The sequence below is a fragment of the Mirounga angustirostris genome, unplaced genomic scaffold (genome assembly GCF_029215605.1).
Source record: "Mirounga angustirostris isolate CCGP_5_RB_7025 unplaced genomic scaffold, mMirAng1.0.hap1 SCAF_6, whole genome shotgun sequence".
NCBI classification, from domain to species: Eukaryota; Metazoa; Chordata; class Mammalia; order Carnivora; family Phocidae; genus Mirounga; species Mirounga angustirostris.
In genome coordinates this window covers 141,894,687-142,038,865 of record NW_026991714.1, presented here as the reverse complement: position 1 = coordinate 142,038,865, position 144,179 = coordinate 141,894,687, and the positions used below count along the sequence as shown (strand labels likewise).

General features: G+C 40.0%; 1 protein-coding gene and 1 pseudogene across 1 annotated transcript; both read left to right on the top strand.

The window, feature by feature from the left end:
* The first annotated feature begins 41,439 nt into the window (after nucleotides 1–41,439).
* On the top strand, nucleotides 41,440–43,960 carry LOC123847122 (ferritin heavy chain-like; annotated as a pseudogene).
* Nucleotides 43,961–50,722: 6,762 nt separating this feature from the next.
* Nucleotides 50,723–93,963, top strand: RAB11FIP2 (RAB11 family interacting protein 2). The gene is made up of 5 exons (XM_045878945.3): nucleotides 50,723–51,899; nucleotides 57,672–58,114; nucleotides 58,812–59,280; nucleotides 83,767–83,812; nucleotides 89,606–93,963. Exons 1-5 carry the CDS (start codon nucleotides 51,547–51,549, stop codon nucleotides 89,831–89,833), a joined length of 1,539 nt encoding a protein of 512 aa, XP_045734901.1. The 5' UTR covers nucleotides 50,723–51,546; the 3' UTR covers nucleotides 89,834–93,963.
* Nucleotides 93,964–144,179: the final 50,216 nt, after the last annotated feature.

The window sequence follows — 144,179 nt, the reverse complement described above, 5'->3', positions numbered from 1 at the left end:
CTGAGTCAAACAAACTGTTCTCATCACAGTGGAGCAAAGGAAAAAAGAGCTTTTCATTCAAGTTATGGGTTCTGGAAAAATTTGTATAAAAGCATTCTGTGTAAATGTAGTTGTTGGCCACTCTTTTGTGAGTTATCTGTAGAATAGTTATTTTCTCCTGCACCCAACAGGAAAATAATGGGGCACAAGAAAATTCAGCCTATTAAAGTGTAGGGAGTAGAGAGAAAGAGCTTATAGAACTCCTCCCTCCTTCCCCCCGCCCCCATCATATGAATGTTCATGTACATCTATGGAGAATTCTTTCTCTATTTCCATGCTTTCCTTCAGACAGTGCCCTGTCAACCTCGTGGGTTTAAGAGGTGAACTACAAGATGGGAACCATATCTAAAGCTGAATTTCATGTGAAGGTATGGAATACAGATTAAATCTCCTCTACCACTCATTGCTAAGATTTGGTTAACATATATAAATAATTATGATTCTTGAGTCACTTTAGTTAAAGGTAGGTTTTTAATAAGAAGGAAGGTAAAATGAGCCAAAAATAGAAATTACATGATTAGCCATTTCCTCTAATGCAAAAAAGGCTTCTCAGCAAACAGCAACAACAAAATATCATCAGTGATCACATGGGAATGAAACTAAAACCTCAAACCCTTTTAGAGACGGTTAAACCCAATCTTCCAGTATAATTTGGAGATCATAGAATAACTTCTCCAGTGCACCGGGACACAGCTACTGTCAACTCTGAAGCTCTTTAAAAATCTCTAGTGTGTCAGGAACAGCTGGGATATTAAAACTGGAGCTTGAATGGGCCTGTCTGGTAAATCAGGGGAGATTGGAACGCTGGGGAGGAGCCCTGGTAGTTTCTCGGTGGCAGAGGTATAGGCAGGCTGGTAGAGCTTCCTGAGTTCCGGGAAATGACCTGGGGAGAAACTCTTAGGATCCTTGGTCCAGGAGGGAAGTGGAAATGCCATCCAGTCTGCCCACCTGCCTCCAACCTAGACCAAACTTCTAAAAATCCCATGGTGCTTATACATTATCATTTAGTAGCTTTGCTGCTGAAGAAACCTTGAAAAAAAGGCAATCCGTTCGTTTTCCCCTTCTGAAAATCCTCCATCGACCTAGAGGAAGTAGGGGCTCTCACATCATTGTTGATTCTCAGATGAAACATTGCACAGAAGTGCTGGGCAATCGTCATTCACCAGCCTCCCCCCCACCCCCACCCCGGCCTTTTCAAACAAGCTTTGGAAACACTTAAGTCTTGGATGTTTTGTCATTCTGGCTTGAGATCTAGCATGACTTAAAAACACTAACCAACAAGTAAATGTCAAAAGATGAAAAAATCTTCTGCCATGTTCTGGTTTTCATAAAAAATATAGATTTAATAAGTTTCTAAAGGAGAACAGAATGGCCACGTTAGAATCCTGCCAAACTTACAAACTTTGACAGTCCCACATACAGAGATGAACAGGAACATGCATTTCACAAGAAATAAAATACATTTTTTCATCTTCTGGATTCATTGAAGAAGATGAAGAAAAGACATCTGTCCCAAATTTCTTTGAAGGAACTGAATGGTATTTCGTTTTCCTGAGCCAGTAAGCTTACTCTTTCTACTGGATTACCTTCGAGGACTTTAAAAAAATAGTTTAAAAGCTATCATCAAACAAAATCAAAGAGACAAATTGAAAAATCTTTGTCTCTATTAATGTCGCAGGAGGAAAGAAAAATTTCCGTAGATGTAGAAAGAATACCAATATAAGTAATTAAATATTTATGCGGTTGCTCACTGCAGGGTTGCATGAAATAGGTAAGGTATTTTGTGGTATTATCACTTTAAAAATAGGATAATTATAGCCATTTCATAGCTCTTGTGAAGATCATATAAAATTAATGCTTCTAGCTACAGAAATGTAAGGTCTATTTATTGTTACTTAATTTAAGATTAGTTGATGGCAGCACGGGAGGTGGGTCACAGTGTGGACTCCAAGAGCAACGCTCTCTTGGTTCAAACCCCAACTCTGCTTCTCACTACTTAATCGTGAGGCAAGTTTCTTAATCTGCCTATTCTTCATTGTCATCATCTGTAAAATGGAGATACTAATAAGATCTGCCTCATGTGGCTGTTGTAAGAATTAAACGAGGTAATATACATAAGTGCTGAGTGTCGGACACCCTGTAGACATGCTGTAAGTTATCTCTATGTCCCCGTTGTTGCTGATGTGGCCATCATCATCATGGCCATTGTTGTCATTTGTGTTACTATTCCATGCTTTGTAACTGGCCTCTCTGGGGACAGGCTACAGTAACCTAAGTGGTGAAGGTTACAGGCAAGGATGTTTGAAAGCAAATCCCAGGGCTCACATTCTCTGGATTTCCAAGTCATAGGTGAAATGAATGGGAGTAGGTTAAAAAGTCCCAAAGGGACAGGACAAGAAGGGTTATAATCTGAGTCCAAGAAGTGTGGGGAAGTGTATGAGAAAGCCTAGTCTGAAGACACTTCCTCTCCCCTACCATCACCAGCACTGCTTTGGGTCTGGACCCTGAGGCTATAGTCAGGGGGTTGCCCTGAGGACCTAAGGGCAAGGCACCAGGAGTAGACATGTCCCATCATCATCCTCTTTCTGAAGGATTTTAAAACATACTCTGGAAAAAATATTACAAAATAGCAAATATTGAATATGTTTTAAAGCACTTCTCCAAAATGGTAAGGAAGTCTGAATTTGATCTTCAGATAAGTAAAATTCTTTGTATGTATACATGATGTATCAGGGTCTCGAAGGACCAATTCAAGCAACCTCTCCAGATAAAGTAACCTTCTGGTCCACCAGGAGACTGTATCATCTAATCCAACAGTGTCCACTCCAGGAGGAGAGCCTTCTCACCATATATATAAATCTGTGTCTAGTTTGTTAATTCAGTAAACGTTGTAAGAAAAAGTCAAATCATTGAAGACATCAGTAAAACAAACTGGCATTCTGGCTTTATGTAGACAAAAGATCTGAAGTGTTGATTTTCAACTAGCACTTTTGTCTCTGTATAAACTATTGTGGACACTTTTCCTGTGCTTGATTATAGTCCTTTTCTGTTTTAATAGAAAAATCATTCAAAACTCAGTGACATTGCAAATTTTTGTTTTTATTTTATTTATATTTGAGGAGAAGAGGTAGACTAGTTCCCTTGGTTGTGCCTCTCTATCTTCAGCCTGCTTTGGAAATGTCCAGGGTGCTCCTTTTAAAGGCAGATTCTCAAGCCCCATGCTATGAACAAAGTCAGCAGCTTTGACCTGTGGGAAAAAGTCAACAGGTATAGAAATAAATATTAGGGCAAGAAACATCTTTCAGAAAAATTAATGCCATGTGGAGTGCCTCTCCGTTTGCAAAATGAGCATTAGAGTCTTGTGCTGAAATGTGTTGTAGATGTTCTGATACAACTATCTCCAAGACTAGTTCTAAAACCTAACACATCAGTCTTTCTTGTTTGTTATATATTTTTGTCTGATTATACAAGTTCTGTTTTTCATAAAATATATATTTAATTATATCTAAAGAAGGGCATAATTTTATGGTAAGCTTTTTTTGGAATTAATTAGTATATAAGTAAAGGAATGAATGCCCAGAAAAAATACAAGAATGAGCAGAAAAACATTAGCTGGAGACAGGATATTTCTCCCTTTTGAATATATATGTTTTACATAACAGGAAATTCTGTAGTTTATTTTTAGAAGGCTGTAACATATATGCCTAAAGAAATAACCATAATCTGCTCTTTCATGAGACTATAAATAAGACCTACTGAAATTCCTAAATACATTTTCTAGAATGTTCCCAGCAATCACAAAGATGGCCTCGTCTGAATAAAACTAATACCATCTGAGAATATAGCCACTAAAATCTTTAAATTCACAACCGTCATACATTTTATTACTTGAAATTTAAGGGTAGAATATTCCTTGAACTAAAATGGCCCCTCTCTTCTACTTTTGATAAGTAAACCCAATCTGATGACTGCTCAAGGACAATAATATCCGTGCACCCAGGTACTCTCTTTTAGCTAGTTGGCACCTATCCTAATATTCTTTCTGTCTCTCCACCTAGATTACATTTAAGCTCTGAGGATAGCCTCTCACCATCCCCTTCCCCCCTGCCAATATTCCCCAGCCTTTAAATACCTGTCAACTCTTTGAGGGAAATTGAACATGGTTACATTCAGAATTATTGGTGTTTTTGAAATGACAAAAATGGATGTAAATGCACCCTGTTCTGCAAAGAAAATTAAATACTTGGCTGATATGGTTAAGCAGAAATTTACTAGTGTGTCATCATGTTTGATAACAGCTTTGCTAACAGTTATATCAAAAATCATTATTCTTTCCTTATAAAAGGCTCTCACGAGAGAAATATTTCTGGATCTCATATGTCTTAAATTCTAAACCTTGAATGTTGTTATCACTAATACCTAAGAGATTAGCCACAGTCTGATGGATGCCGAGGACATTTACTCTGATATGTCCAAAAGCAGAGATGAGAAAGAAGAGGTAATTATGAGAATGAATGCTTGTATCTTTATTGACCTATAGCCTCATGGAAGGCTAATCGAAGAATTAAGTCATCTGAGGCCATGGTTTCCATTTTCACTGCCCATAGATTAGAGACTATATAGCAAGGAGAAAAACATCACTGGAACAGTCAGGAAGCCTGAGTCCTAATTCTGACCTTCTGGTCAATTAGTTCTATAGCATTGGGCAAATAATTTAAATCCTGTTGGAATTAACTTCCCCACTTGTGAAATAAATGAATTGGACGACATAATCCCAAAATTCACCTCTAGCATTAAAGGTTTAAAATGAACATGAGAGTGTGCATGTGTGTGTGTGTGTGTGTGTGTACTCTCCATGACTAACAATAAAGCCAGCTAACAAAAAGCAAGTGAGTAACCAATAATATTTTTCGATTTGTTCAGTTGACTGACAAACAAAACTCTATGCAGATATTTATTGTTTTTCAGAAATGCCTCCAGTCTGTGAGGTATAAGAATGGGATAGCAGAAGTTAGGTATTCATCTCTTAGTCAAACCAAACCTATAATCTAAATCAGATTGATCTAAATGTTAGAGATCTCCTTGGAGCTATCTGTTTAGAATGCTTGGACAGGAAGCCAGGAACTGTTCCCTTGCAACAACAGTGGACAATTTGCCTTTAAAAATTACTTTTATATTTCCAAAGTAGCTTACATTACCAAGCAAAAATACACAGAAGTGCTCTAGCTGCAGAAATTATTATTCCGTATTGAATGATCCATTGACAGTTTCTCATTGCAAAAGGAAGACCCTTTGTTCTTTAGGGCCTTAGCCAAACTAAAGAGAACCATACCAACCAATAAGCACATTAAAGTTACATGAATTTTCCTTTTGAAGTAAATGTACATAAGAATTTGTACAGATATGCTACTGCTATAATAATTTCCATTCAACACCATAAAAATGATGAGAAGTGCTTCTTCCTATCAGAGAAATGTTAAAAGTGTTACCTATCATCCTTGTTCTGTCCTATTTTGCCATAACCTCTGACTTAACCAAGGTGCCGAAGGCCTCAGAAGCCTTCACTTATTTTCTTCTACTGGAAGGTACTAGAGTCACCTCAAGAAATAGCCCCAGGATTAATAAACTCTAGTCCACATTCATTTGCACTTCCTGCCTTGCAAGAAGGTAAATGGAAAGGGAGATGTGGTAAGTCTTCCCAGGAGCCCCTGGGATTAACTGACTGAGTTAAACAGGAATGTCAGGTAGGGAGAGGGAACCAGAGCGGAGGAAGACAGTTTGGAAGCACAGCCTCCATCAGAGGCCTCACTATGGGAGGTCAGCAATCATGTCATCCTCCAAGATGACCAACAAGCTCTCAGACTCAAGGAATACCACCCAACCTAGCAGGACATAGAATCTGCTTCTTACCAGATGATGGATCTTGAGCCAGTGTGCTAAATTTTTGACAGAAATGTAGCTCTGCAAGGTATGCAAGCTGACCTTGTGTTTCTGAACAATGCCAAAGCTGAGATAGTCACTGAGTAAAAATAAATAGAAGACAGGTTTGTTCCAAGTCCATAGAACATTTGACAGACACTGTCATGAAAGAATTTGCTATGGCTTATCACATCTATCATCTACTTGTGGATTCCAGAAAATAGTTAAAAAGTTGGAGAAGCTTGGATTTTGTCTCTGTTTTTAATTTTTTTTAACCCTAAAAGATTGTTTTCATTATCCTTATTAAAGTTCTAGAATTAGTATCTTAAAGAATTGTTAGCACAGGCAATATGGAGAATATTGCCTGTTTGGAGAAATAGTATTAGCCAATCTGAGTGATACAGGAAGAGGATATGTTTCCCTTAATAGTAGGGTACATTGTTCAATTTAGTCATCTAATGACATCATATTTTCAGTCAGAAAGTGGTAGGAGATATTCTGGAAGCGCGTTTGAGGTTGAACAAAGTTTTAGGGCGCCTGGGTGGCTCAGTTGGTTAAGCGACTGCCTTCGGCTCAGGTCATGATCCTGGAGTCCTGGAATCGAGTCCCACATTGGGCTCCCTGCTCAGCGGGGGGTCTGCTTCTCCCTCTGACCCTCTTCCCTCTCTTGCTCTCTGTCTCTCATTCTCTCTCTCTCAAATAAATAAATAAAATCTTAAAAAAAATGATATTATCCTATTTATGAAGTTGAACAAAGTTTTGGTATATGCCAAGATGTAATTCCCACAGGTTGAATTCTACCTTCATTCTTTTGAAAACATTCAGATTATAAGCTGTCATACAATGAAATTGACCAAAACTTCTGCAGAAAAAGTACTTCTGCAGGTCAAATTATTCTGAACAAAACAATCATTACTCCTTAAGCGAAACCTGAAAATTCTTGCCTTCTGGTTCCTGCTTAAGCTGTTTCTACCTACCAGACTGTCCTCTTGATATTGATGGTTGCATAAGCAAATCATATCGTTCATTCAACAAACATTTACTGAAACCGTGTTCTACGCAAGACATCAATCTGGGTGGTGGATGATGAACAAAAGATAAAATGCTTACACTCGTGGAACTTCCATGAACGTGGAAAGAGATGGATGATATCAAGTTTACATGGCCATATCAAGGTAAGACTTGGTGAGAGGACATCCAAGCTACTCGTCCCATGCTTAGGATCCATTTTTTGCCACTATATTCTCCCACACACACCTGTCCCCATTTCACTGACCTGCCCCAGCACTAGGTGGCCAAGGAAAGAAGCTGCCTGGCAGGCACAGGACCAAGTTTTTGTCAACACAGCAGTCAGCTCATTCCTCCACAGGGAATTTCTTGCCGGTGGACATCCCTGTGAGACTCAAGGATGCTTTGGGCCCATTTCCAGAGGTCTATCCACATGCCCCTTCCAGACTTTTGGGTCTCCAATCTTCTAGTTTTACTCATTATAGGCTCCTGACAAATAGTGAAGCTACTTGTTTCTGCCCAAAAGTGTGTGTATATCCATACCTTTCAGGGCAATTCTACCTCCATACAAATTGGACAGTCAAGCATCCTGCTCACAGCTATACCCGCTGCAGGAAGTCTCCTTCTCCAATGACTTTAGGCCAACACCAGCACATCGTGCAAACCCATCTGGGAACCAAGCCTGCATTTTTTTCCTGAAAGTAGGTTGTACCTTCCCTACCTCTGCCCCATGATGTCATAGGTGTGAGTTGGAGGAGAGGTATTGGTGAATGCCATGGACATCTGGGCTATGTGTTTATATAATATACTATGTCTTCTGGACACAGTCCCAAATATACTTGGCCTGAGCCCAAATATACCTTTTCATTACACAATAGATTGCTACTGTGCCCACCCTGTTTTATGACACAGGATTCAGATTATGAAGAACAGTTCCATTTGCACAGTCACTTGATGACCTGCAGGCAAGCGCTCAATTTCTACAAGGGCCAAGTAGCACCCCCAGGAGGCTAATTTACAAATGACAAGTGATTCTCTGTCACAGAAGGCAGGACCTTGCTCCAGAACTTTAGACGTCTACAATGTAACCTTCCAAAGGGCTTTCCAGAGATGCCACAGAGTTTGTGCCTTCAGATTATGCTTACTCATTTGGCCCAAACTCCAGATCGGTTGCCGCATAGTTGGGACCTTAGTGGAGAAAAGAAATTCTCAGGCATTTCCAATTCTCATCTCCTGCAGGCAAAGCAGTCCTCTGTAACACAAGGCCACCCTCCAAAGAACTTCAGGTGCTGGGTGTTAGAAGCAAAAACACACCAAAATGTGAGACAGGGTGCACAAAAAAAGGGAGAAAGAGAGTTGAGAGGATCTGAGGGGAACACCATTGTAACCCGCCATGTCTGCTGTGTCCACCATGGTCCATTATATTTTGCCAGACAGGTGGAATGCACAGGGGTATAATGGAGACCACCAGCACCGCAATTTTAAATCTTTCAGGGTAACCCTAGCAACTTCCCCTGGGATGTAGTATTACTTCTGATATTCTGTCTTGACCCAGGGAAGCAGCCCTTTTTACTACATAGCTCTTACTCCATAGATCAGGGAATCAGGGTGAGGCTTCTGCCACCTACTAAGTAAACTGATTCTAATTACACACTCAGGAACTGCAGGCATGACAAGAGCCTTTGAACCACAAAGGAGACTTGGCCCTAAACTCAGTTTATCACATGACCTCTATTAGCTCCAAGTGAGGGATCATGATGGCACTTCTGGGTCCCAGATATTAGTCTCCAATAAAGCCTCCCATCCAGAAGTCTCTGAAAAGTCTTGAGTATTCCTCCCTTTCTCCAGGTCTCTTGACTTCAGGTCCATCTGAAAAAAATTTGGGAGATATTTATGATTTATTATATTATAGTTAATTGCAAGAACCTTCCTCTAGAACAGTGTTTCTCAACTGTGGTCCTGTTGACATTTGGGATTGGATAATTCTCTGTTGTGGGGGACTGTCCTGTGCATTATGGAATGTTTAGCAGTTTCCTTGGTTTCTACCCACTAGATGTCAGTGGCATCCTGCTCCCCCCAACCCCAGTTGTGACAACCCAAAATGTCTTTGGACATTGCAAAATATCCTTTGAGTGCAAAAATGTCCCCAGTTGAGAACCCACATTGCTAGAGGACCCAGCCTCCTTTCAATCAACAGACTCTGGGTCTGCAAACCGACTTAGATCTGGAAATTGGGTGAAGGACCATGATTTTCCAACGCAGTGCTGACATCAGCTTTCTGCTTGCCAGCTCATATTTTTAAATTATGATTATTTCACCAGCTGGGTAGCTGGCAGTGGGCTCTTCACATAGCTCACACTCTTATTAGCCATAGCCACAGGGCCCTCTAAGGTCAAGGCATCCAGCTTGCTACTCCAGCCTTGAAGCCCATGTTAGGAATTACATGTGTCTTGTCTCTAAGGACCAAGAGCTGTCACCTGGCTTTTGCCACTCCAGACTCCCATGATTCCCAGGGAGCCTGTTTCCATGAAATATCTCCTATCATCCTTCTAGACTGGAATGGTGAAATGCTTTCCCTGAGTGAACAGTTTGGAGTCACATTCATAAAGTTTTTATGAAGGTCCTGCAGGAAGACATCCACAGTGGTTTGTTTGTCCTCCTCCCCTTGTCCCTAACTCCTGATTCCTGGAGATCACATTTCAAAATAAGCCACCTGCATCAGGCCTTTGTTTCAGATGTGTCTTTTGAGGAAACAGGCTAAGACTCCTGTTATCAAGATTGACCCTAGGGGGGTGCCTGTGTGGCTCAGTCCTTAAGCATCTGCCTTTGGCTCAGGTCATACGTCCAAGAGTCCTGGAATCGAACTCTTCAGCGGGAGCCTGCTTCTCCCTCTCCCTCTGCTGTTCCCCCTGCTTGTGTTCTCTCTCTCTCACTCTGTCAAATAAATAAATAAAATCTTAAAAAAAAAAAAAGAGTAACCCTAGGAAGCAGACCCTCAAGGTAGGATTTTGTGGCTGGATCATTCACTAGCCATTTGAGAATAAGAATCCCATTGCTTGTGGTAAGTGGGGTGGTGATAACCCCTTGGATGTAGATACAGGCAAAAGTTATTTGTGGTGCTTGAATGTTATGGGGACAATAATAATTATACAGATTATGGAGTGGCCTGGTCTTTGTTAAGTGCTTTTAGAAATCTGGAAAAGGGGAAGAATCAAGAAGCTCAGGTCATTCACTATCAACTTAAGTCATGGAGTGAGATCCTGAAGGGCTCTCTGGCACGTTAGGATGCCCTGCATATTACGCAGCCAGAGAAGAGACTGATTAAAATTAGACCCAGGCTCTGGTTGTTAAGGGGCAGAGCTATAAAAGAATCTGTCTAGTTGATGCGTTTAGGCTTGTTTATACCTCTGCCTTACATCAAGAATCTTAGCTGGGACTCTCTTAAAGAGGGAACTGAAGAAAAGGGCTAGTGGAGGTGGTTTATTTTGGAATGTGAACCTCATGAAGCAGGACTAAGGGATCAGGATAGTAAAACAGAGGAATAGGGGTAGGACCTTCACACAAGCCTTATGAAATGAATCTCCAAACTGTCTGCTCAAGGAAGAATGGAAAAAGCATTTACCCCTTGGCTCCTATCCTTTGTTAGTCAGAGATTCCTAACAAGGAATGTTAACTCCCCTGCGTTTCTGGATCACGCATGAGTTAGTTCCACATGGTTTCTGTGGGATGTCACACTTCATGGTGTCGCAGAAGCCCCAGGGCAGGAAGCAAGAGACGCAAGACATGGTCAGCTCACATATGCCCAAAAGGGTTGAAACCTTTACATAACTCTTCCCCAGAGTAATGGCTAGAGTAAGAATGGGGGCCCCGAAAGTTTAAAGTAATGCACAAAATATACCTGATACAGCCAGGAAAGACAGTGTTTCAGGGAATGGGAAATGATAAATTGTGTCCAATGCTGCTAATAAGTAAGATGAGGACTGAGAGTTAACCTTCAGCAACATTGGAGGTCATGGTGACCTTGACAAGAGCAGTTCTAATGGAGGAATGGGGGCCAAAGGCTGATTCATCCTCCTAGACTCAGCTTCTCTTCAATATGACTATGAAAAAATAAGGCCCAAGATAGTAACACCCTCAATTTCTGCCATGTAACATTCAAATCTATCTTGGCAATCATCTTTGGCTTCTTCCCTTTAGTTGCAAGAAAGGAGGCAGTCCTCTTCCCGTCCAAGGGCTAGCCTGTCCTCTCCCAGCTTCTCAGGGTCTTCAGCCTCTTCATTATTCGCTTTTCCTTCTATGAATAAAAAGGATGGAGAACAGGAAGTATTTAAACATGTTCAGGTCTTCCCCAGCTCCACATTCCCTTCTAGATACAACTTACTTTTCTTTCCCTAACTTACCTTGAAAGAGCTTCTACCTTCACTATCTCTGTGTTCTTACCCCCCACTTGTCACTTCCTCACCATCTGATTCTTACCCCCCGCCTCCACTACACCACCAGGGCTCTTGCCACACTGAATAATGACCTCACTGTCATTCCACCTTCTCTGTCTGATATTTCCTTCCTTCTCTGTCTGAACCTCTTTGCAGCATTTGATTCCTTTGACCGTTTCCTCCTTCCTGACACACTCTCTTCCATTTGCTTCTTTGACAATGCATTCTCCTGGCTTTTTTCCTACCTCTCTGCCCCCTTCTACCCCCCCTTTCACCCCCTCTCCCCACTTCTTTGAAGTCTCTTTTTCCTCTGCTTAGACTACAAGGTGTTTCTGTCTCTGGTTTCCCTTGCTTCTGACTCCTTGGTTCTCCTCCAGTGAGCTCATTCCGTCTTCTGGCTTCCACTACCATTTCTCTATGCTGGTGATTCCCAAATCCATACCCCACATCCAAATCAGTCTTCTGCATGGCCCAGTGGATGTCTGCACTTGCATGTCTTCAAAGCACCTTGAATTTCAGCTTGACTCGAACAGAACGCAAAACTTCACCCATTCACACTCACCAAACTACTCTTCCTGTTGAGCTCCTTACCTTGTTAAATAGTGTCACCATCCCTCCACCAGGATCATCCTGGCCCTTGTCTCTCTCTCTCTTTCTCTCTCATTTCTCTCATCTAATAAATGAACCAATCTTGTCAACACTAAGTTCTAAATTGCTCTAAGATCTATCCAGTCCTTGCCATGCACACAAGCAGACAAATGTCAGCTCGTACATGCTATCACAGCTACAAGGGGTGTTATAGCCAGTGTTCATTTTGATGGCCAGTGGCCCTAAAGCACTGATTGTGAAGTATTAATATCATCTTTATCTACCACCTCTCTCCCAGTACAGGCCACCACCAGGTATCGCTTGGATTGGAGCATGACTCCCTGCTCTTCCTGCTTTCAGTCTCTGATTCATTCACTACTCATCATCAACCAGAGTAATGTTTCTGAAATACAAATCTGTTCATATCATTGCTCTACTTAAAATCTGTTGCTGGCTTCTTATGTTCTCTATGCCTATAAAACTCTTCCTTTTTTTTTTTTTTTTCCAACTGGCTAACTTATATTGAGACTTAAGACTTCAGCTTAGACATCAGCTCCCCTGAAATCCTTCTTTGACTGCCCACTCAAGTCTTGGTTGCCCCCCCGCCCCATTTCTCTCATGATATACTCTATTTCCTTGATTGAGACAAGTTGGCCAACACTCTCTCTTTCTTTCTTCATTTCACATCCTATCTGTAATCCATGCTGCTAAGGCTTTCATCCCCACCACTCCACTGAAGCCACACACATCAAAGTCACCATCTTGCCAAACCCAGTGATGAATCTGCTGTTCTCATATCCCTGGACTTCTCAGCCACATCTGATGCTGTTGGCCACAACTTCCACCTTGAAGCACTTTGCTCACTTGGCTTTTGGGAGACTGTCTCAGTTTTCTTCCTACTTCACTGTCAGATCCTTATCAACCTCCTTAGCTCCTCTACCAGGCCTCTAAGTGTTGGAGTCCTCAGCCTTCTTCTCTTTTCTTTATGTTCATCTCCCACCCCAGACAATGCCATCTAGCCTCAGGGCTTTGAATACATTTATATGCTGATGACTCCCAAATGTACATCTCCAGACCTGACCTTTACCCTGAGCTCTAAATGCTCTATCCAATTACTGTTTGACATTTCCATTTAGATGCCTATTGGCATCTTTTCCTTAATATACCTGGAATAGATTGAACAGTGGTCCCCAGAAAGATAGGTCCACATCCTAACCCTCAGAAATTGTAAACATCATCTTATTTGGAAGAAAGTTTCTTTGCCAATGTAATTAAGCTAAAGATCTCAAGATATGATCATCCTGGATCATCCGAGTGAGTCTTAAATCCAGTGACAAATGTTCTTTTATAAGAGATAGAGGAAGAGAAGATAGAGACACAGAGCAGAAGATGTAGAAAGTTGGAGGCAGAGAGTGGAGTTGCACAGCCACAAGCCAAGCATACCTGAAGCCACTGGAAGCCAGAGGAGACAAGAGATGGATTTTCCCCTAGAGCCTCCAGAGGAAGCATGGCCCCGCCGACATCTTGATTTCTGACTTCTGGCCTCCAGAGCTATGAAAGAGCAAATTCCTGTTGTTTGAAGCTACCAAGTTTATGGTAATGAGTTACAGCAGCACTAGGAAACAAATAGCATCATGCCCAAATAGTATTTTTGATTTCCTCTCCCAAACTTTTTCTCCCCCATCTTCCTCGTATCAGTCAAGTGTGCTAAAAGCCACCTTATTCCTCAGGTCTAAACCCCGAGGAATAATCCTTGGTTCCTCTCTTTCTCTCCCACCTCACATCCATAAGCTCTATCCTCTCTATTTTTTTAAAAATGACCCCAACCCTAATCTCTTCTCATCAAACCAGCTGTTACCACACGGTTTCAGGTTGTTGCCAGGTTTCCTCTAGACTGTTGCCTTCACCTCCTATGTAGTTCCCTGGTTTCCTTCTTCCTTGAACAACTACAGGGCACTCCTAAACTCAGACACGATCTCGTCTATGAATGAAACCTCCAGTGGTTTCTCAAGTCCTCAGACCAACCATGGTACCAAAATGGGCTCACGGGCCCCAAGTGGTCTGGCCTTTGCTACTGCCCAACTTCATCCCCACTACACTCCCTCTTGGCCACTCCTCCAGCTGCTCGGCTCACCTGTCTGTTCCTCGAGAGCACCAAACTTCTCCCACACACAGGTGCTTACACCTGCCACTTCCTCTGCTTGAAAAGCTCTTTTCCAAGGTTCTCCCATGGTCTGTTTCTCTCATCCATTAGACCTCTCTCCTCCAGTCTTCCCTAGACACCCTATCTAAAATGACACATCTTTTTGTCATCTATCCTGCTAAACCAGTATACTTTCTTCATAGTACCAACTATCTAAAGTCATATTATCATACGCTTACTCAGTTATTGAGTGTCTCCCCTACTATGACGTAAGCTCTGTGAGGGAAAGGGCTTTGCCTGTTCTTCAAACAACCTTCAGAGTCTAGAACAATACTTGGCATACAGTAGACCCTTAAGATATAATTGTTGACTGTTCAGATAAATGAATTTTAACTGCCTCTTTATCTGTCCTTGAGCATATCTGTTCTTAGGCACATGTGTTAAATCTTTGGATCTATAAATGAATATTTTCTTGATTAAATCAGCTGGAAGAAATCTCTCCCTCCTCCGAACTCATACATGACATTCCTTCATATGCCAACACATTAGCCTGTCTTTGAGGCAGTTCATTCATATATGCCCTTTCTCTCGTTGACTATAAATTCCTTAAGCTCAGGACCACAATCTCTCTATCTTTAGTTCCACACAACAGAGTTTGTCATACATTACAGAGAGTGGTACTTCAATAGATATTTGGTGACTGACTGAATGAATGAATAAATGACTAAAAAGGACATAATCTGCCAACTTATAAACTTCCACATGCTTAAGACTGTTGAATCCTTTCAGATTTGTCCCAGATCTGTTATTAGCTCTCCACCAAATCCACCACTTGAGGTATTAGAGTATCAAAAACTTCATTCCTTCCCTCTGAGCACTGAGTACAAGAGGCAGCAAGTAGCAAAATACTCATGATACCCATGGGCCTATTGGACTCTTTTTTGGCCACTAACTCACTTAATTTGGTGTAGTTTAGCACATTACAAGATTGTTCAAGAGTACTATAAACGATGTCAGACACCATGAGAAACCACTTCAGAAAATCATTGCCTGTAGCCGGATCAAAAGGTGAACACCTGGAAACTAGCAATGCTAGAAAAACAGAATAATCATTTTTTTCCTCTACCCTTTAGATATTTGCACCTTTTTGCTCTAAGGAATGTCTATATTAACTTAAATTTTAAACTTCTATAATATAGTTATAGGGTGTTTGTATAATAAGAAAACACTTTGGCATCTGATTGAAGAAGAATTATCCTGGGTTCTCTCACTCCTCTGCAAAGATTCTGGGCTATTTTCGCGTCATTTTATTTATTCACGTCATTTGTTCAAATTATTCTATTCTGATGTTATTTCCAACACAAAGATAGTCATATTTAGCCAAATTATCATCATCATCTTGAATTTCCAATAAGTGAACTTAATTGAACTTTATATATTTTAACTCAAATATTTTAAATTGACTTTAAAAAGCAACGTGGCAATGTTTAACTGCTTTGAGCCTCCTACTTAGGCAAAATGCAGGGCTCAGAACATGATGCTTTTACATCTTTATATTTTTCTTTCTTTTTTTTTTTAAGATTTTATTTATTTATTTGACAGAGAGAGACACAGTGAGAGAGGGAACACAAGCAGGGAGAGCGGGAGAGGGAGAAGCAGGCTTCCCTCCGAGCAGGGAGCCCGATGTGGGGCTCGATCCCAGGACTCTGGGATCATGACCTGAGCCGAAGGCAGACGCTTAAGGACTGAGCCACCCAGGTGCCCCTATATTTTTCTTTCTATCTCAGAAGACAGTTGCAAAAAACACGTGGTCGAACAGAGTTCTTATATGAATGACAGTTAACGCACCCCATTTTAATCCAATCATTTATTCCTTGGAGTGTTTGCTTACTCACTACTACCTCTTTAGAGCCTCACAAAATGATAAATGTGTCAAGATGGCCTCACCTCGGCTGTCAGGATGCCTGGGAAAGGTAACTTACACTAAACTGTGGGTAGATATCCAGCCAGCATCTGGCCATAAGACGTATCGGCAGCAGCTTTGCTCACCAAGAGATACTAAAGCTGGACTTCCTTAAAGTAGTGTGGGAAAAGGAAATGAGATGTGGGAAAAATTAAAACTTTTTTGGGTCGTTTTATAGCTTGAACGTGGTTTATCTGAAATTTTGTGAACTTGATATGCTATTGTGTTAATGCATCAAGGCTGCGAAGTTCAAAAAGAGATGGTTTGTTTGAAATTATGGCACCAAAATGTGTTTCCACTTAGGATTTTGCAAAACAAATGCTTTGGAGATTTGGAGAAGGGCATAGCACGGAAAGAAAGATCTTTCACATTTTATGTTAACATTCACTTCTCAGTGCTCAGAGGAATTCGGCCCAGTATGCTGTGACAATCGCATTCGTGAAGCCCTGTTTGCATTCATCTCGGTCTTGAGGGGAACATCCAAAAATGCCCAGGAGAGTTTTTTTCTTCTGAAAAGTGAACCTGTTTCACTCTGAAGACACTTCTTAAATAAGATTGTTACTTTCTTGAAATGTTACTAGACTGGAATATATTATGAGTTATATATGCCTGGACTCCCTTGTTTAAAAAATGTAAAACTATGAAATTAATCAACTGATCACAAATATGTTTCCAAGTGGACAGTTTTGTCCCAAGATATTTTTTCCTAGTTTATATTGAATGACCTGCAATATAACAGATAAAAAAAATAGGTGTGTGTGCAAATATGTGTGTATGGTGGGGGGGGGGATGCTTTGTGTGGTTGGTATTCATTCATTCATTCATTCATTCCTCCACCTGCACACCATTCACAGAGGGACTGGGAGGGAAGAGCTGCAGAATGTTGGAGAGGGAGAGATGACGACGAAGGGCACTGGCACTTGATTTTTCAAGTCCGTTCTGCTGAGAATACATCCCAGTGCTCTTCAGAATCTCTCCCCTCTACTGTGCAGCTTTAAAAGGCTGAAAGATAAACACATAAACAGAAGCTCTTTGTAAAGATATATTTCCTAAACTTGTCATTCACATCTGAGCTTCAGAATTTTTGGCCTAGTATCACTAGCCTGTTAGTTACTTAATCCTTTTTAGCTTATTTGACACACACAAAAAACCAAATAAACATAAAACACCTTAAATGAAATAATTTTGTTAAGGGGAAATTTCTTTCACTGCCATACATAGATGTGCTTCTTAAACATATATTTTTATATCTGTATATTTTATATATTATATTGGCATTATATTTACATATAAATATATAACAATATATTTATTACATACTTGATATAATAAATATAGTAATACACTGTGCATATAGTAATATATTTATTATGTAAATATATATTAATATACTATAATATGTTTATATTATATTTACATGTAATATCTATTTTTCTGAAATATGACATATTAAAAAGATAAATATTCAGAAAAGGTTTGCCACCTGAAAGTCACTCTGGTGTGACTCTGAGACTCAGCAAAGGAACATCTCTAGCTTTCTTGAACCCAATGTTCTCAAACTTACTCGACCATATGTACCCGTCAGTATGTCCAGAACATAATTTGGCCGATGCTGAAGCAGAACATTTCTTTGGTTCCTTACAAGTCAAAATTTTGTAACAGGAAAAGGAGTTATACTCGGAAATACTCCCGTAACTTCAGGAGAAAGTTAACATGGAGTGAGTTTGAATTCTCATCCTTCCCATGCTACGTGACTCACCCACCAAATAAGGGAGAGAGGCAAGATATTCTTTGCCATGTCTTACAAATGAAACTTAACTTCTTTGATTGATATATATGAGATACAAACCCAACAGCGTAGCCAAAAAAGTACATTGCTGGCAAAACAACATGACAAAGGATAGCATGAGGTTCACGAGGAGAGAATGCTAAGAAATGTTCAGTTCCCCCAAATATTGAAACCTGGGCTTCACTATGCATGCATTTCTCCAACTGCCACAGTCCTCACCGGCAGGATCCCAATGGACTCCAGGGCGAAGTCTAACATGGAAAGCTGCTTGTTTGCACCTGCCGGGATATGACCTTAAGTAAAGGAAATAGGTTTGGCGAGTTGAGGATGTATTTCTTAGGAGAATAAGGAAGATGAGCTTGCCCTTCTGAGAGGCATGCAGTCCAGGTGTGCAATTCAGAACAGGGAGCTTTGAGATCTTCAGCTGTATTTTGAATTCTTACTCCCATCCACCAAGTTCAAGTTTAAGGTGGGGAAGAATGATAGGTGGGAGTGATGGAAGGAGCAAGGCCCGCAGGTAGAGAAAGGAGCTGCCGAATCACTCCATCTTCACTACCAGTCACCTGAGATGGACATCAATGCTAGCTTTGTCCTAAATGAAGGCTTAGGTCAAACAAAGGCCTCTGGCAACACACCTACAGCTTTGGTTTAGTTTCTTTATTATTCACCACTGAATGGGACATGAATTCAATACGCTCTCAAAAGGAAAGGGCTTGGTGAGCTGAAGCTGTCTGAGTTTTCCTTGGAGCTTTTTTATTAAAGTCCTGATGATTGCTGGCCCACAGAGCAGGTAGAATATAGGGCCATGCTTTGTAATGCACAGCATGTGAACTCTACGGCAAACCATGCCATTTTAAATAACAAGTAGGGGAAAACTGGCTTTTAATTATTTCACTATTGAGCTCTAAAGTTTATTTTACTAAATACCATTGTTAATGTTCTAAGTTGACGTAACTTTTGAACAAAGGAAATATCTTATGTTGATGACTGTAAAGAATCACACGCATATCCATTCTCATAGTCTCCCAAAGTTAAAGGTACAATATGAGATACACCATTGAATACATAATAGAACCCTTGAATGGTTCAATGGATGGCTTGAATTAATAAAAACATAGGGAAATTATTCTTTAAAACCATGAATCCACAACTACAAAGCTTATTTTTGCTTTGCTATTATTAATACAATAAGAAGTCTTACTTTGACCTTGGAATCACAAACGTGGAAAACATTAACAGGATTATATTTACATGTTCTGAGCCTCTCTTTTTCTGTATTAAGCTGAGGCTTCTGATAAGTTCGGAGGAGTCCCTGTGGCAGCAAATAAAACGAAACAATGCATGCAGACTAAGATCAAGGAGGTCTAGGGAACCAAAAGAGTCCAGCTCCTCGATAAAAGGAAGTCTGTTCGAAACCACTGGCAATTATTAACGTTTTAAAACTATAATTTAAGGAATCATTCTTTGTAAAAATAAATATTAATGTTTTGGAAAATCTGCCCTTTATAATGTGCTATATAGCAGGGTTTTCAAAGACATTTCAGACTCAGGATGTTGATAAAAATGTCTTCCTACTATTAACCTAGCCTTTTTCCTTTCGCCAGGGTATGATTCAGCTGTCTAAGGATGAATTAGAAGGCGGCAGGTGTCTTTAATGTAATTGCACATCCCTCATAATAAAATAAGCCACCTTTTAAAATGTTATAATTTTTCCTTGAATTTAATACTTAAGGTCCGGTTTTGGCAACATAAAATAAAAGGAGATTTTTGTCTTGCCCATAGTCAGTTATTCTCCTCTGGGGTAACAGAGCGGCAGTTTGTTGCAAATGGTGAGTTTTGCAAGGTTTCTCCATAACATTGCAACAGGAGCACTGCGGGTGGTGTCATAGACAAGAGAGGAAGACACAGCACTGGCTTTCTCTTGCTTTACAGTCTAAATAGGCCAGTAGCCATGAATCATGCTTTCATGGAACATACTTCAGAGACAGGTATATCACAAAGAGAAGTAACAAGGAAGCAACTGCACTGGTCATCTGATCATGGTATGTCCAGCAAGTATTCGATACTAGCCTTCCCCAAATAGGATAACAGGCTGGAGACTTGGTCTGAAGCCTATCACAGCCTGAAAAGCCCTTGCGTGAATCCAAGCGTCTGTAAATATTGTTGACTTCAGCTCAGTGGTTCTTTAGATTTCACGTTTTCTTAGGTTTCCTGCTGAAATGACCACTTTGGGAAAGCTTGCAGGATGAACCACATTTCTGAAGGTAATTTCTGTCAGAGAAATAAAAGATACAGAAATAAAAATAGAAATAAATAAGTAAAAATGAATCTGTAAGTCTTAAAAAGGGTATTTCCTTTTCAGGCTGGTTAAAGTATATGCAATTCTAAAATATCAAACTGGAATGACGTTGACAAATTATCAAAATGGGTTTCCAGCTTAGTTGGTCTTTAGATATATTACAGAGATAGTGCTTCATTAAGAGAAGGTGAGGGCTGAGTCAATTTTTTGGTTGAAAACGTTGGTAAATGTTGATTTCTTAATGGCCAAAGTAAGCCATCTCCTAAAAACAAACAAACACAACAAAAGTGACAGTTTGGATTGACCTCCTTATTCTCAAAAAGGATGTTTTCATTCTGAAAGTGTATATACTTATGGTAATTGACATGTTCTGTTGATTTACTTGACAACTGGTAATGGGCCCCAAGTTACCAGGATAATCTAACTCCTTCTGAAACTCCCTAAATGGAGATATTTTCAGACATCTGGGGTTATAGTTGCCATCAGTTTCTGGTGTCCTTTAGAATAGTTTTTTTTTTTAATACTCAAAAGACTGTTCCTCAGTTTATTTTTGGTTTAAACAATTAGTGTCAAATTTACCTAAGGAAAATTTTAAACTTAAAAATCTCTTTAGTCCATGTATAAGTATAGCAAATGTTAACACGTTTTTAAAAGGGATTTCAAATAATGTTTGGTATCATTAGTTAAACACCTTCAAACACTTTAAACTTGACTTATAAATTTAGTATATTTCTGTTTTAAGTACTTCAATTATCTGAATTATAGAAACCCCAGTATATACTTACATAGCTTTTATATGTTTTGTACATGAAATTTAAAGACGTGGTGACACCGAAGTTCTCTTAGATGATACAATATTGTATATGAATTTAGTAAGATTTCATTTTAAAAACGCAAGTCTAAATAAAGTGACCAATCCGATCATCTTAAACTGAGGGATGTCCAGGATGCAGGAATTTCAATTTAAAAACAAAGTCAGTCCTGAGCAAATCAGGACAAATTGGTCATCTCAAGTAAAAAATCACACAATTACAAATTTTCAATCGAAGTTACAAGACTGTCATTCCAAGTAGGCCAAGTACATAAAATAACAAATATGAATGGTTTACTTCTTAACCTCTGAATATTAATACTTCAATTTTAATCATTGTAATCTTTTCTCTACTAATTCTGAATCTTCCCAGAGTTAAAAGATTCTCACCCACTAAAAGAAGTCTGTTACCATCCCAGGTAATTTAGGTTACCTGGAAACATATTTGGGTCTGGATGGGAACTGGATTTTTGTTAAAGATCCTGATGAGTCTCACTGAATCTTGTTTTACGGTTGAAATCTCCTGGGCTCATCATATAGGTAAGCTCAGTGGCACTAATTGTTAGGAAAATGCAAATAAAAACCTCAGTGAGCTATTAATTCACATCCATATTAGGATGGCCACTATCACAAGCAAACAATAACGAGAGTTGGCAAGAATGTGGAGAACTTGTGCACTATTGGGGAAATGTGAGATGGAATGGAAAACAGTATGACAGTTCTTCAAAAAAAAAAAAAATTACTGTATGACCCAGCAATTATACTTCTGGGTATATACACCAAAGAATTGAAAGCAGGGTCTCCCAGAGTTATTTGAACACCCATGTTCATGACAACATTATTCATAATAACCCAAAGTGGAAGTAACCCATGTGTTCATCAATGGATGAATGGATAAACAAAGTGTGGAATACACATATCCTGGAATATTACTCAGCCTTAAAAAGGAAAGGAATTCTGATACATGCTTCAACATGGATGAATCCTGAGGACATTATGCTAGGTGAAATAAGCCAGTCACAAAAAGACAAACATCATATGATCTTATTTATATGAGGTACCTAGAGTAGTCAGACTCATAGAGACAAAATGTCAAATGGTGGTTTCCAGGAGCTGGGAGTAAAGGGAATGGGGAGTTGACATTTAATGGGTATAAAGTTTTGCTTTTGCAAGATGAAAAGAATGGTTGAATAACAATGTAAGCATACTTAAGATTACTGGACTGTATGCTTAAAAGTGCTTGCTGTGATAAGTCTTATGTTGTGTATGTTTTAGATTAAAATTTTTAAAAATTAAATTTGTTTTTGGTTGTGTTAAGAATCAAAATGTTCTATAATGAGAAGCATTGATGAGGATGTGTAGAAATAAGAACCCTCATGGCCTGCTGGTGGGGAAGTAAAATGGTGCAACCACTTTGGAAAACACTCTGGCAGTTCCTCAGATGAGGAACTCCCATAGGAGGACATGTCAGTAGTAAATTGTCACCAATTTGCCAAACTTATAAGTCAGTAGAAACTTCCCAAACTGGAAAACAAAGAGCAATTAGACCAAAAAAGATGGAACAGAACATTCAAGGACCGTTGGACAGCTACAAAAGATGTAATATATGCATGATGGAAATACCAGAAGGAGAAGAGAGAAAGGAACAGAAGACATTTTTGAAACGATAATGACTATGAATTTCCCCCAAATTACTGTCGGACACCAAACCACAGATCCAGGAAACTCAGAGAATATCAAGCAGGGTAAAGGCCCCAAATACTACATTTAGGCATATCATATTCTAACTGCAGAAAATCAAAGATTAAGAAAAAAAATCTTATCTTGAAAGAAGCCAGAAGAAAAATGAATAAAATGTTGGTCCATGCTACAACCCGGATGAACCTTGAAAACGTCATGCTGAGTGAAAGAAGTTAGTCACAAAGGCCACCTAGCCTATGAGTCTACTCATACGGAAGTCCAGAACAGGACAAATTTATAAAGACAGAAAGTAGATTAGTGGTTGCTTAGGGCTGGGGGAGAGTGATGGGAGATGAAAATGCTCTAAACTTGACTGTGGTGGTGGTTGCATCTATCTGTGAATATACTAAAAACCACTGAATTGAACATTCTACATGGATAAATTGTATCATAAGGGAATTTTATGTCAATGTCAATAAGGCTGTGAAAAATGCTTTTGTTAAATGTGAGGGTGGTTGTTCTGAGAGCCCATACTGTCTAGTTCCTTGCCTGCCCACAGAAATCTGAAACCAATCCAGGTTGAGTCCTTGATTAGATTTTGCATTTCTCTGGCTCATGATTTATACACGTTCTTTTTTTTTTATATATAAAGGTTTTATTTATTTTTATTTGAGAGAGAGAGAGCGAGCACGAGCAGGAGGAAGTGCAGAGTGAGATGGACAAGCAGACTGCCTGCTGAGTGGGGAGCCCAATGCAGGGCCTGATCCCAGGACCCTGAGATCATGACCTGGGCCGAAGCCAGATCCTTAATCAATTGAGCCACCCAGGGGCCCTTACATATGTTCTAAAATACTGAAGACCTTTGGATCCCATGAAAACCTTAGACATACAAATGCATTTTCTATCTAACCTGATGGAATCTTGCATTCTTTCCTATTCTTGAGACTTAGAACTCTTAGGGAACTTTAAAATAATATCCAAAGAATTCTGGAGACCTCACCTAGGCTTGTCACCACCACACACAAGACCCTTCTATTACCACCTGTGATATATCAGTTGAAACATCAGTTATTCCTAATGTGCTTTTCTGTGGCCAAAGGATAATTTTCAAATAATATTAATTCTCTGAATCACCCATTTGCCAAACTTATAAAATTCACCCAAATTCCTTAAAATTTGATTATTTTGCCTATACTAAAGTTTACATAAATTAGTAATGGAGGGGATGATTTCTATAGCTTTGACAAGAATATTATATTTGTCAGGAGCCAGAGATCACAGGGTAATTTAGTCTCATGAACATACTTAATATTCAGAAAAGGAACCAAAAGCCATAAATGGGTATATGTGACCCTGAGATTTATGACTTTTAATTCATATAGAAATGTTGTAGTTTGCACTGTTATTAGCTGAATTATACCCCCCAAATTCATAAGGTGAAGCCCTAACCCCCCAATTGTGACTGTATTTGGAGGTGGGACCTGTAAGCAAGTAACTAAGGTGAAATAAGGTCATAAGGAAGGGACCTTAATCTGATAAGGCTAGTATCCTTAGAAGAAGAGGAAGAGCTCCCAGGAGTGCTCCCAAACAGAGGAAAAGCCATGTGAAGACAACGAGAGGGGGCCAGAAAATCCTACCATAAACCAACCCTGCCAACACTTTTATCTTAGATTTCTAGCTGCCAGAATTGTGAGAAAATAAATTCCTGTTGCTTCAGCCACCCAGTCTGTGCTGCTGTGTCCAAGCAGAATGATACAATACCAATTTTTAAAAATTATTCTGATGACTTATTCTATTTTGATAAACCTTTTAGCCCTTTTTAGGATTATTTCACCATTTTCCCAAGTCACATGGCAACTTCAGTGTGTTGTGTTTATCAATTGGAGGCCAAAATTTAATATGCAATCTGGTGGTCCCTTATCTTCCTAGTTATTTTTATACTTGTTTTTGCCTTACTTTTTTTCATCTTTTAGCATTCTTTAAGGATTTGTTACCACTTTACTCTTTCTTGAATAATTCTTTTTTCAAAATTAACTTATTTCTTTGAGAGAGAGAAAGAGTGGGGGGAGGGGCAGAGAGAGAGAGAGAGAGAGAGAGAATCCTCAAGCAGACTCCCTGCTGAGCTCGGCACCCGCCGCAGGGCTCGTTCCCAAGATCCTGAGATCATGACCTGAGCAGAAACCAAGAGTTGGAGCTCGGTATATGTGCTGCTGAAGTGAGCACAAGAGTTGGAGCTGAATTAACTGAGCCACCCAGGCACCCCTTGAATAATTCTTTATTCATGGCTAATGTATTTCAACTTTGTATTTTGAATTTCTACTCACACATTGGAATCCGCTCTTAGCATCTTCACTTCATTTCTGCGTAATAACATATTGTCCAGATGACATAACCCCATGGTTCCTTTTAGAAAGCAAGATTTCAGCAAATCGTATAATAAAGTGTTCAAGAGTTTACCCAAGTTTTGGTTTGGTTTGGTTGGTTAAGTTTTGTTGTATTCCTGCTGGCCCAGCCATTTGCAATGAATTCGTCAGTGTGGTTCAGTTATATATCAAGTTCATTGAGCGCCTGAGACATTGAGCTCTTCCCAAAAGCTTCAAACACATGGAAATGGTCATATTGTATTGGTCTGATTAACTACACAATGAATTACGAGAAGTACAGAAAGCTGGATTGAAAATACGTTAATAGAGAAACCTATCCCATTGCTTATAAATCATGACAGTCCACACAATTATATTTGTAATTTGAAATATACAAGATATTTTTATTTTCTCAAGTTGGAGTATAGTGAAGCTTGTGATACTCTGGTTTGATTAACCACTGTAGCCGCAGAAAAACTCAAGCCAAATGAAAGTTTTGAAAGAAAAAAAATCCCTAGGAGTGTTTCAACCATCTCACACATCACGGCTACTGATAGTATGAGACAAAATGAATGGAAACGATTTGATTTTCAGCAAATTGTTCATTCGATAAATTGGTTTTCCAGCAAGCTGATTTTCTCCTCTCCCTTTCTGAAGGTGTATGCGACCAATATCCATACAGAAGTTTAAGCAGGAAGGTAAACTCATTCAGTAAACTGTGAGTCTTTTTACTGGGTATCATGTCCCTAGTTGAAACAGAAGAAAACAATGCGTTGGTCAAAGAACATGATGCATTTGCCTTCTGAAGAGACCTTCAAGTTAGAAACATTTTTAAGCTTAACTGAGGTTACTAGTGACAAATTTATTCTCAATGGAAACACTTTTTGTGTGTTCTATACTAACTAGAAAGATAGCTTTATTCAGCTGGCCATTTTAAAGCACTTAGTAAAACAACACTTGACATGTAACATTTTTTTCCTCTTGAAAACAAATTTATCTTTATAAGCGTTTGAAGTGATAAATATACAGAACGTAAGTGAATACTTCTCAATGACTTCACATGGTTACCCGCCCTGCACTGCTAATGTGTAATAAATAGATGTTTTAAATATTTGCTCCTCGAGGTCTCTTCTTGAACTTAAGCATAAGTTATCTAAACAGTTGAAAAAAGATTTATAGTTATGAAGAGGCCTATATGTCAAGGAAAGTTTTATGATATGTTCCATAATAAATTAGCAATAAATGAATACAGGTGACTGTGGAATTTATGACCTTTAATGCTTTAATACTGCACTAAAGAAAAACTAATTATTAAGGTCTTAAAGGGTAATATAAGAATACCATCTACAAATTGTCAAATTAAGCTGTTCGTGCTAGGTTTTTGAGGTAGGTGCTTTCCAGGTGGCCCCACCAGAGAGGCAGATGCATATAAAGAGCAGAAAACTCGATGCCATCAAGTAGCAGAAAAGCAACAGTGAGGCTTTCCAGCTGAAACGAAAGGAATTACTTCTAAACATTCTTCTTCTGCTTAAAAATAATCATTCTTTCACCACTTTAGTGACTTGTTATTTATACTGGGGAAAAAAAAGGGCTAATTTCATTAGATTCTCCCATGGCCTTTGTTGCACATCCCCCCCCCCTTCCCCAAGTCCCAGGAAGATGTTTGAAGACAAGAGGTCCCAGAAAAAGTTATCTGGTTGAAAAATCAAATTGAAGCTACTTGCAGGTTTTAGAAACTGTCCCTTCCATAGGGGACTTCAATTAAAGCACTCATGGTGGGGAGGCATCTGTACTTTCATCTTTAGTTTTTCATAAGAAAAAAGAACTCACCCTTTTATTCCTAATTTGAACCTCACCAGGAGGTAGATGAGTTTATTTCCTGGAGGGAAGAGGCTATTGTCAAAGTCGGCCTCCAAAGTGATCTTCCAGTTTCCAATCTCTCACCCTTTTAATCCATTCTCCACACTAACACCAGAATGGTCTTTATTTTTAGGGGGAAAAAAATGCGATTATAGCACATCTCTACTTAAAATCCTTTGACGGGCTCCAACTGCTTTAGCCCAACGCCTAAGCAAGGCGGTCGGCCTTTGTGACCCAGTCCCACCCATCCTTCCAGGCTCGCTCCCTCCTGGGCCCTCGGCTTCAGTGCGTTGGGTCACTGGCCGTGCCTGCGTGGCTTGCTCATGACTCTCTGTGTCTTCACCCTTTGTTTCTGGTGCCCCTTCGCCCTCTCTCCTTATTCTTCCTCTTCTTTCAAGGACCAGCTCAAAGGCCACTTCCTGTGTCTTGTCACAAATACAGCCGTTGTCCTATTAGAATCCACAGCTTTCTCAATGCTTCCATGTCATCGTATTCTCTTCCTTGTGTTGTACTTAATTATGTAGGAGTCTGTCTTGCTACTAAATTGAAAATCGTGGAAGGCAGGGCCCTCGTCTTACATCTGCTCATCCCTAGCATCTCAGTGCATAGGTATAATAGTGCTTAATCAAGGTTTGTTGGATGAAAAAGCTGGAGAGAGTGAGTTGGAGGGAGACTCGAGGGGAAATGTGTTAAAAGTCTGGGACACGCATCAGCAAGCTTTTCTCTCTTGTGGGTAGAGGAAGGCGAAGTTTTGGAGACAAACCAAAGTGGACTTTTCATGTTTCCTTGTTTCCTTAAGAGGCTTCTAGATAAAAGCCTAGAAAATGCCTGGGTGGCTCAGTCAGTTAAGCGTCTGCCTTCCGCTCAGGTCAAGATCCAGGGTCCTGGGATCAAGTCCTATATTGGGCTCCTTGCTAAGGGGGGAGTCTGCTTCTCCCTCTGCCTGTCACTCTCCCTGCTTGTGCTCTCTCTCTCTCTCTCTGACAAATAAATAAAATAAAATCTTAAAAAAAAATAATATACATTACCTGAGATTGAAAGATATTTATGCATGGGGAAAATTAATGAGGAAATTATAACTATAATAATAAGGGAAATAAGACAAGGTCACTAAATCTGAGAGACTGCTGTGTCCGAGGGAACAGGACTTAAAACTAGAATCAGAAGACTGAAGTGAAGTCTCACCTCACTCTGTGATCTAATGGCAAGTGTTTATTTTTTCTTACCTTGCTTTTCCACCTCTGTAAAAATAGGGATTATGATGAGTACTTCCCAGCGTTTCAGTGTGGATTAAAGGAGATCATATATATGAAATGATGATAATACTTACAATTTATTGAAGATGTACTATACGATAGGCTTTGTGCTTTATAGACATTACCTTTAATTTAATTTTCTAAAAGTGCACTATGTATTTGTCACCATGCTATTTATTGAACAGGCATTGGTACTCTTTCCCAAGTAGTCATGAGTAGCCTGACTTCCTCCGGCTTTGTCATATCAGATTTCTAGCCAAGAGACATGCTTACTGATGTTCTTTACCTTAGACAAAAGCATCTCACAAGTGTTTCCAGTGTGTGCACGTGGCTGATGTTCAGCATCCTTAGAAACAAGGCCAGCTACAGTCTAAACTGTGAGGGAGGCAAAGATTTATATCATTTGTATATCGTGGTCTTTGTCTCCTCTGTTCCCACCAGCAAGACTGTAGTGTCGCCCTTGACCTGCAAAAGGACTTCATCTCTGGCGCTCAAAAATGACCTCCTACCCTCCCCCCAACCTAGTAAGGGAACCAAAGAAGGAGATGAAACTACTTTATGGCAACTGTAGGTGTCCGCTTCAGTCCTTCTGGGTGGGTATTTATCATTTTGAAGAAGGATACAAATGAATAGATCTATTTAGTCAAGAATTTTTAGTTTAAGACTGATCCAGAGGAAGATTTGCTAGGAATTAATGAAACTTAACCTTTGGGGTCCTTCACTGGCTTGATCGCCTTTCTAAAAAAACATTTACTCAAATCATTCATGTTTTAAGCCCCACAAAACTTGGAACAACCCCTACACAAGTCCTATCTAAAAGGTTCCAGCACAGTTCTCTGCTTGTGGCTTGGCCTCTGGGATTGTCTCCTTCCTTCCCAATTACTACTCATGATCTTTGATTCACTGTATGTGCCTTGGGTAAATCTAAAGGATAGGCAGGGCAATAAGGGTTATCATGGGAAACCCCAAACATTACACCAGCTCTCTGTGGCTCAAGGTGTACCCTTCAACTCCAATTCCCAGAAAATTCCATCCTTCCACTCTGTGTTTGAAGGAATATGTTTATGATTACTTTGCTAATAAACTAAATTATTAAAAATGTATAATGTGAAGGGGTAGCCATGGGCATTTCTTTGTGGCGATGGAACAGTTCTGTATTGGATGGTGATGGTCGTTACATGAATCTATACATATAAATTTCATAATACTACGCATTATAAAAGAATGCATGCAAAAACTGATAAAATCTGAATAGGGTTTGTAGTTTAGTTAATTGCATTGTATCAATGTCATAAGGGATATATGGGAAATTTCTGCAGTATTTAGACAACATCTTGTGGTTTTTAAATTATTGCTAAAGAAAAAGTTGAAATATGTAATGGATTATTTCTAAACTTATCTGAGTAATTTTCAAGTTTGGGGCTTAGTTGGTAATACTGGTAGAAAACCATCTCTAAGACACTAGCTCACTCTATGAAAGCTGCTGTCCTCTTCCAAAAATGGAAGAATAAAACAAAAAAGAATGTAGAAAAAGTCTCAGCTTTCAACTGTACCTAGTTTTAATATATATTCCAGTGCAGAATAAAAAGTCCTGCCTTTTCCTGCCTTTCTCTATGTGCCAGAGAGGTAGGCGCAGATTTTGAGGGGACTCCTGCTGTGATCCTCTTTCCCACTTGTCACTAATCACAAGCAAGAGTCGGGAGGCTATCTGAGGGCTGGATGTGCAACAAGCAGATCTTCCAAGTGGTTTATTTATTTTTTTAATTAATTTATTTTTTGAAAGAGAGAGAGAAAGCGTACAAGCACAAGGGGCAGAAGAGGGAGAAGCAGGGAGCCTCCACTGAGCAGGGAGCCCGATGCAGGGCTTGATGCAGGGCTCGATTCCAGGACCGTGGGTTCCCAACAAAATTTGAAGGACATAATTTTGGGATAAAAAATTGATCCTTATCCCAAATGGATACATCAGATACAAAACTACTTGTTTATTTTATTCTCCTTACTTTTTCATTCATAAATGCAGTAAATCTTCATATTGTCCTGGCACAGTCCGTGTACTTTAGAAATCACCAGGCTGGTCTAACCTTCCACTCAATTCAAACATCCTCTTTAAACCACTTTGAAGGGGCACCTGGGTGGCTCAGTAGGTTAAACGTCTGCCTTCAGTTCAAATCATGATCTTGGGGTCCTGGGATCGAGCCCCATATCTATGTGTCCTTCGAATTTTGTTGGTGAGTGTTCAACTTTATTTTTAGACCCTATTTTGTTTTTATACTATGTTTCATGACATAATGATGATAGTAGATAATTGCTTATTTAAAGCTCTTGGCAAAATAAAAACACTGGCGATTCTAAGTCGCCCTCCTCCCCATGTTTTTCATTCTTATTTCACCAACCTGTGAAATCCAACAGGATTAAATGTCTTTAAAGCATTTTTAAATTCTAATAATTGTTCATTCACGTAGTGGTTTATTTAGGACCTCTTACTTACAAAGCACAGTCTTAGGCATTCTGGGATTCTGCCCTCCAAAAAGTCAAGATAAGACAAGTGCAGAAATAATAATAATGCGAGATAGAAAGTGAAAAGTGCTGTACAAAGTTTGGAAAATGAGCTGGAAATTTATTCTGACACCTATAAACACACATAAAGCTGGAAAAGGTGAGAACCGAGATGTCAAGTGGCATGAAATTCATTGGCTAGAACTTTTGATAGAAAGGAAGCCTCATATCAAGACCAACAAGGGTGAAGGCTAGAGAAAGGCAAAGCCTGTCAGGCTTGAAATAAACATGCACTAAACTCAAGCAAGTTTAGCGGGGCTCGGACATGAACCAGAACACACGTCTCGGGGGTCCTCACAGCGTGAAGGGAATGAAATAATTTATCTCTGTACTCTTAAGCAGGTTAGCAATGACACTTCTTTACATGCTGAATCTAAAAAAAATATATTGACTCTGACCATATAGAATTATTTGGAAGTGGATTTTTTTAAGCTGAATCCTTAAAGCCAGGAAATTTAAAAAAAATCAGTATCTCAATACATGGATTTATAGAAATGATGAGCAAAAGAAAACAGAAAAGCAAGAAAAGGAAGGAGCATGTGAAAAGAAAGACAAATCACAGAAGTTACCACTGCAAGAACTAGGGGGTTGGGGGGAAGCAGAGAAAGGTTGGTGATGGAAGAAGTCAGAAATTCTTCCATTGAACAGAAGGTTTCGTTTTCTCATTTCTTATTGTCACTTAACAGTTTTGCTCACAAAACACACAAATCACTGTGTGTTTGAAAACTCCAGTGTGGTAGCTGTATTTGTTTTAATGTCTACACAGGTGAAATTCCAGTTGTCAGACTCATCATTAATTGTGCTGACATTTTATCCAATATAGTTCTGGCAGCTTTAAAGCTTAGTCTAACAGTTTTCCTCCATTTCTAAGGTCTGCTCTATAATTCTGTAATAATACAATCTTGAAACTACATTTAAGAGCTAGAAAAGCATAACCATTTCTAATGTAAGTATTATACCCTACAGCACATCTTCTAATACGGTTATTTATAGGGCCAAAGAACAGATAATTCAGTTCTCTAGTGCTTACTACTTTTTTTCCTTAAAGATGTTTAGGTAGATTTCAAATGTGGGTACTATGTTAGTTATCTCTTGCCGTCTAATCAACTACAACAAACACAGCAGCTTATAACAGTACATGTTTATTATCTTAAAGTTTCTGTGGTTCAAGAATCTGGGCAGAACTTGCCTGGGTCCCCTTCCAAGAGTTGAGCAGGCCAAAATTACAGTATTGGCTGGCCTCGTTCTCATCTGAAGACTCAACTGAGGAAGAATCTACTTTCATGCTTATTCAGGTTGTGGGGGAATTCATTCTCTGGCTCTGTATGACAGAGGATCTCGGGTCCTAGAGGCTGCCCATAGTTCCCTGCATCATGGGCTTCTCCCCAGGCAGTTCATAACACAGCAGCTACTCCTTCCAGAACAGTATGAAAGTAAGAGCTAGAAAGATGAGTCTTTTATAATGTGATGTAACCACGGGAGTGACACCCCATCACCTTTGTCATAGTCTCATGGTTAGAAGCAAGTCACAGCTCCTGCCCATACTCAAAGGGAGAAAATTATACAAGGATGTGAACCCCATCCTTGGGCAGGGGTCACTGGGGAGGGTATTCTTAGGGTCCGTCTACCACAGCTACTAAAATCAACTTTTCCTGATTCAGGTATCATTTTATATGTCAAAAATAGACATAACTTAGAAGGTGAAAGTGATAATGTGGGACAGTGCTTTTAACAGAGAGCAAAACAGTTAAGGTAAAGAGAAAAATCTTTAAAGGCGCTTTTTGTAAACTCAGAATATGGTAAATAAAATTCAAATTTACTTTTTTTAAAAAGATTTTATTTATTTGTTTGACAGAGAGAGAGAGCACAAGCAGGCAGAGAGGCAGGGAGAGGGAGAAGCAGGCTCCCCACCGAGCAGGGAGCCCCACGTGGGGCTCGATCCCAGGACCCTGGATCATGACCTGAGCTGAGGCAGCTGCTTAACCAACTGAGCCACCCAGGTGCCCCTCAAATTTACATTTTAAAAAATAATTAAATAATAATTGAGTGGAACTGAATAAATATGTTAGCTAACTAATTTCTTGAAATGTTCACGTGCTAGTGATTTTTTTTCTTTTTAAGATTTATTTATTTTTAGAGAAGGGAGAGGGGCAGGAGGAGAGGGAGAAAGAATCTTGAGTAGATTCCCCACTGAGTGCAGAGCCTGTTGATCCTGAGATCATGACCTGACCTGAGCTGAAATCAAGAGTCAGCCACTTAACCGACTGAGCCACCCAGGTGCAGCCTTGCTAGCAATTTTTTCACATGCTCAAATGGGGTTCAGAAATCTAAAAAGCTAAAAAATAAAAAAAAGCAACATAAACTAAGAGAAAATATTTGCAACATATTTAATATAGAGAGAATTAATACCCAAAATACATGAAAAGCTTCAACAAATCACTAAAGAAAAAGCAAACACCCCCAAAGAAAAATTGACAAAATACAAATATGCAGTTCTCAAAGAACGTATATAGTAAATAAAGACATGCTCAATTGTTCTTATAATTAAGTAAATAAATTATCAAAATAATAATAAAATATAAATGTTCATTCACGTAATTGGAAAGAAAACAAAAGAAGATTTGTAATCTCAAGAGCTTCCCAGGATATGAGAAAACAAGCACTCATATATTTAGTGAAAAGATAAGCTTTTTGGAAGGCCATTTACTAAAACCTATAAAATTTTAAAAAGCCTTACTATTTGACCTAGCAATTTCATTTCTGGGAAACTATGCTAAAGAAACATTCCCACTTTTTAAAAAGTAATAGAATATTCATTTTAGAATTTTATAACAGTAAAAACACCAGGAATAACTTCAACGTACTATAATAAAGAACTGGATGTGATAGATTCATGTCATGAAATTCTATGTAGCCAATAAAAAGAAAGACATTGATTTGTGAGTATTTACCTTAAAAAAAGTTCCATGACATATGGAGTGAAAAAAACTAAAGAACAATATATAGATTATAATCTCGTGTGTATGTAAACAAGATATGCAGAGATATGTACGTAAGTGTGTAAAACACATGGAAAGGGAACTGAAAGTACGTACATCAGACTCTCAACCACCACACCTTTGAGTGGGATGTAGAAGCAGGAGGGTGGCCAGACAGATTCCCATGCTTTGTTTGTGAAGTCAAGTTCATTGAGAACAGAAATAAATGAAGTGGTACCTTCTTTCTCTTTGCCATTCTAAATGGGGGGGGGGAACACCTCAATAATGAAAAAATAATATTTTAAAAACCAACTACCTAAATTTATTTTTGTCCTTCCTTGGCAAACTTCTTGCTAGTTAGCTAATTTTCTGGGGTATGATAAAACATAAGCAAGAAATGTAAAATTAAAAGGAAACTTCCCATATCTACTTATTGATTGACCTATCTGTCTCTCTGTTCTATTCCGCTATCCATACTCTCTGTCTTTCCTAAATAGTTTGTACTGCCCTCTTGCCAGTCCCCAAGTTTGTACCTTTTCCCCTCAGAAGGTTTATTTTTCAAAAGCCATGAAATAACAAGAGTACAAGGGCAGAATAACAAGAATACAGTAACAAAAATCACAAGATCAATAGAAGAACTATATCAAAATACAGCTTTAGAATTTTGGCATCATCTGAAAAAACTGTCCTGTCTACGTTCAGCTTCCATGTAGAAAAGATTCAGTAGCTCTGTTTTCTTAGGAAAATGATAACAAGCTGCACGGGGTTTGCCATATAATTCTGATTTATTTTGTCACAGTGAAGAATTTTTTAATGTGGCCTCGTGTCACTTTTTGCTGATACGAGTGTTTATTGGTATAAATGGTGCATTTTATTATGATACAAGCAACATTTTTTAAAAAGCAAACCCAACTTTTTTTTTTTTACATCAAAAAAGGGACTAAAGAGCTTAAAAATTAAACCAAAAATTAGAAACATATGGCTTTGGGTCTTTGGATTTGATTGGGCAAATATGTACATAAATTAGACTTAGACTTGAACGTACTCATTGCCCATTTTTACTTTATGATTACCTTCAGTCAGCATAGTGCCTTGTAAAAATGTACCTATGCAGTCATTCCATAAACTCTATGAAATAAAACACATCTCTCTGGCTCCGTGAAGTTCAGAAAATCGGGGTCTTCGCTCCTATAAATGTATCATATTGCATTTACTGCCTAATAAAGTCTCAAAGAACAAGATTGCCCTTCTTTTCACAACTTGATCCTTTACAAATTTACAAATGTAATGCTTTAACCTACTTGAACTCAACTCTGGCTCCCTGAGGGACGATGCTAGGCGAGTAAAAGTGTCTGTTCTAGGTTAGCTGGGCCTTGGCTAGCAGTGGTGGGTACCAGGAGGGGCAGCTGCCTGCCGGCGGGGTATAGCAAGTCTCCTGGCCTCCGCTAGAGGTCTGTGTAGCCCGAGTCAATGAGGTCAAAATAAGAAGACAAAGGGAGTGGGCACAGAGAAGGCAAAAATAAGGGCCTGGTACCAGAAGGTTAGGTCACAAGGAAGGGCAAAGAGCTATTATCAAGATGGAGGTCAGCTCCCTGAAAACCAAACAGAGATAAAACTAAAGAGGTGACATTCTTCAGAACTGAGGTATTTGTTCCTTCCCAGCCGTCAAATGCTTAGAGCAAAATTTCTCTGCAGAGCTTCTGTATTTGAACCATCTCAGCCTGAAAAGAAATTGGGACATTCAGGTGGCTTTGTGGAGGGTCTTGCAATAACAAGCGCTCACTCGAAACCCACCCAGAACAAGGGATTTCAGTTTATTTTTTGTTAAAAGGTTATGGTTTAACACGAGAAGCTCCAGAGGCGGTAAATACGTAAGGAAGGAACTCTAATAACACAGCAGGCAGTAACTCGCATAAAAATGTGACCTCGCATAAAAATGGAAATTTCTTTATCAAACAATGAAATGTTTTGTCTACATGACTCAAAGCGTTCTGAACTCGAAGCAGTAAAACAGTGAGTTTGTGTCGAAGTAGAGGCAGGTGGAGAAAGGAGGAAAAGAGAAGAAGGAAGAGACAGCCAGACTACAGATGAAAGCATTCTCTCTCAGGAGCAGGGGAGTGTGCTTCACCTGTCAGATAAGAGGAGCCAGGCCCTGCTGCCACCTCGAAGGTCTGAAAATTATCCTCAGGTAAGACTGGATATTTTCTCAACTCCCTGGATGTTTGACATTGAAACCACTCAGGAAAATGGAAATTAAAGCTGTTTCCTAAATCATTCAAAGAATCACTTCAACATCATCACAGAAATTCAACACATATATCATCTAGATAATTTCAAATTAAAGCATTTGTTTGTATCTAAAATAATTATGTAGCTTTCCATTCTGCTCTGCTAGTTGATGTACACTAGAAAAGGTACAAATGATTTTTTAGACTGTGAAATGCACATACCCCACTCGTTTTGAAGTTTTTAACTGGGCAGATGCACCCATCCATGGTGGTGAAGAGCCATCTCTAACTACCTTGCTACCTCCTCAAAGAAAAAGCAGTCCATCATCACCGTCCAAATGCCGACAATAGAATCTGTCTGTTTCACTAAGCTTCAAAACAAACCACCGAAAGCACTCAGTGACCACTGGCCACCTTGTGCATGTTTCCTCCATCTTTTAACAATTCAAAATCTTAAGGAAAGCAAGTAATTTTCATCAAAATGGTTGTAGTTCTGGCTGTCTCTAGATGAATGAGGGGCCCTCAGGAAATAACTTTTTCATAAGGTCTCCAATGACTAACATTTTAATCCAGGTGAAAAATCAAGTTACATGAGTCTTTGTGGCAACCCTAAAGAATGAAAGGAGGTCAGCCTGAAGGTGGTATGTGGAGGTGATGAGGGGCAGGTAAGGAAATATTGAAAGGCCATATTTTCCAAAGAGTGTTCTCAGGGAAACAAACACACCCCCCTCCCTTTTCTGTCTCCAGTCCATTCCCTGTAATGTAAGAGATGAATTTCTCTTTCTCCCTCCCTCCCTTTCTTTCTTCTTTCTCTTTCTTTTTCTTTCTTTCTTTCTTTTTCTTTCCTTCCTTCCTTCCTTCCTTCCTTCCTTCCTTCTTTCTTTCTCTCTCTCTCTCTCTCTCTTTCTTTCTTTTCTTTCTTTCTTCCTTCCCTTCCCTTCCCTTCCCTTCCCTTCCCTTCCCTTTCCTTTCTTCCCTCATATATGGAGAACCACCTCCACCATCCCATGAATGTCTTAGTCTCACAGGGCATTGGGCTGAAACAACCATCTTTGATTAACCTATGGAGAACAAAATCCACCCTAGGTTTTGGAGCTGAAATGCCAGTTGGTCTTTGTTTTACAAATGTTTCTGTAGTTTTATCTTAATTTCTGGTGCAGTTGAGACACCGGGTGTGTGTGTGTGTGTGTGTGTGTGTGTGTAAGATTTTGAACATAGGAGAAAACTTTCCAGTGAAAAATCTGCTTGCAATGGTAATGTGCAAAATAACTTGTCTGTTTGATCCAGAAAACAGTTGTTCTGGAAGACTATAGACCCATTCTGGAAGATAAGACTATAAAACTGTAAATAGCTTACTGATTAAGCCTAGCAACTTGCTCAACAAGATTCCCTTCAAATCCTAGCCTTGCTTTGCACATCTCAGAGCCATTATGGCACAGCCTGCCCCATCTAACCACCCCGCCCCCTCCCCCCGTGACCTCTATTCCTGCTTGCAACACTCCCTTCAGTATCACCAGCGCAGACTCTAATCCCTTTCTCAATTTCCCCACTTTGAGGCACCTCTGAGACCATGTCAAGGCGGTGTTGACTCTTATTGTAATAGATCTAATAAACTTCTCTTGGCTTGACCAGTTGCTCCTTCTGGTGGTTTTTAAAGATGTTAATGGTCAACACGTTCCTTAACAATATCTGCAGCAGGTTTCATAATGGGCCACTCTGGAACTAAGGTCTGGCTCTTCAAAACACTTACAAAGCCTTACCTCACCCCAGGTGAATGGCTCAAAGGACTTGAGATGGGGAGGCAGCTTGGCTTTCTCTTTCAATGGGGGTGAGACAAGAGGGGAGGGGACATGTGGTTTGAGATGACCTTACCCTGTTTGAAGATGTAACATCTCTGGGAAGAGGAAGGATCTTTGTGGGTAAGTGGTCACTAGTCAGCAACGTGGAGAGGTTCATTGTCATTTTGCTGCTCTGACTGGTTCTACATGTTTCTATGTCCTGCAGTATGGTGGCCCTTGTGTAGATAGAGCACATGGCTTTCTTTGAGCAGAGTCAGAGTCGCACTGTCCCCTCTATCACTGATGGCCCCTAAAGAGGATCCTTCTTATCACTTTCCTGGCTCTAAAACCTTTAGTGTATTTTCTCCCCATTCTTCTCCCTTTTATAAACTTTGTGCTCCTTTGTAAAGAGACACAGGAACCACTGAGAAAATGAGAATAAAATGGAACATTGTTCTGAGAATTAAACACACTTTTAAAATATGTGGCCCATGGACAGTAACTGGTAATCTTTCTTTCCTATTTTACACAATGCACTGTGTTGGTAATGTTACTTTTGTAATTAAGAATGAAATGTGAGGATGTTGTATTAATTTACCAATTTTAAGAATATAAAAAAATGTTCACAGCATTTATACTTCAAAACCAAAAACTAACCGACTTTGATGTCATCAAAATGCAAACTAATGCAAATTTACCAAAAAGTATTTTAAAATTCTAGTTCAGATCAATGAGGAAGAAAATTTTGATGCCAGAGTGATACTGTTTTGACTATTTTGTTGTTGCCCTTTAATAAATGCTCTTCAATTTGGTTTCTTAAAAATAGATATTTCATTGTTGATGTGGTTAGACTCTATTCAAGGTGTAAAATTAGTATGTGCCAACACAAAAGGGGGATAGTTCTCTTAATAACAGTTTCCATGACATGTCTTAAACGCTATGGCTATTTGGGGGAGATCCAAAAGAGCAGAGTGAGAAATATTTATAGCATGTGAATGTAATGAAAAATGTAATCATGAACAAACAATACATTAAATTGGTAGGACATCGTTTACATCAGATCACAAGAATGAATATCAAAAATACAGTCAATATTTTTGAAAAAACAACCAGCAGTGAAAAATTTATTTATAATACAAACCAGAGACTCCAAAATAATTTGTGGTTTACTTAATTCTTACCGTTCATCCCGTATTCTTTTGAATAAGCTGAAGGAAGGCACCCGAGTAACTACCTCAGCTGTTTTTAATTTTGATATTGAATTTTCAGTGAGATGAAAACTCTAGTCTGTATAACAAAAAGAGATGGCATGTCATTTTTAGAAATTAGGATTTTTTTCCCCCTCAATGTAGATTCCTATTTAAAAAAAAATGTATTACAATAAATTACTATATTTCCAAATTGTCTCATTATTTCTGGGCAAACAATAATTGCATATAAATTCTGAATAAAAGAATATCACGTTGCATCTTATGTGTTCTGCAATATGCACTCATAGAAAATCATTACAGTAACAAAACCAGCTGCATGTAATAGAAAGCAAATGATTTACAATGTTACTATGAGAAACTACTTTATTTCATATTATCATAAAAAGAGCAGAACTGAATATTTGCATGACAAACAGAAGAATCCAGGAAATTCCAAAAGCAACTCTGGTTTTCGTTTTTTTTTTTTTAATAGGTATTAATGCTGGAAGGTGATTTGAAAGCCTTCTACTCTAGAGAATATTAGCAATTATAATTAGCAGTCATTATTAGGCCAACAATTTAAAAAAAACTGCAAACATTAATAGAATACAGAAAGAAATACTTGGAGTAATATATGCTTCTATCATACAACATCTACGTTCCAAGAGCTTACATTTAGTGATTTTTGAACACTTTATTTCATTTAAGCTGAGAAGTAGAATGTATTTTGTTCCTAAAGGAAGCTTGACCCTGAAATCTGAACCACACTGAAAGTGTTCAATGTCTATGTTTTAGTATCTTTTGTATGTCAATAATCGTATCAGCCTCCCAACAGCACAGCCCAAGTGACTTGGCCCTGCCCACATCCCTAATGAAGGGGAAACCCGATGCAGCCCACAGGTCCCCAGCTCTCTCCTTCCACCCTCCCTATGCACAGGTGATGGAAACCGAGCTGCTGTGATGTGGCCTGCCTCAAGAAAAGTTGAGCTGGGTTGACAACACTCCTTCTGGGTCATGAACTTAAGTCCTGGCAAGGAGAAGGAGCATTCAGATGAGGAAGATGTGAGAGCCGTGAGGCAGGGACAAGACACAGAGTCCAGGGTAGGAGTGGGTAGTAAGCCACACAGTGAGAAGAGGAAAAGAGACTGAGCTGAGAGGCATATCCGTGGTGGATCACAGGGGCAAGCTGTAAACCCCGCTGCTGAGAATCCCAAACGTCTCGTGCTCCAGCTCGGATCTCTGGGACACCAAGCCCAGAATTGGCTCCTAGACTTCAATATCCATATCTCTATTCCCTATCTCTAATTTTGCTCCACTTAAGCAATTTAACTGGTAGGAATCTCAGGTTTGTGCAGCCCAAAAAACCTATAAACTATATACATAGTATAAAATTATACATACTAATAATATATATCCCATACACAGCTTATAAATAATATAATAAATGGTATATAATATTATGTGATTGCATATTTTATATTTAATATAGTATAGTATAATGTTTACAATATATAATGTTTACATATAGTTATAATAACATATTATGTACTATTAAATATATTAGCAATCACATACCTATTATATACTATATATTGCATATATAACATTGTAGGCATATATATATATCACTAAATCAGAGACAGGGCCCAGGACTCAAATATCTATGCCTGAAATCCAAGCCCCAAGTTCTTCATTAGAACTATCAAATTAGTGTTCTCCTCAGTGATCATGCTTTTTAGACAATCAACTGGTTCAAGTTATTTAATAAACTTTATGGTCAGAGCAGTGGATGAATATAAAACGTATTTTAAGCATAATTTAAAAAATATACAAAATGAGTACAGTAAACTTGTTTATGTTTTCATTACTTACCATCATGTGTCACAGTGACATCCTACTATAACACACCAAATGCTACAACAGGGTAGGCATCCCTCTGAACCTTGGTGTTCTTCTAGGATGTCTTTGCTTTAGAAACTTGAACAGTATTGGTACTCAATGGATGAAGGATATGTGATTAACTGTATCAAGTGCTGCTCATCAGCCAAAGAGGACGACTGAAAATTGACCCAGGCAATATGTAGGTGTAGAATGGCTGAGACAAAAATCTGATTGGAGCATGTTCAAGAGAAAATGGGAGAAAGAGAGCAAGTGTGGACACATCTTTCCAGAAATTTTTCTCCAAAAAGAAATGGAAAAGTGGGATGGTAGCCAGAGGGGATGTAAGGTCAAATGAGTCATTGCTTTAATATGAGAAATATTAGAGACTCTCTATGTGGATGAGATTTGGTCCAGCAGGTCCCAGTCTCCCTTTTCCCCCTTCTCCCTGACCAGTGACATCTTTCCTCAATTGCATTCCTTCCAAAATTCTTCATTTACTGCATGAACTTTGGTTTTTATACCTCTTTCCCTCCTGGCTACTTGGAAATGGCAAAGCTGAGAATGGATCCTGGAACAGCAATGAGTCTGGCTCTGCTTGATGCTGCCTGAAACTGGGAGGAAAGTCACAAGGGGACTGGGTACTACTGGGAATGAAAAACACATCAGTTATTATCAACATGTTATCAACCTTACAGCCACATGAGCTTGCGAGAGTATGTTTTTCCAAGAAGGCACTAGGCTTTTCATTTCACAATAAATTTAAATTCAATCTGTCAATACAACGTAATCTATCTTTTCTGCAATGGTCAACCAGTTTTGATCCATCACATATATTTATCCACTTAGCTATCAAGTTCTTATTTATTCACTGCCTTATAAAGCTGATTGGATTTAACATAGTTTGAATGATAGCAAACTAGAATTTTCTTGCCTTTAAATCTGTTCAACCCTTAATCATTTTAAGCAACTTTTGATGCTAGGAGAATGTGTGAATGCTAAGAGGTATATATTTAATAGATACACACCTAAAATTATGATAAAATCTTATATTTATAAAATTCTTATATTTATAAAAAGTTTAATAAAATGCTTTTACATACATTATTGTGTTTTACTCTGCAGCAAATATCCAATAAATGTAATTGGTAGGTTGAGATGGTGTGTGAGTTTTGTACTCCTGAATGAGAACCCAGTATTTTTCCACAAGAGACTATGTATCAGTATCAGCATTTTGTCTTTTGATTATGAAAGTGCAAGAATTCAGGAATGTAAACAGTGATTTTTTTTTCTCAGCGTGTTCACTAATACATTTCAATCCCTCTGCAGTTTATGGATGTCCAACCGCTGCTTCACAGAAGATGCTATAAGTTGCAAAATAGATCAATTGTTTTTTGCTTGTCTGTGCTTTCACTAAAGCAGTGCTAGGCTCTGGGATTGTGTCAAGGATATTATGATAATGCTTAAAGCCAACTGAAGTACAGGAGTTGTTCAAAGGATATGAAGGATTTGGTTTCCAAGCTTCCTGCCTCGTCCTGATGAGAGTCATGCCTGAAGAGGAGAGTTCACCACACAGACTCCCTTCATTCTTCCTGATGGGTTAGGAAAACACAGTGGGAATGTTTGTGTTGACTGTAATGTTACCTCTTTGAAATTAAATGAGATTGTGATGTTAAAGAGTTTAGCATAAGGTGAGCAATCAGCAAATGTTAGCTATTGTTTTTATTAAAAGAGATAACACGCTTAAAATTGGAGTAGTGGTACATGGGAGTCAGAAAACACTGATTAGTTGCCAATGTTTGTTACTAAGTGTGCCAAAGGATGGCATACTGTTGTTTTCAAATTCATTGTTTTCACAATTCAATGTGAAAATCTAGTATATTAAAATATTATCTGATATATGATCAATTAAGTTTCTAATTCAGCTACTTGTAGAGATGGAAGCTGTATAATTTAGGGAGTCCTTATTTTTCTGCAATTCAGAAATCAGATTAACTCTTATGAAGATGTTAAAATGATAGTTTAACAAATCATTATTAAATTTCAAATGAAGGTTTGAAATATTATTAAGGGGTTCTTATATTTCTATTTTTGTTTGGAAAAAGGGTCTAACAACGTTGCATTTGGCTTAGGACAAAAGTAACTCAGGGTCTTCATTCCCTGGCTCTCGCCCACTGGGCATCTGCTGCAGCCCCAGATCCTTAATTACTTGGTGAAGAACAGCCCAGAACAACTGTGCTGTCCATTCTTTGCCTTCAGATATGAGGAAAGCAGTTGCAAAGAGAAGTGGAGTTGCGCCATCAACCCAACATCAACAAACATCTTTTGAGCACTTCCTACATACCAGGCCCTCCCTTAGCTGTGCCCAACCCTTCATTTAATCCCCCCAACAACCCATTGTTTAGGCAAACAAACCTAAATTTAGAGAGTTGACATGATTTGCCCAAAGTCACACAGGTAGTTAGGTGCCCAAGGGATGAAACATATCCTGGGCTAGGCACTCAAGGAAAGTTGAGCGAATGTCTGTATCCCAGGAACTGTGGAGAAAAATCTTGTTTTAGAAAATGTTGCCAGCCCTTGATTCTAGAAGTGCCTAATGCACGAGACTTCAGGAAGCCAGTTTGCTCCATTCCTTTCCAGTGTCCAAGTGCATACAGAAAAGGAAAACAAAAACCCTCAAAATTACAAAGAGGATTTAGGCAAAACTTTTAACTTAGAAATTTGCCTCCTACGTCTACCTGTCCATGTCTTACTACTTTGACCGCGATGACGTGGCTTTGAAGAACCTTGCCAAATATTTTCTTCACCAATCTCATGAGGAGAGGGAACATGCTGAGAAACTCATGAAGCTGCAGAGCCAACAAGGTGGCCAAATTTTCCTTTAGGATATCAAGAAACCAGACCGTGATGACTGGAAGAACGGGCTGAATGCAATGGAGTGTGCATTACACTTGGAAAAGAGCGTGAATCAGTCACTACTGGAACTGCACAAACTGGCCACTGATAAAAATGACCCCCATTTGTGTGACTTCATTGAGACTCTTTACCTGAATGAGCAGGTGAAATCCATCAAAGAATTTGGTGACCACATAACCAACCTGCGCAAGATGGGGGCTCCCAAATCTGGCATGGCAGAGTATCTCTTTGACAAGCACACCTTGGGAAACAATGATAGTGAGAGCTAAGCCTCAGGCTTTCTTCCCATAGCCACAAGGGTGACTTTCCTGGTCACCAAGGCAGTGCATGCATGTTGGGGTTACCTTTACCTTTTCTGTAAGTTGTACCAAAACATCAACTTAACTTCTTTCATTTGTACCATTCTTCAAACAAAGTAATTTGGTACCCCTTTCCCCCCCCCCAAAAAAATTTCACACAAAGCCCTTCATACTTGGATGGGAGTGGTTTTTTTTTTTTTTTTTTTTAACTTCTTCAATATTTTTAAGACTTCAGGTTACAAGGGCACAGTTATAGGCACAAATTACATAATGTAAATACCTTATCCTCTTGCATAAGCCTGATAAACAACCACAGTAAAATACAGTGGCTCACTGATGTCAGACTGTCGGGGAGATGTTCTTGGTAATCTGAGATCCAAGTACGGCGATAAAAGAAATTTACAGTTGCTATTTTATTGAGGAAGAATTTAAGTTGCTCAAGGTCATATAAGCCATTTGCTGTTTGAGTCAAACAACTTTTGTCAGTTCAATGTTCCTTCCGTTATACTACTTAACTTCCTGGAAGCAGGTATTTCTTTTAGGTCTACATTGCCAAGCTAAGTCCTATGCTTAATTTTGTATCATCAGTGATGATTCCAATAACTAGAAAATGATTATAATACAGTCTTATGATAATCCTTCCCTATATCTTAACCTGTAAGTGCTCTGAAGGTGACCTAATTCAGGGCTGGGTAAAAGATAAGCACCCAGTTCCAAGCCAAAACTATCTTTATTATCAGATATTCAGATGGACTAAAACATTGTTCAGGCTGGTTGAAAACTGCTAGGTAGAAATGGTATAAAATCTGACCTTGGAACAAGAAGAGTTGGATCTGTCCCTCAAAATGCAATCCCCCACTCCACCCAGCCAGTCTTGTGTATAACACACACACACACACACACACACACACTATATCAAATACTTTTAAAGCCCTTTGCTTTGTTTAGCATAGATTAAATAAGTAGAAAGGGAGAGACTACTAGATTACCAGATCCTACGTAGGGAAAAAAAAACATAACCACCAAATGTTTTTGCCAACTGCCCACTACTTTAATGTGTCCCAAATGAACATATATATATTAGTTCCAGAGATATAATAATTTTAATCCCTTATTATTTGTTTAAAAATCCTCCATCTTGGATTCTAACTGAAAATGAAGAACTGCTAACACGTTTACAAAGTACAAAGGTGATAAGTTTACATAACTCTGATAAACATTACTTTCAATATTACTCAAAATTATCCAGTCTCTGTTAACCTCCACATACATCTGTCTATACAAGTTGCAATGTTCTAGGAGATTTCAGAAAGGCTCATGATGATGAGACAACTGAAACTTGAAGACAGATCTAAGTTCCACAAAACTTTTTTCCATAACGATAATCTTTGCTCTTCAGTAATTTCATATATATGTAAATTTATTTGATTTTATAAATATAAACTAATCACATATAAATTAATATCTATGAGACATAACTTAAAAGAATATACTATAAGTTATACATATTATATGTTAATAGTGCATATAGTATAAAAAGATAGCAAATAGTATATATAAGTTAATATGAGTTAATGGGTATTATATGGCATGTATAATATGCATAATTTATAATATACATTATATTATATGTCATATCTATTATGTAACACATATATATCATACACATTATATATAAATAGTACATATTTATATATACACAATAACATACATTATATATAATATAAAAATATATATAATACATACAAAAGGACTTTGAGAATTCTGAAGATGGAAGGGAACCCAGTGGCACAGAAAGATTATGACTTGTCAGGATTACAACTCTTCAGTTGCAGACCCAGGAATAGAACACAGATCTGATGCTCAGGCCCATGGGTTTTCCACACTACCTACCATTCACAAATTCCTAATAATTTCACAGCCAGTTGTCAAAAAGAGGCATGATTATGAAAAAAAAAAAATTCCCTGCACATGTACATAGGAGACATATACAGATATGTCTGCAGCATTGTTTATGATAGTAAAAAATGGGCAACAATTTAAACATCTTTTGGAAAGAAAAAGAGCAAATGGGGCTTATTCATCTGGCCCAATACCATAGAAGAGCTAAAGTAAATCAATTCACCCTCTGTGCATCAACATGCATAAGTTTTTGTTGAGGGAACAAAAATTTCACAACATAATAGTATGATAGCATGAGGTGGAAATTAAAAGCCACACAAAATATTCTCCTGTGCAAATATCTATTCTGGTCCATAAATTCCTACCCTCCTCAGTCAGCATGTCTTCATAGTTCGAAAAAGCTACAAATAATACGAACAGTAGTTGTGTTTATTACTACAAGTGAAGAGTTTAAGTCTTTCCCAAACCACTTACACTTAGGTGTAATTTCTTCCAAATCTCGAGCTGTTAAGTGTCAATTTCCTCATGTACAGTCTATTAATAAAAGTTTTATTTACTTCCTTTCTGTGATGATCATTTTCATTTGGGAGAGAGAATTCTCAAGGCATTTGGAAGATTTTTTTTCTCTTGAATTAGAGGATCCTTTATTAATAAGTTACATAGAAAGGGAATCTGCTTTAGTATATTGACCAAATTCAATTAAATTAAAATGCAATTTGCTTCTTCGTGTTGTGGACGTACTACTTCGAATTATTAAATATTATAGAATGCTTTAGTGGTTCCTATTATAGACTCTTATTTTACAGATGAAGAAACAGAGGTCCAAGGAAGGAAAATTACTTCCCTAAAGAGATGTAGCTAGTAATAGGCAGACTTGGGATTAAGACCCAGGTTGCTGACTAGAGTTCTTTATATTACACACCACACTGCTTCTCAAGTACCACAAACTGTGTCCATACACTGCTCCATCCCAGAAGATAAATCAATCAATCCAGTGATGAAAACAAAATGATCATCAAAACCCCCCAGATACTAGCTTATTGTGATAATTTCAAATCAACTTGCCAAACACTCTTTTCTTTCTTTCTTTCTTTCTTTTTGACTGGTTATGTGAAGATTAACCTATCTATGTATCTTCAACATAACTCTGGAGTTTTGCCATATGTACATAAGTTTTGTATATATTTGAGTTGTATGTATATTTGAACTGTGTGTGTGCATGTGTGTGTGTATTTGAAGTCTGAAGATTGTGATATTTTGGGAAAGCTTCTTGTTGCCCTTATGTCTCTGAACCTCCAACTGGAAAATAATGAATATCTGTTATATAATGTACATGGGAGTGACCTAGTGGGTTATTTAAACACTAAGAGCACTATAATTGTCCTACAATCGATTCACAAGGTGCAATTTTAGAGACGCTGATGCCCAAAGGGAAAAATCTTTCACAGTGCTTGGAATAAGTCTCCTTATGGGACTTGACTTAAAGGTGCAGCACTTAGTAAATATTTTCAACTGGTGAAATCCTCCACTATTGGAGAATAAGTGTTGACTATTTTTACTTTCTGGTAAAATTGTTCTTATTCATTGCAACAGGCATTATAACAGTTTAAAATTAGAAATTTCAGCATTTTACTCCTTTAAGATGTGTTATTTTCCTAAGCCCTGGTATTTGGTTTCTCAATACCAAACATCTCTGCACATATCATTAGACATAGGATATGTGCAGGATAAAAAAAAAAAAAAAGTGACTCTCTTCAACTCTGGTATGTTGTCTTTATGTATGCAATCCTTCTCCCCCTTTTAAATTACTGCCCCAGTAGATCTTAAAATTAGTAAGAAGGATTTTTAAAACTATAAGACAATAAACATTTTGCAGAACCACTTTGATTCCAGATCTTAAATAACTGCCATTATTTTTCTCTCTGAGCCAACTACATATTTGACCTAACTGACATGGTTTTTACTCTTTTAATAAACAATCAGAAAAGAAAAACACTTTCTTATAGGAAATCACTTCACTTTTACAATGTAATTCTGGCTTCTATTTAGCTCATTTTTGTTGCTGTCGTTTATTTTCTTCTCTGGGGCAAAAATAGGCTATTTTCTTATTCTGGCTTACAAACATTAGGTCATAACTTCTGATCTTGCCAGATAGTAAATCTAAACAATTTTGGCTCTAGCGAGGTTTTGGGAAAACTCAAAAGAAATTTAGGTGCTACAGGAAGAGATGCTAGTAATTCTAGTTGTTTAGCTCTTGCCTTTAGAGTATTCCCTGAATTGTGTTGGCGGAGTATGTTGTTGCATTGCTGTGAACTATTGCTGCCAACTTCCACCCTAGAGATAACTATATTTCAGAGATGAGTGAAATGATACTTGTAAACAAGTTTATAATCATTAATAAAGCTTACCAAACAATTTAAGCTCTTTAGAAACACACATCCACTATCATAATTAATTGCCTATCGTTTATTTATTTACATTTAATAGAGACATGAAGACTTTTAAAAGTGCAATTTGTAAAAATTCTAAACTTCAATTTGTTTTCATGATGTTTATTTTGTTTTTGTAAGTTTCAGGTGTCAAATTATTTCTCTCTAGAGAGGCTGGTTGAAATTCCACCATTGACTATTCAGTGCACTCTCTAAAAATCCCTAAGAATATTTTTCTTTAAAGTTGACAACTGCTCACTCTGGGATCCAGATGCTATATTCACAGTACGATGATGATTTTGTTTTATTTTCCACATATGGTCTTTTCATACACTGTGTCTCAGAGATGGAAAATTCTGCTTTTTTTTTTTTTTTTTTTTAACATTTTTATAGTATGCTTTCCGTAGAATGACCTAAAACCAGGTCTTTTCACTCTAGATGGTATCTAGCTCAGGATTACTTAAGATTAATCTATAGTTTGTTTCCCTGAAGATTCTGGTGGTAAATCTGGTGTCTCTTTCTGAAGCACCTACTTCATGCAGAACTCACACCAGCCACTGTGTGTAAACAGCACTAAAAAATTGGGAGTTTCTAATACATGAAAGGAAATCTATAGACACCAGTTAAGTGTCAGTGGGTCCCTGAAAGAATGTGCTAGAATTTGGGTGCTCTTTGAGGTTTGTGTCATTGTCCTTTAGTGTTAGAAAAGTACCTTCCATCCACAAGACTAAAATAACATATAAGGTCATTCCCTCTCCCACTAAGGTTCTTCAACGACTGCTCTTCTGACGCAAATATACTGGGCCCTCGCATACCTCCATTCAATAAATATTTAATGAAAAGGCCCTTGTTTGTTAGTTTTAAGGGCCGCAGCTAGTATCCTGTAAACATGGGACCCTGAGGAACATGGAGAACATAATGTCTTCAAATGGAAAAGTTTTGAACCTTGCCTAAAAATAATAAACACTCTATCTTACTCTTATGGTCATTTTTAGTTGGAAAAGTATATGCACATCTATCAAATTGTTTTACTCTCAAAATTCATCCTATAAAGGGAAAAGAGGCATTAAGTCATTCAATAAACCAAGTACCTACTGAATGCTAGGCACTGTGAAGGGATGATCCATGATACACAAGGCAGTCCAAAGAATTTAGAATTTCCTTGGGAAGATAAGCCATGAACAGAAATAAATACAATAAAAGTAGTATATAAATATCTCTTATAATTGAGAAATAGAAGGGCAAAAGGAGACCCAGTGCCACACTATGCTAGGAAATGTACATTATCTCAGAATACTCCTCCAAACTATTTTAGTCACAATAAAATAAAAAGCTATCTACAATCCAATAGCCATTTTATCTACAATGTATGGACAAAGAGATGGAGGCTCCCAGAATGTCAGTCCCTGGCCCAAGGAAGCTAAGTGCCCATCACAGGCTACATACTGAATTTCCAGCAGAGACAGAACATCCCAGCAGGGCTCCTGACTCATCAGCCATTACCCATACTTTTCGCAGTAGATCTGGCTAGTCCAGAAAAAGCTCAGTATTAACAGATCTCCCATTTCCTTCTCTTAAAAAGCCTCCTCCTTTCCCACAGCACTGGTGTCCATCAGGTTGTGCCCTTAAGTGCAGGTAAGGCAACAGTCTGTAGCCCTTGGTGAATGAGAATCATCTCTGGGTTTGGCTTCGGAAGTTGGATAGTCTTACGGGGCTGGGAGCGCCCAGAGGGTGTCCTAGACACAGTCTTCTTGCCCCTGGAGAGACTGAGGGTCAGGGAGGGGAAATGACTTGTCCAAGGTCACACAGACTGATGGTGGCCGACATGGGGTTCAGGAACCAGGTCTTTTGACTCTAGCCAGTGTCTCTCCAGATCTTTTTTAATTCCTGTGTTGGTTTGGGAATCTTTTATCTGCTTTCCTCTCTTCCGTTGGGGGTGGGGGACGTCTTTCCATGGAATTCGAGAAGAGTGGGTAAGGGGTTGGGGAAAAGCGTGTTTTCGGTCAATGAAGAGGACTGACGCATCCCGCCACCATTTATCTAACGCCCGCTCTGTGCCAGGCGCCAGGCATCAGGGTACAACCAAACTGTGTTAGTTTCCAGGGACTGAAATCGGGTCTCTCCCTAGATCGTGCAGGCCCGGGCCTTGGTAGCCACCTCTAGGAGCACTCCGCCGCTCCCCCCTGGAGCCTCCCTGCCGGCCTGTGCAGGCCCCCACGTCCCCGGGGCCCGGCGCCCTTCCAGGCCCCAGCAGCGAGCGCGAAACCGGGGAGGAGCGCCCAGCCCTGGGCGGGGAAGCTCGCGCTGCGCGCCCCCGGTCGCCACGGCAACCAGGGAGGCGCTGACCCCTGACCCCGCAGCCCCGCCCTGCCCCGCCCCGTCGCGTTCCCGAGCTCAGCATGGAGAAGGCCAACCCGGAAGTGCCGCCGCCGCCGCCCGCCGGGTGTTAGGAGCAGCCGGCCGGGCGAGGCCGAGCCCCGTACCCGCCGTCCTGCAGCCCGTGGCCCGCCGGCGCTGGGGCGGCCGCGTCCCCTGCCCCCCGTCCCGCTCCACGGCCAGGCGACCCGCCCCCGCCCCCGCCCGAGAGGAGGAGCCGAGGCGAGGGGGAGGAGGGGGAGGAGGAGGAGGGAGAGGGAGAGGTTTGCGAGAGGGAGCCAGGCCGCGCGAGCCGCCGGCGGTTCGTATTACCGGGGTCGGAAGGAGGAGCCGGGCCGGGCCCGCCGATCGGCGCGGGCGGGCGGGAGACGCGGCGGAGGCGGGGGCGGCCCGGCCGTGAGGAGGCAGGCGTGGGGCCGGGGGCTGCGAGGGTGGGCGGGCGAGCTCTAGTGGGTCGGGCGGGGGGCGCCCTCCCACCCCCGCAGCCCTCCGCGGGTCCTTGGCGGCCAGGCCTCACCTGCCCGCAGGCCCGGGAGCCGCTCGCCGCCGCCCACGGTCCGTCCCCGCGGCCGGCGGCGCGTGAAGGTGCGGACGCCAGGCGTTGGGGTCCGCGCGGAGGCCTGGCTGTGCGGCCAGGGGATGGTGGGCCCCTGGGCTTCTGCAGTGGAGAGAGCACCCCCAGAACAGCCGTGCCTCCGGGCTGCCCCAGCGAGGCGCTTGACAGCGAGCCCTGGGGAAGTTGGGCGGCTGTGAGTTCGCCTGTCGCCGTTAAGTGCCCTTAGGATGCAGCGATTAAGGAATTAGGCTCTCCCTCCGGGAGGGGCCCTGCCTGCGCTTGAGAACTCGGTGCGGAGAAAAGGACGGGATGATGCTGTCCGAGCAAGCCCAGAAGTGGTTCCCTACCCACGTGCAGGTCACAGTGCTCCAAGCCAAAGATCTTAAGCCAAAAGGCAAAAGTGGCACCAATGACACATACACTATAATTCAGTTGGGCAAGGAAAAGTACTCCACCTCTGTAGCTGAGAAAACCCTTGAGCCAGTCTGGAAGGAAGAGGCCTCTTTTGAGCTACCTGGATTGCTAATGCAGGGGAATCCAGAGAAATACATTCTTTTCCTCATAGTTATGCACAGGTCCCTGGTGGGTCTGGATAAGTTTTTAGGGCAGGTGGCAATCAATCTCAATGACATCTTTGAGGACAAACAAAGAAGGAAAACAGAGTAAGTTATGTAATTTATTTTGAATTTGGGGGAGATTAACTATACCTTATTTATGGATATTCTGTTCTTGGAAATTATTTGTATAGCTGGGGCATTGGTTTTGGATTGAAATATGACCTAGTTTTAAGCACCATATCTGCACGAATCTGAAGTAAAAATAGCCCTTGTGAAGAAATATTTTTTAAATGGAGGCATTAATGATCCATTACTCTCTCATTTTTAAGGTAAACGTCTTAAATAATTGAATATTTGGCACTGAATTTTAAGTAAACTGGCATTGTTTCACTACTTTTAAGAGGACTGGATCACATAACATATGTTCAAATTGTTATGATCATTAAACATTACAATTTGCCAGGAAATGGGACATCAGAAAATTAAATCCACCAATATAAGGTCTCATATTGAACTCTGAAGCTGTCAAAAGATAAATTACCAAATTTAGAGCTCAGTATTTCATTGCAGATTTACAAACACAAATTGGCTTTTATTTTAGCTCAACCATTTTTCGGGGTCAGTACATCTTGATGGAGTCTAAAGCTGTTAAAAGAAAAAAATTTTAAAAGTGTTTACAAACATTCCTAACCTCGAATACACGCTAACATTTTCCTGTGAATTTACAATGTATTGGAGTTAGTATATTACTTCAGAATTAATTTTGTAAAGCCAGCGTGTTTAGACTATGTTAAATGCTCTCAGATTGGAGACAGTGATTCAGTTCTTGTGATGAAGTGATTTAATGACCTCTTCACTGCAAACATGACCTTTAACCTACGACTTTTAAGCTTAGGATAGGTATAGTCTCATTTAAAAAAGGATAATATAAATTAGCACTTGGATATTATGTCTTAAGTTGAAAAATGATATGTTTTTAGAGATAGATATACTCACCCTTGCTTAAACCTGTAATTATTCTGATCTGAGAGAACCTTAAGATTAACGGAATTAATGAGAGAAAAATATAGGTTGAATTTATAAGAGGACTTCAAGTTTCCAAAGCAGCTTTGGTGTTTCTTTCAGTCATAACTGAAATTTATTTGCCCTTTTAAAAACTTTTGATAATGGTAACTTTCTTGAAGTTCGTGTTAATTTCTTGTATTTTAGAACAAGTGTGTCTTATTATTTTCTGTACATCTTCCTGCAGTCTTCTCTTGATTTGTGTTTTTATTTTTATTACATTTTTTAAAATTAGGACTTCGTGTAAGATTTAATATGTGAAGGGTAAAAGGGTAGAGAGATAAGAAGTACTAGGAATGCAAGAGGAAAACTGGTAAATATTTAATTAGGAGATAATATTTTAAGAAAAATTTTCAAAGAATGTAAAGTTGAATATATACGGGTGATTTTTGACAACTGTTTGTTACCTACAAAATGGCATTGTTTCCTCTGAGGAGTTCTTCATCAAATTGAAACTGAAAAATGGATAATCAGCAAATAATTTGCTTCAAATCACCAATTTTGGATGACACTTGCTCTATAATATTTAAAGTGCTTTGAATGTAAACTTTTAAGTATATTGTAACTGCAAATTTTATGCTGCGTTTTTTGGTAGTTTTTATGTTAACGAATGACCTATTACAGGCCTTCTCTGAAATCTAAATTTTCTGAGTGAAAGTAGGCCCAACTGTGAATCCAGAGATTGAGAGGATGAAATGAGTTTTTAAAATTCCTTCTTGTTTTACTCCTTATCTTTGGCAGCATCTGAATGACAGTATATTTGGCCATAAGCAACTCTCTCCTATCGTGGTCTCCCTACAGAAATTCTCTATTGACTACTATATAAAATTCATTTGAACTTTCAGGGGGAAAATACTTTTAAATGTTCTCAACAGGGCTTGTGATGTTATTGCATGCAAAGTGATTTTCAGATGTTATTAAATCCCATTTTCGTTGTGGATAAATGAGGACCACATATTTGATGAGATAGCTTTATTGGTAATATTTCTAGTTTTTTAATATATTTAATAGCTTCCTTTTCCAGCACAGCTGTGCATGTGGCACAGTACGAGATGAACTCGAGCCGCCGGTGTATTGCAAGAAAGATATTTAATATTCTGCACAGTGCTGAGCCTTGTCGGCATATCCCCAAGTGCTTTTTAGAAAACCGGTATGAGTGATGAAGGCTACCAGCTGATTTAGAAGTCCCATGAAACTGCTGGGTGTGACACTTTATACTCTTGACACTGAAGACAAGTATTTACAGCTTGTCTTCCAATTGTGTCATGATAGGCAAAGAAATGTGATGGCTAAAACTATTACTTTACTTATTTTTATAATTTGAGATTAAATGCCTTTCTTTTTTTTTTTTTTTTTTTCTTTTAAGGAGAGGGAAAGGGCCTGAGCCAGAACATTTTGAGTGGGGCATGGAAAGAGAACTTCTGTATCTCCCACTTTTATGGGTGTCTGGGTTGGTTCTGGCATGAGATTTAAGGAAATAATACAATGTTTAATAATAGAACGGTAAAATCGTTCATGCTGTTATGTAATATCTATTGATTTTTTTACAACAGGAATGGGTAATGTTGATTTTTTTTTTTTTTTTTTTAATGCTCATGAAAAGTAATAACAATCAGAGTCCCTAGAGTTAGGTATGACTCAAACACATGCAGATTTTAGGACTTTTGTGTGAGTCTCTGCATTGCACCTGTGTCCTGGCCTCTGGCACCCTTCCTGCCAATCTTGTCCTGTTTCTGACCACACAGCACCAATTGCTTGGGAATAGTTCCCACATGTGTGGTGGTTTTTGAACATGGACCTGTGCCCACTAAAAATTGAACAGAGGCCATATACAGTTTAAAAACAACACTCCAGAGGTGAAAAAAATCAGCATTAATCCACTAAGCCCCAAATGCTGTGTCTTCATTTTATCTTTCTGAAGCCTGGGAAAATAAGTGCTATCTCTGGAATGATTCTTGAAGGTCTCATTAAGACTTCCCCATTATATCACTTTCAAAACAAAGCAGCTAAAGTAGTTTGTCATGCCTAAATTTTAAGTTTTATATATTTGTTAAAAGTTCTTTGCAGTTTTTTTTTTTCTTGAAGGGTGGGGAGAGGATGATGGAAAATACACTGTATTTAGAATTTGTATTCAAATACTGACTTGCTTGATTCTTTAAAGCTTACCTGAGTAGAGTTCCCTACCATAAAACAAAAACAACACAACACACACAGAGTTGTAGCTTGGTTGTGTTAAGAGTATAGTTTTAGAAAAAAATATTAAATAAACATTTATCGAGTGCAAGGCAAACTGCCTTCAAGGAGCTTACCCTTTAGCAGGAGAAGACCTGCGTTGCCTTCTTCCTTGGTTGTCACTGCCTCCTGATTGAACACAGCGTTCTGTAACACATGGCCAGCCCTGCCTTTAACCTTATTAACATTTGTGGTTCATCAAATAGTAAAGAACTTCTATTTTCATGCAGATGTTACTCATCAACTTGGATATTTTCCTTATTGACTTTAATCTGACATTGGGAAGTTACTTAGCCTTTGTGCCTCAATTCCCTCATCTATTAAAAATGGATGTTAAAAGTAGATGATTGATTTGGTCTTATTTCTGAAATTCAATGAGTTTTGATTACTCTCACCTCCTACTATCTATTAGGTTATTGGTTTATTTTTTTCTCAGATTTGCTTTGATTTGTTGTATACATGGAAGAGGACATGCTTAGGTTTTTTTTTTTTTTTTTAAAGATTTTATTTATTTATTTGAGACCGAGAGAATGAGAGAGACAGAGAGCACATGAGAGGGGGGAGGGTCAGAGGGAGAAGCAGGCTCCCCGCCGAGCAGGGAGCCCGATGCGGGACTCGATCCCGGGACTCCAGGATCATGACCTGAGCCGAAGGCAGTCGCTTAACCAACTGAGCCACCCAGGCGCCCAAGGACATGCTTAGGTTTTTTGTTGTTGATACACTTCTTGCAAAGTATATTCACTTATTTTGTGTAAAGCCTGGATGTTACAGAGTATTTCCCATGTACTATCCATTAGAAGCATTTCTCCCCCCTTGAAAATGGCTTTATTTTCCAGAACTGGGAATTAATAACAGGGTGTATAACCTTGCTTTTCGAGTATTAAATTTTTTCTTGTTCAAGGTTCTCTATTCCACAGAGTTTATTGCTGTCATTTTTTATTTCTAGTCCCTGTGTCTTCAGATTTCAATATTTGCTTCAAGGGCGTTTCTCAATTTAGGGTCTTGGGGTAATGCTTCCAATTATAAAATATTTTATTTTTAAAAAACTGCTTGCTTTGATGCAACTAGATCTTAATTGATTGAATTGCTTCAAATTAATGAAGAAAACATTTCTCTCGTGTGTAACTTGCTGAGATGGAACTGATATGGATGCTTTGTGCCAATTTTCTCTCCTGCCTGGAAAAGACCCATGAACTGGTCTTCCACCTGATGGATAGTAAACATAGGTTTCTTCTGGCATATCTTCCTGGTAACAAGGAGAGAAAGTACTAATGTAAAATTAGATCAGAGTTCCTTTGTAGCTAAGAAAATTTGTTACACTTGGTTAGAGCTGTATTTAAGTAATAACCTGTGTGCAGGTTATGCTTCATTGTTAAGTAATGTGAAAACACTGTAGAAACTCTTCTAGGCTTGATTTTGCAATTTTTTGGCTGTTTTCCCTGTAGAATAACCACTTGTATCACTGACCGCTGGAGACTTTCTTGTGGATAAAAATACTATGAACAAAACCAAAACAAACTTGGCTTCGTATATAGTAGCCCCCTCATATCCACGGGGATACGTTCCAAGACCCCCAGTGGGTGCCTGAAATTGTGGCTAGTACCCAATCCTAGATATACTATGTTTTTCTCTATATGTACATACCTATGATCAAGTTTAATTTATAAATTAGGCACAGTAAGAGATCAGTAGTACAATAGAACAGTTATATACTGTAATAAAAGCAATGCGAATGTGGTTTCTCTCTCTTATTGTCCTGTACTCACTCTCCTTGTGCTGATGTGAGATGATAAAATGCCTCCCTGTTGAGATGAAGCGGGGTGAATGACATAGGCTTTGTGACGTAGCATTAGGCTACTACTGACCTTCTGAGGATATGTCAGACGGAGGATCGTCTGCTTCCAGGACTCGGTTAACCGCTGGTACTGAAGCCGTGGATGAGGGGGACTGCTGTAACATCATTTGACAATGGGCAGTGCAATTCAGCAAACTGACTACAAGCATAAGATTTGGCTCCAATTAAAATAATTTTTCTTTGGTATTGTTACAGTAGCAATAGTAAATGAAGCAAATAGATTCTAACAGGAAGCATTTAAGCTTGCTTTTTCAAAAACTTTACAGGATTTATGACTATTTGTCATTTCCTACATTTTACTCGTTTTTCATACTTTATTCAGGAGAAGGCTTTGACCCACTTGATATGAATCTAAATTACATCTTAGGTAATTTTCACAGTGAGCAAACTATAATGCAGTGGTCTCCGATGTTAACGAAATTCTTTCAATAGTTTTTACAGAAGAAAAACGGGCTAAATATTTAATTATTAAAAATGGGGTCATTATTGTATAATGCTCAAGAGTAATGAACTGATGAATTCTTTCATAGCCTTTACCTCAATGTCTTTTAACATTAACAAATGTTTTTAGGCCACTAGCAATGCTTATGTCAGATGGACACAGAAGAGCTGTCGTGCTTAGATTGCCTTGATGTGTAATAGCTTTACCTGAAAACCTATTTATATATAACAGGCTCGTATCCTCTCTGCATTACATGTTACAACCCGGTTTTTTCCTTCTCTTTAAGGTGGTTTAGATTAGAATCCAAACAAGGAAAAAGAGCCAAAAACAGGGGTGAGATAAAGGTCAATATTCAATTCATGAGGAACAATATGACAGCAAGTATGTTTGACTTATCAATGAAGGACAAAACAAGATCTCCTTTTGCAAAATTAAAAGATAAGATGAAAGGTAGAAAAAATGATGGGACATTTTCTGATACGTCTTCTGCGATCATTCCAAGTTCTCACATACCCGATGCCAATACTGAATTCTCAAGTGGTGAAATACAGATGAAATCCAAACCAAAAAAGCCTTTTCTTTTGGGTCCTCAGCGACTCTCTTCAGCACATTCAATGTCTGACTTAACTGGGACCCACATATCTTCTGAGAAACTGAAGTCTGGCACCACTGGTCAAACGCATCTTCTGGGACGGCAGATAGATTCCTTTGGAGCAGTTCTGGAAAGTGGTAAGTGACACCTTCCAATTGTATCCTTAGTGATCCGAACTACCGTTGTAGTTTTTAAAGTCTGACTTATAAAGTTAGAAAATAAAAATTGCAATTTCTTGGTAGTTTCTAAGTTTAGTCGTCAGCTCTTTATTGGGTGCTGAGTATGCTCAAAAGTGGTAAGTTTATTAAAGGCAGAACTTGTCTGTATTCAGCACTGTGTTTATATTATTAAATGATAACAAAAATGAGTCCCAGTTGCTTTTCATGGCCTCGCCTCTTTTTTTTCCTGCTGTTCCTTTGGTCTTGAAAGCCTGAAGCATAAATAAATGTTCCATTTAATCAGAACGTTCCTAGAAAAAAAATCTTGTATGTTCAGAAGTAGCAAAGTATATTTAATGCTAATGATGACAAAAGTCTGAGAATTTATAGCACCTTTATGCCCACCAGAACCTCTAGTTTTGACATTATAGCTTATGTGATTTTTTTTTTCTGAGCTGAGTAAATTACTGATTGTCTAGCAATATGCTAATTATCATTAGCCTACCTACTTGTGCTATACTTTACCATTTTAAGATTGTTTTCCTTGATTATTTTAAAGGTTAATATCTTTAGCTAATTGCTCTCATTCTAAAAGCAGCAGTATGCACACAGAATGTGTCAAGTAGTGTGATGTAATGTGTCACTGATTATGTGCTAACTACAAAATTGTTTGCAGGAAGTCTCAAATCTCCACACAGAAGAACATTAAGCTTTGATACTTCTAAAATGAACCAACCTGACAGCAGTGTGGATGAAGGTGAATCGTCTCTCGGAAGACAGAATGACCCATTTACAAATGTGACTGCTTCATTACCCCAAAAATTTGCAACACTGCCAAGGAAGAGAAATCCATTTGAAGAAAGCAGTGAATCATGGGACAGCAGCATGAATTTATTTTCAAAATCAGTTGAAGTTAGAAAAGAAAATAAAAGAGAGAAAAGGGAGAAAGTTAGCCTGTTTGAAAGAGTGACTGGAAAAAAAGATAGCCGAAGATCTGATAAACTTAACAATGGGGGATCTGATAGCCCTTGTGACTTGAAATCACCTAATGCATTTAGTGAAAATCGTCAGGACTATTTTGATTATGAGTCAACTAATCCGTTTACAACAAAATTCAGGGCTTCAAATATAATGCCATCTTCAAGGTAAGCCTAACATTGGGGGAGATTGTGCTATTTTGAAAAATATTATACTTGAAAGTATCAAATATCCCTTTTAAATACTTGAATGTTTTAAATTCCTTTTATTTGACTTGAACAAAATTCTTATCTTATTTTTATAATTAATTATGGAGCCAGGCAACATTGCATACATCTTTGGAATTGAACTTTTTATCTTAGAAGGATAAAAGATTATTAATCCCTACCCTAGTCTCTTTCTACTCCCCTGAGCAAGAAACTCACTGGAACTTACGAAGAGAACGACATAGCTTTTGATGAGACATGGTGAGAGTGAATCACCACTGGGTGTTAATTCAGGCCAGAAATTAGGTGATATGTTATGTTTCTAGATACTGTTTTCCAGGGATTAGTTCACGGGCTCTCTGGAGAGGATTAGTGGACCAATAGCAGCCCATGGGCTGTTCTTTTAAGAAATACTGGCTTAGGTTAAGTACTAATGGTTTTCATCATAGTTGTTAACTACCGTTATCAAATGTCTGTTTAGAAGCAGCTTTCATTTGTGAATGTTTACTGGAATTTTGTGACCCTTGTGGGTACTCTAAATATATCAAAGAGTTTTCTATATGATGACTTATGGTCATAGGAATAATCACTATCATGATAAAGATTTTCAGAATCTGAGTTCTCAGTTACATATCTAATGGTACTTTTCTTCTTCCTTAGTACAAGTTGGAACTGTATACCTTTAAATGAGATTATAGATTTTGCAGAAGTGAACGGTGGAATAGCTGTTTAAAGAAAACTTAATCAAAGAATAAGATGAATTTATTGGAAGCCTAAGCAGTTATGGAATAGCAGGGTAGAGTGTTTGCCATGGAATGTAGTTTTTCCTCAAGGCAATAACATATAGAATACCAGCCTGAGTGGGAATCCTGGCTCAGTAGCTCTGTGACCTCCATAAACCTCATCGTCTCCATCTTTGAAACAAGGAAAAGAATACCTGCTTGGTAGCATTGGGTGATGATAAATTATAAATCAAGTACATGGTATAAAGCCAGGGCCTAAATAGGGAACCCGTGAATGGTGGCTGTTACTACTATGTTTTATTATACTGTCATGTCATATTTTATTCAAAAAGTGCTTTGTTTTGTCCCACCATAAACAGAAAGTGTAGTATTAACAAGCACCCTTTTAGACCATGCTCTCCCACCTGTCTTCTGATCTTCTACCGATGTGTTCAAGTATGCAGTTAACATTTTCAAGGGAAACGTGTATTTCTTTTTTTTTTTTAATTTTTTTTTTTTAAGATTTTATTTATTTGCGAGAGAGAGAATGAGAGACAGAGAGCATGAGAGGGAGGAGGGTCAGAGGGAGAAGCAGACTCCCTGCTGAGCAGGGAGCCTGATGTGGGACTTGATCCTGGGACTCCGGGATCATGACCTGAGCCGAAGGCAGTCGCTTAACCAACTGAACCACCCAGGCGCCCCGGGAAACGTGTATTTCTTTCATTTTCTTTTAGCAGTAAATATTTGCTGTGGCTTTAAAAAGTATTGCTCAGTTTTCTTTATAAACTATACTCCAAAAAATATATTTTTATCGTGTGGCATTAATGTTTTTTCGAAGAGTCCATAGTTTCGTTGTGCTACTCAAATACTTTATTTTGGTATTTCACATCGTGTATTCCACATATTGTCTTAAGTCCTAAATTATAGAGGTAAATAGAAATATATTTGCTTTTTCTCCCTTTTGCTAAACTTTTTTTTGAAGAAGATAATGAAAAACAACTGTCTGAGGTAACTTAGAGATTGGGTACTTTATATAATTTTAGACTCAAAAGCAAGAAAAATGGGAAGTGGTAAGAAAATAATGTTTTTAAATTATGGCAGCATGGGGAAAAATAAGTATCCTCAAATCTTTAATTGCCCTATACTTGGGCTGTTTACATGGATTGCCACGGGTTTTTAAAGTGAGTGTGGCATTTTGCCAGATTTAGGGCTTTGTTTGGGTGACTTCAGGACAAATGCTGTTTCTATCAAAATTAGAGCTATTTCTTGATAAATGCATAAAATGCTTGCAAGTATGTAAAACAGGATTTTTACATTTTAAGTCTTCCTCTTCTTCATGTTCTTTGGGATGCCAGGTATGAGGCCAACAACATTGGTAGGTTCCTGGGAAGTTCCTCTTCCTCTGTGTGTCGAAAACCGTGTTTGTGGTAAATAACATTTGCAGTTAAAGGGTTGCTCTAATTTATAGTGTAAAAAAGAAGGATTGACTATAAGTAGATCTAGGAAGAGAGTGCAGTTGGAAGTTCTGGAAAGCAGCTTGATCTTGAGTGGAATTTGGGAGGATACAGTCGAGGTAGTTTCGTCTTTATGTGGCCTTGTGTTCCTGTTTCTCCTGCCGACATCAGCCCTCAGTTATGGGAGACATTTTAGATTTCTCACGTTCACATCTCAGTCAAATGCACTTTGGAAGCTAGAGACTCCTACCACGAGGACATGTGCTGCAGATTATTTTTTCCAGTAGCGCTAGATGGATCTATTTAGAGTCTCCTGGACTCTTGTGACTGGCGTCTGTGAGAATACTGAGCAGAGTGAAGGGTAAACTCTGTGGCTGTGGACCTGCATCATGCTCTTTGTGAGTGAGCTGGCTCACCTGGGATCGCAGGTGCAGGGGAACCGTGCTACTGCCCTGCAGGGGGATAGGGTGTGATTAAACCTGGAGAATTTTCTTTATTCCGAAAAACTTGAAAGTACTAAGGAACGCTTTCTTAGAAGTCAGAGTTTTTATTTCTTAGTAAAGAAAAAGTAAAATCCACCTGAAGAAATCACCTTGTAAACCCCCCAAAATACCACCTTTTGCTTCCGTTCTTTTAATAGGTCCTATAATATTCTTGCATAAAACCGATAGGAGAAATGAACAGAGAATGGGGTTCTTTGAAACCCTTTGCTGCCCTGCACTTACTAGTTTGCGGCTTCCTTCCTCTTACCTGCCCCTCTTCTTTGAAGCCTTGCTTGCTCTTGTAGGGAGAGGTAGTTGATCCTTGTGGGGCAGCCTTAGTCTTTTCTTACGTTAAGGCTTACTTTCTGTGGGCATCCCTTTGTTCACCAATAGACCAGTCACTGATCTCCCTCCCACCACCATGAACAGCTTGAGGGCGGCGTCTGCATTTCATTCATCTTTCCACCCGTAATCTCCAGTCTGATGCTTGGTAGGTAGTGGGTGTTAGAAAAAATCATTTTTGAATCACTGAACACGGAATAGCAGACCGATTTCCTAAAATGTGCTCTTATTCCTTTAGGCTCCTCTTGCAGCCCAGTGTGGGCTGAAGATCTTCTGGTACACTGAAAACAGATGCACAAAGGCAAATATGTACATTTTTACGTAAAACTCAGCTTTAGTCACAACCTAAGTAAGTGTCAAAGGGCTCTTGAAATTTAATATTCAGACCCTACATAGCACATTTCTGGAGTTTCTTAAGAACTCCGTGTTAAGTAGGTTATCAGCTGTCATAAACAACCCCAGATCTCGGTGGCTTATCACAGTCAAAGTGTGTTACTCGTTGTTGTCGCCGCCTGATTCACGATGACGGGGAGGAGGGAAGTGGGTGTTTTGCTCCATGTGGTCATTCAGCTCCACACCGTTATTCAGGAACCAGGCTCCTTTCTTCTTGTGGTGCCACCATTTACCACACGGCCTGCAGGGACATACAGCGGGGGCAGAGAGCCGAGGGTCACATGTGGCACGTCTTTCTGTGCCAGGCCTGGCCATGGTGTGCATCACCTCTACAGCTGTCCCCTTGGCCAGAGTCCATCGTGTCCCAACCCCAGTGCAGCCAGGGAAGAAATCTGGCTCGGCGATGGCCCCAGAAGAGACTGAGTTGGGTGTGGTGAGGGCACCTCATTGTGTTTGTGGTCTGTGCCAGTTCTGAGAAGTCTGGATACCAGCACTTGGCTGCACGACTTCTACTGCACATGCGCTGGAAAGTGTAGTTGGAATTCTTGCCGTTTTCAGGAAAATGTTTCATCAGTTTATGATTGGTATTGTTTGTGTTTTCAAATTATGGCTACTCTTGCTTTTTAATTATAAATCACAGGTAGTTTGGTGTCATCAGTCTCAACTAATGTGTTGTGTGGTTAACCCCACAGTTTGTAAAGAAATGCTTGTTTGCATCAGCAGTTACATAGTTTTCCAAAAAAACAAAACAAAAAAACCCTCAGTGTTTGTTATGCCATTTTTAATCATTTGTTCACAGCCATGTCTTCTTTAACACTAGGCTGGTCTTCCAGTGGAAAGTGGAAATGGTGAGTGTGTTCAGCAAACAGGATGTCCTGTTTTTTTTTTTTTTAAACAGAGACACAGCTAGACTCTTAGCTAGGTGGGGACAGGTGATGAAGTTCTGGCTTATTGAAGAGTTCGTGGAACAGATGTCTACCGCATCCAGGTCTGGTCCATGAAAATGTCCTATGCAGTCAGCTGTATTGCCTCTCTTCGTTAGTACCTTAGGCCAGGGTTTGGCAAACAAGGCTGGGGGCCCAGATCTGGTTTGCTGCCTGTTTTTGTAAATTATGTTTCAGCTGCCCACAGCCTAGCCACTGGTTTGTGGCTGCTTTTGTCCTACAGCGGTAGCGTTGAGTCAATGTAACAGAGACTGTGTGGCCTGCAGAGTTTACTGAAATCGCTTGCTCAGCCCTAGGCTGGCTGAATGGGGATCTTTGAAAAGGGCAGAGCCGTAAGACAGGGCAGCCTGAGTCCCTGAATGTTGAAGTCCACCTAACCAAGCATAACTGTGAATAAACCTTATCTGAATGAGACATTCTGAGACTATTAAGTGAACTGCGGTTTTTGCATTTATTTATCATAACACTTAGCATTATTATTTCGTAGTATTTAGGGTACAGGAGCCATGGTAACTTTGGTCTGTTTGAAAAGCCTAGTTCAAAAAAATTTAAGAACCACTGATTTGTAACACCAAATCCAAACTCTTCTAACTTTCAAGACTTACTGTATTTTAGGCTTTTCTTGATGGTCCAACTTTTCTTTTACTATTCCTTATCTCTCTGTTCTAGGTAAGTTAATTTCCTTACCTCTCTCCTCCGAGGCCCTTGTAAGCCTTGCTATGCCCATTCCTTAGCTCAGTCCTGGAATGCACTTAACTCATCTGAGTGTGCTCAGCCTATCCTTGAGGCTAAAAACTCTTTAATTCTTTCTCGATTAATAACATGGTGTTTCCCTTTGGCTTTCTGCTGATATAGAACATAACTGCTCTAGGATATCTATTGTGTCTGGGTCTTAGTCTTCGTTACTAAGTTATCTAAGCTTCTTAATAGCTATGCTGAATCTTGTCTTGTGGGTGCCTGCCCCACAGCATCTAGATGAGTGCATGTCCTCAATGCTGATCATCAGCGCCTCCTGGGGATTTCTTTTCAACTGCAATTTGTTGGGTCCTATCTCAGGCTGAATTAGATAGAATCTTTAGTGTGAATGGGCCCTGAAATGAAAATCAGCATTTTTAAAACTTCCCACTGATTCTGTCAGGTTTAAAAAGTACTGATCTAACTTATATCATGTATTTCATAAGACTTCAGTAATTACTAATTGATGAATAGAAATCTGCAGTTCTGTTGGTAAACTGATAGTTGAATAGATGACTTAGTCACATTCACTTTGCTCACAGGGCCCTAAGTAAGGTGGAGGACACCGGAGGGAGGTCAGCCAGACTAAAACAGGGATGTGGAGAGGAGTATAAGATTTGGCTGAATAGCTAAGAAACATCTAAATTATGGTAGGCATTTAAGATCAGGCAGAAATTGTCTGAGTATTTAATATTTATGGCATCTGTGGATGAATTGTTTCTCAGAGTTCAGGTAAAACCTAGACATCAGTAGTGATGAACAACACTTAGAAAATATGCTTGTGTTTATACGCTACCTATCATAACTTGAACAGAAACTCTGTGGTGTGTGTTCTTCTGAGGCTCCATGAGAAAGTTTAGGATTGAAGGACTGCCCCCAGTTAAGAGAATTCATTACCACAAGGAGAAAGTTTGTTGAGTATGTCTTATTCTGAAATGTAAAATAAAAAAAAGTGTGTATATATGTATATATATATATATAAGCATACTCTGTATGAAGAGCTGATGTTTGATTTTAGAAAGGAAGCTCATTGGAGAGCAAGAACTTATGGGAAGTATTTTTACCAGAGAATGTTGATTTGGGAGTATTCTTCTATATGTGACTCATACAAAGAACATGATTTCCCTTCATTATTTTCTGCCTTATTGTCATTGTGAATATCATGTAGCAAACTCCTAGTTGTTCTATTTAACTTAATGGTGTGTCTTATAATATCACTCGTGGTGTTATTGATTCTATTAGCATATATGCATATATTTCCATTTACAGTATTTACTGTGGAAAAACCTACATGTTGCTTAGCTGGTGAAACAGTTATTTTTTAGGACAGTACAGAAATAGTGTCTTAAGATTAAGAACTCCTGTCTATCACTAATATTTTATAATTTTGCATGACAATATGCCTTTTACTTTTGGGATCAGGTTGACCTACATCCCTTTTTCCCTTCGTCCTTTCTTTCTTTCCTTAACTCATCAATTCCTGTCTATGGTTGCATCATACCTTTCTTAGAAGCTACAAAAAAATTGGTTACCTAGAATGTATATTTAAATGTGTTTCTAATTTTTACAAATCACCATAGGCTTATAAGCATGTAGTCGTTATTATGAAGTTATATAACATGTCCATGAAAAAAAAGACTGTTTACTATAGGCCTACATTTTGATTTTAAAAAGTTAGAGTAAACAAATGTTCCAAAAGAAATGATCCTATTCATAGTTTTAAAATGCTCTGTATGGACCTTTTTTTTTTTTCCCCTATATGAGTTTAAAGCTCAGTCTCTGGCATAATAAACCTTAACATGTATAAGGTTTATTTTAATAGCAATATTTATTTTTTGTTCATATTTGTCTAATATTAAAGATAATTTTGCCCTCATTCATGACAGGCCATAAATCTTTTACACAGCTGAAACTTCGTGGCCTCATTTACAAGACAGAAAAAAAAACTTTTGAATGATTTTTAGAGCCATTAATCCATTAGTGTCCAGGGATTTGCAGAATGTATCCAATGAAGCAGTGACTAGAAACATGAAATATGCAATATGATTAGTTCCCTTAACACTAACTAGAACTTTTATGCTAAACTCCCCAGATACTACTTGAAACTTTTTTACCCTTTGTCATCCTAATACTCATTATAATAGCTCTCATTAATTGGTACATCTCCCAATGGGTTAATTTGCAGATACCAACCATGCCATCCTTTTGCTACCTCACTAATGCAAATTGATATTTATAGACTTCAAAATTGAAAACAAAAAAAGCTCTGTAACAAAAAAAGACAAAACTTTGCTAAGTCATTGTTGTTATTATTATTTTGAGTTGAGAGATTGAGATACAGAGAGATTTTGTGAGAGAAGAAAACCAGCCAAAAAAATCCACAAAAACTACTGTAGGCTAATAAACTGATGTGAAAATTTCTCAATTTACAGCACTTGACAGGTGCTAAAAGAAAAGCATCTTTAATTTTAATGTGTTGTTAGGACCTCTTTAGAGAGACTGTACAAGTTATTAACAAGGTCCTCTGAGACAGGAGACGGGTAATTAACAAGACCTACCGAGATATAGTTTAGGTAATTAACGAGCTCTTAGGCACTGGACACAGGATAACACAACGAGTCCGTAGTTAAAGAGAACAGGTTGTTATGATATGATCAAATACAAGATAATAGTATGTAAGTCCTTCTGAGGTTTCTGATAGGAAAGTATTAAGATTATATTCCAGTGACCCCAGTGCAAATCAATATGTAAATTTTAACTTTTAAGGTAGAATTTGAGAGGATTATTTCTTTGTCAAACCAACAAGCTTGTTACATGTAGATTAATAATTGTTGTTAATTGCCATTAATGAACATGTGTATTTTGAGAACAATACATTGGAAAGATATAAATTATATTATTCTAAATTATTTTAGACATTTATTGTTCTGTTTCTTTTTCACCAGTGGCCTGTTGGGTAAAATTGTCTATTCCAGATTGACCTTACTTTCCTTATCCCCTTTAAAGCTGTCGGGATCTGGCCATTGAGGAGGCTGTTCTTCACCAGTGTAGTTTTTATGTGATATGCACAGCGCCACTCAGGTTGATACGGTACTTTCTAGGTTGAGACTTGATATTCCCAATTTCAGACATTTGGCATAGTTATTTCCTGCATAAATTTGAAATTGTTGGGGTCTGAATCGAGTTTTGGTTCAGAAAACTCCCACAGTCAGCAGACCTTTATTATAAACATGTTATACTTTGAAGATTAAAAATAAAAAGAAAGCCCTTGCATGTCTCCTGATTCATTCCATTGCCTCTTCTGTGTGACAACTCCAGTCCTTCCAGATGATTTTTTTCTGAATTTCAGATCTGATAATCAAGTGACACTTTCATTTGCATTATTTTTAGAATATTTACTATACAAGAAAATCAGAGGTTTATTAATATATAAATTCCTGCTCTTAGAGTTCATAGAAATGGGCATGTAAATATTAGGTCTCCATTCCATGCTAAGGACTGGACATTGTAGAGGCAGTGGGGAGCCATGAAGATTTTTAAGTTAGGTTGTGATATGATCAGAGTAACATCTTAGATAATAGCCCTGTGATGTGGGGGAGACTGGTAGGGACAGGAATGGGAAGGGGGAGGACTTGGGGCAGGAAAACCGATAAGAAAGTTAGTATGGTTGTGAAGGTGAGAGTGGATGGAGGTTACTTGGCAGTGAGGATGGAAAAGAAGGGAACATCTTGGAGATACATTCCTTTTGTATGTGGAGGTTGGGATGGTAGGGGATCGGTAAAGGAAAAGAAGCAACAAGGATTATTCCAACGATGTGTCTTTAATCAGTGTCTTAAATTTGATGAAACATAGCATGTAAAAACTGTACAGACGGTCCCCAACTTATGATGGTTCAGCTTATGAATTTTCAACTTTACGATGGTGGTAAAGTGATAGGCATTCAGTAGAAACCATACTTCAGAATTCTGAATTTTGATCTTTTGCTATGCCTGGGATATGCCGTAGGATTCTCCCTGGTGAGGCTGGGCAGCAGCAACTGCAGTTTGCAGTCAGCCACGTGATTGCTAGGGCAGACAACTTAACCCTTCTCGACTCATCCAGCCATCTTGTTTTTCACTTTCAGCACAGTATTCAGTAAACCACATGAGATATTCACCACTTTATTACAAAATAGGCTTTGAATTAGGTGATTTTGCCCAATTGTAGCCTGATATAAGTGTTCTGAGCACATTTAAGATCGGCTAGGCTAAGCAATGATGTTTGGTAGATTAGGGGTATTAAATGCATGTATTTTCAATTTACAATGGGTTTACTGAGATGTAACCCCATTGTGAGTCAAGGAAGATCTGTATTAACAACGTCAGGTCTGTTGTCAGTTGGCATTTTAGTCTTGATGGAGAGGTTTGAGGGTTTTTTGTTTTTTTTTTTATGAGGTGCTGTCTTGTTTATTTTAGAATTTTGTTTTAGAGATAGAAATTATGTATTTTGAGTTGTTGAAGACAAGCAAGTTAGAATCAGTACACTAATTATGGTTCTTGAGAGTTTGTTTTTGAATCCTGAAACACACTTGGCTTCTTTAACACATTTAAAGTGTGTTCACCTTAGAATTGTAATTACTACATGTATTTCTCTCCAGCAGTTTTGGCTTTACCAAATCTTGTCCCTGTTGGACTCCTTTTGTTAGTTTCTCATAAGAGAATAACTTCTGTTTCTTTTATATTTAGCCCTACTTCTGTGAACTCTACTTTCCCAGGCCCCTACTTTTATGTTTAGAACACTTCCTTTTCGGCCACTATGACTACATCACCTGCGGTTTACTTTTTGCCCTAACAATAAAGCTTTAACTTTTGGAACACATGTACTGTTTCTGTATTTTAATAAGTGGTAGTAGTGGTACCTGTGGCAGGGTGTTCTAAATAGCTGCTGGTGGTAGAAAATAAAGCAACTAATTTGATTATGAAATGATTTTCCTTTTACACATTTAGCTAGTTCCTAAGAATATTGGGATCCAGACATTTGACATTTGTCTCCTTGAACTTATATTTTAAGGATAAATGATTGCTCTTTGATGTGTTACATACAGTATTAGTATATAACATAATTATAATATAAATATTAAAATGTGATATATAAATATGTATTCTATATTAAATATAACGTATCATACATCAGGTAAAAAAATGTATGTATTTTATGTATTTATTTATTTTTTTAAAGATTTTATTTATTTATTTGACAGAGACACAGAGAGAGGGAACACAAGCAGGGGGGAGTGGGAGAGGGAGAAGCGAAGCAGGCTTCCTGCTGAGCAGGGAGCGTGATGCGGGGCTCGATCCCAGGACCCTGGGATCGTGACCTGAGCCAAAGGCAGACGCTTAACGACTGAGCCACCCAGGCGCCCCTTATGTATTTATTTTAACCTTAGAAATCTTTCTGACAAAAGTGCTAATACCACTTAAATAGCAATTACATGACTCAGCTCTGCCTATAGTAAAGCTTAATTCAAATTGCCAGTTTTTAAAAATTGTTTTAACAGACATGTATGTGAAGCTCTACCAGGGCTGGGGGTGGGTGGCTTGAAGATAGAATTCATAGAGGATAAAGTCCTAGTAGCCACATAGGGAGAGGAACGTGTAAGCAGTGACCCATGTTCCAGGCAGAATGAACTGTGTTGAACAGAGTTTACTGTAGAAAAGGTAAAGGAACAGTTTGCTAGAAATTGGAAAACGCTTCTTCAAGGAAGAGGCCTTTGAGCTTGTTCTTGGCCATCAGAGATGGTTTTATAATTGGGGAATGAGTGGATAGACAGTTATTTCAGTAAATAGCAAGAAAGCTTATTTTTAAAAATTGAGAGATGCATTTTGAAGGAATATTTTATAAGTAATGACTATATACTCTTGTATCATTAGCTCTTTACTCACTACTTGGTAATTCTACCATTTCTTTTTTAGTTGGAGTCATGGAGCTATACTCCATGCCTGGTAGGTTCCTGAGGAAGTATGTTTGCTACTTTAGGCTACCAAGGAGCCAATTAGTGAGTGCCCTGCAGCGGCTCTGCATTAGGTATAATGACCTCTTTGTTATGGATCCTGGAGTGGGAATGGGGGTGTTCAGGTTAATCACATATTTTGTTGACCAGAGGTATACGGTATATTTTGTTTCATAACGGATTTTTTCCTTTTCAAAGAAATTAAATGCCCCAAATAAATGAAGAATGGAAATCATACTGAACATAATTTAATACTTGATTCAGAATATATATATTTGATTACCTTCTTCCACTCAAAGATGTTATAATATAACATGAACATATAAATATAGCAATAGTAGAATATTGTAAAGGAAGTATAGGATAGGTATTAAGAGTTCAAATTTTGGATTCGGGTCTGGATTTGAGTCTGTTGAATAACTAGCTGTATGAACTTATCTAACCTTTCTAAGCCTCATTTTTTTCACCTGTAAAATGGGATAAAGTGCTGAGCATGGTTTGCCACAGGGTGAACCTAGAAATGGTAGCCCTCGCTATGACCTCACTGCACAGTGTCTACAGAATATGTAATAGTTGCTTTAAATAAGTTAACTGAAATTATTTCCAAGTACTGATGTATTCTCAACTTAAAGTAGAATTTAGGAGCTCATGTTTCTCACTGACTAGTAGAGGATCTATACATTTGGCAGAAAACAATAAACTTGATAGTTTTTCTAGTTTCTTTCAAGAAGTATGTTCAGTAATAATCTTTGATAAACTGAACCACATTGACATTAAGTAAAATATTCCCAGTATTAAGTAGAAAATTTGTTTTATTGCTCTATAAGGCAAAGGTATTATAATCAATAGTGCTGTAAAATCCTGTGTTCACAAATCCTTCCGTAGCGCTAATAAGGACAGGGCAGGGCAGACAGCTCAGTTTTGGCTTTTCCTTAAATCATGATGGAAATTTTCTAAACTCACGTGGCTGAGCTTAGATTAAATTGTTAAAGATGACAGTTCAAACTCTCATTATAAGAAGGATAAATGCTACTTAACGGAAAACTCTTCAGAACATTCCAGAGTCCTCTGCAAAAAGGGTCTCTGCCTTAGGAAATTCAACACAGGCACCAGTGTATCCCTTCTAACGGAGATTTGAAGGTGGGCTCTTCCTTTCATTTCTTTGTTAAGGAGGGTGCCTTCTTTTCTCTCTGGTTTTCACTAAGAAGATAAGATTCTGCTTGAGGAGTCTCTGGACTCAAGGTTCTTTAATGTGCCTGAAATAATATTAATTGCATTTTTAGTATTTTGTCATTCTGTTTTTAAAAGATATTCCTCATTTAAGAGAAAATATGCTTATAAACAGAAGTTAAATGTGAGATCTTTTTGTATTGCCATCAGTTTATTTTATGGAATAATAGGGATGGGTAGAGTCTTAAAATGTCACTTTTTGTGCCTGTTATCTTTAGACTACCAGGAGACAGTATGTATTAGGGTGACATTCTAAAAAAAGATGTTTTAGAACTTGATAATAAGGTATGGACATTGCTCTCCTGTCTTGTATAAGAGTTGTTAATATTGTGAAACAGAGATGCATCAGGCCATGTCTCTGTCTTTAGATCCCAGGCAGGTAGATACAAAATATGTAATTAATTGTCCTAATTGGTGATGCAGTTAGTAAATGCTCAGAGAGCTAAAAATGACAGATTAAATGGGTAAGGCCAGGCAGTCTAGGCGTCGTGGAAAAGGTAGAATTGGCAGAGTCTCAAAGGATGGATCTATGGAGAGAGGAAAGTGCTTTTATGAATGGAGGTTAAAATGAGACCAGGCAATGCGTTAAAAATGAGCGTTTTAAGTGGCTATCAGGGACCCACTACCTGGAATTCTTAAGGTCGGAGGTAGTAGTGGAAATTGGACCTTGTTAATGGGAATGTAGCATACCAGAATGAAGACTTTGCACCTAATTCTGTAATAAGTGTAAAGATATTTTGGCCTTTGAGTGATGTGATGGAACACCCAATTTTGGGGACACCCAGAGAACAGTGATATGGGTAATGCGTATATAATACAGGCCTGAATAGGAAGAGACACGAAATCAAAGAAAAGATGCCAGTGAGACCTCGTTTCTAAGTGTGATTTTTAGATTCAGAATAAAAACTGTTTAGAGTGAAGAGTAATTTATTTATGTAGCTTGTAGGAACAGGACAATGAGGAAGTTATTGTGGCAGCAGAAATTTGCAAATATGACAAGGTACACTAAAAAAAATCAGTGGATACCTGTGTTTAAAATGTTCCTGTTTTTTTTTTCCTTTTTTAAATAAAAGAACCATTCAGAAAAAGCTGGCTGAGGGATACAGTATAATATGCAATTTCCAATGAAATCATTATATTCATCTACTTTTCGAGGGGCTAGGGAGTATATTTTAATACAAAACAATAAATTCTTTTCCAGCAAAATTTTATAATTTCTTAGCTCTGTGAAACCAGCTCTTGATCACCAAGACCTGGTTTTTGAGGCTGGGCTTCTCAGCTGAGGGTGTAGTGGCCAGAAGTCTCCCAGTCACCCCAGCAGCTCTGCTTCCAAGGAGTATGCACAGGAGTCTGGGGTTTGTGTCACCTAATGGAGGGGCCCCGGTAAGTCTGGCTGCCTTGGGAGCCCCTCCCTGAAGGCTCAACAGAGATGACTGGCTGGGGAAGCAGATGCTTTCTGGCAGGAACCTCATTGCAGGCTGTTTTTGAACATCTGAGGCCTTCCTGGTGACCAGAGGGCACCGTGGCTTCCTCTCCAGAACTTGGCTTTGTCCCAGGTACAGAGCCAGCTTGGAATGCTCTTGGCCCAAGATGTTGTGGGCTCTCTGGCCTTCTTTGCCTTGGCCAAAGGGACCCAGGGCCAACTTGCCTTGCCCGCCCCTCATGGAGGAGTTCCTGTGCCCAGGTTGTCCTCAGCCCTCAGCCTCTCACAGGAAAGGCTTATCAGGGTGCTTGGGTTGGCCTTGATTACACAAGCCATAGGCTTATGTTTGGAAATTTGGGAATGTATTTAAAATAATTATTTCATTTCTTCACCAGGAGAAAATGGTAAGTTAAACTGGATTGAATATGATATTCTTGATGAAAAATGCCTTAACTTCTTAGATCTCTTTAAATCGTCAAGTTTTAGAACTTCTTCAGTGACATTCATTGATATTCATGATTGAAAAGCAGCTTGCTCTGAATTTGCTGTCCATGATCTCTGGTGTCATTGACCACAATTTTTAATTGTCTTGCCTATGAGATCTCATGAAAGACATCCTGTGAGAATATTAATAAGTAAATTACAGTTAATCCCCATAGACATTTATGTATTAGGTTTTGTTTTGCCATTCAGATATTCAGTGTGTGTGCCCAGTCCCAGGAGAGATAATGTAGTATTTTAATCTATAATGTCATTAATTTGATTTGTGCTGACTTTTTTTTTTTTCCTCCTAAAAAGAAGGAAGGAGCAATATTGAGTTGTACCTTGTTTCTTAAGCCCTTTTGCACATGTAATAAAACTGAAATACGTTACAGGTTGTGTTTGTTAGTGGGATCTCTCTTTGGACACTTTATTTTTTAGGGTTTTTATAAAGAGGATCATTATAGGGCATTTCTTTAAGCTCCTTTAACATTGAGCTTTTGTGGAATAAATGTTTTCAGGGTTTACCAGAAAAATCTCAAAATTAATCTGTATTGTGGTCAGATACCTAAACTGGGGTGGACCTGGTTGGATAAACTGGCTAGTTGAATTGATTTTATTGCAGGTCACCAATTTGAAACTTATTTCAATTCATATTGGCAGTTGTAAGTATCAGAATAATTCTTCCTATCTTAAAAAGAACTGAAAAACATTCCATTTAATATACTATCAGGTCTAGATATAATTAATCTTTGTTCCTCAGCAAAAACGATTTCCTCTGCTCTTTGAGGACTTGATATCTTTTTTTTTTTTAAGATTTATTTATTTATTTATTTATTTATTTGAGAGAGAGAGAGAATGAGAGACAGAGAGCATGAGAGGGAGGAGGGTCAGAGGGAGAAGCAGACTCCCTGCCGAGCAGGGAGCCCGATGCGGGACTCGATCCCGGGACTCCAGGATCATGACCTGAGCCGAAGGCAGTCGCTTAACCAACTGAGCCACCCAGGCGCCCCGAGGACTTGATATCTTGTTGTTAAAACTTTTATTGACCTACCGTCGATTTGCTCAGTCAACCGTTAGCCCAGTTCTTAGAAATTTTTATTAAGTACTGGCTTTTGATTTATTCAGTATATATTTATTAAGCATCTGCTGTGCTCTAGGTACTGGGTCAGATGACAGGACTGAAAAGATTAATGAAATATCATTCCTTTCTTCAAGTAATTTATAGCAGAAGGGCTGGGGAATCCAGGAATTAAGATAGATGCACAAAAGGCAAACTTTAAACAAAATTTATTTTTAGAGCAGTTTTACATCATAGCAAAATTGAGCAGAAAGTAGAGAGAGTTCCTATAAGTGCCCCACCCCCACACATGCATAGCATCTGCCATTATCAGCACTCCCCCTAGGGTTGTGCTTTTGTTACAGTTGATGGACTTATAATGACACATCATAATTCTACAGAGTCTGTAGTTCACATTAGGGTTCACTCTTGGTGTTGTACATTCTGTGGGTTTGGACAGATGTATAATGACATGTGTCCACCTGTGCAATATCATGCAGAGTATTTTCACTGCCCTAAAAGTCCCGGGTGCTCTGCCTGTTGATCGCTCCTTTCCCCCAGACCCTAAAAACCACTGATCTTTTTGCTGTCGCCATAGTTCCTGCCTTTTCCAGAATGTCATATAGTTGGAATCCTGCAGTCTATAGCCTGCCTTTTCACATTGGCTTCTTTCACTTAGTAATATGTATCTAAAGTTCCTCCATGTCTTTATAGCTCATTTCTTCTTTAGCACTGGATAATACTCCATTGTTTGTATGTACTACAGTTTATCCATTCACCTACTGAAGAACGTCCTGGTTGCTACCAAGTTTTGGCAGTTATGAATAAACCTGCTGTGTGCAGGTTTTTGTGTGGACATAATTTTCAACACCTTTGGGTAAATACCATGGAGTGCAGTTGTCATTGTGTGTGGATTGTATTGTAAGAGTATGTTTAGTGGGGAGCCTGGGTGGCGCAGTTGGTTAAGTATCCGACTCTTGGTTTTGGCTCAGGTCGTGATCTCGGGGTCATGAGATTGAGCCCCGTGTCAGGCTCCTCACTCAATACGGAGTCTGCTTAAGGCTCTCTCCCTTCCCCTCTGCCCCTCCCCCTGAGTGAGCTCTCTCTCTCTAATAAATAAGTCTTAAAAAAAGAGTAGGTTTAGTTTTGTAAGAAACCACAAACTGTCTTCCAAAGTGGCCATACCATTTTCCATTTCCAGTAGTGAATGACAGTTCCTGGTGTTCCACATCTTCATTGGCATTTGGTGTTGCCAGTGTTCTGGATTTTGGCCGTTGTAACAGGTGTGTAATGGTATCTCGTTATTGTTTTAGTTTGCATTTCCCTGATGACATGTGATGTGGAGCATCTCTTCATAAATTTATTGTCATCTGTATCACTTCTTCTGTGAAGTTGTCTGTTGAGATTTGGGGCCCATTTTTCCATGGGGTTTCTTGTTTTCTTATTGTTGAGTTTTAAGAGTTCTTTGTATATTTTGGTAACAGTCCTTTATCAGATGTCTTTTGCAAATATTGTCTCCCAGTCTGTGGCTTGTCTTTTCATTCTCTCAGTGCCTTTCACAGAGCAGAAATTTTTAATGAAGTTCAGCTTATCAGTTCGTTCTTTCATAGATCATGCCTTTGGTTTTGTATCTACAAAGTTATTGCCATCCCCAAGGTCATCTGGATTTCCTCCTATGTTATCTTCTAGGAGTCTCACAGTTTTGTTTCACATTTGAACCTGTGGTCAGTCTTGAGTTAATTTTTATGAAGGATATAAGGTCTGTGTCTAGGTTTACTTACCTTACATTTGAATAGCACTTTGTCATAAAAATGTCATATTCATTTCTCTTAACCTTCTTTCAATCCTGATTTTTTGAAATAGGTGGCATCTCTTATTTCTTCATTAAAAATATGCAATTTAGAGCAAGTAGGTTGTACCTGGGTACTAGGGGTTGGGCAGTAAGTTTGGAAAGATAATTTGAGTCAAATCCAATAGGCTTTGAAAACCAGGCTAAGAAATTTGTTATTCAGGAGGAAGTTGAAGGCCAGAAGTTAATTTTGACAGATGAGTAACAAGGTTAGACTTGAGCTTCAGAGTATCTTACCCAGCCACGTTGCTTAGGCTGGATTGGACAAGGAAGGACTGGTGGAGACTGGTAAGAGGCTGTTGGCAGTAGTCTAGGCTGGGGGTGATGTGGTCTTGTGATCAGAAAGGTAGCAGTGACCATGAGTAGCAAGGAAACATGAGAGAGCCATGTCCAGGAGCTGAATGGGAAGAATCTGCAGCTTACTGATGAGGCAGAATCTTCCAAGCTGAAGGCCGGAGTCCAGTGGCCTCCCTGAGGCTTCACCTGGGATGACCAGCAGACTTGGTTATGCCAGAAATTGGAAAATCAGACTGAACTGATACAGAAGTCAAGATGGTGATTGGTTTGGGACATGTTAACTTTGAGGTACGGGGGGATATCCAGTCTGAGACTTTAAACAGACATTTGTAAAGGTGCTATTCAAAGGATAATGCAACCGTAGTGGAAGATAAAAGATTGAGCAGTCACCAGGCCATATCACGGTGGCAGGGGAAGTGGGGGGAGAATATGAAATCACCAAGGTAGAGTACAAAGAGGTCTGAGAGCAGAACCTTAAGAAATATCCAGTGTCTTTCTCATAGGGGTGAGAAGATGAAGATGACAAGGAAAGGGTGTAATTGGAAACGTAGGAGAACATCTCGGCTACCAGGTATCACAGAAGAGAGTCTCAAAAGGAACAACACAGTCATTGTTATCAGATGGAGCTGAGAGGTTAAAGAGAATGAGGCTATTGCCTTTGATAAAAATAGTTTGTTGGTGACCTTTATAAAAGCGGCAGTAAGTGGTGGTGGTGGGGGATGTGTTGGAGATTACAGAAGGTGAGTGAGTAACAAAGTCAGCAGGGGTTACTCAGGAGGGATTAGAAATTGGCAAAATAAAAATGGGCAGTATAGGAGGGGGTAACAGGCTGTCAACATGCTCTGGGGGGAGAGGTGAGTAAACACAATGGATGAGGGAACAATTGGGATGGTAGTGGGTCCACAAAGCAGGTCCGTCAGAGGGAGAGAGTTGGGGAATCAGAAGATGAAATTGATCAAGTGGGGTTTTGATTGAATGGATCTGAACGTGAGTAGCAGTATTCCCACCTTGATTACTCTTCCTTTGGAAACGTGTCTAGAGAAATTCTGTTTGGGAAAATATGTTATAAATTGTAAGGTAGTATACAAATACGAGGTGGTATTCAAATTCAAGTCACTTTAAGCAGTTACGCCATTTCAAAACTGCAAGAGCAATCAGTCTTTAATAATGTAATTCTAAATTGAAAATAATTTTGAACATAAAGTACTCTAGCTCTGTGAATGTGAAAAGAGTTGTTAAATGAAGGCCAGGAACTTTTTTGTGGCCAGCATGTAAATGTGAATTATCATTTACAAAGTAGAAGACATTGTATATTCTGGGAAGACAGAAAAGAGTGTTAAAATAAGTAGTTATAGAGCAAAAGCCAGAAATTGAAGGGAGAAGGGAAGTGTAGATAATTCATATGAATAATTGTGGGATATTGTTTTTTCTTTGGCTCTCTCTTCTTTCTTTTTAATAGATAAATAGGACAAACCTTTGTCCTTAACCGCTTTATATTATGAAGTTAATAGTTTATGGCATTTCTTGTATATTCTTGTATCAGGTATAGAGCCCCAGCAGGAAACAACTGACATGCTCAAACAGATAATTGAAGAACGTTTAGTGAGAGACCATTTACAGAGGGGTGCCTGGGGGTAAGGACCCCGAGGAGGGAAGTTTTAGCCCCGGGAGCCAGCACTGGCTAGAAGAGACAGCTGTGTTAGTGTGAAGGGACAGCTGTAGCTCATCTGTGGCCATTTATAGAGAAGCTCCTGCTTAAAACTGTAGCCCAGCAGGGAGGGCCTGAGGCAGCAGTGAGACGGGGCTGGAGCGGGGGACCCATGCCCTGACCCCTTTCTGTCCCCACTCTCTTGCAGGTGCCTCCCAGGGCCAGAGAGTAACTGGAAGCCACTGGGCAAGGCAGTGCAGAGGACGCACTCTGCTGACGTCAGCCTGCTGGGGTGCAGGGAGGGGCAGAATATGGAGCAGGAGGGGCCAACAGAAAACAGTGGGCACAGTTCTTTGGAAACCTCTTGCTTTGGAGCCTGTGTCCTACCTCTTTTAAGGTTAACTTGGACATTTTCTTAGTCACTTCTGATTGCGAGACCCCTCAGGAAATTATCCTGCACTCCCTGAAGCGAACCCTCTCTGAGCTCACAGCAGGACTGAAGGGTTTAGAAAGTGTGAGGGGAAGAAGTTCCTGACTAAGGAGCTTGGACTGTGGAGTTTGGCTGCCTTTCTTTGCATCCTGACTGTACCACTTGATAACTGTGTTACCTTGAGTAAGCTTCTTAACTTCTCTGTGCCTCTTTCTGCTGCTGGAAATGGAAATAAAAACAGCACAGTACAAGGATTAAGTGAGCTAACATGTAAAGTGCTCTGAAGGGTGCCTGGTAGCACAAAGTCAATAAAATATCAGCTGTTGAAAGGCTTACTGCCATTCTTTGCCCTTGCTTCACTGTCAGTGGGGTATTTTTTTCTTTTCCTCTTTTCAGATTCATTAGAAGTTTTCTGTTACGTTAGAGTTCTTAGTTTATACTCCTCTCCCAACTACATTTGTCCCCAGAGTGAAGCCCTGGGTCTCTAGTGCCTACTCTCACAGTTAAACAAGAAGAGCAATAGCATAGTGTCCTTTGCAAACGATCTTAGAAGTTATTCTGTGATCGTTTAAAGTTATACTTATTTCCCATACACAATAAGGAATTGAATGGTGTTTGAGAAAGTTACTCCTCTGCTACACATCCCCTTCCTTCTTTGCCCCCTTCCAGCCAGGTGGGTCACCTCCTGGATTTTGCAAATAACTTGAATTCCCTTATTAAATACAAAATGGGTCACAGTGTAGGCCAAAAATGTATTTAGCTTTATAATTTCAGCAATAATGGGGCTTGGAAAGAGATATCATGGAAGGGGTAATAATACTTGTTTTTAAATGCCTTCAGAAGAGCTTCAAGTGTTGTTACGTGACTTCTCACTGAAAGATTTGAAGTCCTAGAGCCAGGAATTTACACAGTTTGCATTGTCTTATGCTAACAAGACAGTTAATCAGTTTTAATAGATCTGTGTTCTTCTGTGGGGTTTTTGTTTTTTTTCTTGACAAGGACTTTATACATTTTCACTCTCAATAGTCTCTAGTCTTTCTTAGATATTCTTGCTCTAAAAGAATGTATTTGTTAGAGAAAAGGAAGGACAAAGAAGAAAATGAATGCGGCCAAATGCCTTAGTGACTCATGCAGTGGTTAGTTTTATTACTTTATAAAGGTTGGTTGGCCTTTCTAGTCTGTCTATGAACGGCTGGTCCATAGCAGCTATTTTAGGACAGTTTCAAGTTCTTACCAATTATTTCCTTACTCAATATTTATTTTAACTTCAGAATAACTAATAAGTGACGTTATAGAAGAGATACTAATGATTCCTCGAAATATATTTGGTAGTATTCATTTAAACTTGTAAATTAGAGTTTACTTGGGAAAAATGCTTTAAAATTCGGGAAATATGAGGTAAAAAATTGACCTAAAAACTTTAGAACGTTCAGGTAACACACCTTCTTAGCTTAAAATATTTTTGAAAACACAAATTTTAAAATACTTTCATCAGCTTAAAATTTGCTTTAAAGGTCTTTGTCACCCCCAAACTCCTTCAGTTTTGATTTCTAAAACGAAAGTTCCTTAACCATGAAGTTGAAATTTGTGTAGACTTTTTCAGTAGGAGCATGTCTAAGTTCATCCTTACACCTGACTAAAAACACCATTTCCCTTACCCTGTCAACAACTCAGTGGAGCAGTCAGACTGCATTATTCGATATCTTGTCCGACAGGAGGACAGTGTTCCAGAGAGAAAGATTAACACAAATTGGTGCCACACTTCGGTAAATAGAGACATTTTATTTTTCACCAAGCTAATTCAATCCAGTTCAGCTAACTCTTTTTCCCCCCTAAGGACAGATCAAAAAAGGTAGCCATGAATGACTGAGTGTGTCATGTGTTTGACACGTCAGTGTGTGAAAATAAAGCCGACCCCAAGGGAGGGGCCGTGCCTTCATCCTGCAGACAATGCCCCGCGAGAGCCCTCGCGCTCAGCTCTGCGCTGCGCACGGCTGCCAGTCATAATGGGGGTAGCGGGCCGGCTGCGCACGACACCCTTTCCCCGGCCCGGGGGCGACCTTTGTCATTTCAGCATTCTTAAGAATTCTCAGACATTTCCCGGGCTGTCACTGAGTCTCACTTGAGTTCCGTAGGCTAAAGCTACTGGATGTTACATCTTGGTAGTTTTGTGATTTTGCTAAAATCCGTGTCCTCAATGTCGGTTTTCGAAAAATCGGCATTACGGTAAATCTCATGCCAGCATTTCTGTTTCTCAGTTCAGTACTTTCTTCCTGAGACAGAGAAGGATATCTGTACAGTCATACTGTTGTTCACGATAGTTGTCATTATTGTCAATTGTAATGGTATGGATTATGCTACCGGACATGAGTTGTCCAAATAGCATTTATGAAAGAAGATTAAAATTGTCAAAAACTTGCCCACTGCTCTAAGGGATCAGGTCCAAGAGCCCCATCTTTTGCATCAAGAGCCTTCAAGGGCTGCTTCCTCCCCACGGGCCTTGTGTTCTAGTCCCTTCCGTGTCCTGTAATGGTGTCGTCTCGCAGCCGCAGGCCATGCGTCTTCTCTTCAGAGCCCTTTCTCTCTGCCAAACCTGTCCTTCCTTCGTGCAATTTTAAATCCTCCCTTTTCCTTGACATGGGCCTTCCTTAGCTAATTGCTGCGATGGGACATTTCGTTTTCCATGTGGTCTAAAAATGAGAATCTTGAGTGCGCTCCCCTCCCTCCACAGGTGCAGCTCTGCCATGTGCCTGCTCAGAAGGAGGGGGGTTTGTGTTCTGAGGAATCCGGGAGTCCTGTCTGTCCAGGGCTTCAGCAGGGTGGCCGGGGCTCACTCAGCACATCTGTGTGCAGAGAGCAGGGCTAGGCCGTGTGTCCGAGTTAGGAGGGCAGGGGCTGGAACCACACACCTCCCCACCTCCCCCTCTTACTGGCTGGCCACACTCAAGTTACCGAACCTCTCTGTGACTCGTTCCCTTATCCTGAAAATGAAAAATCACACCTCCCTTATGGGTTATAAAGATTAAATGGGTTAATTTTGGTAAAGTGCTTCGAGGAGTATCTGGCACAGTCTAAGTGCCATGTAAATGTTTATTAAATAAAATAATTCACTGAGCATGTTCTTTTAGTCACTGTGCTGAGTGTTGTTAATGTTGTTAACCCATTTCATACTAACAGTAGTCTCCTATGTGTGGACTATTGCCATCCCCCTTTTACAGATGATACAAAGTTAAGTGACTTGCTCAGGGTCACACAGCAAGATTAGGGCAGAATTGGATTTGAATTCACGCCCCTTGGCCCCAGGGCCGTCAGTCACTTCTCTCCTCGAACCACGGCGTGTACCGCAGACCTGAATGGAAATCATGTTGTGCGTGAGACTATCTCTGTTGGCTGGAGAGCCATGCGACAGGATGTGTTTCTTGACCTATTAGAAAACAGTGTGCCATGAGGGGATGGCCAGGAGAGGTTAGCCCTCCAGGACTAACCTGACGTTGATTGCCTTGGACTGGAAATTGGAGAGGACGGGGACCACCTGTGTTTAGCAGCCCCTCCCATGACACTCCAGGCCTAACTGTGGCTTGTTGGATTTTATTTGTGTTCATTTCTTTTAAGCCACTCTTTGCTCAGGCTCTTGAGGCTTTGCTGGTACACACTGATGCTAGTCTGGAACCGTACAGAACACTGTAAAGGCAGTGAATAAGAATGTGGGTCAGCTGCATCAGCCTGTTGCTGGGGTGTTCATTTGTGGCTATTTAAAATATATTTTAATCTTCTCTGCCATGTCACCCAGCTCTACTGAAATATACTCAGTTTATCCACAGGAGTTCTAGCTAGAAAAGGTCAGTCATCAGTTCTGGAAGCTCGTGCTACGAATCTTAGTCATAACAAATGAAATGTTGGACATGTGAGGCCTTCTCTCATGCAAGAAATGCAAGTGTGCCCCATGGGTTTATAGCTTGGGACATGTGCCTATAGGAAGAGAGACTGGCCAGACGTTATAGCCAGTGTTGAGACTTTTTGTGCGTGCCATCAAAAGTTGTAAAACTGAATTTCTTCAAAGGATTCCAATTATTTGGCTGATAAAACACAGATAAAGAAAAATGTCTATTTTACAGCTAAGTATTTTTGGGGGGGGGGTATAAAAAGATTCCTAGGACAGTAATGCTTTGTAGAGGCTCTAATGTCCAATACTCTTAAGTGCTGGGTAAAAGTTAAACTTGAATAGCAATGATGAAATGTTTACTCATCAGATGGCTTTGAAGTTTAGCCACTTTTTGGTTGTAGTCCCTTCCTAATGGAGATGTTTCAAAGAAGAAAATGATTGTAGCATTCAGCTGTGATGTTCTCTTACTCTTTGCATGGAAGAAATCCATTTTGTTTTGGTCCATTTGGGTATTTACATTTTGAAGACCACTTACTTAGAAATCACATTAATGACAGAAATAGTTCATACAACTCTGAACTCATTCTCATTGATAGGATGATGTTTAAAAGTTAATTTTTCTAATACCTATATAATCTTTTTAAAAGATTGTTTTAACTCTGGCATTCTACAGTCTTTCCAACTAAAATTTATTGAATTCTCCACAGTTTATATCAGAAGGGCCTCAGGTGAGTGTGCATATTAACATGAATAAGTGATAAAATTCAGCTGTATAAACTGTCTTACTGGGTAAAATCGCTTATGTTTAAAGATTTTTAGAAACTATACATTTAGAGGTACAGTTCTTCAGTTCTGATAATAACTGAAAGGTTTTCTTTTAAAGTTTAAAATTGTAGGTGCTTGGGAATGTTGAGTCAATATTGTTTTTCTCCTGCATCCTGGGTTAAGTTTCATTCATCCATGTCATTTAGGACTTCAGAAATTGTTATTGCCGTGTTGGTTAGGAGGGTTCTGTTTTTATGTTTCCTCAACCATGCGGACTGTGTGATATACTTTTAACATTTGTGTTTGTCTTTTGTTCCTTAGTTTTCATATGAATCCGACAAATAATGAGGACCTCAGGAAAATCCCGGTAAGTTGCAGAGGGGTTAGTGCATTACGGGAAAAGAAGCCACAAGCCGGCCTTCTGGCTGGCATACATTTTTAAAAAGACCTTCATCCTGAATCCCTCAGTTACCCTTGGATTATAGTTTAATGTGGTAATCTGGGGAGAAAGAAGAAAAGCAAAATTCCAGCTTTGTCTTTAATATACGATAGGGTGTGACTTTATGATCTATAGAAATTCAAGCAAATATGATCGTTCTAATTGAAGCCAATTTAGAATCCACATATTTTGTTTACAGACTGTTTTAAAATTAATGTGAAAGCTGTATGTCAGGGTCAACATTATAGTTAGGAAATAAGAGCACGTGGAGAAAAATGAACATTTTGTTGTTGTTGTTGTGGCAAAAATCGAAGAAAGAATAAAATTGCCTTATTAACATTGAACAATAGGAAAAGCATCCTGGCAAGAGATCTAGCTAACGGGGAGAGGCTTTGAAAGAACCGTTAGGACACTTACCTTCTTAGAACAAAACCAAATATATGAACAGGCTTGGAAGCGACCAGCTGAATTAACTCACAGATTTTGCAAGGACTATTCAGATATCTTAACTTCATTTTATTATTATTTGAAGCCCAGGTTTGACTCTCTGTTCCGAGTTCCACTGCATCTTCAGTCAATTCTAAATGCATCAAACCTGGAGAGTAAGTTACTTTACAAAAGTATGGGCACATGTTCTTGGTAGAAAACTGAATTCTCACTGAATAACAGAAATAGAGCCTTATTCCAAGAGACTGGTGGTTGCTGTTTGAACCATCTGTCCTTAATGTGTGTGATCCAGATGTATAATAAGAATTTTTTAAAGCAATAACATACCACAATTTTCTAGGATGTGATTTGCCTAGAAGACAGTGTGGTGTGGTGAATAAACCATTCTAAATGTAGTTATTTGTACTTAGAACGGTAGAAAACACTATAGAAGCAGAGGACTTTGTGCTGCGCTTTTGCTGTTTTATGTAAATGATTTATAAGTTTTGATGTTTCATAAATACTCAAGTCTTTAGAATATGGCAGTCTGGTGAGAAATGTCAGAATATATGAAGTCAGCCTTTGATCAGATAGTAAAATGAATTCTATCAGGCGGTTACTTAATCTCAAAACAAAATGCAACATCAAAAAATCGATCTAATGTGCAGCCATTGTTTATTAAGTAACCTTAATTACAATTTCTCTGTGCTTGTAAATGTACTTTTCCCAATCTTGTAATTTATTGCCGTAAAAGCATCCTTAGAATTCTTTAAAGAAATAAAATGTGAAAATTGTTTTAGTTAAAGGATTTAAAGGTGATAAAAGAATCCTTGATGTGTGATTGTTTTTCTCTGGAATACTAACTATTCTAAATGGCAGCGAAAGGATTACTAGGTGTTGTTAATTTACTGCAGGATACAATTAAGAGGAGAAAGCTCATCCTTCTACCGAGCGTTATTGAGGAAAAGTATTTGAACAATTTTTATGTTGAAGATTATAAGATGTTTGAAGTAATTTACATTAAGTTCTCCGATAATAGCCGTCCACCAAGTTATTTCTTTCCCCTTCTGGACATAGTATTTTGTAATTAAGTTTGTGTGTCTTACATGCTGTTGCCAACACCTGTCTGTGAAAGCTCAGTGTTTAAACAGGAGGAGTAGCCAGTTGAAAGGGCAGTGCGAGCTCTTTAAGGCCTAATTAAGAACTGAAAGGGAGATGAAGGCAGTAGGACAAAAGATGTGAAAGTAGCTGAGATGATATTCCCAGAGCAAAGTTCCTCATTAGAACAATAATGAGATGATCAGAGAATGCCAAGCCTTCATCTTCTCTCTCTCTCTCTCTCTGCTCTGGCTGCCTTGGATGTCAGTTAGTGCCCCACCAATATTTGGTTACCAGGACAACCTTTCTTTAAATCTCCAGTTATTTTGAGTCCTGATAATTTGCTTTTGTTGAAATTTAAATATTGCAAAAAATATACATTTCCTCATTTAAAAGGCTAGGCTATGTGTGAAGTAAAAATAGATCACTAGTAATTCTCCAAAGTCTTTTGTACAACTCTGTTATTTAAAATTGTGATTGGAAAACTTCTTGTGATAATTCTGCTGATCTCTCACCTACTCCCTATTTTCTGATACCTGCATATGGAAATTTTTAACAGAGGTTGGGTCGGAATGACAAAGGATCGGTTGTGAAAGGGGAAGAGAGAAGACAAATTTACATTAAATTTCAATGTAAGAAGACATCTTAAAAACACATGTGCTATCTGTGTGGAGCCAGGGGAGTAAATATTAAGTACTTCGGAGTCCCACTGTAGGTTTAGGGGGTCTCTACCAGTTTGGAGGTTTCTCAGTTTTAGAAGTTTTTCCGAGAACAGTATTAGAAGTATCTTTTGGAAAAATAATTATGTATTTGCCTGAGAGTTTTCCTCTTCAAGTAAAATACTTTTTGTGACCAGAAAGTTAATTTCCTATTGTATGGATTAATATTAATCTTTATTATTTTATTGGGAACTATATCAACAACAGAAGGAGAGGTAGATCTATACATATGTATTGAGTATATCAGTCAGTTTGAGAATCTCAGGCCTAAAATTAGAGGGGTTAAATGCTTTTCAAATATGGGATAAAATCTGGAACTAAGCACAAAACTGTTTTTAATTATTATATATTCTTTTCCAGAATATAGTTTATAGTACATGTGTTTCTAAGATGTTTTCCTGCTTAGAAACTTGATGCAGAAATTTGGGGGAAATTTTTCACATAAAAGGACAAATGGAAAATGTATTGAAAGGTCAGAAATATATTTTCAGGAAATCTGTACATAAGTATTAGATGGTTGTGAGGCGGAAAATAAGCCAAATAATGGCTTTTCTACTCTAGAGTATGGCTTTAAAGCATTGAACATTATCCTGGGATGATGATGAATTATTTTGAGAGATTAAATCGTTAGATTGATTCATATCATGGCATTAAATGTAAACTACGTATGTCAGAATAAGAATTTTTCAACATGTCTTTCATCCTCATTGTCAATGTTTAAAAAAAGTTTCAATCACATTATCTGGTAGTACTGGTGTGGTTAAATATAACAATATAAATGATTTTCTAACTGTGTATCATCACTTAGTTTGGAGAAATCAGTTCATATATGTGTAACTTGATTAAGATTAGAGAGACTCAGATGCTGTTATTATGTTAAACCAAGAAAACATAAAACAGCCTCAACTAGTCAGTAATGAAACCCATTTAGTTCGATTTCATTAACCCCTGCAATTCGCACAAGAACGCCTATTTTTCAGAATCTGTTTTATTAGATAAATGAAATCACATTAGTTGGATGTTATTACTTTTCTAAAATGCAGTTCAGGAAAAAAAATTACTTTGTAGACCAGGAAATTTTAGAGTTGAAAGGAACCGTGGTGAACATCTCATTTATCAGATAAGGGAAGTGAGGCCCAGGCTGGTATCTGTCTCAAATCTATGCAGAATTACTTGAGTTACAGTAAGAAAGTTTAGCTTATTTTTAATAAATTTAAAAAATATACTTACCTCAATACTGTGTCTTATCTTTTCTGTAGAAATCTGCTTAATATAATAAATGTTTAATAAGATTGTGGTTAGGAAATTTTAAGTTTTATATCTCTAAACTGCTCATGACCAATTAAATAAATTAGTAAATACATGAGTGTGAGTGTGTGTGTGTGTGTGTGTATACTCTTATTACAAAAGATTGAGAGAGAAGAAAAAGTAAACCATACTTGTCTCCAGGGTTGTGGTAAAGCAATATTCTTAAATGTTTTTTAGCGACAAAGGTAATACAACTGCTAAAGTTGTATCTGGTCCCAGTTTCTATTGCTAAAAATAAGTTGTTTTAAATACAGTCTTAGAGAATTTAAGCTCACTTTCCATTGGCATCCCCTCTATTAATTCTGTCAATGTAGCGGAGGCTCTCACTTACCATAACATTGCAGTAGCTTTACAGAGAATCTCAGCCCCTCCAAATGATCTTACCCACTCTGCCATTTTAATTTTCCTAGAACTTCACTTCAATCATTTTCTGCCCCTGTTTAGAAACCTTCAGTGGCTTCCTGTCACCCATTGCAATAATCCAGCGTCCTCGACGGTCTGTTGGAACCTCCCATCTCAGTCTCTCCATGCCCTGCCCTGAACCTTGCTTTCCGGCACCCATTCTCTCCTGATCACCTGCTGTTGAGCCCACTGTGCCTTCAATCTGGCTTTCTCCTTTAAACAAGCAGAGCCCACTGCTTGGGATGCCTGTTTTCCATTTCTGCTTGGCAGAGTCTCTGAAGGCCTAGCATGAGCTATATCTTCTCTATAAAACATAAGCGATTCCATGAGGTTGGAGCATTTTCGATCCTGAATTTTTCCCTTTTTCCTTGAGAAGGGAGTGACTTTGGTAACCGAAGCATCGAACTGATAACTGTACTTCAGTGTTTCTCTGATCGGCAAAGTCAAGGTGCTTTGGGGCCGAGGGGATAAAAAGTTACACTTCGGCTCTCGTGATGAGCACTAGACATATACCAAATTAAAGTAGATCCTGAAAATGAATAAAGACAAATTTAATCCAATGAAAACAAGAAAGAAAAAGGCCTGTTTGCATTCACCTGCCAGTCCCTGTTCTCCATCCTCCATGGAATAGATTAGATATAGTCCTTGAGAGCAGGACTGGTTTCCTCAGTGTATTTTTCCTAACAGCCAAATGGAAATGTTTTGAAAGAAAGTGATAAAAACCAGTTCTAAGCTGTTGAGTTTTAAGGATAGAACTGTGTATAAAAAGGCATAAAGGTTGCTCCTTTATATTTGGATGTTACAGTTTATATAATAAATCTAAATATTATACACTGTAGATGATGTTCCAGTGCTGTTTTGATGAAATTTCTGACAAATATTTTTCTTTTATTATTAGAGTGCTTTGTAATAAAAATGAATTAAATCAGTGTCTTTTTCTGTTTTGTTTATATTATTTTTGTGTAAAAAAGAATACCGATAGAATAAGGTTAGCAAAATAATAAGTGAAAGGAGAGAACGCAGATAAACTAATCCTGAGTGTTCCTTCACATGATGGTAGTTGAACTCCCGAGTTTCTTAATAACCAGGGCAAAAAGGGAAATAAGTTATATAGGGATTAGCACTAGGAGGAGGAGGAAATAGACTGGTTCCTCAGGGGAGAAGCAGCTTCGTTTGCCTCTAAATTAAAACAGAAGTTACCCCCACGGGGCTTCTTCCAAGGCTGCTCATTGATTTAATTCTGGAGGCCTTGAACAGTTCATAGCAAAGTGGAGAAGCACATGGGATACTGCTGATACTGCTGCTACTTGAAACCATTTTCAATAGAAAGCCAAAGTCATAACATTAAACCACAGTTCATTGGAAGCAGTTCCATGAGGACTAAGCCATTGTCCAAATGTATAGTTTTCAGTAACTTCTTAGAGTTGTTCCGAGTAACTCTTAAGAGATCTTTAGTTTTAATCTATTTTAGTTATATCTGTTACAGAACATTTTATCTCTTAGTCCTAAATTATATGGTCAATTTCGTATATTAGAACATTGTCCACAAAGTAAAAAGCGGTTCTAGAAGGATTTAGAATCACAGTCAAAGCTTTGGTGCATCTGCCCTAGTTCTTGCCTCCGGACCGGCTAGCCGCGGTGTGAACAGTCGCGTTGGGTCTAGCCACAGACACAGGATTTGAAAAATCAAAAGTTGAAGTTCAGAATAATTCTGAATTTGCCCGCCATGTTCTGTCTCCTGAAGTGACCCATCTTTTTCCTATTCCAGGACAGCAACCCTTTTGATGCCACTGCAGGGTATCGTGGTCTGACCTATGAGGAGGTCCTCCAGGAGCTGGTGAAGCACAAAGAGCTCCTGAGGAGGAAAGACACCCACATCCGGGAACTCGAGGACTACATCGACAACCTCCTCGTGAGGGTCATGGAGGAGACACCCAGTATCCTCAGAGTGCCGTACGAACCGTCCAGGAAGGCTGGCAAATTTGCCAACAGTTAATAAGTCAGTTGTGCTGCATTTATGATGAGGGGCAAAAAGGAAAGAAGAAAGAGAAAACGAATGAAGAAAATCTTGGTACCGCAAAAAACTGCATTATCAGGCGTCATCATATACTGTTTCCTTGCGAAAAATTATTTTACCTGTAAATATTAACAGGGACCATCAAGAGTGACCTTTGAAGTGAGCTCAATAATTGAAACATTTAAAGTGAAAACGGGCCAGATTCTCAATGAATAAGCAGTCCCTTAGGATTCACTGAGGTGCTGGTGCTGGCCTACTAACCTGCCACAGACCTAGGGGTAGCTGCGAAGTACATGACGTACTGTTCCTCAGGAATGGGATCTCATAAAGCAGAATCGATGCTCTGGCTGGGTTCTCAGAAGCCAATTTGTAGACCTACTTAGCTGCAGGAATACTGTTCATTATAAACACTAAAAAAAGTTCATATTTTATATGCATATATATGTACATGAATGTATGTTCATGTATCTTTGTACGTAAAATACATGCATATACCTCATATATATACATGTGTTTCTAGAACATTTAAAAACAACTGATTGCCTCTAAAATTAGGATACTCATTTCTTAATTTGAAAATCTAGTGTGTGTTCTGTCGATGCAAAACAAGTCGTCATTGCTGCCAGTACGGTGTGTTAGAGGGAAGCTGCTTCAGATCACTCTTGACTTTGCGAATCTTGGTTTCACAATGAGCTGCTCCTGTATGTTATTCCAGCATCAGATGTTTGCTCTTTTTCTAAAAGGACTGATTCCAAGGTTTTTTTCTTGTTTTTAAAGCGTGACATATTTGAGGAAAATTTACTAGCGTCACAAGAGTACGAATTTCTTGAGTTAATTTTTTATCTTAACATTTGCGTTTTGTTTAAGTAGGAGAGAAGCTAATGTAGTCTGTTCTGTTGAGATTCTGAATGCCTTTAAATCACTAGCAAAGAAAATATTAGGAAGTCAGATCTGAAAATAATTCTGAGGGGGAAAAATGTAGGTGATCGTCAGACGCCTGATAACCCAAAGCAATGGACAAATTCTAGGAATGAAGAATTCGGCTTGGTTTCAAGTTACGTAAATAATAGAACAGATGGTTGCATTTGGGTCTTGAACCAAAATAAGAGTCACTGAAGGAGGAGTGAGTTGTTGGAACAGGCCTTCACTAGCAAGGCCCTCTGCACACTGTTCTACATCCACCCTTAAGAATTGGTTTATTGCAAAATTATATGTCAGCTCTTTTAAGTCTGCTCCCCCCAAATATCGATTACTTCCGTGAATTATCTTTATAGATTTGTACAAAATAAGCCTGAAATGTAAAGTGGAAAACAATGGTATGAAAATATTACTAGTCATCTGTTTATTTTTTCCCTTAAAAATCTGAAATACTTACCATGAAACACTGAATCTCTGTTTCTGGTTTTAAAAGAAAAAATTCACCCGTATATGGAGACCTATATCCTCCAGGCTTTTAATGAACTGCATTTTTGTCTAATGTTTATCTCCACAAAGACTTTATTGAAAATTCAGTACAAAGCAGATAGAATGGTTTTGCTCATTTTAATATTCTGAATCAGATAATACTTGGCCAACTGTATATTTGTGAGCTAAAATTGCTCATTTGTGTTTTCTGAGTTACCTTAGTTTTCCTATGAGAGCATATTGTTTTGAAATTCTGGGAACTTTTCCTAAATACAAAAAGTTAAATAATTTTTTTAAATGAAGAAATGGAGAAGGAAAAATAGCTTTTACCAACTTTTTTTTTTTCCACTTATAAATCTCTGTACTAAACCTCAAAATCTGGTTTAGAATTCTATTTTCTCATTTGAGGTCTTAGTAATTATTATTTTTTTAACACAGTGACATTTTTAGTTAGCGTTTTATTAAATATTATAAAATTCTTAGCATTTTTTTCTGTTCGTATAACTGAAGCTCTTCTTATACTTTTTAAAATACTAAAATCCATGTGTTTTCAGTATTATGACAGATGATCTGCAGATATTTTAATATGCTTTGGCCAAATTTGTTCCTTATAAAATGAACCAAGATGTCCGTTTTGTATTGGGGATTTGTTTTATGTAAATAGAATTCATTAAGAAGTATTGTGCATATACTACTATTCTTTTTATGAGGAAATTCATTTCTAAGGAGAGGTTCTCTGCCAGGATGGAACTGTTAAGGATTAGCCTTATCAGACATGAATGATTCGGTTATAACTGAATCAATATTTTTATCTTTCAACCTGAGACAAGAATTGTGCTGAAAACGGAATCTGTACTTGTCACTGCCTGAAAATGTTCTGTCCCAATGTTTATGAACTTCTGCTCAGGACCTAGAGTCAAACTTATAAGTTTTCATAATTTGGTCAATATAAAACATTAAAATCAAAAAGTAAAACTGAATTCCCGAGCAAACATGTCAGTGTTTCCTGTGTTTGGGCAGAAGTGTGAACAGAGTAGTTTTAGTTTCTAGCACTGTAGGGAAAAAAAGGCCAAAAAAGATCACCTCCGTTTAATTTCTCCAAAATGTAACTTTTAAGTATTCTAAGGGTATATTTTGTTAGTAGTTTAGACATAGAAATAAAAGACATGCACTCATTCAGTAATGCACAGCACAGTAGACTTATAGACAGATTTTACTTTTAGGCTTAAACAATGCATGCTGAAGAATGTTCCCACCATAAGAGAATTTTTTTAAATCACAGCATCGATATTAGGCTAACCTATCTTAGGCTAACATACTTCTGTTACTGACTAAAGTATTTCTGCTGTTACTTTCAAAACAGTATTGTTTTCCAACCGGTTCCCCTTCCATTTCTGAAATTTGGCTTTGAAAGTATTGAACCTACTGTCCTACCACTTAGACTTCAAATTGCATTTACCGAATCCCAGGGTTATAGCTTAGAATTGTATATAAAGTGACATGTCACCCATTCATGAAAAATGTTCAAGTATTGCTTTTTGCTGCTGTATTGTGCATTGAACCTAGTTTTGCCACCCTCCCATGAATGTAGTATTATCCATAGATTATGCATAACTACATCTATTGCTTTCGGCAGTAAATGAAGATTTTGTTGTAATTTTCCAGCTGTGAAAATGTTGCCTTGTATTTAAAAGGATTTCATGAATGGAAACCTAAGTAAAACTCAGCTCATTAGTGACAGACTTGCTTTCCTCACATCCTTCCTTCATCTACTTCTCCATCTTCGCACCCCCCTCCCCCCCTCCCACCCCTATAAGGGTGCTTATTCTTTAGCAAGGAGAGTCTTAAAACAAAAACAAAAAACTGCTGTCTTTAATGTATCTAGTAATTGTTACACTAGAGCTTTTATTTTCCTCTGTAGCTTTTTAGGAGAAGCGACCTACTTTGGATTTGTAATTGAAGCTGAAACTTTTTGATGTCCATGTACTCATATGTCTTATAGATACGGTAGGTGTCTGTGTGTGTGTGTGTGTGTGTGTAAGTGAAGTATAAAGCATGCTCATTCACTCGATCTCTTTGAAGTAAGAGGTAAAGGACCACAGCGCCGCTGGTTCATGGAGATGTAAGGGTCTGTCAGCACACATCGAAAGCCCCCATTTTCACAGATTTATAACTTTAATAATCCAGATGCAATCATTGGAAGTATTTAATATGCAATAGGTAGCACCTTAACTAATTAATCTGCATATGAAGGGTTTTCTGATGTATTTAATAAGAAGTGTAGAAGCTTTCAAGCATTAAACTAGAGTTGACGTTTTATTTCATTTATTTTCTTGTGTCGAAAATTTCCACTCTTACAATGGAATTGAGGTCTGTAAAAAATGATACATTGGACCTATTAATCTTTGAAACTTCCAGGTGGTTTGTATTTTGAGGTACAAAAAAAATGCTGCAGATCTAGAAGTGTATATATTTAGTAGGTACTTGAAAGATATAAGCATTATTTATAACTGAAGAGTATTACATCCTCTTAAGTAAAATGCTCTGGTAACTTGTATACATTTTTGCAGGTACAAACCCAAAAGTCTGTAAGCATTGCAGAATGTGACAATTGTATAATTTATGTAATCTGATGCATGAATCAGAATTTTTATATAATATATAATTATCAATTTATTATAGTTGATTAAAGTGTTCAATCTTAATTCAGTTGTAATTTCTTATTGCAGGTAAAACTGTACAGTGCACGCATTTCTACATGAGTCCTGCTTGTCTTTGAAAAATACTCAGGATGCCTCTTACTTGGCGTATTACAGCAAGCGTATTGTAAGACCTACAAACTCACTTCACTGTGGGAAAGTAGTTTTGAAAAGTCATTGAGAGAGTGGTTTCCAAGCCCCCGAGACTGGACATTCTTCAATAGAGGTGTGAATGCCCTCCCTCAGAGGGCTGGAGCTTATGGTTTGGGTAGAAAATGACATTTGAGTATTTAGATGGAGGCTAAGGCCGAGCCCGAATGCTTTCCACTTATGCATTATTTCATTTATCCCTTGCAACAGCCCTGTAAGGTAAGGACCACTTAGGGGTTCAGAGGAAATGTAAGACGACGAATGAAAGATCTATTTGTGAAACTCAAGAACAGAGTTGGCAAACCCATAGCATTTCTTACCACTTCGGATTGTCCAGCTCGTGCAGAAGTGACTCGTTGATCACCCCCCCACTGTCTCCGCCCAGCAGTCCAAGGGTGCGCCTGTCCATCCTCTGCTGGCTGCAGGAGGCAGGCGTGGAAGGGCCCAGTCGCATGGCGGTGGGGCTGTGTATATGGATGGCAGCCTCTCAGGCAGCTGTATTACTCCAGACTGGGAGATGTGATCCATATGTCGTAGTTTTGGGGCATAAATCACACACATTTGGAGCAAGGGATTTCTCTGCAGGCCAGAACGTCTTCCTGTTTTGAACTGCTATCAGTTTTGGGGGGCCCATTTAACACATCCCTGCACTTGCCCCACTATATCTCTAGATTGTTCCCCTTTCCGCCTATCCCCAGGTTGAAGTTTCCTTAGTCTACCGAGACAAAGATATTTGGGGTAATTTGAGAATAGGGACATCTTATTAAAGTGGCCATTTTCCCCAAAGGATTTGTTGTAATGCAGTGCCTGTCTCAGAAATGTTTCTGTTCAGGTTTTCAAGGTAATGGCCTTGTGACGTGGATGCTCGCATTCTACATTTTTCCCCCAAATAATTTTACATGATAACACAAATGTCATGCTTTCACATTTTTACTTAGAAGCAACATTTTTAGAAACCTATAATTACATGAACTAGAAATGCTTGATTCTATTATTTTACTTCTCACGCCCTAAAATTTGTTAAATGTTCAACGGTTTCATCGTTTGGTAGGTATACCCAAAAGCCAGAATTGATGCTGGGAAGCACAGAATCAAATTTCTCTATCAGAGGTTTTCAGTGATCGTGTGTTGTGGCCAAATGGAAGCTGTGGTCCAGTTTGTTACTAACATTAGTACCAAAGTTTGCAAACAATTTATTTCTTTTCTACTGAGTTAGAGTAAAGATTTCACCATTAGAATGTTACTTGCATCCTGTTAGGCTCTGGCAAGGGAGAGGGGAGTGTAGGAGACCACGTCTGCAGGTCACTTGCAGGTCCCAGCCTACTTCCTTACTTGCAACAGCCTTCGTGCAGGGATTGCAAACTCCAGAGTGAACAGAGCCAGGTTAAGTATGGTGGGTAACCAAGCAGGCCAGGCTTAGCAGAGTAGCAGTTACGGGGAGGCCGGGGCCATCTGGAGAGCCCAATTCTTCCTCTAAAAGGGGACAGCAGCTGTTCAGCTCGGGCTCATGTGGCCACATGGAAGTGAAGCTGAGGCCAGGGTTGCTAAACCTGATCTTCCTAGAGAAAATGAAAATACAGATTTCTGTATGAAATACGATTTCCAAATGTTTGCAACGAATTCATTTTTTCAGCAAAGCCGAGGGCCACCAGTGTGCGACATCCTGAGTCACTATTTCTAATGTACCATCTGGTCGTCGTCAGAGCAATTCAGACTCTGGGTGTTTTACTTCCCCCAACAAATGATTTTGTGTTTAATCAAAAACTGGGTTGGCCGAGAGGCATGTGGGGTGTGTGTGAGGTGTAAGAACCCCAGCTCAAGACTCTTGCAGGGGTTGAGAAGGAGTCCCCGTTCAACGGGTATACAATTCCAGTTCTGCTCGACTAGAGCTCTACTGTGCAAACCTGTGTCTGTCGCTAACACTGTTTTGTACACTTAAAAAGTTGTTAAGAGGGTGGGTCGCATTAAATTTTCTTACTACAGTAAAGAACAAAGACTTTCCCCGATTAGCCTGTCCCTGAGCCTGACGTGCAGTTGCTTTGAACAAGGAAAACTGTACAGATAAATCCCAAGTTACGGTCGGAGGGCCACTGCACCAGCGTTTAAAGCATTTTAGAATGTTAGCTTGGGATTTCTTACATACCCTTCTTGTGGTAATTACAATTTTTCAGTATCTTGTTTATGATGGTGTTGCTTTTGGCAAAAATTGTGTTAAAACTTAGCGTCCCAAAAAAATACGGGGCAACTGGGTGGCTCAGTCGGTTAAGCATCTGTCTTCGGCTCAGCTCCTGGTCTCAAGGGTCCTGGGATCTGGCCCCGTGTCAGGCACCCTGCTCAGCAGGGAGTCTGCTTCTCCCTCTGCCCCTCTCCCTGTTCGTGCTCTCTCTCTCAAATAAATAAATTTTAAAAATCTTTAAAAAACCCAAAAACATGGGGGCACCTGTGTGGCTCAGTCGGTTAAGCAACTGCCTTCGGCTCAGGTCATGATCCCGGGGTCCTGGGATCGAGCCCCACGTCAGGCTTTCTGCTCAGCTGGGAGCCTGCTTCTCCTTCTCCCTCCTCCTGCCATTCCCCCTACTTGTGTTCTCTCTCTCACTCTCTGTCAAATAAATAAAATCTTTAAAAGACAACAACAAAACTTTACGGCATTAAAAATTATTTAAAAAAAAAAAATCAACCAACCCCCCCCCCAGAAAAATAAACAAAAAAGCTCAGTGTCCCAAAGATCAGTTAGGCACCTAATTGCTGTGTTAAGGTCATAAGGTCTATGACAATTTCTAGTAGTACTTACTTTGTATTGAGTTGATGTGTTTTCATGTGGTTTTTTTAGGATATAAAATAACGTATTTCAATGAAAATATAATGGCTGTCAATTCCATAGTTTGCTTGATTTTGTACATTAGCCATTTAAAATCCTACCATAATAAAAATAATAAAATAAAAAATTCTACCATATTTGACTCCAGCCAGGTGAGGAAAGGTGAATAGTGTAGGTCACCGGTTCTTACAGTGTTGTTCCTAAAGCAGCAATGTCACTATCATCTGGGAATTTGTTAGAATGCACATTCTCAGGCCCTTATCCACACCGACTAAATCAGAACCTGTGGGGGTAGGACCCAGAATGCCCTTTTAATAAGCCCTCCAGGTATTCCAAATGTACTTTCAAATTTGAGAACCATTGAGATAGAGCCCCTGCCCTTTTTTGGGGTAGCTTATTATAGAGAATCCTTTTTTTTTTTTTTTTTTAATATAACTTTCCTTGTCAGTCCTGAATTTATGAATCTGGGAGGGGGTTTTTTGTTTGTTTTTTGGGTTTGTTTTTGTTTTTTTGGTGAAATGAACATGTTATTAAAGAAACTTAGTCTTCAAGTATGATGAAATGTCATAGAATGTTCGTAAGATAAGCACAATGCATTATGTAAAGTAGGTACTTAATAAATACTATGGATTTATTGATACGGATGTTTTGGTTTGTGCAGTAAGATTGGGGATTCTCATTGAGACTATGGGCCTCCCTGCAGACAGGCTAGAGTGTCTTCCTTTTGTTGTGATGTGGCTATTCCACGTTTGGTTAAGGAGGGCAGCATCCTTCTCCGCCTCACAGAGGCCTTTATCTGAAGTCAAAGATACTAGTATAGAGAAGAAATAGAGAACACAGCCGCATATGGAATGTAGTAGAATAAAGCCTGTGTGTGCAATCAGGTAACGAACCTTAATAGGACAAATGCAGCCAGCTTATGACTATAGGTGAGAGACTCTATTTAACAGGCACCTTGTAACATTGCTGGTTATAATCATTTTGTCAAATAATTCCAAAAGCTTGGGTGCCTGGGTGGCTCAGTTGGTTAAGCAACTGCTTTTGGCTCAGGTCATGATCCCAGGGTCCTGGGATCGAGTCCCACATCGGGCTCTCGGCTCAGCGGGGAGCCTGCTTCTCCCTCTGACTCTCTACCCCCTCACGTTTCTCACTCTCTCTCTCTCTCTCAAATAAATAAAATGTTAAAAAAAAATAGTTCCGAAAGCTTATATTATTTTCACAATCAAAACTGGGTTGAGTTCTCATTTCCAGGGAAATCTAGAATGAAATTTAAAAGTCTTGCAAGATCCTGCATCGTTACTAGAAATGCCAACTAGTTAGGAAAGGCCGTTATGCATTAGGTTTAAGTAACATCATCAAAAATAAGGGTGGTGGGAGAGAGAGCATCTAGCAGGAGAGCATTTTATTGCTTTTTATTCCTCAGTGGAATAACGGCTAGAACATTAACTGCGTAAAATGGATTCCAAGCCGTCTGAACACTGGCAAAAGTTGTTGGGTTGGGGTTTTTTTTGTTCTGGTTTATTTCCTCTGTGGAGACATCTGTGCCAAACACCTGCTTAGCTGACTGTGGAGAGCTCGGGGCATTAAAGTCACAGCCAGGTCAGACACCTCAACTTGAACTTGTAGTTTGAACTTCTTTCAGCAAAATTCTGCTCAAGTTAGTCCAAAGACTACCAGAATTGGCTAACGTATTTCCTTTCCTGGTTATGGAGGAGGTGTTAATGAGGGGAAGATGGCAAGGAAAGCCAAGGAAGGTGGGTGGAGGAGACCAAGGTTGAGGCCAGGCCTGCAGGTAAGCTAGTTGCCAGCCTCAGATTAATGTAGGTTCTAATCTGAGACCGTACAGGACGACCACCTGTTTTATGAAAAAATTCATTTGTCATAAACAGTTGACTGATCCAATAGCGGCATTTAATGTTTTTATGTTTACATTTAAAGATTTTTTTATTAATGTACTGTTATTGAACATCTTTCATGATTTATAAGCTGTAAAATATTTTAATCCTTGACTCATTTGTTTACCAAGCTATTCACTTAATGCTATATAATATGTCGCACTTGAGACCATCTGTTGGGAATATTTGAATAATACGCATGCTGTGAAGATATGTACAGCAAGTAAAGCACAAAACACATGAAATATTCAGGAAGAGTTTGTGAAGACAATCCATGTATTTTAATTAAAAAAAAATGTGGACTGAAATCTAGCAGTAAGTCTTTCCAAAAATGCAGCTCACTTCTTATTCTGGGCAAATTGCTCTGCTGAGTGGCATTAAGATGTCATTTTGACTTTAAGTGAATAGATTGTAAATGAAAACATTGGAAATCATAGTAATTGGAATTGTGCTTATGTGAGCTCTTCATTAGGTGTGAGGAGTGCTTGCAGAAAGACCGCACAGGACCCGGGGTAAGCGCACTGCTTTGTGCAGCAGGCCAGGAGGGAGGCTGGGACTGGGACAGCTTGGGGGTCTGGGGGTCAGGCCTGGACGAAGGGTTTGCGGGGGCATCGGGTTTAATTGGATGGTCTTGGGAACCCTGAGCTGGCAAGGTGACATCCTAGGTTGTACAGGATCCTTGAATCCTGTTGCAGGTTGAGGCTATTTGTTTATTTCTTTTCTCTGGATGGTGAAGGACGGGGGTAGAGGGCAGGTTGGCACCCAGCACGGACTGGCACCCAGCACTCCAGAGCAAGGGACCTTCTGTGAAAGATTGGAAACAGAGGTGTCCTAAGTCACTCAGCTGCGTGGAGACACCTGAATCTTGTACCACCCACCTTTCATTTGAGCTAGGAGTGATTCCGAGGAGACTTGCCCATTCCTGGGAGGCTTATTGTGACTTCGGGGTTACACCACTTGAGGAGCTAGGGCCAAGACACCTATCATGATGCCTCCTCCTAAGAATGTGCCAGAATGGTATACACATGAGACAAACCTTGGCTCCCACCAGACCTAGGGAATGTCTAGCTGATCATAAGTCTTCATCCTGGGATTCACCCTCCAGCGGTGCCTTCTCTGACTGCTTTGAACTCTCATGTTTTGTGGTCTAAACCAGACTCCAACCTATTTTTAGTGCCTGCTACTTATTGGCCTCACAACGACAGGAGTGACCTCACTCATGGGTGTCCCTCAAACTCCCAAAGCACATCTCTTGTCAAAAGCCAGACTAAGACCACAGCCATGGACCACACCTTAATTTCTGATTTGCCATTGCAAATATCTCACTAGTTTAGTATATGAGCATATTACTTCAACTTTTTGTCTGACCCTTACTCTTTCAACATTATTATAGATTCCCTAGGTATTTATTATTATCCACCTAAAATAGTTTGGGATTTTCTTGTCTGCTGATTCCCACAAACGGGCCAAGCACTTTATAAATGCCTCTCTGTTTTCTCTGCACTGAGTTCCTCCTATTTCTGTAGTGAATCGTCGAGTTGAACAGACTTCCCCAAAGTTACCCTTCAGTTTGGCAATCATTAGTGTTCAGCATTTCCTAGTAACTACATGAATTTCAGTATGCATTTTTAAATGGTAAACTTACTCCTATCTTTATTATTTTTATATCCTTATTTCTTTGTCCTGACCCGTTTGTTTCATCATTTTTGAATTGTACGTATCCTGGCCAATCCCCTCAGATCTTTTGTGGAATGAGCTGTCATGAATACATTTACATCATATGAATACATTTCTTCCAGTCCTGCTGGTTTCACTCCACACAAATTGCCGCATCTGATCTCTGCCGACCTCCAGCAAACCCCCAACCTACACATTTACTTGTCTTTGAGTCTAATAGTTATTTTTTTAATGTTATAAAAATATACAAAGAATTCCCGGCGAAGAGTTGAGCCTCTAGTCATTGGAACCCCAGTATTGACAGCTAGCACAGTGCCTGGTATATATCAAATAAATATTCATTGAATGAGTGATCAAATTATTTTTACCAAGATCCACATAGTTATTACGAATAGCTATTATAAAGAGTGATTTTATCTTATAAGGGAGCCCCCTTTGAAATGAATGAAAATAAGGGTTTTTGATAGGTAGTAGGAGTTGGGTCTAGAGGAGAAATGATTGCTACAAAACATTGCTTAGGGGAAACTGGGAACAGGCAGAAATAAATTCATCTCAAATTAGAGGCAGCCTATCAAAATTTAATAAGCATGCTTAATCAGCTTCTTCATTCAATATTTTAGTGAGGGCTTGACATGTCCCACTGTAGATATTTGTTTACTTGTCTGCGTGCCCTGCTCATCTGTATGCAAACTGAACAGAACAAAATAGCTGCTCACCTTTGCTTCCCTACCACTTACAGATCACACGTCACGTTCCAGGTCCTCACTAGATGCACATTAGAGAAAGGAGGGGAGGAAGGAGTTTTGTAGCTTGTTCTTTGAAATACGATGTAAGGTTTTACTTTTTTGTTGTATGTGGTTTGGATGGCAGCATGCTGAGATTTTAATTATCTGCACTTTAAAATATTGCAACCATGGTTATTATAAAAACACTTTTCATTGTCCTTGATGAAGGGAGGAGCTCCCATTCTAATATGGCTTATATTTGTAATTAATAAGAAAGAAAGCTTGAGTGGTCCCTATTTGAAACGGGAAGTACATTGATCCACTTTTGCTTAGGCGTCTTATGGAAATTCTAGATATAAAAACAGTTTATTTAATTACATTATGATGCAAAAATATATCATCTTGATGAGCACACTAAGCAAGGTGGGCTTTTCTGTCTGAAGTGCTTTATTTAATGCACCTATCTTTCATTGAATAGTCAGGAAAAATGAGTCGAGAATAGAACCTCAGTGCAGCAAGGTAAATAGATTTCACCTCCAGTGCTAACTGATAAATAAACAGTTACCACTATGTTGAAGATGTTGGCAAAGTCTCCCACCCATCCACTGATTGGACCCCACAATCACCCATCCTTCCTTCCACTCAACAAATTAAATACCTGCTATGTGCAAAGTACTATCCTAAACACAAATGATACACAGTTGAACAAGATGGACAAACAGAAAGAGTGCCATAATCAATCAGTGATGTATACCAAGGGCTCAGGAAGTTCATGCTCCCTCTTCCCCACCCCATTTTTTAAAGGCATTTTTGAGTCTTTTAAGGTCTACTCAAGTTGGAGGAACCAGTTAAGTGTTATCTTCTTATGAGGGTAGACATTTATGTCATCTTGTGATACTGAGACTGGACAACAGCTAATGATAGATGTATCCAGTATCACAAAGAAGTAATGATGAGCTCACATGCAATTCTCCCATGACTCTCTTAGTTAATTCACAAGTTTAATTTTGACAAAATATAGTTGAAACCTGGGAGATGTTTCTGAACAAGATTGAAGAAAAAAAGAAAACACTGAATTATCTCCAGTATAGAGACAATTCTTGAATGATTAGAGGTGTAATGATGTAAATGGACTATTGTTAGCCCTTTCCTTTTTTTTTAAGATTTATTTATTTGTTTGAGAGAGAGAGCAGAGAAGGGCATGGGAGGGGCAGAAGGAGAGAGACAATCCACAAGTAGACTCCCCACTGAGCACAAAGCACCATGTGGGGCTCGATCCCATCACCCTGAGATCATGACCTGAGCCAAAATCAAGAGTCAGATCCTTAACTGACTGAGCCACCCAGGCGTCCCAATTGTTAGCCTTTTCTGCATTGCAGAAAACTCCTCATTCTCCACTTGGAATTGCAGCCATATTATTTAGAAATGAAAGATGAAGAAAGGATATTTTATTTAAGAAAACTTCATTAATGGGTGCCCAGGTGGCTCAGTTGGTTAAGCGTCCAAATCTTGATTTTGGCTCAGGTCATGATCTCAGGGTCGTGAGATCGAGTCCCGCGTGAGGCTCCACACTGGGCTCCACACTGGGCGAGGAGCCTGCTTAAGATTCTCTCTCCTTCTCTCTCTGCCCTCCCCACACCCCCATGCTCTCTCTCTCTCTCTCTAAAAAAAAAAAGAAAGAAAAGAAAAGAAAAAAGAAAACTTCATCAACATTTATGACACATGACTTCTTTGGAGAAAAATAAGTATCAAACTGCCAAATGGATTAAGAGTTGTATATAAAAGGAATTGTTTTCAGTAGCTTCTAAACTGAATAAACTGACTGAAAAATTTTCATATCCAGGATATAATGATGTCTGATTTAGCCTTTTTATTGAGAATAATTACCTTCAAAAGATGAAAACCAAACATCAAAGCAATGGGAAAAAGATGGGCCAATCAATAAATAGACTTACGGCAACTGAATGCCATCTGGAAAAAATACAAATTCAAATCCAAACTTCACTCTTTATACCAAAATAAATTCTATATGGTTTAAAAACTTAAACATACGATACAAGAAGCACCAAAAAAGTGTGGGAAACTTTGTTCTGTTTTTGTTTTGTTTCTTAATAATGTCAGAGCTGAAAAGGCCTTTCTGTTCGTCACAAAACCTAAATTCTATAAAGAAAAACATAGATATATTTGACTACAAAAACCTTTTAAAACACTTGAACAACAAAGTACCGTAAACAAAGTCAAAAGGCAAACGGTAAAATGGCGAAAGACTGCCCCACACGTGATAAACAAGGTCTAACTTCTCTATTATACAAAGTACCACCACACATCTGCAAGAGAAAGGTAAACCATTAGGAAAATATTCAGAAGACAGGCAGAAGAAACCCAAATATCCTAATAAACATCTACAAAATAGAAAAAACAAAGGAGATGCTGTGTTTCACCTAGCAGATTGCTAGGCCACAGAAACACACCAGCTGGCCAGGAGAAGGAGATGTGGGTACTCAGGTCATTCACAGTGTAACTGGAGACAAGCTCCTCAGAGGGCAATTTGACAAGATCTGTTAATATCTTCAATGCATCCCTTTACTGATCCAGTGATTTTTTTCTAGGAATTTATCTTACAAATATTCTCATGCTTGCCAGGATGCTGACTGCAGCATTGTTGATGAAAACAAAAAACTGGAAATGGGCCACTAGCCAACCATTTTTGGTATCTAATGGAGTACTATGCAGCAATTAAAAAGCAGGAAATCTGTATATAAGCTGATACAGCAAAATATCCAAGGTACATTGTAGAGAGAGAAGGAAAAGGCAATAGAAAAGTATAAAGAGCTCCAATAATTTTCTTATGAAACTATGTATGGTATGGGTATGTGTATTTGCAGGAACATTCCTGGAAGAATATATGAGGTGGTGGTTATTTATGAAACATAGGACTGGGTGTGTGCATAGGAGACAGATTAATGTTTCATAAACCCCTTTTGGCCTGTTTTAATTTTTCATCATATCCATGTGCCATTTTCAGAATTGAATAAGATACATCTTTTGATCCTTTTCAGGAATACTTGACTATTTTCTGATGATAGACTTGAGCCACTCTTTATTTAATTTGGGGGGTCTGTATTTGGAAAATAATACACAGAGAACCTCAGGTAAGCCACTGCCTTGCTGAGGTGAGGGGTTCACCATCTGGCCAAGAATAGGAGTCAGGCTCCTTCATTTTCAAAACTGTCAGCTTCCCCACTGTCACATCTGGCATCCAGAATACATGGGGCCCTTCTCCTTAGAGCACAGAATCCCTGTGACCCAGGCTCTTCATGAGGATTGATGCTGCCTCGGCTGGAGAACCACAGGGAGGGTGCTGCCCATTATGTGTTTCTTAGGATAAATTTCCGGCAGAAATTAGTCCAGGAATTTCTTTTTACAGCATGAGTTGTACAATGAAATTCTTGAATTCAGTTTCTTTACCAGAATGCTGCTTTCCCCGCCCCCCCCAACAGAATCTTAGAACCAAATTCAGAGCTCAGTACATAACTGGGTGCTTAATAACTATTTAAGGATCTGGTCTGGGACCAAGACATTTACTGTGAATCTTTTATGGGAGAAACCATGACAGCAAAGTAAACTGTAAAGAAATGATCAGGCTTGAAGTCGCTCTGATGAGAACCTTTCCTGTCCTCTAGGTGAGGGGTAGTTAAGGCATGCTTTCCTTCTAGGAAAAATAATTACCTCCTATGCAGTATTCTTGCCAAAGATATTTAATTTTAATCTAATTATGAGACATAAATCACATAAATCCAGAAGTAGCACATACTAATCAGTTGCCTGCGAAATCTTCAATGTCATGAAAAACAATAAACAAAAAAGTGTTGTTCCAAACTAAAATAGTTTAGTGAGACACGACCAAATGTATTGCTCAAATATTGGATCTGGATTAGAAACAAAAAAGGCAAAAAAAAAGATATTTGGGGGACAATTGAGAAAATTGAATATGAACTCTTATTAAGTAAAGTTACTGTTAATTTTCTCAGGTATGTGGATGCAACAGAATGGCCTTCTTACTAGGTAAGGGGCCTACCTACTAAAGTGTTTAGGACAGAAGCATTTTGGTGTTTGCAACTTATTTTATTTTTTTTAAGATTTTTTTTTTTTTTTAAATTTGAGAGAGAGAGAATGAGAGACAGAGAGCACGAGAGGGAAGAGGGCAGAGGGAGAAGCAGACCCCCTGCTGAGCAGGGAGCCTGACGCGGGACTCGATCCCGGGACTCCAGGATCATGACCTGAGCCGAAGGCAGTCGCTTAACCAACTGAGCCACTCAGGCGCCCCTTGCAACTTATTTTAAAACGGCTCAGAAAAAATACACAGCCAGAAAGCTAAAGCAAATGTAGCAAACGGCAACAATTTGTAAATGGAGATGAAGGGTAGATGGGTGGAGAGCGTATATTTCTTTCAGCTCTTCTTTTAAGAAAGTTTGAAATTTTCAAATGAAAACATGGAGAGAAAAAAAAACTGATTTGACTCATAAAATCATACTGTTAATAAACAAATACAGCAAAAATAATAATATTATGGTAGTTATATAGTAATAAAATGAAAATTTTAGTAGTATTAAGTGGTATTAAATAGCGATCATAGTATTTAATTTTAGTGGTAGCAAATCGTAATAAAAATAAAATAAAAAAGAAGACGGAAGACTTTTTAGGTTAGACTCCTTCACTTTCTGCTGCCCCTCCGGCTTTGACAGGTACCCCGATTCCTCCGAGGGGAGGACATTCTCTTGGTAAGGTCCCTATGAGCGTTGTCCTTTCTTCCCGGTGCATTTGACCTCTTTTGACTAACAGCAGGCCAGCTCATGGGCACCACCTGCCCCCCTGCGCAGCCTCCATTCCCTCCAGCCTCCTCGACCTGCTTCCTTACACCTTCTCCCGGGGGGAGTGTTTCCGTCAGGGTCCCAGGTGGCTTGTTTTTCTCAACCTTTGCCCTGACCCCCCCTTTCTGTCTTGCTCCCAGGTGTCTCTGCTTTCAGACCTCACCCCACCCCTTAAGCCTTTGTCTAATTAAACTGAAGTGGTGCCACCTGGCAACGTCTTCCGTCCTGGGCCTCCTTGGGTGGGTGGTTTTTGTTTTTTTCTTTTTTTCCCCTCTGGGGCTGTCATGAATTTCTTGTCAGCATCATTGGCCTTTCCTGCCCTCCCTTCCCTTTTGCCGGGGCAGCGGCATCCCCAGGTGTCCTGTTCATAGCTGTGATGTAAATTGCTGTTGGCCTTTTCCAAAACCAGGAAGGCCCAGTTGAGAGTGCCCCACGTCTCTCCAGGCACCGATTCCCAACATGGGTGCCCCGGGACATGTTCTCAATCATCAGCATCTGTTTTATCTAGAGAGGGCCTGCCTGGGTTTGTGTTCCCACTTGTCAGTAGCCCATGTGGCAAGAAAGGTGCCATTGCTTCTTCCTTCCTGGGGGCCCTCCCGCCCCTTCTCACCCTTGTTTGACCTTTTAACTTTCACACTTTGAAAGCTTTCCTATCATTCTCCTGGAATCCCCAAGACCTTCCAAATAACGCCAAAAGCAAATAAATCCAAACAGTTGAGGCCAATTTAATGATTTTCGTACTGGGTCCACCCAAGCAAGGAAGCAAGTCATGGATAAATTCTTACCTGGATTTCCCAGATCTGAGCTGTGATCTGTCCAATGGGTTGGACTACTAGTATAGTGACTATGGTATAAAAATCTACCAAGAAGAGAAATGAAAACTGGAAAATTGTGGGAACCAAGGGACAGTCAGGCTTCGGCCTAGAACACTGCTATCTACAACATGGATTTATCCTTAGTTAAATACTTCAACAAATCAGCACTAGACACAAAGTACGGGTGGCCAGGTGGCACTGACACTGCCTTCTTCTCTTGACCCTTGGGTAGTCCTCCAAGTTTCCAACATTTGAGAAAGAGACTAATAAAGATAGTTGGAGGATCTGAAAAAGTGAGTACTGACCCTGACCGAGTCAGCGATGAGCTTTGTAATTTTGTTCAAGTTACCAAACTTGTTTGCGTGTGTTCCCCCTTTTTGTAAATCGAGAAAGTGGGGCAAAGGGCTGGTAGATTTGATGACCTGTACGGCCTCCTCCGGCCCTAAAGCCCCATGACCGTGAAATAGGGTGGTCTGGGGTTTTACCTTCTTCCCCGATAGTGTCTAGAAAATGCCTTTGTGTATTTCATAATTCTGATAGCTCCGTTTTGAGCAGCCAAACCTGATCAGACCCCAGGGTGAGGATGATATAAAACGAAGCGGGAGACAAGTGAAGACCGGAGCAGGGGGCAGGCAGGGCAGTGAATCAACACCGGGGTATCTTCCTCATTGATCTGAGTCCCAGAGGAGCCTCTCGGCAAACACGACTGGATGCCCGCGCCTGCATTCTACACCCCCCAGCCGTGCCTGGTTTCATCACCTCACCCCGAGTGTTTGATGATGGTAACTTTGATCTGAGCCTGAAACCCCAAATCAAAGTGATCGTTTGTTTAATATTTGTCACACATCCGGAAATTCTAAAACCCAAAACAGAATAGAAAGCACTATAACAAGGATTTTTCTTTCCAGCCAATTAGGGTCATTAAACAGTGCCCTGATTCAAATAGTTGCCCAAGCTTAGAATTAGTGAGTTTCCCCAGCAACAAGTTACAAAAAGAGGATACCAAATCATGTCAGAGAACGGAGGGAAAATACAAACGTAGAAATAAAAGTATGATCAAGCAATTCCTCTGACGACAACATAATTTAATCTCAGTGGAAGGCAGATATAAAATGTGGATGTAAGCAATGGCATGAACTTTAAAGTTACTTGGAGGAACGCAGGTTTCCCCCGCTGTCGAAAAGTAGAGTCTCCTCGAAACCTTTCATAATTTGAAAAGGCGTGAAGCGAAGAAACAATTACCATTAATTTATAGGAAAAAAAAATGTGAGCATTTCCAGACCCCAAAGTGACCCAGCCTAGGCTTTTCTGATACCCTAGGACACATCTTGCTAACGGGGGCACAAAGCCAATCGAGATAAAGCCCAGGTGCTCACGGACAGTTCCGACGGGGCGGCTGGGTGCCGAGACGCCCAGGGTCGCTCCGGGGCAAGGAGCTGGGCGGCGCCACTGCCCAGCCTCTCCCCGGGCCCGCAGCCTCCGCCGGCCTCCGGCAAACGGCGCTCGATGCTGTTTTCACGCCCCCGCCACCCTTTCTTTCCACCAAAGTGAAAAATCCCACTTCGCTGGGCGAAAACAGGTGCTCACGTAGGTCTTTCAGAAAAGCAAAGGGGCAAAATGTGAAGTTTGGAAAAGGAGGAGATACCCGTATTTGCCAATAGGTATACCTCGGTTACCAGCGTAAGTCAAGTGGAGAATTCAAGCCAGAGCGCAGCCCATATAGAATAATAAAACCTGCCATTTGGCCCCCGCTGCCCCTCCCATCTTACTACACATTCACTGCCAAGGCTGTATGACTCCATAGAAAGGCTGCAGTCCCCGCTCTGCTTCCAGAAAGGAAAAGCCTTTGCATCACTTGCAGGTTCTCGGTGCCCGGAGGGGGCGTGGCTTACCTGATGGGTGGGCGTGGGGAGAGGGCGGAGCATCTTTGCCTCTGAGGCAGGCTGTCCCCAGGAAGCATGCATTCTGGGGCATCTCAGTCAAACTGGGAGCTCATGGGTGCTCCCCACCCCCATCTGCAGGGGAACCTTTAGTTGGCCAGAGCTGACTGTGATTAAGTGGCCAGTTTTATCAACTTCAGAATGGAGGATTAAGAAACCCGTTCTGGATGCATGGATGCATGATGTCTTTGATTTCATCTTTAACAAAGTGGATATTTTTGTCTCCGGTTGTCCCATTCCTCCTCTGTCTCAGGTTAGGAAGAAAGGGGTGTGATTTATTGTGGCCCCTGCAACTCCAATACGTCAATCGACGCCTACCTACAAGGAGCCAGGCTCATTCCCAGGAACCGAGTCTATAAAGAAGGCTAAGACTTGGTCCCTGCCCTGAGCAACTCGCAGTCTAGAATTATGAAATTCAGTTTTGTTACTTTTAATTGTGGACAGTGTTCTCCCTCACTCTTCTTTTGATCTCTTCGGGTGTTATCATTCTGTCCTATAAATAAATAGCATTATGTTGTCAATATGAATTATGGCAGAGCTATTTTGGTCCTCTTCGTATTACTGTCGGGTTTTAACAGCTCACACAGAACAAATTTGATTGTGTTTATATTTAAACCTTCTTAACAAGGGAAACAGAAGGATTAGATTCAAGAAAAACAGGAGCAGCATTCTGAATGTGTTTAAACAAGTTTTCCCCACTGATAAATAGAACTATTGAGTATCATTTTCAACTAGACTGACAAGAAAAAAAGCCATCCGTTCCCCCTAAAGAATTTGTACAATGCTCAAGGCAAGTTACAGCTGGATCCTCTTAAGGAAATCAATCTTTTCTAGTAAATGACTCGTAAGACCATTTAAATCTATGAAGCTTTTCAGTAAACTTATTCAATTAAAAGGATTTTCAATATTTTAACAAACATTAAATTACTTACAATATTCTTGCGATGTCAGAATGGAAAACAAAACACGGGGCACACCCAGCAGCCCCTCTTTGAGCCGGAGGCCCACAGCACCCTGCCAGCCTTGGGGTATGTCTCCGAGTAGACCGATGGAAGCTACTTTGGTGCGTTCATGCTGACAAATGCACTTATCATTCATGATAATCACTCCTGCCGCTTTAGGGGAAACATTTTTTAAGCACCTAAGTATTGGATTACATTATGCCATAAGAAAAGGAAGAAAATAACTTCCGTAATGACAAGGCAACATCAGTCAAGACTCTGGACCAGATCATCATATTAGTCTGTTCTTAAAGTAGAACAACTTCTCTGTGTCCGGAGTATATTTCCTCTCACATGGGGACTGTGACTTCTTCTAGAAGTCATTTGAAAAAGTTCACTTTATAGTCTAGGCTTTGGATTTCTATTTAAGTAACATTCATTTTTTTTTTTAATTGACAAAACATTCTAGTCAGAAGTAGGTGTTATGGTTCCTACCCAAGAAGTATTTGCTAGTGATTAGCATAAGGAGCTGAATCAATGGAGAGATACGATGATAAGAAAAGCAGTCCTCATCTCTCCCTCCTTGCCAGTAGGTGGAAGTTAGAATTTATGAGGTATAAGTTTTTTGGTGCATAATTGAATCAATGTCAAGTGGGGAGAATCACCAGGTCTGAGGATGAACACAAAGAGTTTTTAAAGTCTTTCGAGCTTTCCAAAAAAAGAGCTGTGTTAATTCTAGAAGTACTCTTCGGAACCATAGAGCAAATGAGGTATCACTTGGTATTACTTTCCACTTAGGCTGGGAAGAAGGAAGTTGGCGGGGACGCAGGGGTGCAAGCATATTCCCATACTGCTGGCGGTACTGGGCAGGTAAGCCTGCATGCCTTATCATTCAGCAATTCTGCCTTTTAAGGTAGATCTTAAGCAGATGCTCATCCAGGGTCCTACAGGACAGGTAGAGGATGGTTTCATTGCAGTATTATTTTTCATAGGGGATCCTGGAAGTGACTGGGGAGTGTGGGCAGGTAAAACATGGTGGCGCATATCATAGATGCTGTGCAGTAATTCCAAGTAACAGAATAGATATCTACACAGCAAGACGATTGACTGAATAAAACATAGTCCTGACCAAAAAACAGCAAGATACAGAATGAGATCTATATGACAGCACTGTTTATGTAAATTGACAATACTTGCATACAGAAAACAGTATGCATTTTACAAGAACACATACAAAAACAAAAGACACTAGTTAGTTGCATGTGGTGGAGGTGGGTGATGGGAGTAGGGCATGAAGAATAAATATTATAATTAAAAATACAGAAAAGGGGGCTATGGATGGAAAGATAGTATATGGAATAATAGCGTACTATGAACTGAGTATGATGAACCCATATTTCTGCATTTCAAGTACTGTCCCTCCCCCAAATATAGAACACACACAAACACGCACACATGCACACGTATGCGCACGCACACGTATGCACACACACACATACACACACATATATACACAGTGGACTCAAAAAGGTAGCCATTCAGAGAAAAGGAGATCACGCCCCACCTTTGAGCCCTAGGTTGCCCTGGTAACTGCATTTGTTACTCAAAGTTATTATTATTTTTTTAAGGTTTTATTTATTCATTGAGCACACAGGATTGCAAGGTGGTGACACATGGGCCAGATCAGTACATAGAGATGTTTTGTCTCGTTTGGTTCTTGCAGTCTATAAAAATGGTTTTGATTAGTTGCCAACGTTTAAAACGCAGGTCTTTAGCTCCTCTTAGAAGATCCAGCAAGTTTGGGCTGATGGTATCAATCCCCAGATGTACCTGGAAGGTGCCCTATCCGAACAAGCATGCCGCGTCCCCAACAACCCCCATCATCACCCACCCCATCCCTGGCAGAGCGTGAGGGTCGCTTGCCTTTGTGTTATATGCTAAACCAGACCACTTCTGTTCTACCTCCCACCTGGGCTGTGACGCGGGGCTGCCGGACAGATGTCAGCTGCCCTCCCTCGCTCTCCGACCACATCCTCTCGGGGGTTTATTACCCCAGACCAAGTGAAGGAAAGGGAGGAACAGGGGTAACTCCTAAAATGTTGGTTAAAGTGACTGAGCAGGTTTGGGTCTTTTGCTGAAATTGGGGAGCCCGGGGCAGAATCAGGGCTTGGGAGGAAATTCACTAATCTCCCTTTCCAGCATGAGAAGCTTCAGATGACTGTAGGGCAGTCAGGTGATGGAATCAAAGCACCAGGGTGATGCCAGCGTGGACTTCCAGGGAGGGGTCAAGGTTGGAGGATAACCAGCCGGGTGTCATCACTGGGGGTGTGGCATGTGAAGTTGTGGGACTGAATGAGATCACTCCAGCCAAGTGCAGAAGTGGGGGAGGGGAATTAAGGAAACAGGAAATTAGAAATAATCTCTGTTGAGATGGGGCATGTGAATAAAAAATGAAAGTTTAGGACAATTCCCAGGCAGCATTGTTTCACTTTTTTTCCCACTCAGGCAATATTCAATTGAATACATCTCAAAACTATAACACTCAGTACCAAAACATGTTGCAGAATGGCATGTATGGTATGGCAGCATTTATGATCATTGAAAGGAATATTTACGATTACTGAAAAGAACGTGCAAAATAATCCAGTGTATTTTTTATGAATGTATAAGGCACAGCCTTTTGAGAGGGACAAAGGAGAGCAGGGCTGGGGAAGAGGTGGGGGGCAACAGGACTGTAGCAATCTCTGATGTTCTATTTTTATTTCTTAAGATTTAAGAAAAATCAATAAATATGATCATGTGCACCAGGCCCACCGTGTGCACCAGGCATACTGCTGGACTCTGAGAATCCGCTGGTGAGGATAAGGATGCAGTGCTTGATCTCATGGGGTTTCCAGGTCAGGGGATTTGGGGGTTGACATTGAGCACACAGACAACGTGGTACATGATTACAAGGTTTAAGCTTGAGAAGGAGAAGAATGGACCTCTGTGAGTCAGGAAAGTCAGGGAATCTACTTCACACCAGGAGTCTAGAAGGGCTTTGAGGTGGTGACCTCTACGTGGAGTCCTAAAGATAGGAAGACTCAGTCCGTGGCGGGGGAGGGGCAGATGAAACAGCATGTGCAAAGGTCTCAGGACGGATGACAACTTGACAAATCTTTTCATTAAATGCTTTGGGTATGCTCAAGGGAGATTCATAATGATTGGTGGAGACTCAAAAAGGTAGCCATTCAGAGAAAAGGAGATCACACCCCACCTTTGAGCCCTAGGTTGCCCTGGTAACTGCATTTGTTACTCAAAGTTTTTTTTTTTTAAGGTTTTATTTATTCATTTGAGACAGAGAGAGAGAACTTGAGCAGGGGGAGAGGCAGAGGGAGAGGGAGAAGCATACTCCTCGCTGAGCTGGGAGCCTAATTCGTGGGTCGATCCCAGGACCCCAAGATCATAACCTGAGCCAAAGGCAGAAGCTTAACAGACTAAGCCATCCAGGCATCCCTGTAATGTGTGTTGTAAATGCCTATAAGCTAGACCCCTGTGGGGGGTGGTCCCGGGACTCCATCTCTGGAGCACAGAAACAAGCCCACATCCATCAGAGAATGATAACATTTCAACAACTAATCTCCAAGCATCTGATGCATACATTCTATGCCACCCTTATTCAATAACAGCATAGCTTTTGCCCAGTCCTCAAAGCTATAGTAAAATAGGCCAGGGATTTAGCGAGTTTTCTTTATTTTGATTTGTGTGTATGCAAACAGGCACCCACCAGCCTCTCCTGGCAAACTGAGCATCTGCGCTCATGTCCCTTTTAAAAATAAGCAAGCAAATCAAATTCTGAAAACAAAACTCTTCGCCTAGATGCTCTTCTCTAGGTCTTGCCAATCCTTGTTTGCTGACCCTTCCTCTGGATGTGACAGGTGATGTTTATCAGGGCTTCAGTGCAGGTTTTAATATTTATTTGACTTTTGCTTTTCTTATGACCTTTTGCTTTTCCAAAGTTTCTCTGTAATCGTTGCTTTGGCTCCAATGTTTTAAGCTGCTTCCTGATCCCCCCCTTTGCCTGGGATTACTCTGTGTTTTCTGTCTTACTGGCGTCAGTCTTTACTTTTCTTTCCTTCTGAACTTCTGACCTGAACTTCTAGCTCTTGTGGGCTTCCCCTCGTGCATCTCTGTATCCTCCTTCCCTCCTATTTTATTCTTCCCAGTGGTTTCACCATTTGGAAAGGTGTCAGAGTCGCATTAACTTTACTCAACACCTAGTAGTCTCTGCAATGCACCATCAGCTGAATTTAGTCACATTAAAGTCTAATTACTGTGCTAAATGGATTATGATTACATACTCCACTGCTTTGGTCTGTGAAGTGTATTTTCAATGGGGTGAAAACTTGCCTCTTTACCTGGGAAGAAGTTTAAAGAAAAGGAGGATACCAATTCTTCAGCTAAAATAATACCTGTTTATTCATTCATTCATTGAATATTTACTGAGCTTCTATTATATGCTAGGCACTGTGCTAATTATTGAGTATAAACTGATGAACAAAAGCAACATTGGTCCTGCCCTTAAGGAGCTTAACTCTGAAGGGAGACACAGACATTAATAGGCAAACATACAACACATAATGTAAAATTGTGGCGAGCAAATGGAAGAAACGAATACGGAGCTACGGTTGAGAATAACTTGAGGGAACTACTTGGATTGTTGGGAGAGTTGCCAGATTAGCAAATAAAAATACAGGATTCCCAGTTAAATCGAAATTTCAAATAAATGATAAATACACTTTTGGCATAATTAAGTCCTACGCAATGTTTGGGATTGACTTATACTAGGAAATATGTTATATTTGTTATTTATCTGATATTCAGATTTGACTGGGTGCCCTGTGTTTTATCTAGCAAGATGGTGGTTGGGGAGGGCATCTTTGAAGGGGTGGTATTTGAACTGAGACTGAAGGATGAAAGAGAGTGGAGCTGAGAGCCCCAAGGGCGAGAGCTGGGCATGACTGAGGGGTGGACTGGGGAGGGGGTCCCCGATTGGGTTGGAGGCATGGATAGAGGCCAGATCATATGGGGCTCTATCTGTCCTGGTAGCAAGGGTACATTTTATTTGAAATACATTACAAAGCATGTTAAGCATGGGATGGGGGTGATAGATCAAATTTAAGTGTTAAAATTATAATCCCGGCTGCAGCGTGGAGAAGAGCTTGGAGGGGACCAGAGGGGAAGTGAGGAAAAAGGTGAGATATAGATATTACTGCCATCCAGGGAGAGAGGAGAGCTGTTTGGATGGAGGGGAGATGAGGTAGGTGGATCCGAGATAGATTTCACAGGCATCATTGACTGTATTTGCTCATGTATTGGGTATAGAAAGCAGTGGGGGAAAAGAGGAAAATCTAAAGAGTACATTGTTTTTGAATGGACCTGGGTAGATGGTGGGGCCACTCCTGAGATGGGGAAGACTGGGGAGGAACAGTGAGGAGGTGGTGGGGTGAGAAGAGTCAAGAGTTCACAGTCAGAAGGGTTAGACTGTGAGACACCCAATGACCCCCACCACTGAAATATCCAGGGAGCTTCACGGTTCACGAATGTTTCCCACCTAATCACCTTGTTTGACATAGCACTTCCTTAATTTTGATGTTTTTGATACCTACAGCTCTGTGGTGGTAATATCATATCTGAACCCAAAATGTTCCTCCCTTGGCATCTTGCTTGGACCCCATTGGTTTGTGCCCGCAGTGATATATGATGTCTGGTTTCATACTGTCTGCAGTGTGGATGTTTTCTTTCTCCTGTAAAGCCAGGTTATCATGGTCCTATATTACACAGATCAGAATTGAGCTGGTCTTGCAGTTTAGTGGTGCCATGTACACACTGGACTTCAAAGAAACCAGCCATTTGGTGTGTCAGCTTTGGGAAATGTTGAGCCCCCAGTACCCCTGCCTTGGTGCTAAGAACTCCTGGGGTCATAGGCAATGAAAGGCTCCCTGAAAGAGAAACTCTGAGCTCCCCCTTGACCTAAGCCTGACCAAGGGACCAAACCACAACCCTTCTATAGGCCAGTGGCCACGGTTATGGGATCTGGCATCAAGAGAACTGGGTTCAAGCCCAGGCTTCCCTACTAACTAGCTGTGTGACCTTGAACTGTTACTGATTGCTGTAGAACATGAGCAACTTTACATGTAACACACTTAGCATGGAGCCCAACACACAGTAAGTGGCCTATGACTGTGGTCCTTTGTTGCCTTCTTTTATAATGTATTATATTGCTGAGGGAAGGTATTGGTTAGCTCCCCCAAAATTGAGTGCAAGTGATGAGCCATGATGATTCTGAATGATGGAGAAGGCAGCAGAGTGGTTAAGAACGTGGAACCTGGAGCCACATTGCCTGAATTTGAATGCTGATACAAAAGAGTATATATTTTATAATTCAATTATATGAAATTCTAAAATAGACAAAAACTAATCTTTGGTAGAAACAAAATTAGGATAGTGTTTGTCTCCTTAGAGGGAGAGTAGGGATTGATTGAGAAGGGTAAGAGTCATGAGAGAACATTCTGGATAATAATATTTTCTTTCTTGTTAGGGTTTTGGGTTATACAGGTGCCCACATTCATCAAAACTCACTGAATCATACACTTAAGATATGTTCATTTCGTTGTATATACATTTTATCTAAAAAAAACTATAAGCAAATATTGAATTCTAGTAATTTTGTACATTCTTAAGTGATTAGGGGTGAAATGTATTGATGTTTGCAACTTACTTTAAATCCTTTTTAAAAATAAAGTGAATTGCTGAATGCATAGAGGATGGATAGATGGATAGTTATGAGAAAACAAATACAATAAAATGTTAATGTAGAATCTAGGTCATGGGCATATTTGTGTTCACTATATAAATCTTTCAATTTCTCTTTATGTTTGAAAATTTCCATAAGAAAATAAAATGCTAACAGAGGGAAGATATCATAATAAGAATAAGATTAATAACATAAACCTTGTTAATACAAAAGAAACCAGGAAAGGAGGAAGAAAGAAACAAAGAATAGAAAGGTCACATATCTGTACCCACATTTGATCTAAATGAACTAAACAATCCAATTAAAAGATACAAAGTGAAAGCTTGGATTTAAATAAAAACAACTCTATGCCTTTTACTAGAGATACATTTTAAATATAAGGACACAGGTGGATTAGAAGTAAAAGGATAAAAACAAAACAAAACAAAAAAACTAACCAAGAAGAAGTGGCATGACTATATTCATATCAGACAAAGGATGTGGTCTTAGCTCAAGCTACATAATAAAATACTACTGACCTGGTGGTTTAAACAACAGATGTTTGTTTTCTCCCAGTGGTGGGGGCTGGAAGTCTGATGATCATGGTCATTTCCTGATGGGCACTCTCTTCTGGGCTTGTGGATAGGCCCCTTCTCTCTCTGACCTCATATGGCCTTCCCTTGGTGAGTGCACCTGAAGAGGGAGAGAGCAAGCTCTCTTATAAGGGCACTAATTCGGTCATGAAGACCGCACCCTCATGACCTCATGACCCTTTGTTTCTAATTACCTCCCTAAGTTCCCATTTCCAAATACCATCACACTGGGGGTTAGGGCTTCAATATTTGAATTTTGAGGGGACAAAAACAGTCTGTCCATAATAAAGGTAAAACATATGAGAGATTTAAAGAGCACATTTTTTCATGCTAAAGATTCAATTCAATAGAAAGCTTAATGATCCTTAATTTGTATGCACCTAATAACAGCTTTAAAATATATGAGGGAAATGTTAGCAGATCTAAAAGGAGGAATGGACAAATTCACAGTTATAGTTATTTTTTGAGGTGACTTTGTTATGAATCTTTTGTTTGCAATAGCAGAAACTAAATCAAATTAGCTTAAGTTAAAATTGTCCTCTGGCTTCTGGTAAAACAGTTCAAGGTTTTATTCTGTGTTGCTAATTTGAATTCTTTTATTATTGAGTTTATTGTTCACTGCTTCTATCAAAGTAATGTGACAATTATATTTTAAATGCCCCCTACTGTTCCCTTATCTTAGCTGGTTATTAATGATTGCGGTTTTAGTTTTATAGATTCAGGGTCTTCTTGATTCTTCATTAGTATGAAAATTTCTCAAGTTGGCTTTTTTGTGTGTTTTTGTTTTGTTTTGTTTTTTGCAGTAAATGTGAATTAGAGCGAGAATTCTCCTTCAGAGTCTTCTTCCCAGATGTCTTCCAGCCCAGCAGCCCTCAAGGAGTGCTTCAGCCTTCTCACTGAGGCTGAGCCCTTTGAAGGCACCCTACTGGGCCAGCCCCTCCTGATTTCTACCCTAAGGTGAGCCCTTGACCTTCAAACTGGGGAATGTCAATGGGACACATTAAGGCTCATCAAATTCCTTCCTGATCACAATGCTTTCTCACAAGAAGTGGAATTAGGGGTTTGGCTTTTCTTTCTCCCTCAGTACAGTCTGATGAGGAATCTCTATGTGAAAGAGACCTTGAAGTGTTTGGTAAGGAAATGACATGCTTCTTAGTTTCCAGAAGAAAGTTTGCCTTCTTGAGTAGTTTTTGACGGCTGGAGCTGGGAGGGAGTACATACTCCATCATCTTACTAGGGGCTTACCCCTAACATCTCAAACATCCATAGCTTGTTTATTCTTTTATTTATAAAGCATTTATTGAGCACGTAATACATACTGAGCTCTGTGGTTCTCCCCATGGACGAATAAGTTAACAAGCCTGATATGGTCCTTGCCTAATGGGATCCTAGATAAACTCATTGCATATGGCAGACAATCAACATAATCGTTGCTAATGATGATCCACCACCTCGTGTTGCTGCTTATTCTCCTGTATTGGTCATACTATATTCCAGGCACATTAAGTCCAGAACCATCTCCTAGGCCCCACTTCCATCTAAACCACACATAGAACTTTTCAGTGATTTAATCACTGTGCTGTGATGTCAACATGCCTGTATGTCTAAGTTTTCCGTTTCTTTTTATGCCCACTGAATAGGCCAGGCCAGTCTACCCAAAAAAAAGTGCCAGAAGATATATTCCATCCACTTGAGGTCTTGATGTGGCAATTCAATGATATTTTGTCATTGGAGGTTTTCCCCTAGCAGCGATAGTGATATGCCTGATGTAATGGACACTGCTTGGAACTCATGTCCCCGACAGAATTGATGATGAAAAGTGGGAGAGGACAGCATGACTCTGAACAAACAAATCCGGTGGCAGCTAGCCAGGCCACAGTGGCAAGCCATTTCTGGTAGATTTGGCTGCTGAACTTTCAGTTTTAGGAGTGTGTTGCTGGTGGAAGGCACGCCGATTGTCGCTGTGACCTTGGCTTCTTTCTGGGACAGACTTGGGGGTGGGGAGAATTACCTACTCAGAATATTGAATTTTATCCAGAATAATTCTTCTACAAGCTCTTAGGGTTTGCCTTGTGTTTTTCACGCTTCTTAATTTCACTAAGCCAGAACTGTAGGGTTGGGGCTAAAGTAGGTGATGTTTCTGAAGGAAACAGGCTACTTATTGGTCCCAGGTGGTACTGAGGCTTTTGATCCTAATGCAACCATTTTTAAAGCAATGCCTGGGACCTGTAAAATTGGTCATTTTATTACAGAAATACATTATGCTTTTGGTTAGAAAATGCCCTTGTTGGGAGCTGCCCCTGATTGGCCAATGGCGCACTCAAGTTTTGCAGTCACTTTTTAACCAAATAATACCTTAGGTCTTAAAAACATCTTTGCTTGCATGGCTCAGGGAGAGAAAAAACATTCTAGACGTAGGGTAAGTTGCAACCGAGGGCACTTAAACAAGAAAATGATTCAACAAAGCCACAGATTATTTTAAACGATGCTGAAACAGAAATTTGCTAGTTCATAAATTATTATTAACGATTGTGCCAATGCTTTGCAATTATCACTTGTTTATTATCTCACCATCTCGTTTGATCCTCATAACGGCCATATGGGATGGGAAAAGCAAGAGTCGTTATGCCTGCTGGTGGGAGGAAGAAAATAAGGTTCACGGGACAGAAATGATCCAGTCTCATGTGGCCACAGACAGAGGTGGGTCTAGAATTGATGACTTTTATTCCAATCAGCTTTCTAGACCATTTCTTCCAGGTTCCTTCCAACGCTAATGATCTATAGCTCTGGGAGCATCTTGAGAGGAGTGTTACGGTCCAAGGGTTCAGAGATGAGTGGAGCTGGTCAATTCTGTGAGAGGAAAAAGCTTTAGATGGCCAAGATGGAATATATAATAATGAGACCCTTCCATTTTTTCCTGTTCTTTGTTTTGTTGGCTGAGGAGAAAGTGGTAAAACTTGAAGACCACCAGAAACACACCCTATCATCTGTTATTTTGCTTATAAAGGACCGGCCCCTTTTAGTGACCAACGCCACCTGATCATCATCTTTTCCAGTGGAAATAATTCTGTTAAGAGCCATCCTTCTCTACGAGTGCACCTTTATGGAGCAGACCAGAGGGAAAAGTAATTGAATTTAATAAAAGCTGTTCTCAATATAAAGCCACAGGGAAATACGTTTAACTTCAAAGCCAAGATGCATGGTTCCTAAATATAATTAATTGCCTGGCTGTTTCTTCCATCAAATCTCAATTTGACAGTAAAGAAGTGAGTACTTCGGCATTTTAAAAAATTGTATAGTAACATGAATTCTCCATTGATAGTTATGGATAGATTGATAAATGCCATTCTCAGAAATGTCATTCTTGCGATTTATCAAAGTTGCCAACTTCTTCCCCTGTCTGTTCAGGAGAGCTAGAAAGCATGTTAGGTAATCTCAACAGAGTTGTCGAAAGGGGAAATTTGGAGAACAGCACTTTCTCCCTCTTAATCTCCTCCCCACCTCCTTTTTAAAACTTTCCTTCAAAAGAGAAAAGAAATCTTCAGAGAAAATTCTTTTCTAAGCAAAGCATTGACAGAATACTTCTGGTTTTTTGTGCCCTGTTTTTCAAGGGCTAAGGATTGGTTAAACAGAGATTTAGAAGTTAGGAATTTGCTCACCATTGTCTGAAGCCCACGAAGGGTGGATGTCTCCAACTCAGCAGATTAAGAAGGGGTTCCCAGGGAAGGAGGAACCCACAGGCTTGCTGGATGGACCTCTGACTTGCATGACCTGTCACTCTAGAGTCAGAGCTCCTTACCAGGTGACGAGCCACTGTCATCTAAGGACTGGCCCCTTCCTATTCTCCCTGCTCCAGCTCCCGAAGGAGGGGTGCATTCCTCAGGCTCTGAAATCCCCATAAGGAGAGAAGGTGGATCTAAGAAGGGAAAGGTTATTTTAAGAACGGAGTCTATAGGAGATCTTCTGCCCCAAATTTGTTTCCACAAAGAACAAGCACAGGACATCCCAGATGAGCCTGAATGGGAAGTTTGCCAAAATAACATCTGTATCTTTAGCCTCACAAGTCACTCTGAGAGACAGTTTTTCACCAAGAGGTCTCTTCACACTGTGTTGCTTGCATTTAGAAGTGTCTCCGGAAAAAAATAATATGCAGATGAGAAAGAGAGATGGTAACATACGCATGAACACATGTATTTAAAATTTTAATAATATCAAATTTCTGACAAAATTTGAAAGCCAAAAGTTATATGTATGAAAATATCGACTGCAGGGTTATCCATAATAGTAAAATACTAAAATCACATAAACATCCAAATGAAAGGTATTTCTTAAAAAAGGTACAGTGCATTTACTTGGTAATATAATAATGCAGTTATTAAAATGTGAACTATAAAGGCTGGGAGGAATATGGAAAAGTGTTTATGATAGAATATAAAATTTAAAAACAGGTATGTGCGTATAGGACTGCAACTATGTAAAAAAGTTTAAGGTCAAAGACTAGAAGTAACTACTTCATAAAGAAGAAAATATTTATGTTGTATCCCAACGTGAAATCACAGGTGGTTTTAAAACGTCTACATTTTATTTCATAGCATGATATATATGTTTTATAATGAAAGAACATAGTAGAAAATTTGAGGCTGCTATTGGGCACTTCTTAGCTTCTCATGGAAGGCTTGGGTGCCCTTCACCCATAGTCAGCTGTTGGATTTTAGCCACAGGCCCGGAGAGCAGGAGGGTCTGTATATGATTGGAAAAGCACTGCGTTCTCCATCTGTGCTGTGAGCCAGACAGACCCCTTCATTTCCCTCTGTTCACAGCTTTCTGCATTCTCAGAGTTAGCTAATCCTCAGCTGGCCAGATGGATCAACAGTTGGACGGGGCCTCCTTTGGGTTTTATAAAGAGCAAGATTATTGAATGCTTTCTGATGACTCAGTTCCCATCAGGGGGAGATTATGGTGAGCAGTTAGGAGCTTGGGGGACTGCTGGCCATGGAGATGAGCCCATCTACCCACCTTCCCTGCATATCAGCACCCCAAAGAACATTTCTGGGATGAAATGGGGTGCCCTTGGTCTGGGAGCAGGCTGACAGAGCCCCTCAGGAGGCTGTCTCCATCAGATTGGAGGTCAGTGAATCTCTGGACACACACCTTCTGCAGCAGAGCCTGGAAAGGACTGGATGGTGAGCCCCCTCTGAGTCTGAATGGAGAACTGGTCCTTGGGTGGTGGCCCATGTCACCTGGCAAGAACAGGAGGAGGGGGCCGACGTGGTGCTCGGACCCAGGTGCTGAGCAAACAGATCTTGCACGACATGGAAAGGGACCATGTGATCTGGCCCATGTTTCCCTGCCCACTCTGGCCTCGCTCACTGCCCTCCACCCCACGGGGCGTTGCTCAGCGTGTCCCGCATGACAGCTCGTTGTCCGTCTGCAGGCATTTGCGCGGTCTCTTTCCAGTTCTGGGGCGAAATTTTCCCTTTTCCCCACAGTTGTCTTTTCATCCTTTTTTCTGCATGAACACTCACAGAGTGGCTTTCTCTCTCCCCCATGCAAAGTCTGTTGCTCCCCAGTTTGATTATTCTCTATTTCAACATCGTGCTTGTTTCTATCAAGCAAGGTCTTGGCCATACAGAGTATAATGTGTATTGACTGGCTTGCTTCTCTGTCTTTATTCTGTCTTCCTTGCTAGACTGTGAGCTTGCCGAAATCAGGGACCACGTTGCTCTCACTCCCCACTGCATGCCAGCAGCCGGCATGGTGCTTGGCACCTCGGAGGGCCTCCGTCCATATTTGCTGAGTGAATATGCATCGGTAAATGTGAGGTGAACCAAGGCAGCATTTTCTTCATCAGAGCCCAACTCTGAGGACCTGGCCTCGCTTACCTCCAGCACAAAGCTTACTTTCTGCTGCTCATGGCCTCCGTGGCTCAAGACTTGATGTTCTCTGAGTCGGAGACAGTCCAGACCATCTGGGAGATGCTGCTCTCCTCCTGAGCCCTCAGAAGGGGAGTGACACAGACTGAGGACTGTCCATCTTAAAACTTGGGTCCCCTGCCAATCTGGTGGTGGGGGGTGGGAGGAAGAAATGCAAGGGTGAACTTGACAGTTGGAATAAAGGCTTGGTGATCATTGCTGAGTGACATAAAGATGCTGAACCAACGGAGGTCACAGTGGAGGCCCGCAGAGCCTGGGGTTCCTCTATGGCCACTGGTAGCCACAGCTAAAAGTAGCTGTGAAAAAAACCAAGGACTCTGTGGAGGACCCTCTAGTGCCCAGGGGGTGCTGTGGGTGGAAGAAAGGGAAGGAAAATTCTAGCACAATGCTTGTTACTGATTTGGTCTCTGGCTTAGGGCTTCCTGCATGCCCAGCATCCTGGTAGGAGGTGCGGCCATCATATTTCTTTCTTAAGACTATTGATTCAAAGTCTAGTTTTCTTGCCTATGTAAGTTTTTCAAGAGAGCCTTTTAAAAAGTCTCTGCTAGCAATTTCTCATATTTTTAGAAAACGTGAGATCAGTGTTACTCGCCATTGTGCTCTTGTGCCTAGAGAACAAGGCAGGAATAACACTGAAGTGAGCATCTTGGATCAATAGATAGCCCAAGCAGTAGGAAGAATTCCACCTCCTAACTTCTAGTCCAGCCAGTCTCATGAGTAGTATTTTGGAAGGTGGCAGCTTTATTAGCTTTCCAGTCTTATAAACCAAAAGCCAAGGACCCCCCAAAAATGATTTTGCCATAATTTATTTAACTATTTCCATATTGGAATATTCTGGTTGGTTCCTCTTTGCTCCTATAAATTATGCTATAATAGACATCCTTGTATATATGTCTTTGTATGCATATTTTTTCTTCTAGGAAATTCTTGGTTCCCAAGAATCAAATACATTAAGAAACATTTAAATACTTTATTGTGAAATATAGTACACACATAAGTATATATAACAGATGTATGGATTAAAGAATAATTATGAAATTAACACCTGAGAATCCACCACCCGACACAGGTGAAGCTCTCTCTTCGCCCCACCCGTACCCACTCCCTGACTACTGATCTTGTCCTGGTCTCTCCCTTCAGAGATAATCACTCTCCTGAATTTTTTCAACCACTCATACATATATTCCCTAAAATATACATATGTGCATATTTTCATTTTGCATGTTTTGGCCTGTATATAAATGGATCCAGACCCTATCTATTCTTCTGCGACATGCTTTTATTCACTCGATATTATATTTCTAGGATTTAAGCAAATGGGTACATGTCATTACTTTTCATTGCTGTGTAGTATTCCTTCAAATAACTCTATCACTGCTTAGATCAGTTTTACTGTTCTGGGATTTCAGTTGTTTCTAATTTTTGCTCAAAAACAACACTGCCATGACTGTTTTGTCCATGTTTCCTGGTGCACATGGGCAAGTGTTTTCCATAGAAGTGAAATTTGGGTCACATTCATACTATGCATGTTCAAACATAAGAGTACATCATTTCTGTCTGTGTGTTCTATAATGAAAGCGTAGGCATTTTTAAAGCAGCCTAGTGAAAGTTCCAGCGTTTCTCTGACACCCGAGTTGGAGTGAACTATACATGTGACAGACATCCAATATCTCTAAGTCCTCCCCTGCGACACCAGCGGCCTGCCCACCCATGAGGAAAGCGTCCCTCTGGCCCAGGTGGGACCCGTGGAGAGTCGGGCATTTCCTGAGCTTGGTGGTATCTGAGCTGTGTAGCATGACGTCTCCCTACTTAGACACAAGTAGGCACAGCGCTTTGAGCAACCTTCGGGAGCAGTGCTAAGGGAGAACGTGTTTACTGTATGAAGCAAATGGTCAGGCACTTTACATAGAGTGTTTTGTTATCTCCTTTAATCTTGGGGGCTACCCTTTGATGCAGAGAATATAGTCCCCTTTTGCAGGTGGGCACACTGAGGCCCATGGAGGTCGAGAAATGCATTCAAGGCCACTGTCAGCAGGTGGTGAAGGTGGGACTCCAGTCTTGCCTCATCATTTCTTCTCACTGGTGATAATGCCTGGCCCAGGGCTGGTGCTCCATCAATATCTGGGAACGAATGAAGGGAGAAAGAAAGATATGTAATGGGTGATGCTTAAAAACCTCACCAAACCCAAACTCTGGCAGGCTCCAGCATTAATCCACGGAGAGCTGTGACAGTCGCCACCCTCCCCTGGGCCTGGTCCTTGTGCAAGAGCTGAGAGCAGGTAGGACATGGCCAGGGTGTCTTCGCCGCAGGGAATGACCAGGGCTCTGCACGGCCACCTGTCTTGGGGGACCCGTCCTGTTTTCTGACCTTCGGAGTGACCTCCCGTGAAGCAACAGCTGGAGGGGCAGATGTTCCCCTCTCTGGGTGAGGGCAGGGCGCTGGCTCTTCTGGGCTTGCTCAGGAAGCCTCCAGACGTTAGACCAGCCCCCTGGTTTTCACTGTGGGATTTCAAAGAGACTTGTAAAGAGGACTTCATAATCCAGCCAAGCCCTGGGGAGGAGGTGGTATTATCTCCAGGTTGGGGTGGGGAGGGCCTGATTCATTGTGGAAGTCGTAAATCAGGGGCTGAGTAGCTGGGGGCAGCCTGAGAGCCAGAATGCAGCCCAGGGGCCACGGGCAGCCCCTGTCAGAGCGGGATTCTGGTCCTTGCCTGCGGTCACTGGAAGCCGGGGGATGGGGTCCCGCTTCTGGGTCCAGGTGTCCTCATCCTTTTAGTGTCTGAAAACCCATCCCCAAAGGTTGCACATCATTCCTCAGACCTCGACGTGCAGCCCCTGCAGACACTTTGGGGAAGAAACAAAAAACAAACAAACAAACAAAACAAGGAAGCAAACAAACTAGGACCTGTTGTGATAAATTATATTAATGCTGTCATGGAAAGAGGCAGTATGTCTTTTGAAAGACAGACTAATTTTAAAACATGGATCTGTATTAAAGGCGCCATAATCAGCTGCCGTTGCTACTTGAAAGACTAAGAACACTTAATAAAAATAATGCGTGTGTATATGTTAATATATATATTTTTGTCATACATTATTTAAAAATTCTGAGGCCTTTATTCCTGACCAAGATAAATTCCAGCTTCTAACCTTGGCCGCCTTGGGTTATGAAGTGTTGTTCTTCTCACCTTTTATGTAAATGGGTATTAATATATTTTTATGTACTCTATTTTATGTCCGTTTATAAATATGCAGTTATATAATTACTTTTATATTATATACATAAATTTATGATATAATTATGTATCTATTACTGTATGTTATATACACTTGTTATATATACTTATATATATCGACATGTTAATATATAAATAGAATATTTTAAGTTGTGTACATTCATACTCACATAATTTATAAGTTTATAAATAGAATATTAGCAAGGTAGATCTATTTATGCATATTTAAATATATATTTAGATGCATACTATGAATTAATGCACATCACCATGGGCATTGGGGGGGAGGGGCGATCAGTATCTCAGCTCACCCGGGAACAAAGCGGGGTGGCTGCAGACAAGAGTTTGGGTTTCCCCAGCCTGCTGTTCCAATAATACCAAATCTCTTAGCAGCCCAGGTATTGCATCTGAGCTCTCCTTGTGGAGAATATCAGCCTTGCAAGTCTTGTAAAGCTGCAGGCTCGTTAATCTAGAAGGCCGTGCAGATGGACTAACTGAAGCTTTAGTCATTATACTTAATTGGGCGAGTGGCCCTCAGAGCTGTCTACAAACTGTGTGTTCACTGTGAGGTAATTAATAACGCCACTTCCTTTCGGGAGACGTATCATTAGCCATTATTTCTAGAAACATGACATTGATCTCTTTATTCAGAGAGGTAATTGCAGGTTTCTGAAAAGAGTGTATGGTTTACCCAACAATTCCCCACAAATGACATCATCTCTGAAAAGTAAAACCCACAAAATCTGTCATTTTAAATCTATAGTTGGGATTTTGTTCCCTAGGTGGTAAAAGAAGACTCTGGAAAAAAAAATAATAATGAATGATTCTGGTATGGAAATAAGCGTGAATGATAAGGGTTTTTTTTTTTTTTTTAAGATATTAATCATTTCTTTATGAGCCTGGGTAAAGAGTTGAGTTTGTGCTTGCTAGGATTCTAGCAAGAAGTGAAACAAAGTCATGATAAAAGGAAAAATTTTTAAAGGTTTACAACTGCCTTTAGATCATAGTTTTCTTATTCTGTCTAAAAACATGCTCACAAATGAATTCCATTTCAACATTAACATGTGAAAACCCATGACTTCCCAAATCCAATTCTTAACATTAAAAGGAAGCAGAGAGACGCAACACAGGACTTGACATTTGCATTGATTGGATTCTATACTGCAGAGCAAGAATCAAAGGAGAATTTCAGAACAGTTTTTGCTAAACCCTCTAGCTGACTTACCGTCAACAATCCTACTTTCAGTGTACACATTCAATTGAAAAAAATCTCACTTGCCACATTTCACTTTTTTTAGGGTCTTTATAAGGTAATGTGAGGATTAAAAGGAAACAAGACCTTTCTTCACTTGGATTATTTGCTTGCTAGTTTCAAATTCTTGCCTGGTTTGGAGAATACCCTGAGTCCACTTGAGAAAGGAGAGGTTGGTAAATTAGAACGAGGTAGCTTATTTATTTATTTATTTATTTATTTATTTATTTATTTATTTATTTATTTATTTTAAAGATTTTACTTATTTATTTGAGAGAGAGAGAATGAGAGAGAGCAAGCACATGAGAAGGGGGAGGGTCAGAGGGAGAAGCAGACTCCCCGCCGAGCAGGGAGCCCGATGCGGGACTCGATCCCGGGACTCCAGGATCATGACCTGAGCCGAAGGCAGTCACTTAACCGACTGAGCCACCCGGGCGCCCCAAGGTAGCTTATTTAAATCAACTGCAAGATCATCTGCTTCCACACTCTTTTGTAAACTTTGTACTGTGAACCTCATTTATTTGTTCATGAATTCTCCAAACCATCTTTCCTTTTCTAAAATCATTTGGCACCAACTTCCCTGCCTTTTCAGGTAGAGTTCTAAATGGAAACCATAGAGCCTGTAAACTTGCCATAAACCAGTGTTTGTCAATTATATTAGAGGGATACCAAATGTGCGAGATGTTGCAAATAAATTCAGAACATGATGCATTTTCTGGTCTCCTCTTGGGAACTGCCCGTGCCTGTTTCACTACTAAAGGTCCTGAGAAGTCCTGCAGAGAAAGAAGGTGCTTGGCCTTGTTAACCTGGAGGATTTTTAAAATACTCTTTTACTCTTTTAGCTTTCTGTAATATTTAGATGTGTATAATAATGGGTTAAAGCAAAACAATGTTTTTTTGCATAATACCTATTAACTTCCTGCAGAGTTAATATTTCTTAAACTCCTTAGGAAACATTGTCCTGAATGTCTCCCTTTAATCAATTTTTGAGTTTCCTTTCTTTTCAGATACACACGAGAATCACCTGTCTATGGATTTCCTGATGATATACAAAAACTTTAAATTTGGAAACTATTGAATGTCACAGGTGTGAAGTTATTTCTCAGATAAAAAGAGTTTTCAGTGTTACTCAAAGCTGGCAAGATGGTATTGACAAGACCAGATTTGCATTCAGCCTGAAAATAGAAGGGCAAAGATGTTTTTCATTAAGCAGTTGTAATCAGCAATACATTTACATTGCTAGAAATAAATTCAAAATTTTAAGAGGAACTTGCTGGAAGAAAATGTCTCTCTGTTAAATTTCAGGTTCAAATAAATGATGGAATTAAAAATGATGTTTGAATGCCTAAATAATTATTTTAAAGATAATCCTAAAATGTCATTTAATGTCTCAATACCAAATGGGTAGATACTGGATTGGATAATTTGGCGTTTTAGGATTTGGAGACTTGGAGAGGGTATTTATGGCTTATGAGTTTTAAAGCCATAATCTCATGATGAATTTGGTTAACGTTATTAAAAGCTACATCTTAAATATCTATGCTTTGTTTAATATATTAAATTTATTAGTACAGTTGTCTGTTGGATTTTATTTTTAACCTGGCAGGAGCATATGCATTTTAATCTAAATTTAATCTAAATGCTCAAATTTATCTTCAAATGCTTTACTTAGTTAATTATGCAGACATATCTTGCTAATGCAGCAAACAACTCTATCCGAGATGTACTTTTGATGCTTAATTATCCATAAGAATTAAAAATCCTTTGATTAAAACAAATCACTCCCATTAAGAATCAAAAACTCCATTTTCCTCTCCCAAATTCAGATCCTAACGTCTTTGTTCATTATATCTACCACCAGTGGGGCTTCGCTCAGGGGGATGGGGACACCACTGGAGAGCCTTGAGATGGGGGTCTGGGGTAGGTACTGGGATGGTCTCTCTGAAGAGCATCCTTCTAGGGTTTCTTAGTTTTCGGGCTATTAAAATGTACTGATGAATCTAATGTTTTCCTAATGTCTTGGATTACTCTATGGGTGACAAATAAACAATGAAAAAGTCTTCTGAGGGGGTATTTAATTTAGACAAATAAATCCTGGCTACGTCAAGTGAGTGGATCAAGATGTTTTTGTCTTTCCTTTCCTGCCTTGGCGGGGCTGATAAAATCAGAAACTTCGCTACCCTTTGGATTTTTCAGTAGGAAAGAAAGCCAGATTTAGGCCTGGATGCCTCTCTCTGGGCCCACTGAACCCGAACCAAGTGGTTGTGGATTTGCAGGAACAAGAGCTCCTTTGTCATCTTCATTAATCAAACCCACCGAGCCAGATGAATGGGAGGCATTTTTTAAAGTACAATAATGCACTAGAATTTGGATGTGTTTCTCTTTAATTAGTTTGATGAGCCCCGAGTCTGAGGACTTGTCAAACACCTGGCATTAACCCTGCGCTACTGACCTAGGGGGAAAAGCCAGGAGAGGCGACAAGGTGGAGGCAGGTGGAATTAGCTGAATGAGGGGCTTTTTCTGTGCAGCACGTGCACCAGATGAAAAGAATCATTACCACAATGATACTTCTAATTATACTGTCATTAGGATACGTCTTCGGTTCGCTGTGGTGCGGGGAGCCTTGCCTTTAGACAACATGATCCGGGAGAGGGTGAGAGCAGGGGGGCCTGGGACGCATTTAACCCCTTCACCAGAGGCAACACAATTTCAGTCCTCAACATCGCCCCCACGAGTTTTGCATTGGCCTTGCTCCATTCTTCCCACGTTGCACGTCAGAGGTGTCAAGACAGGCACTGCGTAAGTCACTGTGGGGAAGGGCATCAGTGAGGGACTCTTGGTGTGCCCCACTCTGTCACAGGTGGCTTTCCCACGCCTCCGTGTCCAAAGTCCCGCTCGAGCTCAGCCAATGGACGTGTTTAACTGCGGGAGGTAACAGCGATCTAACCACCCGTGCGCCACTGGGTAACAAAGGACCAATGTTACTTTGGGGTGGATTCCTAATTCTAGCATGTGTTTACAAAAGCAAAATTGAGGGCTGTGGCATTAAGGGTAGAGGGCCATGTATCTGTCCATGGAAGGGTATAACTCAGAGGGGGCAGGTATGGGCTTTGGGAGCTTGATGGGCCTGGATTTGAATCTCAGGCTCTCAACTTGCTAGATCTTTGACCTTGCATAGATTACAAATTTCCAAGCCTAGGTTACCCATCTGTAAAATGGAGGTTAGTAATCGTACCTATCGCACAGAGCTGTTAAGAGAAATAACAGATAATTCAGGTACATTGCTAAACAGTACTTAGAAAACCCATGGTAAACGCTTAGCAGATGGTTGTGAGATGGCCGTGTAAAAAAGTTTTCCTAAAGTGAGTCTTTTCCCAAAAATGATCAGTCTATCAGAAGTTCCTGCCTGTGTTATGATGAAGGAGCTCACCACTGACTCCCTATTTCTGAGGTTAGATACATTCCAGTTGCAAAATGCCTAACGAAGGCTGGTCGGTAAACAAAATTCTTTCTTTTAAGTCTGCATTGAATATAAGTGCCTCAAAATCGTTTTGGTGTAAGTACCTGATAAGACACATTTTCCTAATAAATGTGACATTTTGGATAGTGACAATGATACTGTTCGGAAGATTCTCTGAATATTTTTGAACTTTATTCTTCAGAATAATAAACCGTGATGGCCCAAGAGGGGTCACGGATTTTAGCATAAATAAATCCGACCCTGTTGACATCTTTTAAATACTCTGCCTGCCCCCAGCCTTCAACCGCAGCTGAGATTTTAAAAAAACATTTTGTTTCCTATATTATGCATACATAAAAATGGATTTACACACAGCATGGGAATTTGAACTATTTGGAAGAAAGGCACTATTTATATTGAAAGTATTCTTACACTTCATTGCTATTCTTTTGAGAATAGCAAACATATACATGTCTGTATTGAAGAATGGTCTAGGGAGACCGCAATTTAAACTATTTCAAAATAAGCTGTTCTCAAATTTCACACTTAGAGGGTGTGGATGTTTCATGAAACATAATGAAAAGCATATATTGGGATAATTTATGTAATGACAAGTATCACTGAAGATGTACCGTGCTGAGTGGTATGGGGCTAGTACAAAGCATGCATCACAGGAAGTGGGTGTCATCAGAGGGCACACATATGCACCCACTCTCTCTATGCAAATTTTATGCAAAAAATATTGTATGTATATATATCTCAGTGGTGTAACTACATACATACCCCAGATAATTATTGACCACTGGAAAGAATATCAAGAGATTGTTGTCATATACTTTTAACTCAGTAATGGGATTTTCATTAGGTGAAATAATTCTTCTCCTTCCTCCTCCTCCTCCCCTTCTTCTTCTCCCTCCTCCTCTTCTTCTTCTCCTCTTCTTCTTCTCCTTCTCCTTCTCCTCTTTGTCCTCTTTGTCTTCCTCCTCCCCCTCTTCCTCCCCATCCTCCTCCACCACCACCTTCTTCTTCTTCCTCCTCCTCCTCTTCTTCTTCTCCTTCTTCTTCTTCTTCTCCTTCTTCTTCTTCTTCTTCTTCTTCTTCTTCTTCTTCTTCTTCTTCTTCTTCTTCTTCTTCTTCTTCTCTTTTTTGTTTTTAAGTCCCTGTCGTGATTATTTTAAAGTTTATACATTTTGTGGGTTTGGTATCATGCTGAAGTCGAATTATTACGAGCTCCGAAGGCTAGCTAAATGAATGAGCTAGTTAATTTCTACAACCATTGTAAAGATGACATTGTATTGCTATGAATTTTAATTAAAATGGCAGACTTTGTTTAATCCTTTTATTAAAAAAGCTCCCTACAATGCAAGTCAAAAGTTTATGTAAGAAAGCAGTTAATTTTTGAGATGTTTGAATATCTTTTCTGCTCAAATCTCATAAGCGTAGCCCTCCATCAATCCGGTTTTCCTTTTCAAGGCAGTTTTCCACCTATTTTGTATAAAAAGTAGAGCCTGGAATTTGCTTTAAATATAATTAGGGCCCTAAAATGTATGGTTGCTCTCTGAAAACTCTATCTCCGAGCTCTTTTGCAATACAAGTTAATTAACTGGATTTAGATATTTGCAAGATGATATATTTAATGGGATTACTGCTCATATAATGTTCTCAGTGACTGATTTGCAATCTAAGCTCACAGAACCGAGTGCTGAATTTCCAGCTCTTTGAGAGTTAATGTTGTGTTAAAGAAAAGTACCATTTGAACCTCATTGTTCATGAATAGGTGAGTTATTCCCGTGAAATGGAGCCGGGTCCTACCAGAGCTGCGGCAGGCAGATGCGTGATCAGGAGCTCGCAAACCATCACATTCCAGCCATGGCCCCAGGTAGCTGGATCCCCACACCTGAACTCCTGACAAGTTCAAGGCAATTGTGTGTCTCGTCAAAATATAATGGCCCCATTATTCACCGTCTGTCTCCCAAGTGGGATCAATTAGATGCTTCTGCTCCCTAGGCTTAAAGATAAACACCTATGTTTTGGTTGGTCGAGGGTTAAAATGAAACCATACACAACCATTCTGCACCCCTAGATCTGACCATTTTGAGTTCCAAATGTTCCAAATCCACCTCTCGATGCAGTCATTCAAAATATCTGTGATTATTTTATTAGACGGAGGTGGGGGAGGTAAGTAATAATTTGCTTTGAAGGAAGATCAATAGAAAAAATGTCAGCTTTTCAAAAGAAAAAAAATCCCTTTCCAGTCATATCTGCCTTTGTCTTACTCTCTCTTTTTTTTTGTTAAGCAAATATATTTCTGCCCATCAATTGAGTTCACGCCAATGTTACGGTTTCAGTCATTGAACATGACATCACTAATGAACATAATTTAAATCTCTCTGATCAGAGAACTACTGTAAAAATAGCATTTTAACTAAAATGTTGAAACTTTTATTAAGTGCCTAAATATTAGCTCAGTCAATAACTATTAAGAGAAAATTTAAATTCTCCCTTAGCTGGAATGCTACATAATAGTATATCCAGTTTCTCATTTTCATTGGAACTTACTGAGTGAAACAGGTCTTTGTATTTGACCTAACGAGATAATTTCCAGGGACCAGAGATGTAGTCTGGGTCTGGTATCTGAGCTCTGGATCACCACCGAACTCTCTCAAGCAAAAGAATGACTTTAAAAGGAAACATCTTTCTGTAATATAGACATGACAGCTTCCCTCAGTCTCTAGCTAGGTACTCACTAAGGTGAGCTGTTTGGCAAAAATAAAAATATAATTTGAATACAGGTGTCAAAAAGTCAGAGACCAAAATCACCAAATGCCAAGAGCTGAGTCAGCAGAGAGGTCATTTGGTCTAAGTTCATTTTATGGATGAGAAGTATGTATAGTCCAAAGAGGCAAAGTGATTTCCTGGATGGGGTGGTTGGAGCTCGGGCCTTGTTCTGTCCTTGAGAGCCCTGGGTGGATGGCTTAGGCTGAGGGCCGGTGGCACGGAAAAGGCGAGGCATAGGAAGAAGGCAAGGAGTCTGGCTTTTACTTCTGTTACTTCCCAAACACTCTACAAAGTCAGAAGCAGCTCTCAGGCACACACCACTCACACGGTTCCCCTTGACCTGCCACAAACACCTGTGGATGGGAAATCCCTTCTCCAGGAGTGGTTGGGGTCACGGGAGTTAGCACCTAACTCAGTAACCCTGCAGTGATTTGGGGTCTGGCTCAAAGGCCTCCTGACCTGACTTGTTGGGGGTCTGTCCCACCTCCCAGCCCTCCCCTGCCCCCTCTTTCCCAGCCCACTTCAGATGAGGCGATCCCTGCTTTTCCCTATTTTCCTGTGCTTTTCAGCTTTGGGGGTTCACAGAAAGAACTATTTTCCTGCCTTATTGAACTTTTCCTAAGTCAAGGGAGTTGGAGTCAATCTCCCAGCCCTCTTCACCTCATTAGCCTCTACCCTTCCTTTAGATCTCAGCTCATTTTCAAGCCTTTCCTGACCTTCACAACCAGGTCAATCCCTCCACTGCATCTCTCGTAGCATGCATGTCTCCTTTGTAACACTCCGCATAATCGTCACTTTATAGGTATTTATGTGCTACTGCTAATATAACTTTTTATTCTGAAATACTGAAGACCCACAAATATTTGGAAAATTAGCACTGAGAATTCCTGCATACTCATCACCTAGTGTCCCTGATGGTAGCCTCAGTGATAATATTGGACTTAACAACAGTAAATTGTCAAAAGCAGGAATTGACATTGGTACAAATACTATGAATTCAGGTGAAAATCCTACCACGATGTCAACAGTCTTTACATGAACATTGTGTGTGTGTGTGTGTGTGTGTGTGTGAAGTTTTATGAAATTTTAGAGTCTAGTAACTATTGCTACAGTCAGGAGACAAAGCTGTTCCCTCACCTCAACCCTCCCCCCCCCATGTTATCTTTTAATAGCTATACCCTCTCTCAGCTCTAACCCGTGGCAATCACTGCCCTTTCTCCATCATGATAGTTTCACAATACTGGGAATGTTCTATAACCGAGATCATATAGTCTGTAACCCTTTGACAATGGCTTTTTCCATCGAGCCATTCAAGAGATCCATCCAAGTTGTTTGCATGTATCAATAATTTTTTTTTTAAAGATTTTATTTATTTATTTGAGAGAGAGAGAGTGAGAGACAGAGAGCATGAGAGAGAGGAGGGTCAGGGGGAGAAGCAGACTCCCCGCCGAGCAGGGAGCCGGATGCGGGACTCGATCCCAGGACTCCAGGATCATGACCTGAGCCGAAGGCAGTCGCTTAACCAACTGAGCCACCCAGGCGCCCCGCATGTATCAATAATTTGACCCCTTCTATTACTGAGTAATATTCCTTGGTATGGATGTTCCGCAATTGCTTTCAATTCACCTGTTGAAGGATGTTTGGGTTGTTTCCAATTTGGGGCTCTTAGAAATACAGCTTCTAGGGCGCCTGGGTGGCTCAGTCGTTAAGCGTCTGCCTCCGGCTCAGGTCATGATCCCGGGGTCCTGGGATCGAGCCCCGCGTCGGGCTCCCTGCTCTGCGGGAAGCCTGCTTCTCCCTCTCCCACTCCCCCTGCTTGTGTTCCCTCTCTCGCTGTGTCTCTCTCTGTCAAATAAATAAATAAATCTTTAAAAAAAAAAAAAAAAGAAATACAGCTTCTATAAACATTCCTGCATAGGTTTATGTGTGAACATACATTTTCCTTCCTCTTGAATAAATACCTGAGAGTGCACTGCTAGGTGTATGGTAAGTGTGTATGTCGGAAACTGCCCGACTGTTTTCCAGTGTGGCTGTACCATTTACATTCCCAGCAGCAATGGATGAGCGATCTAGTTGTTCCACATGCTCGTCGCACTTGGTATTGTCCGTGTTCTTTATTTTAGCAATTCTAAGAGGCGTGCAGTGGTACCTTGTTGTACCTTCCATTTGCGTAACTGTAATAGCTAATGATGATGAACATCTTTGCGTGTGCTCATTTGCCATCCCCATCTTCTGCAGTGAAGATTTGTTTATGTCTTGCCCATTTTCTAACTGGGTTGTTTGTTTTCTCACTGTTGAATTTAGAATGTTCTTTATATATTCTGGATACAAGTCCTTTGTTAGAGTAGTGATGTGCAAATATTTTATTCTAGTCAGAGGCTTATCATTTTATCTTCCTGAGAAGGTATTTTGCAGAGGTAAAGTCCTTAATTTCGATTCAGTCCAATTTATCTATTTTTTTCTTTTGTGGATCATGCCTTTGATATGTCTAAGCAAACTTTGCCCAAAGCTAGGTCACAAAGTGAGACTCAGGAAGACTAGCTAGTATGGTATGCAAAGTGGTTCTTGGACTGGGGCGGGGGAAGAACGCAGGTTCTACCACAGCCCAGGTAACCAACCCTTTCTTTGCTACTTTTGTGTGTTGGTTACTGACTCAATGCAACTTCGTGGAAAAAGGAAGAATTATAAATGATGCCAGAAAATTAAATGCTCCTAATAGTTGTTTGTTATATGGATGAAAGATGTGTTCTCAAAATAGATTGAGGTTTATTCAAAATATCAGTTATCCAAACAAGGTTTGGAGCAACAGGAAAACATATGCATGTGTTAAAATGACATTATGGCTTGCTTAGAAAAAAAAGAGATGTGCGATAAATGTAAAAAGAGATTGGCTTATCACCTAAGACCCTTAATTGTATAGTACATCCCCACTATGTAAAAGCCTCCAACAATTTCATGTGGAAGAGCTAATTCTACTTCCCCTCCTGCTTTCAAAACCAGAACAATATGGCTTCTCTAAAAATTGAAGGAGCTTATACTTGAGATGAGACCACATTCTGGTGGGGCGGGGGGGAAGGTGGGCTTCATGTATGTTGTAAAGAGCACAATCTCTTCTGGTGATCTTGGCAAAAGTGAAAGTTGCCCATGGGAACTTGGGCATGACTCACATCACGTTCAGCATCAGCCAAGATCACTGGGTGAGGAATCTTTTTCATGACCCCAGATCTAGGAAATTACAGAAATCCAAAGACAAAATTCTGAATTTGGTTTCTAAGAAAAAAAGAAGCAAGGAAGAAAAGGAAGGAAGAAAGGGAGGGAGAGAGGAAGGAAGTAAGGGAGGAAGGGGGGAGGGAGGGAAAGAGGATGAGGGAAGATGGAAGGAGGGAGGGAGGGAAGGATGGAAGGAAGAAAGGATGGATACTCTTTGGCTCATACATTCCATGTTATATCCGTACTCCACCAATGTTCACATGCTTGGGTGGCTTTAATAAAAATTATGTAGTTCCGCATCTTGTCACTTGTGGGAAGTCAATGGAGCAGTGTTCACCGTTTGCCAAGAGAGAGGCTCACACAACTACACATATCTGAGCAATGGAGTCTATACTACACTCTCTGGTCATGTTTTGCTTTATGACTTCAAGCAAATTCCATATCTTAATTCCAAAGGATCTAAAATATTGGCTCCTACACGATTTTTCCTCCCAAATCTCATACCACTGAGCCTTCCTATCTAGAAAGGGGCAGATTCTCACCATCGTCAGAGATGAGGATTCCTGGTCTTACTTTTAAAAGAGCAGGAGAGGGCAATCTACTATGGGACTTTTAGGAAACCAACACATGAGAAACAAAATAACCCATTAAAATTCAACACAATACCCTGAATTCCTGTTAGTCATTTATGAAAAGAGAAACGGGCATTGGTTACACAAAGATAAGGCCAAGATGCTTAACAGTGGGTAACTGAGATGCTCTGTAACAAGTGGAAGGAGGAAATGGGGGCCCTGTAAAGATGTCTTTAGATTTTGCCAGGGAAGCATGTCATGCCCATCCAGCATACATTCCAGCCTGTCTCTCTGTCGCAGCCCATCTGAACAAACCCTTAAGTGTCCTTGTGAATATGTATCGGGAGAAAGAAAGAACAGTCCTTCTGTGTATTAATGAGCAAGTGGTCAGGTCAACTCTGCAAGCAAATACTTTTCAAATATAAGACTAGCAGGGCTCTGCCTCCGCCTGAAGCAGGCACGCGTTAACTCCTTCCGAGCAGAGGCCGAAAAGCTTACATTCAGGATACATTAATCTGAAAACAAGTGTACTTTTGTGTCCGGGAGGATTCTTTACATTGCCATCAATTTAGTACATTGATAGACAGAGATTCTGTCCTACTATCAGGTTGCCCTCGGAGCTGAGACCCCTCTGCAGGCCACGCTGAGTGAAACCACGGATCCTCTCTGATTTCTGCCCGTCACCTTAGACACTCCTCTTTCCCTTTCCCTTCAGTGACCTGCTCCAAGTGTCTTGGGAGGAAAAATGACCTCTGGGCAACGTGAATAGTCATTCAGCTCTGTTGATAGTATATTAACTGGGGGCAAAAAAAAAAAAAAAAAAATGCACACGCGCTCACACACACACACAGCCCAATAATGATAAAAGCAGTTAGTCCTTGTGCACCAATGCATCACGGTATGGTGTCACAGATTTTGGCACGCTGAGAGTGACCTCTAGGTCCCTGTCAGCCCACAGCCCTCTCCTCCTCTGCTACGAGTTTTCTGAGGATGCTAAATGCTTTGCGCTAAAGTCTACTGAAGTTGGGGAAAAAGATCTTTTTTTTTTTTTTTTTTTTGCCATGTGTACCTGCTGTGTGCTCAGAAATAGGCATGGACATCAGGGGGGTTTTGTTCGTTTTAATGCCTTTGATGTCATAGTAGTTTGAAGAGTTAGGGGGTGGACACAGCTACGATAGAGTTCTGCCCTTTTACTCGTGTGATACTCTTGAGGCAAGCATTTCCACCCCCCAGGAGGAGGACATGGCGGAGGACATGGGACCCAGTCCTCTGCTGCCGTGTTCTGAATCTCCTGGCCTTTCCTCTCCTTGTACCTCTGGGCTCCCCAAGTTCTGGGGGTGTCTGTCCCCCAGAGGGTCGGGAAGAGGCTGGCAGAGTATATATATACTCCTTCCCATTGCTTCTCAGGGGGTTTCCTGGGCTTTTCTTCATTCACAGATTTAATATATATTTGGAGTTTCTTCCCAGTCCTGGGCATTCTGGTCAGTGCTGGGGAACAGAAAGACCTGTTCATTATCCTCATGTATCCTTTAAAACTCCTTCCAGAACTTTGGCCATCTAACCTTTCATTAATTCTAGTCCCCCAATCACTCCTTGGGCACCGAATCTTTACTTTTCAGAGAGAGGTGAAGGAAGCGGAGGTACATTTCTATCTTTCCACACACACTGCCTCCAGCACTGGGATGAATTTTCAGTATCTGAGAAGGAGCCCCTCTGTCCCCCTCCGAAGTAATTTTTCCCCACTGGTATGGACTAAATGTTTATGTTCCTCCAAAATTTGTATGTGGAAACCGAATCCCCAATGTGATGGTGTTTGGAGGTGAAGGCTTTGGGAGGTGATTAGGTCACTAAGGTGGAATCCACATGAATGGGATTGGTGCCCTGATAGAAAGGATTCCGAGGAGTTCCCTGGCTCCTCCTGTCAAGGGAAGACACAGCCAGAAGATGGCCATCTATGGACTGGGAAGTGGACCCTCACTGGACACGGAATCTGCCAGTGCCTTGATCTTGGACTTCCCAGCCCTTCGGAAGTATGGGGAATAACTTCCTACTCTTTCTAAGCCGCCCGGTCTCTGGCCCCAACAGGTTAACACCCTGATGTTCCTAATCTGGGAAGACGTGGCCAGTATCCCAGTTATCTCTTGTGGTGGGTTTGCACCCACACTCATTCCTTGCCCAGGTTCATTTCCTGCCGTTTAGTTGAATTCAGCCAACATCGAGTGCCTTCCGTATGCAAGCCCGCTCTGTGCGAGGCATTCTTCTGCTCAGCTCTGTTGTTCAAAGCAAGTGGGTGCTGTGCACACAGGGCCCCGAATTCTTGTCCAGCTGCTCACTGTCAGTTGACAAACAGGCATTGGCTGAGCATCTAGATGTGCAGGCACAGAGGGTGTGGTGGTGAACAAGACAGACACAGTCCCCGTCACGGTCTGACCCACAGTTCCAGTTTAACTCCAGGCCTCCAAAGTCTTTGATTTGCCCAACAGGATAACCAAGAAATGGGCAGCACTTCAGAAGCGCCTTCTCTTAGGGTCCCCTGGGTGGCTCGGTCGTTAAGTCTCTGCCTTCGGCTCAGGTCACGATCCCAGGGTCCTGGGATCGACCCCCGTGTCAGGCTCCCTGCTCAGCGGCAAGTCTGCTTCTCCCTCTGCCGTCCCTGCCCCTTCCCTCCACTTGTGCTCTCTCCTCTCAAATTAATAAATAAAATCTTAAAAAAAAAAAAAAAGCGCCTTTTCTTAAAAAAAGTAAAGTGTTTCCCAGTATGAAAGTAATAGATTTTCTGGGTGGGGGGAGGTAGAAAGAACCATCTTCAGCTCAAATACTACCTCTTTTCTTTCCCGTCTCTTTTCTCTGTCTTTTTATGTAGTGCGCTCACAATAGCAACAACTTTTATTTTTATTTTATTTTTTAAATATTTTATTTATTTATTTGAGAGAGACAGAGATAGTGAGAGAGAGCTCGAGCAGGAAGGAGGGAGAGAAGCAGGCTTCCCGCGGAGCAGGGAGCCCGATGCGGGGCTTGATCCCAGGACCCCGGGATCATGACCTGAGCCAAAGGCAGAGGCTTAACCATCTGAGCCACCCAGGCGCCCCACAAGTTTTATTTTTAACTCTGCTTTTCAGAGAACACTGTAGCATGAACATGTTTCATGTCGTTACAAAGTCTCGTGGAATATTTTTAATGACTACACATCGGGGGAAATCTCTCAAGGCTCTTAGAGAAAGATTCCGAAGTTTCAGAAAAAACTTACAGAAGTTTCCTCTAGCTGCTCTAATTAATTTCACAACTCGTTCTCTCACTGTTCTGGAGGCCCGAAGTCTAAAGTCAGCATCCGTGCGCCCAAATCAACGTGTCAGCAGGACTGTGTTCCCTCCAGAGGCTCAAGGGGAGAATCATTTCCTCTAGGTGCTCCTCCTGGTGCTGCCAGTGTTCCTTGGCTTGTGGCCATGTCATGCCAATGTCCGGGGCCAGCATCTCCAAATCTCTGTTCTGTTTTCACACCGCTTTCTCCTTTTCTGCATGTCCAATCTCCCTCTGTCTCTCTCTTATAGGAGCATTTGTGATCACGGTTAGGGCCCAACTGGATAATTGAGGGTAATCTCCCCACCTCAAGGTCCTTAGGTTAATCACATCTGCAAACATCCCCTTTCCAAATAAGGTAACACTTACCCATTCCGGGGATTAGGACCTCAGATCTTTGGGGACCATTTTTCAACCGACTACACAGACATATAAGGAGGCCAAATCAACAAAGATGAAAAACTACTGGCATGAAGGTAACTAACCCAGAGAAGGTTCGGAGAAGGTAGAGATCAGTGGGCAAAGCTCCAGAGGCCAGTAAGGTCTTTGCCGCATCGAGGGAAAGCAGGAGGGACTCACATGGAGCCCTGGTGGGTAAGCAACTACAGCACCCACGCCCGGCCCCGGGCAGCCTGCAGCACGCTTCCATGAACATCCCTTTCTCTTTTAGGTATTCCGGAGTGTTTAGGAACCCAGACCTGATGTGAAATGTAATGGGCTTCATGTCACAGAAATGCCACTTCCTACTGGGGAGATTGGCAAAAAGGGGGCTGGAAAGATCGATGGGGCAGGGTGTGGCCAGGGGCTGCAGGGACTTAAAGGGGATGAGGCGATGTCTCAGTGAAGCGGTCAGTAGAGTCAGTGTGGAAGCTGCTGCAGGAGGATGGGGGCTGGGCCTGCCTCCAGAAGGTGAAGGGCAATGGTGGGAGCAGCTGGGAGGGTGGACACTGCTGTAATCCCGGAACAAGGGAAGAGAGGCCTGGCTCTGGATGCGGCCATCAGAACAAAATGCAGAGGAAAAAGATGCAGGAAGGGTGATCCTGGGTGGAAGATTAAGTGTAGAGACTGAGAGAGGAGATCTTGGAAATAGGAAGGATTTTAAAACCTGAGTCTAAAAGAATGGAGAGTGTGCTGGTTAATTGTGTCAATTTAGCCAGGCCACATGCCCAGGTATTTGGTCAGACACTGGTCTAGATGTTACCATGGTACATGTATTTTGTTACCACGTATTTTGTAGATGAGATTAACACTTAAATCAGTAGACGTTGAATAAAGCAGGTTACTCGCCACTGTGTGGGTGGGCCTCGCCTAATCAGTCGAAGAGGAAAAAGACTGAAGTCCCTCAAGGAAAAGGGAATTCTGCCAGCAGACAGCCTCAGACTCCAACTGCAACTCTTTCCTGGGCCTCCTGCTCTTTGGCTTACCTTGTGGGTTTTGGACTTCCCAGCCTCTGCAATTGTAAAATTTTTTTTTAAACTGTATAATTGTAAAATTTTCTTTAAAATCAATATTTCTCTCTCGACAGAGAGAGAGAGGCAAATCAGAAACAGACTCTTAATTATAGAGAACAAACTGTTGGTCACCAGAGGTGGGTGGGGGATGAGTGAAACAAGTGATGGGGATTAAGAAGGGCACTTGTGATGAGCACTGGGTGATGTATAGAAGTGTTGAATCACTAGATCGTACACCTGAAATTAATACAGCACTATATATTAACTAACTGGAATTTGAACAAAAACTTAAAAAAATTAAATCAATATTTCTCTGTGTGTGTATATAAAATATAACATATATTATAAATAATTATTTATAATACATTAATTTTTTAATATTTATTATATATTTATAATATATATATTCACACACATGCTATTAGTTCTGTTTTTCTGGAGAATGCTGAGTACTACAGAAGGAATTAGAAAAGATGTGAACTGGGAGTAATTCCTAATGGAACCAATATATAAAAATAGGAAATGCAAGGAGTTCTTAAGAAGAGAATGAAAACACAAAATTGGCCAAAAGTTGAACCCAAAACCACAACTGTGATTTGTCAGTCATTGCTGAACAAGGAAGTTTTCACGAATGTCACTGATTAAAAATGAGCCATCGGAAGCCCCCACCATGGAAGTTTCCAGCACGATGTTGCCGCTGGACATACAAGTTGACCTCTGTGTTTTGGTTTGTTGCCACTCAAAATGATGAGAATACAATAAATTCCAGTTTATCCCAAGCATCTTTCTAGTAGGCACATTATTCAGTGACTAATAGAATATGGTTCCCACTAATGTTTGTGGTGAAGCCACTCATGGGTGTCCCTGAGTGTGTATAAGTGTGAGTGAGTATAATTCACCACCATATAAACTGTGATAATTTTAGGCTCGTTTTCATGTTAATTATGACTCGCAAGCACAGGGCTAGAAGTCTGCGGTGAGAAACACGGCCCCTGAGCTTGAATGGTAACTGTAAAAAGTCCATTTCTCTGGCAGGTCTAATTTGGGGTGTCTATTATACAGAAGGCGCATTTAATAAAGTAACAACTTCCAATCTGTACAAAGGCTTAATGGCTTTCTCTGGTCTTTGGATTTGGTCTTCACCATGCAATTTAAAATACAGTCATAACTTTAATAAGGTACATATTAGAAATCAGTTGGGTTTTTTTTTTCACTCCGTATGCACATGAGCTCTCATACACCAAGATAGATTTTCTCTCAAACACGTTCCCCAGCTGCATCATTTTGTTGGAAAGAATGAGGATTAGCAAACCTACTTAGGTAAACTTTCCCAGGCAGCCAGCTCCGTGTCCAGGGCCAGGATGGGAGGATGAAGTTACCCCCTGGCCACTCAGAGTCCAGCAGGTGTACTGCAGATGTGGGTCACTAAAGGAGGTAGGCCAGAGGAAGCACTGAGAAGGAAGGGCTTTCGTTTTCCCAGCTTGAAGATGGCATTGGTGTCCCTTTCTAATTAGCGTTTCACCTGGTGGTGAAGTCAGGATCCAGACGGGCATTGCCACTTGACTCCAGCAAGTTAATGGCTAATTCTGTGCCTCTGTCCCTCATTTGAAGACTGGGGGCAGTAAGAGCACTAATGTTATACTGTATCAGTTGTGAGGCTCAGTGCTAGGTTACCAGGTGGAAAGCACCGAGAACACAGAGGAGATGCCCCTTTTGCTTTAGCATCACTGCTGCTCTGAACCCAACCAATGCGTGCTCACCGAAATCGAGGTAAGCAGCTCAGAACAGGATAAGGGTAAAAAGTGAAAACTGCCTGCACCCCGCCACCCTGAG

What these genes read in the sequence shown, in the direction of transcription:
- RAB11FIP2 (XM_045878945.3), top strand. Translation starts at nt 51,547, where the DNA reads ATGATGCTGTCCGAGCAAGCCCAGAAGTGGTTCCCTACCCACGTGCAG. An exon ending in AAACAAAGAAGGAAAACAGA is followed by an intron (nt 51,900 to 57,671) that starts GTAAGTTATGTA and finishes CTTCTCTTTAAG; the next exon opens with GTGGTTTAGATTAGAATCCA. An exon ending in TGGAGCAGTTCTGGAAAGTG is followed by an intron (nt 58,115 to 58,811) that starts GTAAGTGACACC and finishes AATTGTTTGCAG; the next exon opens with GAAGTCTCAAATCTCCACAC.